The 124,295-nt window shown below is 43.6% G+C and overlaps 9 protein-coding genes and 1 long non-coding RNA gene across 18 annotated transcripts; 2 read left to right on the forward strand and 8 right to left on the reverse strand.

Moving 5' to 3' along the window:
• Positions 1 to 3,165: 3,165 nt before the first annotated feature.
• LOC143491157 (uncharacterized) lies at positions 3,166 to 6,150 on the reverse strand. Its single transcript, XR_013125102.1, has 4 exons — positions 5,992 to 6,150; positions 5,653 to 5,790; positions 5,051 to 5,184; positions 3,166 to 4,328 (listed from the first exon to the last, which is right to left on the reverse strand). It is a non-coding gene; the product is annotated as an uncharacterized LOC143491157 (long non-coding RNA).
• Positions 6,151 to 6,755: 605 nt separating this feature from the next.
• On the reverse strand, positions 6,756 to 28,704 carry ckap2l (cytoskeleton associated protein 2-like). Of its 2 annotated transcripts, XR_013125101.1 has the most exons (10): positions 28,528 to 28,704; positions 25,160 to 25,226; positions 25,046 to 25,079; positions 23,850 to 24,910; positions 23,471 to 23,666; positions 13,408 to 13,563; positions 10,221 to 10,278; positions 9,936 to 10,086; positions 9,204 to 9,643; positions 6,756 to 7,935 (listed from the first exon to the last, which is right to left on the reverse strand). XR_013125101.1 is itself a non-coding variant. In XM_076989940.1 (9 exons), the coding sequence occupies exons 1-9, from the start codon at positions 28,571 to 28,573 to the stop codon at positions 9,343 to 9,345; spliced, it is 2,070 nt and encodes a 689-aa protein (XP_076846055.1). In that variant the 5' UTR covers positions 28,574 to 28,704; the 3' UTR covers positions 8,010 to 9,342. The 2 variants fall into 2 exon arrangements, 1 of the variants encoding a protein (XP_076846055.1); XM_076989940.1 differs by lacking the exon at positions 6,756 to 7,935 and having other exon boundaries at positions 8,010 to 9,643.
• Positions 28,705 to 31,551: 2,847 nt separating this feature from the next.
• LOC143491151 (metal transporter CNNM4) lies at positions 31,552 to 57,855 on the reverse strand. Of its 2 annotated transcripts, XM_076989937.1 has the most exons (8): positions 56,463 to 57,855; positions 50,913 to 51,056; positions 50,523 to 50,657; positions 49,848 to 50,017; positions 35,673 to 35,769; positions 35,142 to 35,204; positions 33,673 to 33,848; positions 31,552 to 33,493 (listed from the first exon to the last, which is right to left on the reverse strand). In XM_076989937.1, the coding sequence occupies exons 1-8, from the start codon at positions 57,838 to 57,840 to the stop codon at positions 33,227 to 33,229; spliced, it is 2,430 nt and encodes an 809-aa protein (XP_076846052.1). In that variant the 5' UTR covers positions 57,841 to 57,855; the 3' UTR covers positions 31,552 to 33,226. The 2 variants fall into 2 exon arrangements, with proteins under 2 accessions (XP_076846052.1, XP_076846053.1); XM_076989938.1 differs by lacking the exon at positions 35,142 to 35,204.
• A 653-nt stretch (positions 57,856 to 58,508) lies between these two features.
• sec14l8 (SEC14-like lipid binding 8) lies at positions 58,509 to 73,157 on the reverse strand. Its single transcript, XM_076989941.1, has 12 exons — positions 73,002 to 73,157; positions 72,315 to 72,390; positions 70,707 to 70,750; positions 69,258 to 69,320; positions 68,350 to 68,538; positions 67,444 to 67,539; positions 67,194 to 67,254; positions 66,907 to 66,990; positions 66,141 to 66,247; positions 60,399 to 60,538; positions 60,130 to 60,299; positions 58,509 to 59,925 (listed from the first exon to the last, which is right to left on the reverse strand). Exons 1-12 carry the CDS (start codon positions 73,053 to 73,055, stop codon positions 59,780 to 59,782), a joined length of 1,230 nt encoding a protein of 409 aa, XP_076846056.1. The 5' UTR covers positions 73,056 to 73,157; the 3' UTR covers positions 58,509 to 59,779.
• Positions 73,158 to 73,958: 801 nt separating this feature from the next.
• On the reverse strand, positions 73,959 to 83,467 carry tctn2 (tectonic family member 2). 3 transcript variants are annotated; one of them, XM_076989827.1, is made up of 18 exons: positions 83,278 to 83,467; positions 81,852 to 81,971; positions 81,664 to 81,737; positions 80,976 to 81,168; positions 80,791 to 80,891; positions 80,332 to 80,531; positions 80,067 to 80,187; positions 79,670 to 79,805; positions 79,327 to 79,407; positions 78,857 to 78,994; positions 78,587 to 78,661; positions 78,387 to 78,476; positions 78,031 to 78,148; positions 77,719 to 77,822; positions 76,588 to 76,732; positions 76,196 to 76,339; positions 75,210 to 75,298; positions 73,959 to 74,467 (listed from the first exon to the last, which is right to left on the reverse strand). In XM_076989827.1, exons 1-18 carry the CDS (start codon positions 83,369 to 83,371, stop codon positions 74,352 to 74,354), a joined length of 2,139 nt encoding a protein of 712 aa, XP_076845942.1. In that variant the 5' UTR covers positions 83,372 to 83,467; the 3' UTR covers positions 73,959 to 74,351. The 3 variants fall into 3 exon arrangements, with proteins under 3 accessions (XP_076845942.1, XP_076845941.1, XP_076845943.1); XM_076989826.1 differs by having other exon boundaries at positions 78,857 to 78,997; XM_076989828.1 differs by lacking the exons at positions 73,959 to 74,467; positions 75,210 to 75,298 and having other exon boundaries at positions 76,205 to 76,339; positions 76,554 to 76,732; positions 78,857 to 78,997.
• Positions 83,468 to 83,606: 139 nt separating this feature from the next.
• On the reverse strand, positions 83,607 to 86,451 carry ccl19a.1 (chemokine (C-C motif) ligand 19a, tandem duplicate 1). Its single transcript, XM_076989829.1, has 4 exons — positions 86,268 to 86,451; positions 85,024 to 85,147; positions 84,248 to 84,356; positions 83,607 to 84,083 (listed from the first exon to the last, which is right to left on the reverse strand). Exons 1-4 carry the CDS (start codon positions 86,338 to 86,340, stop codon positions 84,045 to 84,047), a joined length of 345 nt encoding a protein of 114 aa, XP_076845944.1. The 5' UTR covers positions 86,341 to 86,451; the 3' UTR covers positions 83,607 to 84,044.
• Positions 86,452 to 87,261: 810 nt separating this feature from the next.
• On the reverse strand, positions 87,262 to 88,895 carry LOC143491111 (C-C motif chemokine 19-like). Its single transcript, XM_076989830.1, has 4 exons — positions 88,642 to 88,895; positions 88,008 to 88,128; positions 87,779 to 87,888; positions 87,262 to 87,648 (listed from the first exon to the last, which is right to left on the reverse strand). Exons 1-4 carry the CDS (start codon positions 88,700 to 88,702, stop codon positions 87,635 to 87,637), a joined length of 306 nt encoding a protein of 101 aa, XP_076845945.1. The 5' UTR covers positions 88,703 to 88,895; the 3' UTR covers positions 87,262 to 87,634.
• Positions 88,896 to 98,912: 10,017 nt separating this feature from the next.
• Positions 98,913 to 102,851, forward strand: ube2l3b (ubiquitin-conjugating enzyme E2L 3b). 3 transcript variants are annotated; one of them, XM_076989819.1, is made up of 4 exons: positions 98,913 to 99,062; positions 100,257 to 100,352; positions 100,797 to 100,983; positions 101,316 to 102,851. In XM_076989819.1, the coding sequence occupies exons 1-4, from the start codon at positions 99,036 to 99,038 to the stop codon at positions 101,468 to 101,470; spliced, it is 465 nt and encodes a 154-aa protein (XP_076845934.1). In that variant the 5' UTR covers positions 98,913 to 99,035; the 3' UTR covers positions 101,471 to 102,851. The 3 variants fall into 3 exon arrangements, with proteins under 3 accessions (XP_076845934.1, XP_076845935.1, XP_076845936.1); XM_076989820.1 differs by lacking the exon at positions 98,913 to 99,062 and adding an exon at positions 99,075 to 99,179; XM_076989821.1 differs by lacking the exon at positions 98,913 to 99,062 and adding an exon at positions 99,433 to 99,453.
• Positions 102,852 to 103,787: 936 nt separating this feature from the next.
• ydjc (YdjC chitooligosaccharide deacetylase homolog) lies at positions 103,788 to 107,963 on the reverse strand. 3 transcript variants are annotated; one of them, XM_076989818.1, is made up of 6 exons: positions 107,815 to 107,963; positions 107,064 to 107,242; positions 106,718 to 106,874; positions 105,758 to 105,857; positions 105,383 to 105,560; positions 103,788 to 104,646 (listed from the first exon to the last, which is right to left on the reverse strand). In XM_076989818.1, exons 2-6 carry the CDS (start codon positions 107,225 to 107,227, stop codon positions 104,310 to 104,312), a joined length of 936 nt encoding a protein of 311 aa, XP_076845933.1. In that variant the 5' UTR covers positions 107,228 to 107,242; positions 107,815 to 107,963; the 3' UTR covers positions 103,788 to 104,309. The 3 variants fall into 3 exon arrangements, with proteins under 3 accessions (XP_076845933.1, XP_076845932.1, XP_076845931.1); XM_076989817.1 differs by having other exon boundaries at positions 107,064 to 107,245; XM_076989816.1 differs by having other exon boundaries at positions 107,064 to 107,323; positions 107,815 to 107,940.
• A 2,004-nt stretch (positions 107,964 to 109,967) lies between these two features.
• On the forward strand, positions 109,968 to 112,025 carry sdf2l1 (stromal cell-derived factor 2-like 1). Its single transcript, XM_076989904.1, has 3 exons — positions 109,968 to 110,227; positions 110,877 to 111,073; positions 111,532 to 112,025. The coding sequence occupies exons 1-3, from the start codon at positions 110,026 to 110,028 to the stop codon at positions 111,808 to 111,810; spliced, it is 678 nt and encodes a 225-aa protein (XP_076846019.1). The 5' UTR covers positions 109,968 to 110,025; the 3' UTR covers positions 111,811 to 112,025.
• Positions 112,026 to 124,295: the final 12,270 nt, after the last annotated feature.

Here is a 124,295-nt window from a genome sequence, read left to right on the forward strand (position 1 = left end):
TTCATTTCATTTCATTTCTAAAGTTCCCCGTGGCAACGTCAGCATTGTAAATTCTGGCTCCAAATGAGAGAGATTGTAAGAACTGAGAGAAATACAAGTGGTGCAAGAATAGTTGGTGTTGACCGGCGAGAGAAAAGGAGAGACAAGAAAAGAATGTGAAACAGGAATGGAGAGAAGGCAAGAGAGGAAACGAAGTGATGCAGGATAAAAGGACAGCGGTAGGGGGCGCCAGAGGGTGATCTGCACTGCAGTGACATGATTATTCTTCACGCTCTGGAGCTTTTTAGTGTCACCAGAACCTGAACCTGAAACCATTATTACTTAAAAAAACAGTCTGTGAAATTCATTCAGGTATGCAAAAATACAAGTTAAAATTCAGGTTCAGGTCGAAATTCAGGTTCGATACCACTCTCTCGCAGAGGTTTAAATTACGCTGATGGCGTGGAGGAACATTCACTGTTCTGTCCTGCACACTTGCAGCAGGATTTGTTGGTTTGCTAGGCCCTTTTCACACTTCCGCATTTTTTCTTCCGGAAGCTCTCGTTGCAGGGTAAAGTTACTTCCGTTACACATTAAACAATGGCAGAGTCCAATAACAAGAGCTTTTGCAGTGCACCAGGGTGCTTGATCTCGAAGCAAAAACAGTTGTATCTCAGTTTCTACGGTTTTCCGGCTGACGACGAGCAGAAAAGAAAATGGGTTTGTGCAATTAGGAGGGATGAAGGGGAAAACTTTGTGATACGGAGCATCTTTGTGTGTAGCCAGCATTTCACTGCTGCAGACTACATAGCAGGAAGCTCGCGGCTAAAAGTTGGTGCTGTTCCCTGTTACTGTCCCCGGTACTGTTACTGTTCCCAGTACTGTTACTGTTCCCAGTACTGTTACTGTCCCCGGTACTGTTACTGTCCCCGGTACTGTTACTGTTCCCAGCCGGTTTCAGTGGAACAGTTGCTGTCCGCGTTTGAAAGATCAAGCTCTCGGCTGGGAGTACACGTACGTCCGCTAGCATCTAGCTGTGACCCGCTAGCATCTATCCCCGGTTCGCTAGCTTCTAGCCCCGGTTCGCTAGCTTTTAGCCCCGGTTCGCTAGCTTCTAGCCCCGGTTCGCTAGCTTCTAGCCGTGATCCGATAGCTTCTAGCCCCGGTTCGCTAACTTCTAGCCCCGGTTCGCTAGCTTCTAGCCGTGATCCGATAGCTTCTAGACCCGGTTCGCTAGCTTCTAGACCCGGTTCGCTAGCTTCTAGCCGTGATCCGATAGCTTCTAGCCGTGATCCGATAGCTTCTAAATAGTCGCACGAGTGAAAAATCGGCTGAAAATGGGCCAAAAATCGCAGTGTACGCCCAGCTTAACCTAGCTAGATATTGTTAACTAAAGCTGTCAGTATCATATGTAATATTATAATATATATCATAATAATATAGACTGTTTTACCACTCCGTAGGATGACTAATGGAACTAGCTATACCTTAAATAATAGTTACCTAGCCAGTGCTAGCTGGTGTTAGCTTACCCTGGTATAAGTGAATAAATTATTCTACAAACAATTTGTAGCCTCTATTTAACTTGGAACCGTTCGTTGTTGAATGTTCTCCAACGATACTGGAAACGTATTTAAAATTCAGTCTCGGCAGCGACGACAGGGATGAAGTAAACACACGCTCCATGCTGAGGTGAATTGACAACAACTATCTTCTGCGAGTACCGGAACTTGTTTTACCCGGCGGTGACGTATTTCCGCTTTGTTGTGAAAAGGGCCTCTTGGTCCCGGTTGGTCAACATTTTAATTCTCTTTTGCGCCACAAGGGGCACCCTTGCTACATTTGTTGTTCTGTTTTCGTTTAAATCGCGCCATCTAACGGCCAGTGGCTATAAGCAGCAAGGAGATTAGGAAACGGCCATTCGAGCACAAAAAATAAATCTTCATATCACCTGTGAGCCTTGGCAAATCATAATCTGTAAGTGTAAGAACCACACAATTTTGTCTGTTTGATTGTAGTTTCTTTTACGATTCAGTTCTGTTTATGTTAGTTTTGGCTAAAGGGCACGTAAATGTTCATTTGTGTAATGACTTGTGACAGTATGTTTATGGAAGTGTATTTATTTTATGACAAACATTTATGTACATTGTCAATTCTCTTTTTGTTACAGTTTTACTGTAAAAAGGGTCTCAGTAAAGAACAAAACAACGTTACATCGTCTCATCATTGCTGAGTCCTTTAATGTTTAGCTCGCTATCTAGGTTGATTACAGAACAGTTAACTGAGGGCAGAGGAGTCACTGATAACCATACATCTATAATAATAAACCCTTTAAATGTACAGTGCTGTCGTTAACGGTCTACCACTGTAGATTCACGTACCCTCCTATAATCTTAATTCGACATTATCGCTAAACAGTATTCTGAACTAGTAATATAGAGCTGTCTAGCATTTCACTCAACATAATTTTTAAACAAAAGTTATGAACCATCTTCATTTCAACAAATGGCGATTCGGAGCTCGTCGGGATGATTTTAAGCGAGTGGCCGATACGCAGAGTCACCCAAGAGTCTTTAGATGTCTGTCAGCAGAGGCAGGCGGCGTTTCTGGACAACGGAGACCACAGTCACGCAGCACTGGCCACAATAAGTGCCACGATTATGTGGCAGCTGCCACAAGGTGCCATTTCTGGGTGGCACAGTGGTCACTTTTCGTGCTGCTTACATGCTACTTACACGCCAAACAAGGACCGCACCCTTACAGGAAATTTAGCAGAAAGACGCGCCTCCCAATGACCTCTGATATGTTTTGTGATTGACCAGATGCAGTTCGATTAGCTCTGAGTTTGTTTGCTCATCCTAAGTATCCCGGATGCATTCTCGACCTGAACCTGAATTTAGACCCGAACCTGAATTTTAACTTTAAGGTTCAGGTTCTGGTGACACTAAAAAGCTCCTTAGGGGCTTTATTTATCCTTAGTGTTGCCACGAGATGCTAAAGACATCCTCAGGTGTTTAAAGTATGGAGAAATAAGTCAACAGAAGATACCGCACCTGTTTCCATAAATTTACCAAAATACTGATCACAAAAAAAGAGTATGTGAATATATATGAGAACATTTATAAAGCACATAGCATCACTCTTGCAACAATGAAATTCTTAAAAAATGCATACATCAGTGCTATATTAAAAAAGAAAAGCTTTATTTCACTATACACATGAATACAGAAAGGTACAAACCAACCTCTTTGCCTCGTTTATGTTTAAAGTATGTATGAAATATAAATTCCTAGACAGAATGCTTTAAAGTTATTACTGGCATGTGAAAAAAATTACTGGTATGTGAAGAAGCAGCAGAGAAGGACTGTGTCCATCTGATGATGAACCCGTCAAGACCTGGAGACGGATCAGGAGTAACTCAACCTTTACCTACCACAGTTATGAAACACACTGTGGGCCAAACCTGGTCAAGAGTCTTAGGTAGGAAATCCTGTACATTATTTCAAAATAGTATATGAGTTAGAAAGGTGTTTTGTCCAATCTTTAAAAAATAAGCTTCTTCTTGCTGCGAATTTCAAAAGTGGGCGAGTGACAGGTGGATTCTCCATGAAGCTGGGTACCATGAAACACCAGGTGTTTCACAACCTCAATACATGGGACACAACACAGGAGAACAGACACCAGCAGCAACACACATGCCACTGGACCTGACTCATCATACATCAACTAAGAAACCAGAAGCACTGATTTTCTGCTCTTAGTCATTTACTCAATAAATAAAGAAATGGTTCCCACCTGGTCATTTAGCTCCAGCAGGTGCAGGATTTTACACGTGGTGTGGGGATCACACTAAGACTGCAGCCATCTCAATATTTATTATGCTGCATTTACAGAATTAGAAATTTTTTTAAACTATAAAATGAATGGGTATGTAATGCCATTGTGGCATCGGTTTCATAATTGAAGTTATGTGACAAGTTACATTATTGTTAACTACATACATTGGTATAAAATAATGTAATAAGCAAGAGGTTTAATACAATTAACAGCTTGCTTAATGAGTGACAGCCTTACTGTTTGGATGTTAATCATATGTGTAGTACCTACACGAATGAGAAATTAATCTAGTTCACAATATTGGGAATCTCAGACTCGAAAATTTGTGATGGAATCATTTTAAAATTATGTGGTTTGGGGCTGAGGATGACACGGTTGTCAGATACACTCAAGTATCTGCTGGGTTCTGCCACCGAGACCAGAGTTCCCCAGGTTTCCGTCTTCTCCTTCCACTTGAAAAGGTACATCTCATCAAACGTAATCTGGGATGGCTCAGAGCTGAACATCCGGACCTGTGGAGATGGAGGAAAGATGGACCCAGTGCACCAACCGAAATATTTACTTCATAAGGTGGAACTAGCAATCTTAGTGACATGACAATCCTAACAAAACGTGGTTAATAAAGGTCAAGTTAATTGAAAACAAACATATATATACAAAACAATATATATAATTTCCTTCTGTTGAATGTATTGTTATTGCATTGTCTATAACAGTGACAAAAGTCACAAAAGTGCGGGCCGACTAAACATCAGTAAATAGACTGAAGATAGACTGAAGTAGATTGTTTGGAGTTACGACTACCCTGTTGTATATTGTAATCGTGTGTGTGTAGAATGGCATGGGTGGGCGGGGCTTAACTCCATCAGCCAATGACTGTGTAAATCCCGCCCACCCGTAAAAACAGGTCCAAAAGTCAAAAGCGAGAAACTTCTGGAGGAGAGCGAGACCGAGAGAAGCGCGAACGAGAAAAGGCGCAACGAAAACGAAAACGGATTCTTCAAGAATATTAAACTCAAAATAGACTATTGAAAACATAAATATTGTGTTTACAAACCAGCTTTTTTTTAAACTCTCAATATTAACGACAGTTTTCTCAATTACAAAACGTAATTTCTTGGTTATGGATTCTGTTTTTTGATTCTCAAAACATTAGGTCCTATTTTGACGCCATAATATGGCATACAGGCACGTGAAAACCGGGACAGGTGGCAAGATTACATATCAATATTACCTGAAACTGAATTTCGACCTTATTTGATGTGTCCGTTGCCCTCTGTACGACAGGAAAATACTTCTTATTTTTCATTTCAAAGCACAGCGCAAAGGAGACGGTGGTATCGGCTAGCATCCTCGGGTAGAGAGTGACTGCGTGGGAAATAATAATAATAATACATTGAAATCTTACTGAAATGAACACTCGACAATCCCCTTAAACGACAGGAACGTTTTAATGCGGAATTTAACCGATATAACGTTAAATATTCTCACTGAACTTTAATAGCTCCTAAAAGGTCGACCGACTTCAACAGAATGCGTTTATAGCTTTATGTGTGCTTCTTTCGCGAAGTAGGGCTCATCGCATATCTATGAGAAAGATGCGTTAAGTCTGTTGAATTAAAGGAAAAAGAAACATTCAGTGCTCTTCTTCCTTTTCTCTTTAATTGTATAATAATTTAGTAAAGTAGGTCGACCTCTTAAGGAGTCGAGTTCAAAGTCTATAGTTAGTAAATATCAAATGTCAAACATGGATCTTAATGTATCAGGTAATTTAAGTTAACGGATATTAAATACGCGTGCAACGACAAACTAAAAATAGATGAACGTTTTTCTTACCGTTTTGCTTTGTGCCACGCAGTAGTTTGAAAACTATGTCGTGTTTCTCCGGTCTGCCTCTAGTTCTCTCTACTATGGCGCACTTGCCACCACTTATTTCCAACCGAGCCTTACTTTCGGCGGACATGTTTCAGTGGACTGACCACACACACACACACACACACACACACACACACACACACACACACACACACGATGTAAATGGCAGGCAGGACTACAATTTGGTCAACATATTAGTACAATGGAAAAATCTATTTCAAGACGTTATCTCTTGTCCAGAATTGAGACTAGGAGGCTTGTTGAAAAACACTACATGAATATCCATCACGGCGGACTGACCCGATATCGCCTCCACAGCTGGAAGAAAGAGCCTGCAGATGCTGAGAGGTGAACAGCCACTGAAATGAAAGGAGGAATCAAACAAAGCGGGTTAAATACCTCTGGACAGCCTAATGTGGGTCTGCTTTACTTCTCATGAGTTTATCACACCCTCCCACAAAGTGCGTTTACACACACACACACACACTGTTTTGTACAGAGGTCCTTCATCAGATATGCAAGCAATGTGACTTTGAAGCACTTTTCTTGCACAGCTGAAGGACCTCTGTACAAAATGTCTGGTTCCTCTGGAGACGGTGTAATTTACTACACATCAACATCTCTACATATCCTACCTAGGTACAATGTTACTTACCTGGAATCATTTTCATATTTACACACACAATTTTGCACCCTCAGCAAACAGTTGTATTTCAGAGCTTTAGTTCCTCACTCTACAAAGTCTCTCTGTGTGTGTGAATATCTTCAAGACTGATGGAGAAACATCACAGGTGGTGGAAATTTTAATATTTTCCTTGATGCTATGCTTTATTAGTATATAGTATAGACCAGGCGTACTCAACTAAATTTGTCCGCGGTCCAATTTTGGCAGATACCTGTGACCCGAGGTCCGGTGCGGGCGGGGGTGGCGAACGTAAGTTGTTGAGCGTGGGGTGGCGAACGTAACATTCGTGACGGAGCGTTTTTTCAATAGCCCTGAAATAAATGCTACGGTTTTGTTTTGGTCCGTATCCAGTTAATCAGGAATGAGAGAGGGTCAATCAATCAATCAATCAAAGTTTATTTGTATAGCGCTTTTCACAACACATGTTGTCACAAAGCGCCTTACAGGATTTAAAAGGTTAACAATACTATGGGTCCAGAACCCTAATGAGCAAGCCAAAGGCGACAGTGGCGAGGAAAAACTCCCTATGATGATGGGGAATAGGAAGAAACCTCGGGAGAACCAAGACTCAAAAGGGAACCCATCCTCCATTGGGCGGCCCGTTAACACACAAATTACACAAAATACAGACAAATACACAAGTCACACACAAATCACACAATCAGACTAAGTAAAGGTAAAAATGAAAGTTCTGGGTTATGATATTGTCACTGTAAATGTCTGTTGATGAACGCCAGGCTTTCATTCCGTGTCGGAGCAGCGATGCTGGTATTGTAGGCTCCGACTGCAATGTTACTCTCCAGGTGAACCTCGGAGAAAAGATACGAGATGTAGTAAATATGTAACAGATTAATCAAAGGCCAAACTAAACAGATGAGTCTTTAATCGAGTTTTAAACATTGAGACTGTGTCTGAGTCCCGAATAGAGGCAGGAAGATTATTCCACAATTGTGGAGCTTTAAAAGAAAAGGCTCTTCCACCTGCTGTGATCTTTTTGATCCTAGGAACAGTTAATAACCCTGCGTCCTGCGAGCGAAGTGAACGCGCTGGGTTATATTGTTCAATAAGTTCACTAAGATAGTCTGGAGCTAAGCCATGCAGCGTTTTATATGTTAATAAAAGTATTTTATAGTCAATACGGAATCTAATTGGCAGCCAGTGTAATGACGATAGTACGGGACTAATGTGATCAAACTTTTTAGTTTTTGTTAAAACTCGTGCTGCTGCGTTCTGAACCAGCTGGAGTTTGTTTATCGATTTACCAGAACATCCAGCTAGGAGACTGTTGCAATAATCTAAACGAGAGGATATGAATGCATGGATTAGTTTTTCTGCATCACTAATATTTAATATGTTTCTAATTTTGGCAATGTTGCGCAAGTGAAAGAACGCTACCCTAGTTATATTATTAATATGTGTATTGAACGAGAGATCTGGGTCTATTGTGACGCCCAAGTTCTTTACCTCTGCGCTGGGGGTTATAGTAAAAGAATGTAGAGGGTCCGGACAGGAGAGCGTTCGGGTCCGGATCCGGACCGCGGTCCGCCAGTTGAGTACCCCTGGTATAGACGCAATCGTCACATGATAGATGTATAAGCTAGAACTTTTTACACACACACACACAGGGCCGGAGTGGGACACATTTTCAGCCCGGGAGTTTCATGTCCAAATCCGGCCCAAAATTATTTTTCCCTCCCAATCGGCCCAAACTAGAGACTGACATGAGCCGGCCCATCGGGAATCCTCCCGAATCTCCCGATTAGCCACTCCGGCTCTGCACACACACGTGATCGGCCCACTCTGGGTGCCTGGTGTTCCTGCGTGACCTCGCTCCACATCCACATCAGCTCTGAGACCATCACGAGATCACCAAGCATGGATGGGGCATGAGGGGAGGGGCCAATATACATTTGTCCAATCATGTGTGAATTACATTATGTTCATCCAATCATATGCTTTAATCACCTCATGTTCACCTCGTAAACTCCTTGGGTGCTTATGAACTAAAGTATAAAAGATGAGAGTCTACATCTGCCCATCTACAGACTAGGGTTAGGTTTAGGTTGGGTTTAGGGTTAGGTTTAAGTTAGGCATAACGGGATCCAAACCACCCAAAATTGAAACTAGGATTATTTATGTAAACTTTTTTTTTAAGGAAAAAAGTGAACCAATTTAACATGGGGACTTGTCATGTTTAATTAAATAGATTCTAGCATGATAAATAACCTTAAACATAAGTTTATTGGGTGGCCTAAGACTGTACAATCACAAGATTGCCACCCATCACCTGCTGGTCTGGCACAACTGTGCTGAAAATAACTGGCACATCTGAACATACACTTGACCAGTAAAGCATCAGTAGCCAAGCACCTACACCAATGTGTCTCTCAGTGATCACTCAGTACATTACATTTATTAAACATTGAAGAAGAGCTACAAACCACCCGGGGCACACTTACTCTCCACAGACCACCTTCTCTGCACACATATCCAAGATTGTCTGTAGTAGCAACATATACACAAAGACATTTTCTTTATTCAAAAACTGTTTTCCATCGCAGTCGTCAGGCCTGAATGCGTAGGCCACATTTCGGATCAATTCTCCCAGTTTGCCAATATTAGGTGTTCAGTGCTATTACTGGCTTGTGTTGAGCAGGAGGTGGAACAGGGCAAAAATGCAGAATGCCCTGCGGTGTTCACCAAGCATGTAAGCGAAAGGCCCCATAAATGATGGGAGAGAATTTCCTTTTGACCAAATAGATGCTTCCACAGAAAGTTAAAAAAGTTAAGAAAGATTCCCTCGACAGTTATTTGTCAAATAACTAACCTGAATAAGCTCTGACATGCCCATGCTCTCCATGCTGCGTGACGTAAATAAGAATCACTTCCAGGAAAGCTCGTGAAATGTTGCTGTTTGATTGAGACAGAATGTTTCCTGATAAATGAAGTGAGGTTTAGTTTAGTTCTCAGCCCGCTGCTTCATCGTAAATCAAGCGTATGTGCACTTGTTCCTTCAGGGCCTCGTTTTCTCGGTAGACATACAACATGGAATCTCTGGTTTCCGTCACGTGTGTGCGGTCGTCTTCATCTGCCCCCTGTGGCAGAAGGTGTCGGAGAGAGGTCACACAGGGGTCATGCTCCTGAAGTGCTGCTGGGAAGCGGGGTGCCGTTTTCTCGATGCGTAGTGACCGGCGTACCGGCGTGAAGAAACGGATTTCATGGCCATTGACCCGACCTGGTTTGATCTTCTGCTGATCCCTTTTCCCACTGAATGACAAGCAGTGAATCAGACATGGACATGCACTCAACCCACGATGAATCAGACATGGACATGCACTCAACCCACAATGAATCAGACATGGACATGCACTCAATCCACAATGAATCACAAAAACTATGATGGATTAAGTAACTTTTCAAGTCATGAAATGCATCACTATTTTATGGAAAACACACGCCACCTTGATTTGAAGGTTTTTGAAAGAAGCATTTTTTAAATCTATGGCAACTACAGCATGGCTTGATTAAGTAACGAATTCTCTAAAATGGAGTACTATACCTTGGAGTAGCTGTGATTTTGTATTTTATTATGGATGACTCTCCCTTCTCCCCGTGAATCTGCACAGAGACAGGTTTCGGAGTGCACATGCTGTAACGAGTCTCCTCTTCATCACCTGCTTCACCTTCTTCAATCCGACTGGAAGACGAACCTGAAATAAAACACAGCGGAGACTGCAGTGTTGTAGCATTTTAAACGTTAAACATGGGTAAGAAAGTCCAGCTTTATCAGGACATCATTATCGGGACATCATTATCGGGACATCATTATCGGGACCTGCTGTACCTTCTGCTTCCTTCCTTTTCAGGATCTCAAAAACCACAGAACGCAGTTCATCCACAGACTGTTAAAAGAAAATTATTCATGATTACATTAAGACAATAAGACAAAGTCTTTAAGATAGTCATATGGAATGTCATCCAAGTACAAATGTAGAGTTTAAAAAACCTATGAAGCAACGGTGTGCTCATTTACATTAGTAAACACTAGTGTGCTCATTTACATTAGTAAACAATAGTGTGCACTTTGACATTAAACTAATATTCCACCTCTAATTGTACTACTTTTACATATTCAGGGTGATGTTAATGAGTTTATACTGTTTAGTAGTTTACTTAAGGGTCCAGCAAGAAGTTGTGGGGTAGGAGCCCTGAGTCAGTGTATTAGGTCAGGTCATCCTCATAAATGCTGCCTGGACTCACACGTCTCTTATCAGGAAGCACATGAATTCCTTCCTGTTCTCCAGCCCATTGTGCAGGATTGCCACTTAGTTTTACAGTGTGTGCTGACTGTTGTGTTGAACCGGCTCCTCTGGGTTAGTTTGACCCATGTCCGTCTCCCTTTTGACATCCATCTGTTTTTTTGTTTTTGTGGGGTGGGGGGTGTTTGCAACTTGTTTGGCTTTAACATGTCAGGATCATATGATATATGAGAAAGCAATAACACATGAATGAAAACATAAAAGTACTCAACACCTGTATTAATGTTTATGTTTTGACGCTGGGCGTAATCAGCAATGATCCGTTTCCGCTGTTTCCGGTCATGCCTGCACATCTCAGCCTGCTTCTACTTTTCCCGTGGTTGCGTTTGGTTACAAGGTGTCTTGTCACCTTTCTCTCTTTGACTTCTCCTTTTCTTATTCGAGGTTCCCTCTCCTGTGTCGCTCCCTGACCTACCTCAAGTTTTCCCAAGCCTGTTTATCTTCCTGTCTGTTTTGTTTTTATTTTTGGGAGGTTGCTGGTGCAAGTCACTTCCCCTGGCACCTTTGGTTTCGTTTTCGCATTGCATTTATCCGCGCTGTGTTTTAGTTACTGTTGTTATTTAGTTTCTTTCCCGTCTCCTTACGGTTGAGTATTTAACTTCATGCGTTCAATTTTCCGCGTTGGTTTTTGTTTCTAGTTTTACTGTGCTCACACAGCTTACATTTATTTTCTGCGTTGTTTCCGTGTTTAACACTCGCGCTTGCGTTTAGTTCGGACAAATGCATTAGTGCCATTAACCGGACCACCCGTCTCTCTATCACTATATGCGGCGTATACATCCCTGTACTCCCGCGTTACACGGTCTTCCCCGGCATTCGGTAAAAACCAAAATGAACCCATATTTTTGCCTTAAACAAAGATGGGACAGGTTGAATATCTCTTTCCTCCATCTGTTTTGAAACTTTTCCGCGCATGTGTGTGTCCCAGAACCTGCTGCGTAAAGTCTCGCGTAATTTTGTAATAACGTAACGCGAGACTTCACCACGACTTGGAATCGATTTTGGGACATTTAAAATCGATTCTGAATCGTAGTAAATGAGAATCGATTTTTGTTTTGTGAATCGATTTTTTGGCACACCTCTAGAGCTCACCATGTTATGTTCTGCATAACCTCCCCTGCACTAGAACAGAGATCCTGCACAGAGTGATGGGCCCTTAGCGAAGCAGCAAACCCTGTTTGTTACAGGACAAATGTAAGTACTGCATGTCATGTCTCTTATTGACAGATCAGTTTAGTCTCCTTTGTCTCTGATGACCAGGGAAAGGTGACAACACCAATGCCTTTAAAGTTTTATGTCTGTAGTACCCACTGGGTTATACTGAGTAAATGCACTCTGGTCATGAATTTTACAACTTTCCCATGACTTTATGCATTTCTTGATCTGAACACCAATATCCACCACATTCTCTGGGACTTTCTGTAGCTTTGTTGGGTTTTTCATCTAAACTGGGGTGCTGGCTAGATGTGGCCCGTCTGACATGTTGACACCGTCCTGCTCTCAACCAGGTTCACAGACATCCGTCTGTTCCTGGATATCAGTAGCCATACCAGATTATCATATCAATAAACATGTATAAGTCACTCTGGATAAAGGTTTCCGTCAAATGTTGACTATGTAAACTTGACTAATATTATCATATTATTTGAACAGGTACAGAGATGATGCAATCTGTTAAAACATCAGTATCAACAGTATCATTACTGGAATTCATTTTGTCCAGATGTTTTCAATATCTGAGACAGCACTGTGTTGTTACAGTACTTATGAAATTCCCTGGAATGCAGAGTAAGGCAAATTATCCCTTAAACTGATCATTTGTGCAATCATTGAAGTTCTCAAGGTTTATCGTCATGCTTGTATGATGCGTTTTCTTGGTTGATCAATTCCCCTTCAGATGCAGCGGAGGTCTGCAACAGAGCCCTACATGTAATAGGACCTAATTGTGGTCTGGAGGAATCTGCCCAGCGGAGGTCTGCAACAGAGCCCTACATGTATCTGATACTTCTTGAAGTTCGGGAAATTGTGGTCTGGAGGAATCTGCCCAGATTTTAATGAGCCACAGGACTTCATCAGCTTGTACTGTGCTGTTCAGATTAAACTTTTGAATGATTAAATTTGCAACAGATTGGGCTAGTTGGAGGTAATGTTCATATTTTAGATGTTCAGATATGAAGAATGGTGTTACAGTACAGGCCAAAGGTTTGGACACACCTTCTCATTCAATGTGTTTTCTTTATTTTCATGACTATTTACATTGTAGATTCTCACTGAAGGCATCAAAACTATGAATGAACACATGGAGTTATGTACTTAACAAAAAAGGTGAAATAAATGAAAACATGTTATATATTCTAGTTTCTTCAAAATAGCCACCTTTTGCCCTTATTACTGCTTTGCACACTCTTGGAGTTCTCTCAGTGAGCTTCAAGAGGTAGTCACGTGAAATGGTTTCCAGGTGTGCCTTATCAGAGTTAATTATTAGATCATTGAGTGAATGCCAAGAGCGTGCAAAGCAGTAATCAGGGCAAAGGGTGGCTATTGTGAAGAAACTAGAATACATGAAGAAGAAACTATAAAACATGTTTTTAGTTATTTCACCTTTTTTTGTTAAGTACATAACTTGTGTTATTAGTATTGTCTCAGTAAGGGTAAACTCTGCTATAGTGTGTGTGTGTGTCAGAACATAAAAGAGAATGACAAACCACACACCTCCCTGACGCTGCGCACAGCCTCCTCAAATGTTGGCAGGACATCAAAGTCTCCGTCTCTCTCCATCAGTCTGACTTGGCAAATCCAGTATTTGGCAAATTTCTGTGCCATTGGCACCCGAGACAAAACATCTCTCACTTGGTCTACAGAGCAACCCTGTTGGAAAAAAATGGAAAACACATACAGAAGAAGGGTAAACTTCTTATAAACTTCAGTTGCACTTTCTTCAGCCTGGCCAAGTACGCTCAATAATATTACTGGACCAGAGACAGTCCATAAGTGCTGATGTAGAGAACAACTGCACTGACACTTTGAACTACACATACACTATATTGCCAAAAGTATTTGCTCACCCATCCAAATGATCTGTATCAGGTGTTCCAATCACTTCTGTGGCCACAGGTGTATAAAATTAAGCACCTAAGAATGCAGACTGTTTTTACAAACATTTGTGAAAGAATGGATCACTCTCAGGTGCTCAGTGAATTCCAGCGTGGAACTGTGACAGGATGCTACACGTGTAACAAATCCAGGTGTGAAATTTCCTCACTCCTAAATATTCCACAACTGTCAGTGTTTGGGAACGACAGCAACTCAACCACGAAGTGGTCGGACACAAACTGACAGAGTGGGGTCAGCGGATGCTAAAGTGTATAGTGTGAAGAGATCACCAACTTTCAGCAGAGTCAATCACTACAGACATCCAAACTTCATGTGGCCTTCAGATTAGCTCAAGAACAGTGCGCAGAGAGCTTTAAGGAATGAGTTTCTATGGTTGAGCAGCTGCATCAAAGCCATACATCACCAAGTGCAATGCAAAGCATTAGATGCATTGGTGTAAAACACACCGCTACTGGACTCTAGAGCGGACTCTAGAGGGGTTGTTTTTCAGGAGCTGGGCTTGGCTTCAGCATACCAAGACATTTTGGACAATTACACGCTCCCAACTTTGTGGGACCAGTTTGGAGCTGGCCTCTTCCTCTTCTAACATAACTGTGCACTGGTGCAAGGTTCATAAAGACATGGATGGCAGAGTCTGGTGTGGATGAACTTGACTGGCCTGCACAGAGTCCTGAGCTCAACCCGATTGAACACCTTTGGGATGAATTAGAGCGGAGACTGAGAGCCAGGCCTTCACACCCAACATCAGTATCTGACCTCACAAATGTGCTTCTGGAAGAATGGTCAAAAATCCACATAAACACACTCCTAAACCTTGTGGACAGCCTTCCCAGAAGAGTCGAACCTGTTCTAGCTGCAAAGGGTGGACCAATGTCATATTGAACCCTATGGATTAGGAATGGGATGTTACTTAAGCTCATATGTGAGTCAAGGAAGGTGAGCAAATACTTTTGGCAATATAGTGTATATTACTCCACTTTACATGTGTGATGTATTAACCAGTAATCATGATCTCTCTCAGATTATAACAAATGTAGCGTTAACACATCAGTTAACACATCACATTATTTTATTCGCTGCACGATAAATGGAAACATGCAGAAAAAACATCCATGATACAAAGTTGCTACCGCCCAGGATTGTAAACCTGCAATAAATTGCAACCTCACATTAACGTAGACCTACACAAGGTTGCTACATCACAGTAATGTTGTAAACTAGTCACACAAAGTTGTAAACTAGTGTGCAGGGAAATGTTTAGTAATAGTCCAGTGCCAGTCCAGCTGTGGAACGATTTATGTTGGCAGAGTCAAATACGTTAAACAAACAATTGTTAAATTGTTATCTGTTGTTTGTGATCGCACATGCATTTGCCAAGCAATGGTCACTGTTTTTATCTGAAAGCATGTTATTTCATGTTCTAAGGAGCCTCAGCTTTGATTCAAAATGCAGCTGCTAGAGTATTCACTAGGAGCAAAAGACGACAATACATAACTCCCATCCATAAGACATTACACTGGCTACCAGTACTACAGTATTACAGAGTTGACAACGGTATTGTTATTATTATTGGTCTGTAAACTTCTTAATAGTGTAGGACCTGCATGTCTATCTCAACATTAGGAACCAGCTATAATTAGAAGGGAACAATACTAGATGCTTTTAAATCAAAACTAAAAAGTCTTGATTTGGCCAGGACTGATGGGTGTGGAGAGGTTCAATCAGACTAATAACTGAAATCCCGTTGATAATTCTGCTGTTGTACACCAAGTCTCTCAGTATGTATATACTACAGACCACCAATATGAGGGAGAGGACCAACATCAGTACACAAAGCCCTGGCATTGTTCCTTATGCTTTTTAGAAATTCTAATTCCTGTGTGACGGTTCTGTGTGACGCTGCTTCCTGCCGACGCTGTTGCGGAGCGAATTTTGAAATTGTTTTCTAAAGTATAATAATCTATTTACGTGCTAATCTTTACCTTTTGCCTTCCTAGATAAATTTTACAGGTTTTATTCCGGCCGCTGACCAACTTTCTGCCTTCACAAATCAGCTAGCGTAAGTTTATATATCAAAGTCATCATCAAAGTTTATTTGTATAGCGCTTTTAACAGCTCAAGTTGTCGCAAAGCAGCTTTACAGGGTTAGTCACGGTAAGTGTTTTGATTTATTCATGGCTTGTGTTGGCTTGTTTCCTTGTTCGGAGTGTGGCATGTTTAGTCTAGACCCTTTCGCCACTGATGGTAATAGTGATGGTATTTGTGAGAGGTGCCAGTTAGTTACTTCTCTTGTGGCGAAAGTGGAAAGTTTAGAGCGCCGCGTCCACTCATTATTGAGGGATAGAGAGACAGGGACAGGGTCTGTAGTAGGTGTGGACGCGCCAGGGAGAACTAGCGCCTCCGCGACTCCGGCGATAGAGCCCTCACAGCGGGGCGAATGGGTGACGTCTCGGCGGCGTAGTCGGAGAGCGAGAGCTGCGCTAGCCCACCAGAGCACCACTCACCGGTTCACGTGTCCAACAGGTTTGCCCCGCTCAGTGTTACACCCGCTGAGGAGACTCTGGTCATAGGAGACTCTATAGTCCGACACGTGAAAGTCGCTATTCCTTTAGGGGCTCCAGCGGTTACAGTCAGCCGTTTACCGGGAGCCAGAGCGCCGGACATTAGTGGCAACCTTAGATTGTTGGCCCATAGGAGGTTTTCTAGGATAGTGATTCATGTAGGGCCAACGATATACATCTGCGGCAGTCAGAAGTGACTAAGGCTAATGTTAAAGAGGTGGTTAAATTAGCCCAGACGATGTCCGATGCCGTAATATGCTCTGGCCCCATCCCAATGCGGCGCGGTGATGAGCAATACAGCAGGCTCACGTCGCTAAACCGCTGGATGTCCAAGTGGTGTTCAGAAAATCAAGTGGGCTTTATTAATAATTGGGAAGAGTTCGAGGGCAAGCCTGGTCTTTTAGGCAGGGACGGTGTCCACCCCACCCGGGATGGCGCTGCCCTGTTATCTTGCAGCATAGCCCGTAGTCTGTTAGTTAGTCGGCAGAGTAGCACTAGGAGCTGCTGACTGTCCAGGGTCGCGACCAGGCCGCAGACTAACGGGTTAAACCTGTCTGCGAGCTGCTTAGAGGCGTCACCAAGATCCCATAGGATTGAGACTGTGTCTGTGCCCCGGGTTAAATTAAATCATAAGAAAATAGTCCGCCCTAAGTTTTTAACTAATATTCAGACTTCACATCAAATTATTACAACCTATATGACCGATCTGAAAATTGGAATAATCAATATTCGATCGCTCAACTCAAAAGCAGTTTTTGTAAATGAACTTATAACAGACCAGAAAATTGATATTCTATGTCTAACTGAAACGTGGGTTCAATCTGGTGATTATTTAACTCTAAACGAAGCCACTCCTGTGGGATATAGTTATATACATAGACCTAGACTGTCAGGCAGAGGAGGTGGAATATGTATAATCTATCGTGATTAGAAATTCATCAGAAATACTTAGATATCTCAAACTCATTTGAGATGCAGTCTATTAATGTAATTAGTCCATCTGAAAATAAAAGTACATTTTCCCTAACCAATGTATACAGACCACCAGGGCCTTACTCAGATTTCTTAAATGATTTCACCGATTTTGCAGCAAATTTAGCAGTATGTAGTGACAAAATAATAATGGTAGGAGACTTTAACATACACTTTGATAATGCGGAGGATCCACTGACAAGGGCTTTTACTTCTATATTGAACTCTGTCGGCATTAAACAAAACGTAGTAGGACCTACACATTATCGAAATCATACCCTAGATCTAATATTAACGCTGGGTATCGACGTAGTTAATATAAACATACTCCCGCAAACCGTAGCAATCTCCGATCACTATTTAGTCAAATTCGATTTTCACCTTAACATAAATACCCGCCCGTCTCCTTGGCAGTGTATAAAGCGCTCGATAAATTCATCAACAGCAACACAGTTTATTGAAACCCTCCCTGACTTAACTGCTTTAGCCCACTCGCCATCTGATCCAGGAGAGTTAGATAGTCTAACCGACTACTTAGAGAATACCTGCAGATCAGCTCTAGATATATGGAAGTTATTCTGTGTCAATATTCAAATGAAAATGTAATACGTATTTGCATTTACATGTTCCACTCATACAAGCAACTTTGAGCTCAAAATTCAAATTCAAATGCAATAATTCCATTTACATTTGCAATGTGATAGACGTCTATTCATATTTCATTTACACATACATTTTGATGCTTTATTTGTGTCTTTATTGAAATGAAAATTTTTTTCCCGATTTTAATTATCAAGTTCATGTGATCATGCAAAGGTTGTATCAAAATTATAATTAAAATGCTATTCGCTTAATATGCTTTGCATTTCGTGATAACACGTTTGAAACGTAATTTTCAACCTCACCACCACGCTAAAAAGATGTCAATATTCAAACGTTAATGGAGAAATAGCGCCTCTCCTGTTTGCACTAACATTACGATACCAACAGCGCTAAAACTGTGTCAAAATGCATTTTGAAAGTGCAATCCGAGCAGATTGCATTTTCATTTCCATGGTCTTCCACTATAGTCAAATTATAGTCAAATTAGATTCCACGGTTTCACTTTATTCAGCCAATCAGGTTCCACAGCTTTCCACAGCGGGCAGCCAATCAGCACGGGACTACAGCGCAGCAGTACAGGCGAGTTTTTTTAGACATGGTCACAGAAGCGCTCATTAGATTAATTCAAAGGGTAGCAGACGAGTCCTTATGGTGAATTTACACTACATTAGTGTGAAATGTTAATCGATCAAGTGGCAGACATATCAGCCTTATCTGGCGCTGATGTGACTGTTATTGCCAAATTGAGCGCTGTGGCAGAGCAACTGTGTGCCTCAAACTACGGCGGTAGAACGGCCGACCTCCGTGAAGGGTCTCGTGTGATCAGAAACAGAAAACCATTTCTGCTCGTTAATGCTGGTTTATTTAAATAAACATTTGTGCTGTCGTATTTTTAAAGTTATAAAGCGGTAATGCCTCGATGAGTGATGTTATCTAGAATCCCCCAGCGTCCCTGTTTAGTGTGGTTAATGCCACAGACGCGGCATAATTACCTGAACCCGCAGGTAATCCTCTACCAAGCTTTGATCTTTAACGTACTTGTAATCATGACGCGAGCAGAAATTTTAGAAGCGAGCAAAAAACTGAAACGCGCACTGAAAACAGGGAAGTGAGCGCACTTAACAGCGCTCGGTTTTCTTGATTTTGCGTGCTCAGTGTGTCTGACTTGCTTGATTGAATCTTATCTTTGCGCTCTCATATTAAAGACCGCAATCTCACTCCATACTACACATTGTGGCTTCAGAGATGGTCCTTATGTTTTCATGCCTTGGTAAGTCCTTAGTATAAGCTTCCGTTGTCTACGTTTCATGCCTTTCCCTAGTCTCAGACTATACCTTTGGGGTTCATATATTGTGTTTGTTTAATCGAGTGTTCAGTGTACGTTTTTATTCTTTGGTCTGTCTTTCGTACGAGTTCTTTTCCTCTACGTTATAGTTTGCCTAGGTCTCAAACTACACCTTATGCCCGGTTCACACTACACGATTTTAGGCTGGTTTTTCAGTCGCCGACTGTTTTTTGTAGATCGCCGACAGAAACTGTGGTCGGAGGCAAATCGGCGATCACTCGTCGCTCGCTCAGTGTAGTGTGAACTGCTGAAAGACGCTCGCCGAGTGGTCGCCGACTCATCGCAGACGACCGGCAGATATCTAGCGTGTTTAATATCTAGCATGTTTAATATCTAGCCCAGTCGGCGACTGAGAGTCGGCAGCAGCGTCTAACTACAGCCAATGTGAACGCGGAGAGAGAACAGCGGCACCGCTGAAGATATCTCTGAGCAGGGGCGAGGCTAGGGTATTTTTAGTGGTGCTAGAGCACCACCGTGAAGTTGCTCAGCACCCCCTGGCTCAACACATTTTTTAAATATTATATTATGCAAAAACCTTGCTCTGCACCTGCGCAATACTTTGGTATTGTGCCTCTGTGAGCACTGGGGACTGGGCACCCCTAAAGACCAGATCCTAAAATCGCCCCCGTCTCTGAGAATGTAAAAAACTTTCAAGAATGCTTTCAAAACAGTAACCCAGCAAACACACAAAATCCTCACCTTTCTTACAACTTTACTACAACACTGTGTTTAAGTTATTGTGACAGCACTGGAGAAATAGTGCGATTGATTATAACTATGTTCACTGCAACGGAGAGATGAAATAATTCTGGCAACTTGGGACTATGGGACTAAAATAATAATAATAACGAAAATGTGGAGTACATGTACATTGTTTTATTCTTTATGTGGTGTTGCTGGTTTTCACGAGTTTCGTTTTGTGTTCTCGTGTTTTTGGACGGCAGCCAGATGAGTCGGCGATTCCCCAGTCGTGTAATTTGTGAGCCCGCGTCACCGATCAGTCATGTAGTGTGAAAGCCACAACAACTGAAAGACTCGCGATTACAGCACAACCAGTGTAGTGCGAACGGCACAAAAACCTGACGACTGAAAAGTCGTGCAGTGTGAACCAGGCATTAGGGATCATAAATCAAGACCAAAAACTCGCCTGTACTGCAGAGCCAGAAACTATATGGCTCTGTGCTGAGCGTGCTTTAGTCCCGTCCTGATTGGCTCCCTGAGGTGGAAAGGGGAACCCGATTGGCTGAATAAAGTGGAGGGAGGTGGAATCTGATTGGAAGGCTGATGGGATCTAATTTGACTATAATTTGACTATAGTGGAAGACCATGGAAATGAAAATGCAATCTGCTCGGATTGCATTTTCAAGATGCATTTTGACACAGTTTTAGCGCTGTTGGTATCGTAATGTTGTTGCAAACAGGGGTGGCGCTATTTCTCCATTAACGTTTGAATATTGACATCTTTTTAGCGTGGTGGTGAGGTTGAAAATTACGTTTCAAACGTGTTATCACGAAAGGCAAAGCATATTAAGCGAATAGCATTTTAATTATAATTTTGATACAACCTTTGCATGATCACATGAACTTGATAATTCAAATCGGGAAATACATTTTCATTTCAATAAAGACACATATAAAGCATCAAAATGTATGTGTAAATGAAATGTGAATGGATGTCCATCACATTGCAAATGAAAATGGAGTTATTGCATTTGAATTTTGAGCTCAAAGTTGCTTGTATGAGTAGAACATGTAAATGCAAATGCGCATTACATTTTCATTTTAATATTGAGACAGAAAAACTTCCATACTAGATATAGTAGCTCCACTAAAATATAAAAAAGCTAGATCCAAAAAGCTCGCCCCGTGGTACACTGACCAAACTAGAAACTTAAAACAAATAGTACGTAAATTAGAGCGGAAATGGCGATCTACTAAATTGGAAGTATTCCACTGTGCCTGGAAGGATAGCATTATTGACTACAAACGGGCACTCACTAAAGCACGCTCAGCATACTTAGCCTCACTGATAGAGAAAAATAAAAACAATCCTAGATTTCTTTTTAATACTATTTCTAAACTTACAAAAAATCAAGCAGGCACAGAACCTCAGATTCCAGAAACCTCACTAGTAATGTATTTATAGATTTCTTTGATAATAAAATAGAGAATATTAGACAAAATATAAAACCCTTTATTAGCAATACAACTGGTATGTCATCTGGTTTGGTTGATATTGATTTAAATTACATACCGGGAGAAAAACTTGATGCTTTTCATCCACTCCCAAAATCAGAATTAGAGAAAATAATTTCTTCCTTAAATTGTACTACCTGCACACTAGACTCAGTTCCCTCAAAGTTATTAAAAGAGGTATTACCAGCTGTAACTGAACCTCTTCTAACTATAGTTAACTCATCCATTACAATAGGTCACATGCCCAAATCATGCAAGTTAGCAATTATCAAACCTTTGATCAAAAAGAAACCAAATCTTGATCCGACTGTGCTATCTAATTATAGACCCATTTCAAACACATCATTTATATCTAAGATCATAGAAAAAGCTGTTGCCCAGCAATTATGCCTATATCTGCATAGGAATAACATATTTGAAAAGTTCCAATCTGGTTTTAGGCCCCATCACAGTACTGAAACAGCATTAGTTAAAGTAACAAATGATCTCCTCCTTGCATCAGATCAAGGCTATGTATCACTGTTAGTGCTTCTTGATCTTAGTGCAGCTTTCGACACAATTGATCATAGGATCTTGCTAGAAAGGTTAGAACGCTGGGTTGGAGTCTCAGGCACAGCTTTCATGGTTTCAGTCTTACTTAACAAATCGCTATCAGTTTGTAGAGCTCAATAATATTTCATCCAAACATACAATGGTTAAATATGGGGTCCCGCAAGGCTCCATCTTAGGACCACTATTATTCACATTATATATGAATAATAATATAGAATTATAAAATTCTATTATTAGCATGTAAAGCACTACACGGGCTTGCTCCTGAATACCTCCAGGAACTTTTAGTTCCACAAATTAACAAGGTAACAGCAGGGGGAAGAGCCTTTTCTTATAAGGCCCCCCAGCTTTGGAATAATCTTCCTAAATGTGTCCGGGACTCTGACACAGTCACAATCTTTAAATCTAGGTTGAAAACCCACTTATTTAGTCTAGCGTTTGATAATTAATATCCCCCTTAGATAAAGGTACAGATCCAGGGGTTCATAGACGAAGGGTTTTATGGTAGACTGGGGTGCTGGTGCTGTCATCCTGTCACTGCTCGTGGTCACTCAAGTTTGTTGACAGTGCAGTGGACGGATGCCATTGTCTCAGAATGCCCCCAAGCCTATGTTACCTTCTGGTTCTGCCTTTTTTAGCTAGGCTGTAATAATTTAACTTAGTGTCGGAGTTGCTGCCACACTCCAGAAATGTTTATAATTTTACCTGTCCTGTACATGTCCTCATACAGAGCTAATTTTCCCTGTTTCATTTCTCCACATGGCTGCCCGCCTGCTTGAGGAATAATGAGATGAGGAGAGACAAGCGATCCATCCTGGGCCGGCCACCTCCTGCCTAACCGGATGCCTACACCATGATGGACATTATTACATCTTTTATATTCTGTCTAAATGGACATTATTGCATCTTTTACATTCTGTCTACATTCTGTCTATATTGTTGTTGTTGTCATGGTGACCGGTGTCGGCCAGAGGAGGATGGGCTCCCCCCCTGAGTCTTGGTTCCTCTCAAGGTTTCTTCCTCATGCAAAAACTAGGGAGTTTTTCCTTGCCACTGTCGCCTTTGGCTTGCTCACTGGTGGCTAGGACTCGGCACTTGTAAAGCTGCTTTGTGACAACAACTGTTGTAAAAAGCACTATATAAATAAAATTTGATTTGATTTGATAATTACATCTTATGTACAGGACGCACACCTGCATTTGGTTTTCGCTGGGTCTGAGGTGTGTCATGGAGAAAGTAAAGTCAACCAGTAATTCCCTAAGAGTTAACACGAGGGTTAACATGAGGGTTAGGGTTAACATGAGGGTTAGGGTTAACATGAGGGTTAGAGTTAGTGTTAACAAGAGTTAACGCAGGTGCTCTACAGGGTGGCAACATTGGACTTCTGTGGCCGCACACCAAGATGTTTTAAAGTGTGACATTGAAGAGTTACCTGCTGTATAAGTTGGATGCAGTCATTCAGTGACTGGTCCACAGCACAGACAAAACCATGGACCTCGTCCTCGTGCTCCATAGATGTCCAGTAATTGTGAGGAGACGCAGAAGTCTTTTTCTTGACTGGCTGAACAGGCATCGGAGGGCGTTTGTACGTAATTCCTCTTGATTTTCGCCACTCCTCGAGTTTACGCCTGTTCAAGTCATTAAGATTTACATTGTTAATTATGAGGTTAAGATGCATTAATATGTAATATTACACGCACAATAATTTCTTAGTAAAGTATATATTTAAATTTTAGAACTACACACACATGCACAAAAACTCATACAGAACTTGCTCTGTGTACAACTTTGCATTATAGTGACAAACTCACTGTCTCTCCTCCTGAGCAGCAGTCAGTTTCTTTCTGCAATCAAGGGGAACAGTCCTAACCCCCTGGGTCCCAGGATTAAACCCTGTTTTTGGGGTTTTGGGCTGCCCTGTGCCCCTGGCCTGGCTGGAGCTCTTGGAGTTGCGTGGAACAGTCTTTGGCACTGGCGCGTGCAGCGTGGCATTACTGGGGTGTTGAGCTGTACCGGGTTGCTGAGGGACTGCACTTCTATCACGGGCCACATTCACACCTGCTGGTCTGGTGGCCTTTATGGTTTTAGAGGACGCTAAAGGAAGAGCTGGCCTCATCATGGCTGAGCTACGATGGATTGGGTGAGTAGGACCTGATTTACTTCCTGCTTTATTTAAATGTGTACCTAGGAAGAGAGACTCATTCTGAGAAGGCTGCATTTTGGCTGGTTTTGCCTGTGATTTACACTTTAAAGATTCCTTGAACTGAACAGAACCACCGTACCGTTTATCCTGGCCATGAGTAACGTCTGGGCCTATTACACTAGTCTTGCTCATACCATTCTGTGTAAGTCTAATTTGTTTGCTAGTCATGGTTTTGCTAATGGTGCCAACCTTCTTTTGGACAGAGTTTGTTGGTTGTTTAGTTGAACATTTGACCACAGACACGGATGCTGTTTTATGCAATCCAGATTCCTTTCCTTTTCTTGAGAAATCTGTCTTGGCTGGATGTCCATGTGTTCTGTGAGAAGAGGTCCCAAATGGCGTGCGTGCGTCCGTCTTAGCAGCCTTGGACTGTTGAAGCCCAACACCCGTGTTCGTCTGTGCTTTAGTCTCTATCTGTTTGAGGGGGGCATTTCTAACAAAGGTTGTTCCATTGGAGTGCATCCTAGAATAGTGACAGCCAGTCTGAGACAGACCTGGCCTGCATGTTAAGTGCTGATGTGCGCTAACAGCAGAAGGGGCCGTGGACATGGTTCTCAACTCCAATTTTGTTGTGGTGCCGTTTTTGTTCTTTATAAACATGTTTTCAGTTTTCATATCTTTTTTTGCACCCATGGCACTGGTGACCTGGTTCTCTTTTCCTTCACCTGACTAAAAAAATAGAAACAAATGAAAAGGTCAGCAAAAGGTCAGCTGATAAACTCATGATAAAAGTTCATTATACACAAATTAAAACAAGTCTATGAATGAATAAGTCTATAAACAGAGAACCTGGGCTGGTCTTACCTTCTTCAGAACTGTACTGTCCTTCAGGTAAGGTCTTTAGAATAATTAAATGAAGAATTAGTGATTTAGCACATTCATGTCAAAATGTCACAGGTTTTAAAATTAGGGACCTACTTGGGGTTTGGTGGTTTCAATCTGCCTTTCTGTGCCAAATACTCTGCAAGTTTCTGCTTACGCAGTTCTGTGAATTAAGAGATAATTTGATGCATTAAAGTATTTTTGTCAGAAAGTTGGTATAGATAGCACAATGAGTATCTGAGACACTGCCAAAGAGAGCTTGAGCCATTTTCAACAAAAATAACTTCAACTGGGGGTGATGGATAATGGCTAAAATGTGTTTGTTGAAGAAAGCACTGCATGAAACGTTGCATCCATTCATAAGCCTATTCACTTGACATATCTTTTAGAGGAGAGAGTATGTGCTCAGATTTTGATTTGGGATTTACATAGATTTTTCAGTTCTGTTGGTGTGCCCTGATTAACACAAACATGCCAAATTTGTCATTTGTGACCTTCAATCCAATCGAAATTTGTCCTCTGCATTTGCCCATCTGTGCAGTTCTCACACACACACACACACACACACACACACACACACACACACACACAGTCTGTGGTGCACACGTGCCCAGAGTGGTGGGCAGCCCTAACCCAGCGCACTACTCCCTGTGCTAGGGCTGCCCACCACTCTGGGCACCTCAGTCATGGCCTCAGGCCTGGGAATCGAACCCATGACCCTCCGGTCACAAGACCATGACTGCCCCATGGTTAAGTTTGAGAGTCAGGAATGTAAATTCTGTCTTTGTTTTCCCTCACTTTGATGAGCAAAATATTTTGCTTTTTAAGTTTGTATGGTCTGTAATTACAGTTTCACAAGCTTTAGACATTAGCTGATGTGGAAAATGTCATGAAAAGTTTGTAGGTTATTTCAGTGAGGGCCCCAAAGAACTAAAACTTCGACATCGCTATCTGGAGGTGTTTTCACATCCGCTTTGTCTTTTTCAGGGACGTGATAGGATTAGCAAAGAGAACTAGCTAGTCTCTGGTCCTGCCTTCTGCATCCAGCAGATAAGACAAATTTTCCATCTACAATAACACCAAAGCCCACCAAATCCTCCCTGTTTTATACCACCACCAATGAATGACTGCAACATTTCACCAACTGCCAGTGTTGCCAGGTGTACGATAATTACCGTATGTTTACGATAATGCTGCCCTCTGTACGATCAGTAAACCCCCAAAAGGTCAAATATACAATAATTTAACCATTCTGGTTAAAGACGGTTCACCCAAATCACGATGACAAGCCACTTGAATTTTTTAATGGACAACATGAGGAATATTTCACCATCATCCCGCTTTATGAAAACTACTTCAGAGAACCAGCGAGCACTGTTGACATCTCACCAGGTGGAGATCAAACCCATCAAACAGCCCAGTGTGAACCCCACACAGCGGGGGAGCTGGTAGTGTTGGACATGGTCTCTGATCCTGGAGGACAACAGTGCTGCACAAATAAAGACCATCTGACCAACCAGACGGATAAAGGACACTGATTACCATCTTCAAGGTCATGATGGATCATGTGAACTCAGACAGACGGCAGACTGCTCAACACTAGTGACCACATCAACACACACGTTATTTCGTCATCAACACACACGTTATTTCGTCATCAACACGTTATTGTGGTTATGACAGGGGCGCGATAATCTCCCACAAAATACAAACATTTAACACAAAATACGATAACTTTATAATTTATGTCTCCGGTACGATAATCCGACATCACATGGCCACACCACCAGCTAGTGTTGGTCAGGCGGTGGGGGTCATTAATACTGTAATTAGGGTTGCAACGGTATGAGATTTTCACGGTATGATAACCGTCTCAGAAAATACCGCGGTATCACGGTATCACAGTTAGTTTGTATATTATTAAAAGATACACTGATCCTTAAAGAAATTACAACAAGTTTTTTTTTGTTCAATTAACTATTTATTGTAGAAACCTGCAACTATTGTATACAAAATGTCTCCTTTAAAAAAATAAGCTGTAAACATGTTTATATAAATACTGCAAAATTAGAGAAACCTAAATCATGGATTTCATTACAATTATTTAAGTTTAAATTATTTAATATCTGACAAACTCAGCCTGGGTCAGTGTCTGATCAACAACTGTTGTAAACGTCCGTTTTACTGCCAAGTTGGAATATAACCAGATACTGCAGAAAGAGAGGATTTATTTCTGACATCATCACAATAGAGATTTCTATTTTAAGGCTTTCACACCGAGTCTGGTTTTAACATATGAAAAACAGGCACGTTAGAATTTGAAAATGAACGCATGTCAATTAATGGCGTCTTTCACATCCAATGAAAGCAAGGACCTTAAAAAGCTAGAATTATACTTTCACTAGTGACCGTAGCGCGCGACTCCGCACAGTTCTTTTGTATTACGTTAACAAATACGAGCCTCTTGTAATTCCAGGACTAAACGTGAAGAGAAACGTGGAGAGAACGTGAAGACGTTAAGATTGGGCGTTTTGAAAATAAACAACCATTAAATAATGTGATGAAAAAGCGAATTATTTCGAGTATATGTATAAATATGTAACTTTATTAAGTTTAAGGTGCTGGGAAATATTGAAACGGACCTTTAAAATGACGTACAGGTGCTTTAATTCCACCTTATAAAGGTGTATGAACCCTGCAAATATGACTTTGTTCATTGCGCTGAGGCGCGGCGCACGCAAAGTTACAAAATTCGAGAGGTGCACGACCTCGCTAATCGACAGCGCGTGAGACCCTCGCGCACGGGCGGAGCCACCGCGATTACGTTATTTTTGCCGCTGACATTAGTTTAGCTTTTTTTTTTGTTAAAAAATTTGTTAAGTCTGATACACGTTCTGCCATTCTCACCGCTGTGCTGAGTAGCTGAACCGGAGCGGAGTTGCGCATGCGCGGGTCAGTTTCTCCGCTGGCTTGCTTTTTACCGGTAATAAGCAAACGCACACGGTATGATAACCGTGCATTTTAATACCGTGGTATACCGTGAAACCGGTTACCGCTGCAACCCTAACTGTAATACTCCAATACTCTCCGCCCGTCTGTTTTAACGAGCTGATTTTATTCTCATATATTGCGATGTTTATATCGGACGTTAAATGTGAAACTGCACCAGCACACCTACACACATCTCCGCACACCTACACACACACATCTCCACACACCTACACACACACCTACACACACATCTACACACACCACACACATCTACACATCTTCACACACATCTCCACACACACATCTACACACCACACACATCTACACACCTACACACACATCTACACACACACCTACACACACACCTACACACACACCTACACACACATCTACATCTACACACAATATAAACAACAACCGTTTCACAGCGCTAGTTCACCGCAGATACCGACATCTCCGCCTTTATCCGTTACCTGTTCGGGTTAGTTTAGACACATCTCGCTCTTTTAACGTTTCCATCTTTCTTCTCTCCGTTTATTTATTTCTCTTCTCACTTTATTCCTAAATTATGAGATAAACACGCAGAACTTCATTAGCAACGACCAACCGCCACCGCGCGTTCACGACGCTTGAATACTGCGCGTGCGACGCCCCTGTACTCTGATTGGTCCGTTCAAACGTTCGCTTAGTGACGTCACATCCCATCGTTTTAAATCGTAACGTGACAGCCGTGACCTCTGGCCGTGACGCTGAATTATAGCTATTTGAGTAATTTATTTGGATTTATTTCTTATTTTTACGTTACCTGACAGATACTGAACCAGATTTAGCTAGTTAAACACAAGGGCTGTCTGAAAACAATAATGCTTTTACATCTTTTATAATTTACATTATGAAAAGAACAGGAAAATATCTGTTGTCTGCATTGTAATAAATTAGGCATACTGTGGACAGGGGGTTGATGAAACGTTACCTGGTGACTTTCTACGGCCAACTGTGGCCCAATGTCCAGGTTTCATTGGCCCGAGGCAAATTCTGAAAATACAATTAAATACAGGGCTCTCAAGTTTTGGATTCATGTCAGAGTGTGAGAGTTGTTGACGGGGTGTGGCGAACGTGAGTTGTTGAGCGGGGGGGTCGAACGGGTTGTGGAGGGCGACATAAATATGGATCGGAGGTAAATAAACTAGATTTTTTTTTCTCGCCGTGTGAAATCGGAAGTGTGGCGTGTGAGCGTGTGAAGACGGTCAAATGCGTGTGTCACACGCTCAATGCGTGAGACTTGAGAGCCCTGATTAAATATGTCCCGTTTCAACACTAGAAAGAGCCAGTCATGGAAACGGTGCTTCTCCACTAAACAAAATTAAGCAAAGAAAATTTGTTTTATCGCGAGTCACCAGAAATGGTAGCACCGCAAAAACTCAAAATATCAAGTGAATGTGGAAGATTTCAAACACGGTGGGAAAATTCATATTTCTTCAAAGAAATTAATGGAAAGTATCTGTTTGATCTGCAATGAAGCTGTCCCAGTTATGAGAGCAAACATCAGAGCTACACATCACCACCAGAGCCCAACAAACACAGGCAGTCAGGAAACGCCACAACACCAAGCGGTGGTTTAATAAAGCAGTGAGTGTCTAATCCTTCTTCTTCTTCTTTCGGCAATTCCCATTTAGGGGTCGCCACAGCGGATCAAACTCCTCCATCTGGCCCTGTCCTGAGTGTCCTCCACTGACACACCAGCCACTCTCATATCCTCTACCACTGCATCCATAAACCTCCTCTTAGGTCTACCTCTCCTCCTCTTGCCTGGAAGTTCCATCCCCAAGACCCTCCTACCAATATGCAGGGCCCTACCATGAGGCAGTCATGGTCCTGTGGTAGGGAACTGGTCTTGTGACCGGAGCGTCGTGGGTACGATTCCCAGGCCTGAGGCCAAGACTGAGGTGCCCTTGAGCAAGGCACCTAACCCCAAAAGCTCCCCGGGCGCCAGGCTAGGGCTGCCCACCACTCTGGGCAAGTGTGCACCACAGCCCCCTAGTAATCACTAGTGTGTGTGTGTGTGTGTGTGTGTGTGTGTGTTCTAATTGCACAGATGGGTAAAATGCGGAGGACCAATTTCAGATGCGGTGTAAAATTCACAATTGACAAATCCAAATAATCTCAATCTCGCTTCTCTAACTTTATCTCCAAAACATGCTACATGTGCTGATCCTCTAATAAACTCATTTCTGATCCTATCCTTCCTCGTCACTCCAAATGAGAATCTCAACATCTTCATCTCAGACACCTCCATCTCCCTCACCTGTCTCTTTGTCAGTGCCACTGTCTCCAGTCCATACAACATAGCAGGTCTCACTACTGTCCTATAGATCTTTCCTTTCATTCTAGCAGACATGCTTCTATCACAGATCACCCCAGACACTTTATGCCATCCACCCCACCCTGCCTGCACTCTCTTCTTTACCTCTCTTTCACTTCCTCCATTACTCTGTACCCTCGACCCTAAGTAGGTAAACTCATCAACCTTCACCAAATCAACTCCTTGTAACTGGACCTGTCCACCGTCTGCCCTCTCATCCACACATGTACTCTGTTTTACTCCTGCTCACTTTCATTCCCCTGCTCTCCAAAGCATTTCTCCATCTTTCCAAGCTCACCTCCACCTGCTCCCTACTCTCACTACAGATCACAATGTCATCAGATGAGAGCCTCATCCAACTCACAGAAATAAGGTGCCCGGAAAAAGTGCAGGACTTCAATAACGTGAGCTTAGCAGCATTTTATATTTCACCATAAGATTTCACCCCCACACATGTGCACCACACAGGTGCCCTCAAGCAAAGTTTGGAAACCCCTGTTCTACAGCAAAAATATGTGCATCAAAATACCCTAATCTTAGGCTACAACTCTCCAATTATTCTTCGTGACATTATACTGCCACCTACTGGCCGGGGTGTTTCAAAGATTGTGTGTTTAGTGGTAAATATGATTATTTTAAACGTGGATGTATAAATTGGTTCATTCGAGAACTCCAAAGCAATCAAGAGTTCTCGTCTCATGAGCACCTCTCTGTATTATTATTATATTATATATATTATTATTAATTATTAATATAATAATATTATTATTACTCATGAGCACCTCTCTGTATTATTTTTTTACATTTTTGTCTATAAAACATTACCCTGTAATGGGATAAATGTCTTATTACTCCTTTACATTCAAGAAACATTTTGATAATGTATTCTAATATTGATTTAATAAATAATTTAATAGCAAAATTCCCCCCAAAGGAGACGACCTATCAAAATCACCTACAACACAGGAGGTAGTGGCAGTGGAGACTAAAAGAAGATTCACTTGACCTTTAAATCAGTAAGAGAATTATAAACCCAAAACCATGCAGGCACACGTACACACAGGCATACACACACTCCTTACAACATTGAAAGTAAACTTGCTTAACATTTCTAACAGATATTTCAGATTACATAGAAGAGGATTTCCATTATTTATTTGGCTAAACTTGCAATATGGCTGATTTTAAAAAGTGTTGGTGTGGGTAGGTGCTTGGGTGTGTTCACTGAAACAGTGTTCAGCTGCATACTGTTGGTTTTCCAGATTTGGTATAAAGCAAAATAAATTCCTCACAGTGAACCCAGCAGATAAGACCAAAGAAAAAACATTTAAACATTTAAAATCCTTCTAGGATCCTCAACGCGGTTTACAGGACCTCAAACCTACTTTACATAAGTAAAGATTTTTGGTTTTGATGAAATTACAGATTGTCTTTAAGCTGGAGTAGATACTTACACATACAGTCATCAGTACCACTGCTCAATCGAAAATAAATTCTCTGACCAAAGCATTAACCATGAAACACAAATTATAAAACAATTTAAAATGTACATTTTTGGGAGAAAAAAAACAACAAAACAAAAATATACACCTTGAATCTTATGCAAAATAAATACACTATGTGTGTGTATATATATACTTATATACACTTATATTTTCTTCTGGTTTGTTCGCTTCAAGTCCAGTAGATTCTTAAAGCTCGTTCACACACAAGCAAACATTTTCTTCCAGAGCAGACAAGACTTCCACTTCCATGGGCCCGACTCACTGGAAACGTTTTTACAGTTTTTAGACACGGATTCAAATGAACATAACTGCACAGTAACAGGTGATCCACCACCTTCAGTTAGTTGACCTGTTAAAGGACACGGGATCAACATGCAACATCTTTCTCTAGGTCTCTATAGATGACAATTAGCATTAACTGTACAACAACATGCTTGTGTTCTTTTCTTTTTGGGAGGTGGGGGAGGGGTCATCATGAGGGTTATAGAGAAAGGTCAAATGTCAATTTAAAGTGTTTGTTGTACATGGTGTTTAGTGAGTCCCTGAGATGCCTCTTGGTGTTAAAGGTCTAGATGCAACTAATCTGTTGAGTAGTTGAACCATGTTTCTTAATTTTATTATCGGTGCTCTTTTACCCTCAATCACCCTCGTCCCCCCCCTCCAAAAAAACCAAAACACCAGATTTACACACACACACAAACATACACACACTACATAAGTGTAGATTTTGAGAACTAAAATGACTTCTATAACTTGGCCGATCTCAGTGTGAGTCAGAGGATTCACACTGAGAAACTGTGTGAATAATAATAAAATGTCTTTGTTTGGTTTGGTAAGAATTTCATCCCTCCCAGAGACACCAACACCCTGTGCATCTTAAGGTCTCCTAGGGTTTTGTTTGGTGAGGACACTGTCTACGTCCAAACAAACACTGGCTAGTCCAGGGGTGACAGAGGACAGAATCCACAAGACTCCTCAGTAAATTCCTCACACAACCCCACACCCACACACACACACTTCTTTTGTTCATATAGTTGTTGACAACTGTTTTAACAGATTTAGGGTTTATGGTGGTAAGTTTATATGACTGTAGAATTTCAGTGTTCCTTGTGCTGTGGTGTGTGTGTGTGTGTGTGTGTGTGTGTGTGTGTGTGTGTGTGTGTGTGTGTGTGTGTGTATGCCTTAAAGTCAGACATCCCTTCCTGGATCCATCTGTCAGGTTGCAGCCAGTGTGTGTGTGTGTGTGTGTGTGTGTGTGTGTGTGTGTGTGTTGTCAGCTAATGGAGTTAATGGTGTGAGTGGGTATCAGAAGCCACTCTCGCCATGTGTGCTGTGGTTGGAGTGACGGGTGATATTGCAGTTTTGCTCGTTGAGGAGGGAGGTGTGTTCATCTGGCGGAGTGTCCGTGAGGGCCAGTGTGAGCGTGTTGTCCGAGGGAGACAGAGGGACCGTGGGGGTGGCGTTCTCTGCAAACGTCTTCTGGTCCGTATTCGTGTGGCCACTGTCTGGAGACTGCGGTGAGCTGTCCAACCGAGATGCAATGAGCCCGTTCTGATACTGTGATCGAGTGATCTGAGAGAGATACAGAGAGAGAGAGAGAGAAACAGTGGGGAGAGAGTAAAATAGAACCATAGGTCACTCCCATTATGCTTGTTGTAACAGCACCTCGGGTCCTACAAATGCATCACAAACTGAACCGTACAAAATGAAACTCGTGATTTTTTTCTAACTGCAAGATGCTGTGGTCTCACCTTAACGATCTGGAGGTCAGTCAATGCGCGGACGTTGAAGTCAGGGACGTACTGTGGCACCGGGGCGCTGTTGAGGTGTGTGTTACTACCGCTGATCGACTGAGACTCAATGCGATCTGTGTGGCTCAGAGATGCTGAACGGTTCAAACCACTGAGGTGAGATGGCGAGCGGAACTCTAATACACACACACACACGCGCGCACACACACACACACACAATTGTGTCAGGCAAGGATACACAAAAGCAATATGAGGAAATTCACGTTTAGAGTCAAGTTATTCATTCACACACACACACACCGCAGGCTGAACAAACATTATATACACAAGTGTGAGTGCATACTCTTCAAACACGCACGCACGCACACACACACACACACACACACACACACACACACACACACACACACACACACACACACACACACATACACACACACACACACACACACACACACACACACACACACACACACACACACACACACACACATACATACATACCAGGCAATATCAATACTTTAAAAGAGATTGCAAGAGACACAGAGACCAGAAAAGAGACACACATGTCCATTTTCTAATCTTAGGAAAGAGGGTCAAAGATGACAAGTTAAAATGACAACACAGAAATGACTAAAAAAGTTTCTGAAAAAACAATCAAAAAGTCAATGCACATTATACCAACGTTTGAACTGTGTGTTTAGCGAAAGATGAAGAGCTGCTAATCTCATAATGTCTTTGGTTCACATGCAGAGCTGTACTGACACAGAACAACCAAGTGAACACTCCCAAACACAGCTGCACATTTAGACACCAGGAGCACTGGGTAATGTGTAGATCATGGAGAATGTGGCTAGATGCTGTTTAAGTAGAGGCAGATACACTTTTCTAAATGATGCCCTACAGCTGGGACTAATGCTCTTACATTCAGTCCACTGTTGTACTCTGTTGAATGACTGTACTGTAACGTGTATGTAAGCTGCATCATCTTTAATGGACAACATGCTCTGATCTAACGCAAGTGTACATTGGTCATTCATGAACATGAAAACAAGCTGCCACCAGTCAGGTAACTTCTGGTGGCTCTTCTGGTAGCAAGAAGATACCAACACTGACTAACTGGTATTATGACCCCACATTCCTGAAATCATACAGCTCCGGGGAGGTAGGTTCAGATATGAGAATCTTACAGTTTCCTGTTACCTCTCCTCTAATAAGGAGAGGACACTCCCAAATAAATCACTTCTCGGATAAACACACGCTAAAATTAGCTAAAATTCATGCACGGTTGATCACACCGTCAGTGTGGGTTACTGACACTGCTGACTGTATATCACCATCGTCAACCTTTGCTTCTAACATTAGACACCAGCCCAACACCGCTGCCTTTAACACACACGCCGTTTCTCCCAACAGTTAATGTGTCCATCCTGGCTGAGGTTAGAGCAGCCCGACATGCCAACGGTTACCTGAGAAACGGGAGAGGAGTGAACGCCTCTTTAGAGAGGCGTGTCGGGGGTGAGAGGCTCTCACTGAGAGGTGGGGTGGGGGGTCGGGGGGGGGACAGGGAGAGAGTGAACGTGAGAAACAGAGGAACTGAAAGAAAACATTTGTGTGTAAAAGAGGAATGATGTGAGGAAGGAGAGAGAAAGAGAGGGAACAGTAGAAAATACCACAGAACACAAGAACAACGGACCCACATCTGAAGAAAGAACAGGCTGTAGTACTTAACTATCACCACTAGGTTGCAGTAATGCAACATGCAAGAATTACAAACATTCCAGCGCTCTCCTTGTTCAATGGGTGGCCCTTTGAATAGATTACACATGGATTACCACATAAAATTACTGTTGTAGGTTGGTCTTTGCGATACCATCATGGGCTTTATCGCCTACGTAAAAAATAAATAAATAAAATTAAAAAAACCCCTCCAATGATCCACCTGCTGAAAACTGACCACAGTTTTTAATTACTGATGTAGACGTGTGTGTGTGTCTTACCTAGCGTGGGAGCTGTAAGAGCCATCACACCATAGAAGGAAAAGGGCCCAGTCTCAAACTTCATGTTCTCATTACCAGTCTCCACCTCCACACGACCCTGTGGACCACACACACACACACACACACACACACACACACACACACACACACACACACACACACACACAGCTGTGAACCATTTACCCACACTGTCACAAACTACCAAACTAAATCTCATGACATTTTACATTACTAGGTTATGACAAACACGTCCTATAAACATCTTTACAAATGGTCATTGCATCCACAGTGGGAATATTAAACACAGTGAATCGCAACAGGATCAAGTCAAATCAAGTAGTTCAATTGTCAATTCTGCATATGTACAGGACATACACAGAATCGAAATTATATACTGTATCAAAAACTAAATCATAATAGGACAGTGACAAGGCTTCTGTGTTGACAGAGTGGAGAACATGGGACTGACTAAACACTGGGGTCTAAGACTGGGGTCTAAGACTGGGGTCTAAGACAGGGGTGCGTGAGTGTAATGTGTGTTCATGCACACCTGATTCCGTCCGTGATGTGTGCACGTGTTGGATTCAGTGAGAAGGGAGTGATTGACAGAAATGTGACAACAGCATCAACATAGCAGAGTTAATCTTTACCGAGACTGAATATCCTTACCTTATCTTTAACACTGACAACACACACACGCACAGACTCTACGCATGATGTGAGATACAACTGTATATATACACCTTTGCTGAACAGGTTAACAAATAACCTGGTATAACTATTTTCACATTCAAAACACACACACACACAGAGTCAAACTTGCTGCACACACTGTAAAAAAGGTCAAAGATCGTACTTGATGAGCATAAAAAAGTAACATACAAATAGTTAAACACACACTATGTGACCTACTTCTCATTCACTACACACACACACCCACACACACAAACTGTTTACCACTGCTGATTAAGTACAAAACCACATCAACAGAAGGCTGAAATATATGACATACTGTAGGGACTTGGACATTTTTTTCAAAATTATTTAATCACATTTAAAATAGTTTTATTAGATGCAGCACAATATAACTAAAAAAACGATCCCTCAATTGTCAAATTTGATCAAGCCAGTCCAAAGATATTCACATTTAAATCGGCCCTATTTTTTATGCAATTAACCTAAATCTTGCGATCAAGAAATGTGCGCTAGTTTTAACATGTGGCCATAGTTGCCAGGTTCGCGGTTTTCACGCCAAATTGGGCTTGTTTGAAAATCCAGCCGCGGGTAAAAATTCGAGAAGCCTCTCGCTGCAGCCTGTGTAGTGAATGAGAAGACATCCAACCCCGCCCACATCCAACTCCACCCTCTTCTCAAGTCCGAAGCCACGCCCATGTTACGTTCGAAACTCGGACTGTTTTTGCTCCCAGTAAACAGAACTGCCAGAACTATTTACGTGTGTTTTATAAGTGTTTTAAGTGCAGAAGTGCATTTTCAAGTACTTTAGCCTAAATTCCAGCACTTTTCAAATCTGAAACACAATACAACATTAAAATTGGTCAGGTAAATGTTCCTTCCCCTGTGTTTGAGGGGTGTTTCTTTATACTACCACATATCGTTTCAGGAGGACACTGCAAAGAATGTGACGCGCGCGAGGTGTGTGGAGTCGCGCGCTACGGTCACTCACGAAAGTATAACTAGCTTTATAGGGGAGACACGGAAAGGCATCGCTAAAAAGGAGAGCTCTTATGTGATTTAGGAATGTGGATCTTGTGTTTAAAAATGTCTTTTATAGAATTATTTGTTCAATTAATTGGTTCAACGCAGACAGATTTCTTCATAACTTATAATTAGTAGGCTTGAAAGTTACCGGATCGAGGCAGACAGTTCCCGGAACGCACCCTTCAAAATGAAAGAGTTCCCGGATCCTGTTCCGGCAGGATCCGGCTCAAATTAAGCCCTGATTACACCCCTTCTCCATTACCAACATTGCCAACATACCCCTTCTCTATCACCAACATTATCAGTAAACAGTAAACATTACCATTTTAATAATCAACAAACACCCCGATCAGAGTGACCGGGGGGCTCTGGAACTGCCAGTCTGCAGTCCAGAAAGCAGACTTCATCACAGCCATTGCAGCTCATCAGTCCCTTGACTTCTTGGCCCTAACAGAGACATGGATCACCCCAGAGAACTCTGCTACTCCTGCTGCCCTGTCATCTGCATTTTCCTTCTCGCACTCTCCAAGACAGACTGGAAGGGGAGGTGGCACTGGATTGCTTCTGTCCAGTTGCTGGCGCTTTACTCCTTGCACTTTCCCACAAATTACCATCTCAACATTTGAGTATCATGCTGTCACTGTACGCTTCCCAACCACACTTCACATCATTGTTGTTTATCGTCCACCCTGCACCCTAGGTAACTTCACTGAGGAATTGGACACACTTCTGAGCGTCCTCCCTAATGATGAAACTCTTCTTCTGCTTGGTGACTTCAACCTCCCAACAGATAAACTACAATCATCTGGCGTTCTTCCTTTGCTGTCATCATTCAACCTCAACCTCACCCAGTCTTCTCCAACACACAGAGCAGGCAATGTCTTAGACCTGGTCTTCACTAGACCACCTGCAGTGATGGACATTGCAGTAATTCCTCTCCACTGTTCAGATCATCACCTTGTATCTTTTTCCTTATCTCTTCCTCCCCACCGTCACACCCTTACTGCTACAGGCACTACCACCATCCGTCGTAACCTTCATTCCATCTCTCCATCAGTACTTGCCTCTACTATCACCACAGCCCTCCCGTCCCATGACTCTTTTTCTTGTCACTCCACAGACACCGCCACTGACACTTTATTGTCCTCCCTCTCTTCATCTATTGACCTCTTATGTCCCCTCTCTTCCAAACCCACAAGATCCTCCCCACCTGCTCCTTGGCTCTCGGACACCCTACGTAACAACCGACGAGAACTGAGGATGGTTGAGAGGCGATGGAGGAAATCGAAGCTTACTGCTGATCTTCGCTTGTATCAGTCTCTCCTGTCCCTATTCTCCATGGAACTAACTGCTGCCAAGACATCATTCTACAGAGAGAAGCTGGAGGCATCTACATCAGATCCACGCAAGATGTTCAAAATCTTCTCTTCTCTCCTCAAACCCTCCCCCCCTCCAACTCCCACTTCTCTTACTGCAGATGATTTTGTCACCTTCTTTGAAGAGAAGGTCAATACGATTCGCAGCACCTTTTCCCTAGTCCCTGTGCCCACTGTGTCCCCTCCTACTCCTCCCTTTTCTCTAACCTCCTTCTCTCCTCTCTCAGCTGAGATGGTGCTTCAGCTGCTGACATCCAGCAGTCCCACCACATGCCCTCTGGACCCCATTCCATCCACACTCCTCCAGACAATCTCCCATGAACTCCTCCCTTTCATCTCGACCATCATCAACAACTCCTTATCTTCAGGAATTGTGCCATCATCATTCAAGGCGGCTAGGGTGGTGCCAATCCTAAAGAAACCCAACCTTGACGCCACCAACATCAGCAACTACAGACCGATATCTCTCCTCTCATTCCTTTCTAAGATCCTTGAACGGGCTGTACACAACCAGCTATCCTCTTTTCTCTCACAGAACCAGCTTCAGGACCCCAACCAATCTGGCTTCAAGCCGGCACATTCTACGGAAACTGCACTCATTGCAGTAACTGAGAAACTCCATGCGGCTAGAGCAAATGGACTATCATCAGTTCTGATTCTGCTTGACCTTTCGGCGGCCTTTGACACAGTCAATCATGAGATCCTCCTGTCCATCCTCTCAGGCCTTGGTATCACTGGCAATGCATGGACGTGGTTTGCATCCTACCTGGAGGGTCGTTCCTACCAAGTAACATGGGGAGGATCAACATCCACGCCATGCAAACTCTCCACCGGTGTTCCACAAGGCTCAGTGCTGGGTCCACTTCTTTTTTCCCTTTATACCCGCTCTCTGGGTGAGTCAATCTCTGCACATGGCTTCTCTTATCACTGTTATGCGGATGACACCCAGCTCTTCTTTTCCTTCCCACCCTCTGACACACAGGTTTCAGCTCAAATCTCTGCATGTCTGAAAGACATTGCCTCTTGGATGGCAGCTCACCACCTAAAGCTTAACCCAAGCAAGACAGAGATGCTGTACATCCCTGCAAGAGCCAGTCCTCATCGTGATCTTTCTATCTCATTCGAGAACACCGTGATCACTCCATCCATGGAAGCGCGTAGCCTTGGTGTAGTTGTCGACAATCAACTCTCCTTCACGGCCCACGTTGCTAACACAACACGATCATGCAGATTCGCCCTTCACAACATTCGGAGGATTCGGCCATTTCTCTCTAGGGAGGCCACTCAGGTCCTTGTCCAGTCCCTTGTTATCTCAAGACTGGACTACTGCAACTCCCTACTGGCTGGTCTTCCTATGCATGCCATCAAACCCCTGCAACTGATCCAGAACGCTGCAGCTCGGTTGGTCTTCAACCTTCCCAAGTTCAGCCATGTCACTCCCTTGCTGTCCTCCCTCCACTGGCTTCCGGTAGCTGCCCGCATCAAATATAAAACCCTGGTGCTGGCCTACAAAGCAAAGAATGGTCCAGCTCCTCCTTACTTGATGGCCATGGTAAAACCCAGATGCATACCTAGAGCCCTCCGCGCCTCAAGTATGTCTCGTCTTGACCCTCCATCATCCAGGACACATGGGAGACAAGCATCCAGACTTTTCTCTGTCCTGGCTCCAAGGTGGTGGAATGAACTTCCCTTGTGTGTCCGAACATCGGAGTCACTTGCTGTCTTCAGACGCAGACTGAAGACCCACCTCTTTCAAGTGCACTTTGCATAATTATGCTTTGTCTATTGTACTTTATCGTCTCTTAATTCAGGTATTGTGCATAATTGGGTTATAGGAATTGTTTACTGTCTTTTTCCTCAGGGGATGTGTATATTCAGGTATAATTGTTGGGTATCATTTGACTTTCGTCTAGTGGTTTTTCCAGCTTAGAGTACCTTGTGTTCAGGACTATCTATTCTACCTTGGAGATTCCAAGCAACTACATAGCACTTTTGTAAGTCGCTCTGGATAAGAGCGTCTGCTAAATGCCATAAATGTAAATGTAAATTGTGTACTTATAGTAGCAGAGTTGCCAACCCCCACGCATTGAGCATGAGACACACACATTTGACCGTCTTCACACGCTCTCACGCCACACATCCGATTTCTCACGCCAAAAAAAAATCTAGTTTATTTACCTCTGATCTACATCTATGATTCAATGAGTTACTAGTTCGCTCTGGCACCAACCACCGGCGATCGATCTTTCGCGATATAATACTTTATTTGTGTCCATTTTATATCCCCCCGTCAACATTTTACGTTCGCCACCCAATAAATAAAAATAATGAATAACATACGTGGAACGATACACAAAGTAAACGAGGTATGTGTAAATTAAGCGCAACGACGTGTCTCTTGAACACTTGTGAGTTATTATGCATATTTTCAAGTACCACACAGTTATTCTCGAATGAAGAAGTAGTGGGTTGGCGCACGACAGCGCATTAGAGGGTGGAGTTGGATGTGGGCGGGGTTGGATGTCCAACTCCGCCTTCCTGCAGGCTGCAGCGAGACATACTTGAAAAATTCTGGGGTTGCGGGGTGCGTTTTTTTGGGCTACTTTTGATTCGGGCCACCGCGGGAGTTACAAGTCAACACAAAGAATCGATCGCAATATAATACTTAATTTGTCTCAATTTTACTCGCCACCCCCTCCCCCGTCAACAACTGGGCTTTGGGCTAGTTTAGGCTGCTGAAGGGCGGGTTTTACACTGACTTTGTGCGGGATATTTTTGTAGGACCTGGCAACCCTGGTTAGTTTTAGCATGTGGCTAGTCCGTGCCCGCCGTTATCATGGTTCATCGGACCAACACGTTGTCTTGGGAGCCTTAAAAAACTACCTTAAACTGTACAGACTGGGATAAAACTTCAGGAAACAATAAACAAGAATATAATGTAACGGTCCACGTATCTATTAATATATTTTGAACAGTCCCACAATGTTTTCGAACGGTCCAAACGCGAAGTTAAAATTCAAGCAGGCTCAAAAAGAAACAGGAGCGCAAAATGCGAATTCTTCTAACGGGATGAGAGAAAGCGAACATTCAGTTATGTCATATTATGAAAACTCTGGGAAGAATCCTCCTACAAACCGATGAAAACAGCGATTTTTTTAACCGCGCGCTTGCGATGACTGATTTCGCTTAGACAGCGCGACCGGAGAAAAATGGCCGCGGCTCAATCATTATCATGCGGAAATATCCAAGTCCCTACATACTGACATACTGTACAAGAATTCAGTGTGTGTGCATGTGTATGTGTGTACGTTTGTGTGTTTCTTGTTTTTTTTAGCATTTCACAAACTTTTATACAAGTAGCATATCTGTGCTATTAGTGCTATAAAAGCATTGATGGGCAGATACGCCCCACCTGTAGAGCTGGTATATCTCTCCTCCACTCCCCCTCTCCCTCTTTCTCTCCTCCACTCCTCCACTCCCTCTCTCCCTGAATGCCATTAAAGGTCAGTGGGAGATGTTAAGACTTGTGAGAAGCACTGCTGTGAGGTTCTGTTGCTAAGCTTCTTCCTCCCCCTCCTCCTCTTCCTCCTTTCATCCCACACCTTTGCTACTCGCTCCTGTTCTCCGGCTAACTCATTAGGTCACCCTTGCCCATCGTCGGGGGGGTGGGGGGGGGGGGGGGCGTAGAGGGAGGTGGGTCTCTTCAGAAAAGCAGTTCAGGTCAGAGGTAACTGCGCCGCTGTGGGATTCATCGTTCTCCTTCGGTGCAGAGTGTAGGTGTTTGGGCGGAGGTGTTTGGGGCGGAGGTGTTTGGGGCGGAGGTGTTTGGGGCGGAGGAAGCACGGTGCCCAAAATAATCGCCACCCGGATCGATTTCCTCCCCCGCTGTTTTTTCTGTTAGACCACAAAAATCATGGCTGGCTGTGAGGGGGGGGGGGGGGGGGGGGGGGGGGGGGGGGTGTCTCGGGGGCAAAGCTCCCAAACGTGGGCTGCCCCACGAGCGCCTGTGACAGCTGGACAGCTGGAGATCTCCAGCATTAAACTTTCATGAAGGTCACTCTGTTCTCAGCAAGAAATCAGCAGGTGGGTTTGCTAATTGTCTTTCAAGCCCCCCCACTTTGGGAGAAGCTCATACACCACAGTACATAACACCAATTCTGCTAACTGTATGAAGCCACTACACACGCCCCTGAACTCCGTTTAGCCAAGTGCGTAACGCCAAAAGCACATTATTGTACCCCTGAAGAGACACGTGGGGTTCAAGTGGTAAGTGTGTGATCAGGGAGTCATCTTACAGATTAACCATGACTTCATCCTGAAGAGTAAATGATCGACATGGAGGCAAAACTCAAGGTGGACATTAGGTGGACATTAACTGTGACATCTGGCCCGTAAACAGTGAATCTCTCATTGGGATTGTTCAGTCTTCAGGGCGACTACACCTTTTCTGGCCCCTTTGTTCGGTCATATAACTTCACTTCAGCTAAGCTCGGGGGGAATCCACACTTTGTGACCATGTCATTTTTCTGATGTGGTGCGTCTCAGAGTTGTTTACATGTAAACAGACCAGTCCCTCCTCCATAGTCAATATGGAACACTCCGTCTGTGGGCTCCATAATTTGCCCCAAGCTAAGACGAGGCCACCCAGACCATGCCTAATGCCTAATTATAGGCTAGTATTGACATAGCAAACACGTTAGCATGTTTCTTTGTTTGTTTGTGTCTATACAAGAGGGACGCTGTAGCAGAGACAGACAGACAGACAGAGAGACATGGTGATGTGAGGGGTTTACAACAGGCTTCAAGCTCACACACACACACACACACACACACACACACACAGGTACACACAAGGCTCAAACACACACACGAGGCTCATACACACACAGGTACACACAAGGCTCATACACACACAGGTACACACAAGGCTCATACACAAGGCTCAAACACACAAACGTACACACAAAGCTCAAACACACACACAAGGCTCATACACACACACAGGTACACACAAGGGCTCATACACACAGAGGTACACACAAGGCTCATACACACACAGGTACACACAACCGCATACACACACAGTACACACAAGGCTCAAACACACAAACGTACACACAAGGCTCAAACACACACACGAGGCTCATACACACACAGGTACACACAAGGCTCAAACACACACACAGGTACACACAAGGCTCAAACACACACACAGGTACACACAAGGCTCAAACACACACACAGGTACACACAAGGCTCAAACACCACCACACGAGGCTCATACACACACAGGTACACACAAGGCTCATACACACACAGGTACACACAAGGCTCATACACACACAGGTACACACAAGGCTCAAACACACAAACGTACAAACAAAGGCTCAAACACACACACAAGGCTCATACACACACACAGGTACACACAAGGCTCATACACACAGAGGTACACACAAGGCTCATACACACACAGGTACACACAAGGCTCAAACACACAAACGTACACACAAGGCTCAAACACACAAACGACACACAAGGCTCAAACACACACACGAGGCTCATACACACACAGGTACACACAAGGCTCATACACACACAGGTACACACAAGGCTCAAACACACAAACGTACAAACAAAGCTCAAACACACACACAAGGCTCATACACACACACACAGGTACACACAAGGCTCATACACACAGAGGTACACACAAGGCTCATACACACACAGGTACAAACAAGGCTCAAACACACACAGGTACACACAAGGCTCATACACACACAGGTACACACAAGGCTCATACACACACAGGTACACACAAGGCTCAAACACACACAGGTACACACAAGGCTCAAACACACACACGAGGCTCATACACACACAGGTACACACAAGGCTCATACACACACAGGTACACACAAGGCTCATACACACACAGGTACACACAAGGCTCAAACACACAAACGTACAAACAAAGCTCAAACACACACACAAGGCTCATACACACACACAGGTACACACAAGGCTCATACACACAGAGGTACACACAAGGCTCATACACACACAGGTACACACAAGGCTCAAACATCAAACACACAAACGTACACACAAGGCTCAAACACACAAACGTACACACAAGGCTCAAACACACACACGAGGCTCATACACACACAGGTACACACAAGGCTCATACACACACAGGTACACACAAGGCTCATACACACACAGGTACACACAAGGCTCATACACACACAGGTACACACAAGGCTCATACACACAAAGGTACACACAAGGCTCAAACACACAAACGTACACACAAAGCTCAAACACACACACAAGGCTCATACACACACACAGGTACACACAAGGCTCATACACACAGAGGTACACACAAGGCTCATACACACACAGGTACAAACAAGGCTCAAACACACAAACGTACACACAAGGCTCAAACACACAAACGTACACACAAGGCTCAAACACACACAGGTACACACAAGGCTCATACACACACAGGTACACACAAGGCTCATACACACACAGGTACACACAAGGCTCAAACACACACAGGTACACACAAGGCTCAAACACACACAGGTACACACAAGGCTCATACACACACAGGTACACACAAGGCTCAAACACACACACGAGGCTCATACACACACAGGTACACACAAGGCTCATACACACACAGGTACACACAAGGCTCAAACACACAAACGTACACACAAGGCTCAAACACACAAACGTACACACAAGGCTCAAACACACACACGAGGCTCATACACACACAGGTACACACAAGGCTCATACGCATACAGGTACACACAAGGCTCATACACACACAGATACACACAAGGCTCATACACACACAGGTACACACGAGGCTCAAACACACACAGGTACACACGAGGCTCAAACACACAAACGTACACACAAGGCTCAAACACACACACGAGGCTCATACGCATACAGGTACACACGAGGCTCAAACACACACAGGTACACACGAGGCTCAAACACACACAGGTACACACGAGGCTCAAACACACACAGGTACACACGAGGCTCATACACACACAGGTACACACGAGGCTCATACACACACAGGTACACACGAGGCTCACACACACACACAGGTACACACGAGGCTCACACACACACACAGGTACACACGAGGCTCACACACACACACACAGGTACACACGAGGCTCACACACACACACAGGTACACACGAGGCTCACACACACACACACAGGTACACACGAGCCTCACACACACACACAGGTACACACGAGCCTCACACACACACAGGTACACACGAGCCTCACACACACACACAGGTACACACGAGCCTCACACACACACACAGGTACACACGAGCCTCACACACACACACAGGTACACACGAGCCTCACACACACACACAGGTACACACGAGCCTCACACACACACACACACAGGTACACACGAGGCTCACACACACACACACACACACACACACACAAACACACACATTATCAGCCATTCTGAGCATGTGGCCTTTGCAGGACAAAATAGAAACAAATCATTACAAGTGTTTGATGTAGGTGGGAGCTAACCACACGACCACCTTTAACTGATGTAGGTGGGAGCTAACCACACAACCACCTTTAACTGATGTAGGTCGGAGCTAACCACACAACCACCTTTAACTGATGTAGGTGGGAACTAACCACACAACCACCTTTAACTGATGTAGGTGGGAGCCAACCACACAACCACCTTTAACTGATGTAGGTGGGAGCTAACCACACAACCACCTTTAACTGATGTAGGTGGGAACTAACCACACAACCACCTTTAACTGATGTAGGTGGGAGCTAACCACACAACCACCTTTAACTGATGTAGGTGGGAGCTAACCACACGACCACCTTTAACTGATGTAGGTGGGAGCTAACCACACGACCACCTTTAACTGATGTAGGTGGGAGCTAACCACACGACCACCTTTAACTGATGTAGGTGGGAGCTAACCACACGACCACCTTTAACTGATGTAGGTGGGAGCTAACCACACAACCACCTTTAACTGATGTAGGTGGGAGCTAACCACACAACCACCTTTAACTGATGTAGGTGGGAACTAACCACACAACCACCTTTAACTGATGTAGGTGGGAACTAACCACACAACCACCTTTAACTGATGTAGGTGGGAGCTAACCACACAACCACCTTTAACTGATGTAGGTGGGAACTAACCACACAACCACCTTTAACTGATGTAGGTGGGAGCTAACCACACAACCACCTTTAACTGATGTAGGTGGGAACTAACCACACAACCACCTTTAACTGATGTAGGTGGGAACTAACCACACAACCACCTTTAACTGATGTAGGTGGGAGCTAACCACACGACCACCTTTAACTGATGTAGGTGGGAGCTAACCACACAACCACCTTTAACTGATGTAGGTGGGAACTAACCACACAACCACCTTTAACTGATGTAGGTGGGAACTAACCACACAACCACCTTTAACTGATATAGGTGGGAGCTAACCACACAACCACCTTTAACTGATGTAGGTGGGAACTAACCATACAACCACCTTTAACTGATGTAGGTGGGAACTAACCACACAACCACCTTTAACTGATGTAGGTGGGAACTAACCACACAACCACCTTTAACTGATATAGGTGGGAGCTAACCACACAACCACCTTTAACTGATGTAGGTGGGAACTAACCACACAACCACCTTTAACTGATATAGGTGGGAGCTAACCACACAACCACCTTTAACTGATGTAGGTGGGAACTAACCATACAACCACCTTTAACTGATGTAGGTGGGAGCTAACCACACAACCACCTTTAACTGATGTAGGTGGGAGCTAACCATACAACCACTTTTAACTGATGTAGGTGGGAGCTAACCACAAAACCACCTTTAACTGATGTAGGTGGGAACTAACCACACAACCACCTTTAACTGATGTAGGTGGGAACTAACCACACAACCACCTTTAACTGATGTAGGTGGGAACTAACCATACAACCACCTTTAACTGATGGCACAGTCAACCACTCATGTCTCTGCATGATAGCGGTTCATCAGGAAGGCACAACACCGCTCGAGTCAGCTGCTTTACATCTGGCGGGAGCTCGAGAAGATCTAGAAGCCTCCTGTGAACCCGGGCTCAGGATGAGAGGACAAACATCCCTACAGATCCCCCCTCTCTGGACCAGTACCCGCAGGGGCACTAATGACTCTGCCTGCAGCGTAGAACGGAGCTTTCATTTGGACTTCACTGTGAGTGAAGCTTAGCAAAGCCCCCCCCCCCCCCCCCCCCCCCCACACACACACACACACACACACACACAAACAAACAAGTAAACAAACAGGTGATGCCAGGAGTCTTGGACCTTGTAACAGAGCCAAACGTAATTACAGACAGCAGGTCCAACAAACTACAGTAGGGAAACTCAATATACACTCTGTTTCATCTATAGGAAAGTCTGGAGCTTAAAAGAACGTCTAGAATCCAGGCCGTCCCTCTGATGTCTGAACTCAACTGTCTAGTGAACCATTTTTAACTGGCCCAGGCCAGACCACCTAACAGACCACTCAACAGACCATCCGACAGTCTCTGAATGTCCTTTAAGCTCTGCCTTTACATTATTTTGACCTGACACTATAGTGAGTCGCAGGTCTACCTACCATTTGACTTTCCCCATTTTATTCTATAAGTCTATATTTGGAACACTGGCACGCATGATTTCTGGGCTGCCACACCGCCGGTATCCCTAGATATTATTTTGGTGAGTGTTCTGAACACACCATTAACACTGATATGTGGGGCAGCAGTGGGTGTTGATTTGCACAGGTTAGCCAGACACACAAGTGTCACATCAGTCTTAGGGATTCAGATCAGTATACCTGTTGGGCTGAGACCTGGAAATAACCATCTAGCTGCAGTTGTGAGGAACTGATCTAAAGGATCTAGACGATCTTGAGGATCTGGAAGGGTAAAGCAAACTGCACATGACAACAGATGGTGGTATTAGCTAACTGTCTGGCGAGTGGATTACTCTGATGGCTCAAATGGACCCAGGTGCTCATAAAACAGTCCAACCAACTGCTGCCAGACCCGAACCTGATATGAACATGGAGATCTCTTCAGAACTGCTATGAACGGGGCCCCAAGCAGACGGCCAGAGTGTGTGTTTGACAGAGGTCTCAAGTAACGAAGTACAAATACTTCGTTACCTTACTCAAGTAGAAATTTTGGTTATTTATACTTTACTGGAGTAATTATTTTTCAGCTGACTTTTTACTTTCTACTCCTTACATTTTAAAAATAGCCTCGTTACTGCTATTTAATTTAGACTTGTTTTCATTCCGGCGTGTCATCGTTAAAAAAAACCATATCCTGACTAATCGCGCCATCCGGATCGAGTGAATTTGATTGTGATTGGATGAGAAGTATAAACATATAATATTCTGACACCCTATTGGTTTGTACGTGATCCATCGCACCTGCACACGTCACATCACACTCCAGCAAGGACGTAGCAGACGTATGTAGCTTAGTATAAAAATGTCCGTGGCAGACTCAAGAGAGTTTGTGTGAAGTGTCCCAACTAAGCACCAGCGAGGAGGTTGGTAGCCAGGATAACCAACCAACCCTTGTACTAAAGTACATTCATTTTCAATGGGCATATGTGCTCATTTTTCAACATTAACATTTTAATATAACATTATATTCATTATGGCTTTTAGAAGAATGGGGTTTTTGGGGAGGTGGGCTAGTGCACTATAGACCCCTGTGGTGCAACGTAAGCTTTTGTCCTTAATGCTTTATTTTTCTTTACATTACTTTTACTTTTATACTTTAAGTAGTTTTGAAAGCAGTACTTTTACAATTTTACTTAAGTAAATAGCTTGAGTTGATACTTCAACTTCTACAGAAGTATTTTTAAACCCTAGTATCTATACTTCTACCTGAGTAATGAATGTGAATACTTCTGACACCTTTGGTGTTTGGGCCAGAGTGTGTGTGTGTGAGTGGTCACCTGCAGTATGAGGACGAAGAAGTCGACAGCTTTGCCGCGCTGGTAGATGTAGTGCGAGACTGAACGCTTGTCACTCTCATTGAACTTGATCTCCTGGATCACATCAGGGTATTTGAGGATCCTCAGTAGGATTTTATCTGAAACCTGTGATGGACTGAATAAATTCACCTCTGCCAAGAGTCAGAAAGAGAGAGAGAAGGAGTAAAGAGAGAGAGAGAGAGAAAAAAAAGGAGTAAAGAGAGAGAGAGAAGGAGTAATGCATGGGGAAAATAAATGTTGACAAAGAGTGTGAGACGATGAGCTCACCCCCCCACAGCATCAGCCCACTTTAGCCCCCCTGACACCTGAGAACAGTGGGGCTTGATGCCACCAGCAACCTACGACCCATCCAACACTCAGCGGGATGATGGTACTGCATGAGAAGATCTCAGAAGATCAGGGGCCACAAACACCTCACAGATACCACAGCACAACTGACTTTAAGAGACCATCTCTAAGGTCTAATTTCTCAGTTGCTGAGATCTTTGCTTGTTGCTAATAATGGGTCTAAAACGCAATTCCCTACGCAGACTGGAATGTGACCCCTCAAAACCCAAAACCCACCATCTGAACCCAACACCTGTGGTGTCATTTCACAAGGGCAACTGTTCAATTGAAACATGATTGGCTGTGCACCTGTGGCGAGGAAGCGGTGGGCAGCCAATAGCAGCTGAGGAGAGATCTTGACTTTTGATTCGCTCTCATGCTTGAATGCGGAGAAATCACGCTTGTTCTTATTGTGTGCCACTCGCTTCCTGTTACGGTTGTCAGCTGGAATGACAAACACAGAAGGAGAACCAGTGAATAATAAACATTAATAAACAACAGTGACAAACAAACTGTAAACTAACAATTCCCCTTTGTTTCATGAATGACTCCAATATTTTATAAGCAATGCTGTTCATCATGACTAAGTAAAACAAGACGTGTGTCACTCCGTGTCACACACAAGTCATTGTGCAAGTTAAACTGCCTGAGCGTTTGGGTGTTTGCAAGTCTGAGAATTCACTCCCAACAGTTACTCACTGTAAAGGTCAGACTCATCTAGGATCTCTGATTTGATGATCTCCTCGATGACGTCCTCCAAGGTGACCAATCCCAACACCTCATAGAATGGATCCCCCTCCCCTTCATTGTTCACCTTTTGCACAATAGCCAGGTGAGACTTACCTGTGTGAAAACAATTATATATGTCAAACTGCCCAGTGTGTAGCAAAACCACCATGTGGTTCAGGCTCCAGCTTGTTATCAAACTGACAGCAGTACTTACCTGAAATATTAACCATAGCGCAGCTAACTAAGCTAACGTGTTTCACAGTCGTCATCAACCTCATTTGATTATAATCATCATATGTGAGCTCTGAAGCACAGACTGAAACAATGTGCACATGTTCACAATGGCATTTTTAAACATATAGGTCAGAACAAGACTGACCATCTTTTTTCTAAAATTAGACTGGGAGAGGTAGAAATAGAACCAGTGTACTGGCCTCTTCATACTGGTACAACTGAGAATAATGCTGGTGCTACTTCAACGAGGAGAACTCATATAACCAATCAGACTCATTTAGCCAATCAGAAGGACTCGTAAGTAGCCAGAAGGACTCATATAACCAATCAGAAGGGCTCTTATAGCCCAGGAGGAACAAGGAGAAGCGTATTAACAGGACAGACAGAGCGAACACAGAATGTGGGATTATTAAGAGCAGAGTGTTCAGTTCATTTACTGAATGACTAAACGTTCCTTGAACAAGTCCTTGTGTTTCTCAACATTGTACAGTATTACAAAGAGGTATTAGTATTAGTGCTATTAGTATTCCAGTACTACTACACGCCAATGTGTATAGTTACTTCTACTTCTAGTTACTTCTATAATCACTCCATGTCGTAATGACATGGCTGAAATAATGAAGATATGGCTGTGATCTCATTCTTTTATTGTAGACATCATAAAACTTAAATGTTTGATTCATCAGTGCATATGACTTTTCCACATCATCAGTCTTAAAACACGCTCGGGCCCAGAGATGGTGACATACACACATTTACAAAAGGCTTCCTCTTTGCATGGAGTGCTAACTTATACTTATGCAAACGCCAGCAAACTGCGTTCACAAAGTGGTTTTCACAAGAATCAAAACAGCCCATGCAGTGATTTCCTATACAGAACTGGTTCTGTTTCTGCAGTGTCATTTAAGGACCTGGTGGTCACCACCGCCCAGTACTGGCTGGAGATTTCTCAGAATTCTCTGAAACGTTTTAATGAATATGCCATGGGTGATGAAGTCCCCAAATTCTTTGCCATTTTAACTTGAGGACAATTATTCTTAATCTTCACAGAGTGTTGACCTTCTTCTGAAAAACTGCATCTCTGGTTTGTTCTTTTATACCCAATATCATTACTGACCTGTTGTTAATTAACCTTGTAATGGTGACCCATTATTCAAATGGTTATGAATTTGTTATGAACTGTGAGTTGTTGCACTCGTCCTAACATGAAGCGTGACGTTGGCATCAAATTCAAAGTGTGCATACATATTCAACAAAGAATATTCGTTTCAACATCTGATATGTAGTGTGGTATTAAATACAGGGTGAACATCATTACCACATCATTTAAATTTGCTTGGTTTTATTTATTTCCATTTTACACAGCATTCCAGCTTCTCTAGAAACAACACTCTCTCCGTCTTTGTGTGTGTGTGTGTGTGTGTGTGTGTGTGTGTGAGTGAGTGAGTGAGTGAGTGAGAGACTGACAGAGAGAGATACAGAGTCACAAACAAACTGAATAAACAGAGTAATTCAATCTACACACGAGTCCCACAGCCCACAGCATGTGACTGTAGGACACATTCAGAGTTGGAGGTTTGAGGACACTGTCCCAGACCGGCTGGACGCTTCAGGACCACCAGAGTGTCGAGCGCTGCTGACACACACACGGTCTCCCTACAGACTCCTGAAACACCAGTGTCTTGTGAGCGTAAATTAATCTGAGAAGTTATCCGAGATATGGACTGATGTGAAGACATTCATAGTCTCTCTCCCTCTTGCTCACACACACACGCACACACACGGCAATTCTCGCTGACTCATCGGTCCCTAGGGTTAAAAACAATGTTGGTCTTTCTTCCTCGTCCCCTTCTCCACTAGCACACTTCACTTGTTCCCTCTAGTCCTGCACCCTAGCCCTAGCCCTAACCACACACAACTGCCCCACAGGGGCCACGTTAACGTCCTCCAACACTGCCCACCACTATGGAGGTGGAACAGGAGGGCGGAGACTGAAGGTGGAGTAGAAATATCTATTTGTAACAGGAACCGATCCAGCATAACATGTAAACAAGCAGATACAATATGCAAACACAATATGCAACACTTAGTTTTACTGTAAACAGATGTAGACAGATGGGTTAAAGTTTTGCCAAGAGGTCAACTCCCCGAACCTGCTGATCCGGTTACCGAGCTGCCCTGACAACTTTAGCAATTTAGTGCCAGTAAATAAAATAAAAGACAGGGTGTAAGAGAGTGGTTACAAGCAGGTTACCATCAAATAATGGACCATAAAATATGAAATTAAGGAGTTGGACAGGTTTCTTTTTTATAAAGATCAGACTCCAATTCAAACTGGATGCAGTAACTTTATTTAAATCAAAATTCCAGCAGCTTTACCAAAGTTCAGCCTGGTCCTCTTCATTTAAAAATGTGACATATTCAAAAGTAAAATAATTCAATCTGACAACCCCCTGTTCCTGTTTGAGCTCTTCCCACCAGTGTTTTAATGTCCATTTCTTGTTATGTCGAGTAAACAAGGGCGAGATGATGCAAGACCAGAACATTGTGCAAGGAGGCGTTTGTAAGGAACAGGAAATGTCCTCCAGTATTGTGACAGGCCATATATGGACGCACACGTTACCCACAGTGTCTCGGTTAGACACGACCCACAAGAACATACACGGCTTTACCACACTCAGGCCACCTTCGCTGTGTGACATACTGGAGACACTCACAGCAGGGACGCAAACGCAGTGCTAAACAACAGTTCAGATGTGGTTCATAGACTAAATAAAATTGCACGTTCGTCTAATCAAATGTTCACAGTTCCTCCCTGAAACAAGAGCAGAGTGTCTGGTCAGCACTGTGTGCTTGGCTCTTTTGCTAATCTATAGATGCCTAAATATTGAACGACAACGCGATAAGTGCAGACAGATGAGGGCGATGCGTGAACTTTCCCCGTGTTTCCCTAACCAGTCTGTTGTTCCACCTCTTCCTACATCCATCTGTCCATCCCTCCATCCCTCTTTTTCTCTGAACATGCACACTCAGCATAGGAAGAGAGGGGCAGTCATGGCCTGGTGGTTAGGGAACTGGTCTTGTGACCGGAGGGTCGTGGGTTTGATTCCCAGACCTGAGGCCATGACTGAGGTGCCCCTGAGCAAGGCCCTTAACCCTCAATTGCTCACTTGTATAAAAAAAAGAGATAAAAATGTAAGTCGCTCTGGATAAGGGCGTCTGCCAAATGCCATAAATGTAAATGTAAGAGAGAAGAGGAAGAACACGTTTAAAGGACACTATTGTTGGAGTGATGCTAAACACACACACACACACACACACACACACACACACACACACACACACACCCCTTTCCAGGGCGTGGCCATGGCAGGTAAGGCAGAGTTGAAAGGGCAAAGGTGAAAGAGCAACAGAAAAAGGAAACAACACAACGGAGGCGTCTCAGATCAGGAGGCCCAAACCTGCAGCTTTATTTCAGCGGGCTGCGTTCAAGTTATAACTGACCTGGGATCAGATTTCTCTTGTGCACAGAGATCATAATCAATATGCTGCTAAAGGCAAGAAACCAACCCAGAAACAGTTCAGTGACACGTTCTGAGCCTGTGGCCAGACGGGGGAGGGTGAGCGGTCTCTTGTTTCTGGAGGACGTTGAGGTCTTCGCTCAGTTACAGTCAGATGTGACGCGTTCACAAAACAAACAGGTTCCAAATGTGTAGAAATCAGACACACACAACCTAATGCTACAAACGCTAAAATGCAGAGATGCACGGATGGGAGGACTGTGGTCTCAGGTGTTTTGAGGCTAATGGTCACGTCTCCACTGACTTAAACACTTGCAAACACACAAATCGATTTTGCTGCTCACGGCACGTTATTTGGCTGATGACCGACAAAGAGAGAGAAAAGAGCTGAACTTACGTAACACAGACACGTGCACGCACGCAGACAGACAGACAGACAGACGTGCCCAGCCAGCAGTCTGAGCAGGACCGACACACGGTGCCCTAACACTGATGCTGCAGACAGGCCATACAGGGTGAAAGGTCACGCCGTCAGCAACAGACTGAAGAAGTTCAGCTAGAACAGACTGAGGCTAAAGGCCGTTAGGAAAACACAGACCAAGGACCCGGCCCGGTTCAGGGCCTCATTGGGCCTGCGGGCAACCTGCCACGGTGTAGCACGAGCAGTCCCGCAACTCCAGTGACATCCTGCCCAGCCAACAGCAAGTGTCCTGCTATGTCCTGCCAAGGTGAGCAACAGCAGGTCCGGGTGAATCGGTTCTGCTCCCAAATCAAGACTGTAACGGGACCGTGGGGAGAATCATGGAGTCAGATGTCTGCTGGCAGCACAGGACGTCTGGCCTCCGCCCCCGCGTTACGCTCACGCACTTAATAACACAAGTCATAGCAACGGTGAAGGTGCACACCTTCTGGAACAGATACAGAGCTGCCTGCTCTACCCCGACACAGCTGGCCCCGACACAGCTGGCCCGACACAGCTGCTCCCGACACAGATGGGCCCCGACACAGATGGGCCCCGACACAGATGGGCCCCGACACAGATGGGCCCCGACACAGCTGCCCCCCGACACAGCTGGCCCCCGACACAGCTGGGCCGACACAGCTGGGCCGACCAGGTGGCGAGAGCAGTCGTGCTGGTCTATTACGTCACTAACGCCCATGGCACGAGCTACATGAGCTAAAACACTCAAAAACACAGATGATGACCACGATAGTTGAAGAGGTGATACTGTTATAACCTGGAGAGAGACGAGACAGAGCCAGCAGGTCAGAGCTTTATTATGTGCACGTGTGCACGTGTGTGTGTGTGTGTGTGTGTGTGTGTGCGTGTGTGTGCTTCAGCAATCAGCATGAAGTGAAATAAGTATTAAATTAACAGATGGAGCATTGAAGAGCTATTTGTATCCAACTCAAAAGCCAGAGGTTTCTCAGAGGTTTCTCCTTCATAGGAGGTTTGCCTCTTGGACCAGTGAAGATCTCTGGCTGCTCTGAGGGACCCGTACGAACTGAAGTCCTGCAGGATGTTTATGTGATTTGGGCAAAGGGAGGAGGAATGGTACCGAACATCACACACACTCACACGCAAGCACGCTCGCACTTACTCACTCACACACACACACACACACACACACACACACTCACACACACTCACACACACTCACACACTGATGATCAGACCTCACACCTTCACTCAGCATCACTACCCGTGACGTGTACGAGCCTGAATATCTGACCCACCTGACCAGCCTCTGCAAAGCCAACTGACCTTTCTTAAACTCCTCCAACATGGAGTCCAGTTTGGTGTCGTGGAACACGAAGTGCACAGGGTGGTTGTAGAACTTGGTGATGGTCTTCAGCGTGGTGCAGTCGTCCGGGTCCACGAAGGCCAGGTCCTTGACGAAGAGGATGTCCACGATGTTGGTGCGTTCGTCCTCGTACACGGGGATACGCGTGTACCCACTCTCCATGATCTCAGACATGGTGTTGAAGTCCAAGACGGCGTCACTGTGGATCATGAAACAGTTGCCCAGCGCGGTCATCACGTCCTCCACCGTCTTGGTCCTGAGCTCCAGCGCCCCCTGAATCATGTTCATCTCCTCCTTCACCAGGTCGTTGTACGGCTCGGTCACCTTCAGCATCTCCACCAGCTTCTCTCGGTTGTAAACCGTACCGATCTCCTGGCCCAAGACGCAGTCCAGGAGTCTGCTGACGGGATATGACAGGGGGAAGGTGACCAACATGAAGAACTTGGTCAGGAGGATCGTGTTGGCGCCCACAGCCAAACCGTGTCGAGAACACAGAGCCTGGGGCACGATCTCGCCGAATATCACGATACCGATAGTGGACGCCACCACGGCGCCGAACCCCGAGCCGATCAGGTCGTCCAGCAGGATGGTGAGGGTGGTGTTGACCAGCACGTTGCCCAGCAGCAGCGAGCACAGCAGATAGTTCCCCTCCCGCCGGATGGGCTCGATCTTGCGCGCGTGTTTCTTCTCCCGGTCGGTGCCGCAGCTCTGGACGATGCGCAGCTCCATGGGGTCCAGGGCCATGAGGCCCAGGTTCAGCCCGCTGAACATGCCGGACAGCAGGAGGAGACAGCAGATCAGGCTCACCTGGAGCCACAGCGGCAGCAGCGACTTCTTCTCCTCCACGACGCGCAGGCGGCCGTCCTCGCCCAGCAGGTACCAGCCGCCGTCCCGCTCATCCCGCACGCACAGCCCGAAGTCCCGCCGCGTCTCGCTCTTGCGCAGCGCCTTCACCTTCAGCCTCAGCAGCCCGGAGGTGCCGCGCGCGCCCACGGCCATGCGCGCGCCCACCGAGACGTCCCCGGTGAAGTCCACGCACGTGCCGTTGCGCGTGGCGCCGTGCGCCTCCTCCCCGAGCTCCGCGAACCGCACGCGCGCCCCGGTGTCGTTGGCGAGGCGCAGCCCGTAGAGCCGCAGCGACACGTCGCTCCGCTCGGTCACCTGGATGACGCCGTCCGCCGCCGTGCCCGCGGGCTTGTCGCTGCCCTCCAGCCGCATGCCGAGGACGCGCCGCTCGCCCCCGTCCCCGCCGCCGCCCTCGTCGTGGCCGCACACGCCGGACCACAGGAGGAAGGACGCCGCCAGCACGCGCCCGCGTCCGCACCACCCCGGCGCCATGTTTGTTTCTCTCCCTCCGCGAGACGGGAGGTGACGTCACCCGCTGGGTACCGCGCGGCCCGCCCGCCGCCGACGTCACACCAATGACGCGCGTCACCCCGTCGACGCGAGCGAGCCCCCCGCGCTCTTAAGGAGGACCGAGCGCCGCGCGTTTTTAAGGTGGACTGGATTCGTTCAGGGATTCGGGGACGTTGACGTGAGTGGAAGGTGCAGGAGCCCAAACGATTAACCAAGCGTGATAATGCAACAGCATCGCTAGTTTGTATTCTTCTGTTTATATTTTAGCACATTTAAATGCCTTACTAGATTATTGGCTCGTATTAATTTCTTCAAATACCGAATACTTGAAGATGTATTCATAGCTGTTAATTCATAGCGTTTATTCACACCGCATGCTCGGTGTATAATCCGAATATTGATATCTAGGCCGAATGTCTATATTGATATCTAGTCCGCACCCTCTAGTGGCGATATAATTCTAATAAAGAAAGTCTAACTGTATTTATGGTACATGTTCACTAGATGGCGACATTAGATAAGCAATTAATTTTCAAAACCTGACCTACACACCGCACGAGAAACAGCTAAGCGGTTTAATAAAAACGTCTTTTGTTTTCCTGAAACATTAATGTCAATGAGACATTTTAAATAACTACATAGACCCACACTGCTTCATATCAGTTTAATTATATTAGTTGAAAATAAGGCAATTTATGCACTACAAGAACACATCAAATATGCACACAGGACAGATTCCACTGCAGGCCAGACAGTGGCGTACCAACTCTGCCTTAAAGGACCAGCACACACAAAATAACTCAAGACGTGTAGTAAGAACATTCCTGATGAAAATAAGATACCTTTTAAAATTTACATCGACCTGAAGAACAGTAATATTGCAATAGCGTGTTAAGAGTGGCCATTTAGTGCAGCTCTCACATCAAAGTTGCCATGGATACACAAAATTAAGTATTTGGCTTAGCTCCTCAAAGATTCAGAGGTCATGACTCAGTGCTGGCCAGACAAAAAGGAAATTACATGCATTACATTTCATTACAAACATTACAATGTGCCTTTAATACAACACTGCTGTTGTAACTGGACACGTATGAAAAAGCTTTTTTAAATAGCTCTTTCAACCACATTGTGGTATTGTTACATACAAGCTACAGAACGCAGGGACACTGGCTATTGGCTTCAGAATACCAGAATAATCTTAATCACTCTTGCAGCTCTGGAAAAAACTGAAGAAAGCAGTGTAGCAACTCTGTTATGTGCAGCGCCAACATATTTGCATACTGGCACTTTTTGATACAGTAGTGCATATCAATTCTTTGAATAAAAGTTTTGTATTTTTAAATAAATTACACTGACGATCTCTTAAAGTCTGATGCAGACTCAGACATTCAGTCACAGTTAAATGTGCTTCAAGTAGTCATATTGTACTACAGGAAACGGTCAAGTGCTAACAGACATGACTATGTCTCTACTCATATTACCCTTAATGAGTAATACTGCATTTTTGTGTTTCTTTGCATTCATTGATATTGGTCAAGTGAACTGTGTCTTCTGGCTTGGATACTAGAACAAGCAGCTACTGCTGGCACATCTCATCAACACAGCTGTTGCTCCCAGTCAGAAGAAACCATATAAAAACTCAGTTTGACAATATCTGCAAGACCTCTGGACTGCAACCATGGAAAACTGAAAATACTTATTCAAACAGGGTTATGATGAAGGGAATGATTAAATTAACATATTCTTCTCTTCCTGAGAGCATCAGGTTTACATCTTCATCTGTCTGTCGAACTAATAATCCAGCTATCTGGAAAATACAGTGTACAAAGGTAAGATACTTCAAGTGCTTTATTGCACTCCAGGAACAGGCTCTGAACAGCCAGCTCCATCCTATTGGCTGACGGGGGTCCTGAATCGCATCCTATTGGCTGACGGGGGTGTTCTGGTCTGAGGCTTTGCTGGTTTCAGGTTGCGACTGACCGTCACTGCTGGGCAGGAACACTTCCACGGAGAAGCTGACTCTCTTGGACTGGAAGATGCTGTACGTGTTGTCAAATCGCAGCACATCTAGCAGGGAATTAAAAAAGGTTTCTCAAATATTTTTGTTATGTAACTTGAGATGTTTTTATCCTCATCAAGTTTCCCCTCCGCATATGTCACTAGACTCACACACTCCTGCTCGTGTGCAGGTGAGGGAACTCACACACTCCTGCTCGTGTGCAGGTGAGGGAACTCACACACTCCTGCTCGTGTGCAGGTGAGGGAACTCACACACTCCTGCTCGTGTGCAGGTGAGGGACCCGTCCTCGGGCACCAGGTGGGCGTTGTAGCGTTCGCTGGGCACCACCTCCTCCATCTCTCCTGCCTTCATCCACTCTCCGGGGTTCTTCTTCAGGAAGACCCCAAACCCCACATCCCCTCCCTCACTGCTGAACTGCCACCTAGCAGGTGAAAGCAGAGGGAGACTCAGACAACAGAAGGAAAAGAGGCTGCGAAGTGGAAAAACGTCTCTGCTGTTGGTAGTGTCCCATCACGCTCACCCGAGCACGCAGCCTGGCACCAAGATCTCGTACTCCAGCTGGTGGGACGAGCCTCGTCCTACAGACACACACTTGTCGTACTGGACCTTAATGAAGTCCCGTGCGTAGTAGGTCTTGGGCACCTGTCCCCCGTGGTTAATCTGTGCAGAGATGAAGAGGTGAACGTGTGCACGAGGACGTCCGGTCTCAGTGTGGACTAGACTGCCTCTAGAAGGAAAAGAGAAGCTATAGAGAGAAAAGAACTCACACAGATGCCATGGCGGTTAAGGGCTAGCTGGTCTGGTAGTTTGGGAGCACATTGCATTTTAGATAAAATACTCAGGTGAACAATACATCTGAATTTATTATTTCTTTCATTACAAACAGAAGCACACATTCATTATTAGGAATCAACTACACTGTACACAGAAATTGATCATTTAACATTTCTGTGATCAACACCTTAACAAAAAGAGAGAGACAGAGACAGACAGCATAACATGGGCTGAACACTGTAGGACACACACACACACACACACACACACACACTGGACTCCAGAGACACTCCCTCTCCCGGACACAGCGCCCCCCAGAGGCAGCACCACACCTCCCACCACCCATAAAGATGAGATGTGCACGCATTTCATTCCAAAATGTTTAACAGAGTAACATTTCAGACCTTTAATTTTCATGACTATTGTAAGGTCAGAAATGTAATTACATGTCATGGACGTGCTGAGCGTTGTTGTTGGGAAACAGCTCACTCCAGCCAATCTGCAGTTGTTCTTGGACTATGATTATGAATTCCAGCATTATAACATTTTATTTCCATATGCTAGTTTTATCTGCCATATATTGTGGTGCACAAACAAAAAATAAATCAAAACAGATAGATCATTGTTTAACATGTACTCTGCTAACATCATATATAATTCATCAAACATTGGTTAACTTGCATAACTCTGTAATTAAAATATTTTTACATAAATGAAGAGTAAAGAGAAATAAGCTGGTGCACTGACATCATTAGCACGTAACCCAAGCCCTCTGACCCTCGACCTTAACACAGCAGGTAACTGCTGCCTGCAGACCGATACAGATGACCATGAGTGGCCAGACAGCCCCATGAGTCCGTCACGCACCCGGAACAGAGGCCCTCCGACAACTCTTACAGAGGTCAACACACAACATCTACAAAACACTCACGCACCTCCATTCTTTCACATGTTCAATTGTAAGTCTAAACGCTTCCTTTAAAAGTTAAAGCCGTTGCCCCTGACCACAACAAACATGGCTGCATTGATCTTTAGACTTGCTGTAGCAATGACAGACAGATATAACTCTCTGTTCAAGGTAGAGACCAGCTAGAGAAACACTCCGTACCTTACACCAGGGGCCTCAAAGTGCCGGTCCGGCCACATCCAGCCCGCGACACAGTTTCATACGGCCCCTCACGAGTTAACAAAATAAGCATAAATCTGGCCTGCAATTCAATTACATTTGTTAATTTTTATATTTTATTTTAACTTGTTGTATTTGTGTGTGTGTGTGTGTGTGTGTGTGTTGTTGGGTTTTTTGGCATTGCGTGGTGCTAGTCCACTCGTAGGCTGCATGTCTCTACAGATGTGCTCACCATTCCCAGCGACAACATTCTGTTAGCCAAAATGTCTCTTTTGAAACTCTCAAAAAATAAAAGAAATGTTGACCTGAAGCACAGACGGTTTCAAGAGAAGTGGACAATCGTGAGTTTATTCAGAAACTTCAGTCTGACTGTGAATACTGTATCAGAGTGGATCAGTGATCAGTCTGCTGATATTTGTGATCAGCTGTGCACCAAAGTGCGAGGATTCAGTGCATATTCACTAGCGCTTGATGACCAAACCCAGAACTAAATGCATTTGAATTACTGTATGTGTACATAGTTTTCATATATTAAATAGTTGATTCTCCCTTTTCCCCACTGCCCCTCATCAAAAACACAGCCTGGTTAGTGGCCCCAGGTCATCTAAGACCCCTGCATTAGACAAATGAAGAGAGTCTCGTGGAGCACCGTGGTGTGTCCCTGACATTCATACTACACTGTTGACGTAACACACCATTAACACTACACTGTTTACACTACACCGTTTACACTACACCGTTTACACTGAGGCAGAGGAGAAAATAAACCTTAATCTAAAACCAATAAGGAAGAAATATGGTGCTGCATAACTCGTCCAAAAATAATTTTCATGCCCCGTAATTCCAAAAAGCGGTGGGTCCGGTTGGGCTTCAGGCTCCCCCGGTGCTGATGGGCCCGTATCTTTACCTTCGCAGCTATACACAAACAACAGGTCACATGAGATTAGGTCAGATCTATTCCATAAATAGGGCTAGTGCTACTTTTCTAATGCTACAGCATAGCACAGCTAACAAGCTGCAGTATTTTGCTATGTCGTTAAGCTTCAGAAGCCATACAGCCTGGAGGGTCACTGAAAACTGCTCTGATCTGATTTCACAAAGCGTGTAAATATCACAAGAGGAGCGATCACCATCCACAACTTTCATCAAGAGCATGTTTGTGTAATCACCTGCTAATCCAGTGGCACAAAACACGGATAACAGGAGCTTAACCTCACAGGGTCTAGATGAGCCAATCACACGTCACCTTTTTGTGACAGCATAATATATGCAAATGTACTAAACACCTATTATTATTATTATTATTATTATTATTATTATCATCATCATCAGTACAAGGTTTTGCCCTTTTTGGTGGGACACCACTGTCACCTTTTCTGTAGCCCAGAACACACAGAACACACAGCTGTGAATGTTGCACTCATTTCTGGCACAGACGCTTTGTGGCTGCAGAACATCACAGTAAACGTGATGTGGAGGTGAGACTAAACCCTAAACCCTAAACCCTGAACCCTAAACCCTGACCTCTATAACTATGATGCTTTAAACGTCACTGCCTTCATCTCTGACCCTAAACCCTAAACCCTGACCTCTATAACTACGATGCTTTAAACGTCACTGCCTTCATCTCTGACCCTAAACCCTAAACCCTGACCTCTATAACTACGATGCTTTAAACGTCACTGCCTTCATCTCTGACCCTAAACCCTAAACCCTGACCTCTATAACTACGATGCTTTAAACGTCACTGCCTTCATCTCTGACCCTAAACCCTAAACCCTAAAACCCTGACCTCTATAACTACGATGCTTTAAACGTCACTGCCTTCATCTCTAACCCTAAACCCTAAACCCTAAAAACCCTGACCTCTATAACTACGATGCTTTAAACGTCACTGCCTTCATCTCTGACCCTAAACCCTGACCCTGACCTCTATAACTACGATGCTTTAAACGTCACTGCCTTCATCTCTGACCCTAAACCCTAAACCAGGGGTGCTCATTACGTCGATCGCGAAGGAAGTGTCGGTCGATCGCGAAGGAATGTGTGTAGATCGCGTCACATAAAATAGTAGTAGATGAATCGCACATCTGCACTGACGGTTGTATTTTGATATACATTCACGGTAGCCAATCTGCAATCAACAAATTACGTTCGCCACCCAGCCCCCCCCGCTCAACAAATTACGTTCGCCGCCAACCCCCCCCCCCGCTCGACAAATTACGGTCGCCGCCACCCCGGTAGATCTTTCTGACTTGGTCATCTTATAAGTAGCTCGCAAGCTGAAAACTGTGGGCACCCCTGCCCTAAACCCTGACCCTGACCCTGACCTCTATAACTACGATGCTTTAAACGTCACTGCCTTCATCTCTGACCCTAAACCCTGACCCTGACCTCTATAACTACGATGTTTAAACGTCACTGCCTTCATCTCTAACCCTAAACCCTGACCTCTATAACTACGATGCTTTAAACGTCACTGCCTTCATCTCTAACCCTAAACCCTGACCTCTATAACTACGATGCTTTAAACGTCACTGCCTTCATCTCTGACCCTAAACCCTGACCCTGACCTCTATAACTACGATGCTTTAAACGTCACTGCCTTCATCTCTAACCCTAAACCCTGACCCTGACCTCTATAACTACGATGCTTTAAACGTCACTGCCTTCATCTCTGACCCTAAACCCTGACCCTGACCTCTATAACTACGATGCTTTAAACGTCACTGCCTTCATCTCTGACCCTAAACCCTGACCCTGACCTCTATAACTACGATGCTTTAAACGTCACTGCCTTCATCTCTGACCCTAAACCTTGACCCTGACCTCTATAACTACGATGCTTTAAACGTCACTGCCTTCATCTCTAACCCTAAACCCTGACCTCTATAACTACGATGCTTTAAACGTCACTGCCTTCATCTCTGACCCTAAACTCTAAACCCTGACCTCTATAACTACGATGCTTTAAACGTCACTGCCTTCATCTCTGACCCTAAACCCTGACCCTGACCTCTATAACTACGATGCTTTAAACGTCACTGCCTTCATCTCTGACCCTAAACCCTAAACCCTGACCCTGACCCTGACCTCTATAACTACGATGCTTTAAACGTCACTGCCTTCATCTCTGACCCTAAACCCTGACCCTGACCCCTATAACTACGATGCTTTAAACGTCACTGCCTTCATCTCTGACCCTAAACCTTGACCCTGACCTCTATAACTATGATGCTTTAAACGTCACTGCCTTCATCTCTGACCCTAAACCCTGACCTCTATAACTACGATGCTTTAAACGTCACTGCCTTCATCTCTGACCCTAAACCCTGACCCTGACCTCTATAACTACGATGCTTTAAACGTCACTGCCTTCATCTCTGACCCTAAACCCTGACCCTGACCCCTATAACTATGATGCTTTAAACGTCACTGCCTTCATCTCTGACCCTAAACCTTGACCCTGACCTCTATAACTATGATGCTTTAAACGTCACTGCCTTCATCTCTAACCCTAAACCCTGACCCTGACCTCTATAACTACGATGCTTTAAATCTGTCTATGTTTGTCTATCAGCACAATTCTAGATCTCATTGTCTTTATCTGTGTCTTTATCTAGATAAGAACCTTGTGCAATAAAACGAATCACAAAATTCTTGATGATATAATCAAAAGCAGAACTAATGTTGGATACTGCAGCGCATGCAAACCAGCTCGTGTGTGTGTGTGTGTGTGTGTGTGTGTGTGTGTGTGTGTGTGTGTGTCTGCAGTACAGACTTCCAGGTCTTGAAGCAGAACTTTCACAATGAACAGTGACCTCTGAATAAGTAAGCAGGAAGTATTACATTAGCCAGGGGACGAACAGTATGCACTGAGGTGGCACAAAGCTTAGTTTGACCTAAACCAGCCAGGCTGAAGGCGGAGCAGCCCTTAACCCCACCCACATGTAAGCCTGCTCCAATAACACGCAGCAGCCTCATTCCAATCAGAAGCAGCTCGTCATATAAGCGCTTCACTCTGCAGTGTGACCAATAAGCCACAAGCACTTTAAAACGGTGTTCAAGCTCAGTTTTTCTTAGCTTGATTTCCTGTAGATCTTGGTGAGGAAGAGTCTAAGGGCACATTGTGCAAATTGAACAAGGCAAAAAAAAGAATATATAAAAGAAGCACCTATTTCAAATCGAGCTGATTTCCAGTAAAAAACATCTAACTCTATCATTGTTTTAATCTAGGTCACAGGGAACTGGGACAGGTCTGGCATGCCCCTGTGACAGCATGACTACATCTCTACGTGTTAGCTTACAGCCATGCTTGGATCACCTGGATGTGACCCAATGTGACCTCTGACCTTCACTTACCCTAGCCTTGCAGCAGGGGTCACCGTCCGGGTCGGTCAGCTTCCCCCCGTAGGCAGCTGGAAGATCTTCCGGGTCGATGTATCTCTGGAGAACTTCCTGCCAATTCGCTGAAAGGGTAGAAAAAAAATCAAGACTGAGTTAGTATCGCTCAGATCAGGTGACCTGGTGGCACCGTGTCACTCGGCATCTCCACAAACAGCTGAACCTTCCAGCCAATGAGGTCCAGGTCGTGTCACAGGTACAGTGGGCGATGCGGAGAGCACATGGCAGGGCTGTCAGCGTGGGAGGCATGCCTCTCCCTCTCTCCAGTACAACATTAGCCAACTGTAGGCATCTGTTACAGCTCACATACACACCAGTGGGAGGTTTGTGCTCACCTCCCAGTGAAGCCAGCTGCCCTACGACATCATGTTGAAAACATGTGGTGATTTGGCTTAATGTGTGTTGGACCGAGTTAGTCCTCACTCACACCTCTGGTCCTTGGGAGAGGTCATGTAACCGTAAAGGTTAACTGGTAGGTTGGAATTGATAAGAGGGAATCAACTGAGAAACCTTCCCAACAAAAAGGCACTCAAGCCGAGAAACTCCGTTCATAGGAGCCCCGTGAAGCAAAACCTGCGTCTTCAAATGTTCTGAACATGAACAGCCCAAGTCAATATCTTTCTGTGAAATTTTGCTTACATGCATAATTGTGCTTATTAAAGGTGAACATGAGGTGAAGATGATGGCACCCCAGGTAGGGCAGTGTGTGTTTTTAACATCTTACACCCCAGAACCATTATCTTGCGCCGGGTGTCCTCACTCAGAAAGTGCTTCACGAGGTTGTAGGCCACAGGAAACAGTTTGGGTGCTGTACGGAAAATAAAAATTTGGCCGAGTTATCTGGGGTTTCATCAAGACACCACCAACTACTGCCTGCAAACGCTCACACACTAACAGCTGCAGCCCAGTCTCTGGAGATTATCATTTGTTTTTAGTAATTAATGCATTTAAGTTTTATACAATAACTATATGTTCTGTTCAAATTTTTAAGTTCTTAAAAGTCCAACTCACCTTTTATCACAAGTAATCTTTTGAGTCCTTCAGGATAATTGTCTTCAAACATGGTCAGGACCTAGAAGAGAAGCACTCAGCTAATTCTGTTCCTCAACATCGTTATTTTTTAGTTTTAATAAGTCATATTGAACACGGGGTCCTGTTGTGTAAATATTTACATATTTCTCTTGGCAACAGAAGGTCTTCCAATGCAAAGCAGAGGAAGAGGCTACGCAGTGTAAATACGGCGGTTGAGAACTGGCCTCACCTCTCCATACGTTTCAATCGCCGGCTTCCACAGGTGCTTCAGGCCCAAACCTTCGCAGTCGTAGATCATGGTGATGGACTCCACATTTTTACCCAGCTGATACAATAGGGAGAGATAGTAAGTAAGTAAATTTTATTTATAAAGCACTTTCTATGCCACCAAGGTTTCCCAAAGTGCTGTACATGTTCTCATAAATAGAGTATAAAATACAAAAACTACAACAATCAAAAAAATAAAAATAAAATACACAAAATAAAACAAAATAACAACATAAAAAAAATACATCAATTGACCAAAACATTACCAGTGTCTTACTGAACAAATGCAAGTTTATATAAATGTGTTTTTAAACCTGATTTAAAAGCAGAGATAGAGGTAGCATGGCAGATATCAGGTGGGTATCAGTCTCGGAGCGTACACTGATATGATATGAGATAACCTGCTCACCGTCACACTGATGTTTGTTTACCACATGCTAATAATAATTTATTAATACAAAGTCCTTCAAAAGGTTAACATGACCTCCTAACTGCACTAGCTAAGGTTGCAAGACTGGTTGCCCATGCTACGTTGCTCAGTCACACCCCTGATCATCCCAGCCATACCCCCAGGACCTCCTGACCACACCCCTCAGCATCCCAGCCACACCCCCAGGACCTCCTGACCACACCCCTGATCATCCCAGCCACACCCCCAGGACCTCCTGACCACACCCCTGAGCATCCCAGCCACACCCCCAGGACCTCCTGACCACACCCCTGAGTATTCCAGCCACATCCCCAGAACCTCCTGACCACACCCCTGAGTATTCCAGCCACATCCCCAGGACCTCCTGACCACACCCCTGATCATCCCAGCCACACCCCCAGGACCTCCTGACCACACCCCTGTCAGATGCCCACGCACCCGTTGGCTCTGCAGGTCACACTCCTTCTGTAGCATCTCGCAGTCACGAACTTTGAACTTGATGAAGTCCTGCTTGGAGGCCGACAGCAGGAGGCCCTTGGGATCCACGGGGCCGATGACGTCGTACCACACGGGGCTTCCTTCGCGGTCGTAGCCACACATGCCGCCCGGGAGATACATCTCCAGCACCTGACCACAGCAAGGGAGGGCGGAGAGAAGAAAAACTCAACACGTCAACTACACCTGCAGACAAACAGAATCGCTCCAATTTCACTTAAAAACAGTGACAAACAGACACAGACAAACCAGACATTCCATCACAATAAGCATTTTTTATCATCAAAAGGTGCTGGTCCATTCTACACCACTCTCCATCTCCATCTCCATCTCCATCTCCTCTTCATAGTCCTCTATGTGCAACTTTTTTTTGCACATATTCTTTCTCTGCCAACACAGATTTTTACACCAGTCTTCTATTATTTCAGGATTTGAGCTCACTTTGTTACTGGTGCTTATCTTCCGATAATCCATAAATCAGACATTAACACTGCACACTAACTGCTGGCTGTCACCACCACAGCTTGGACTCTATTATCAAACTGAATCAATTCTCAGTTTTCAGTTATTTCAGGTGTTCACTGGTTTGGATCGAGGCCCACAGGCAGACTGGATATACCAGCTACCAACATATCGCTACGATACAACCCATAAGTCCGTAACAACCAACCTGCTTACAAAACAGAGGGGTTGGCCAGGAGCCGTTAAGGCCGTGGAAACACACGCACCTGAGTAAATCCTTCATGACTGCTGTAAGGGGAGTTTACCTGATCTCAACTCTCAGGAGTGGCAGTGGACCAATACCCGTCTGATTCTCAAGAATTAAACAATAACCTGTGTGTGTGTTTTACCTCAGGAGGCTTCCAGTCCGTTGTGATAGTGTCAGCTTTCATGTGTTTCCGGAACTCCAAATGCTAAAAGGAAAAGCAGACAATTCAGAAGATCTACATTGATTCAGAAGATCTACGTTGATTCAGAAGATCTACGTTGATTCAGAAGATCTACGTTTCAGGGACCAGTACTCAGTAGTGCAGTATTCCTGCAGCTATGCTATGGTGGTTTATAGAATGTATAATATCATCATGACTAAGTAGCATTTCCAATAAAGTTTCAAGTTTTGTTTTAGCAGTTCAGTTTCAAGCAGTATTCAATTTCAAGTAGGTATATATATCAAACTTTCTGGGCTTGAACTGGGGAAGAGTGAAAAAAGGGACTAAAAAGGTATTAACGCTATGAGCCTTTACTCTATCCAGGCATTAACCAAGCATAACAAGCTGGAACAAGCAACTGCCTTTACCGCCTCTAATAGCTTTGAATTGTTCTTCGAAGATTTAGTCATCTTAAACTGGGTTGTCATTTCTGTTGACAGTACTCATCATCACATAAAGAAAGTCCCTCATGAATCACCAGGTTCCCAAAGTCTTTTTCATAAGAGCAAAGAGCTAAATAGGTTACACAGTTGGTTATTACACCCAACAGCCATTCTGTTGTAAGGATGCCCAATCAGGAGCAGGGGTATGTGCACTACTGAGTTGTGATTGGCTAAAGCTCTGATTCATCAGACTGAGGATGCTGGATGAATCTCCACCCATGTTGTAGTTCCCACCCTCCTTCAAGAGGAATTCATCCCACTCAGACACCTGAGAGGCCAGTGTGATTTTTTTTGTATCCTGTTCTTACCAAATAATTCATTTTCTATTAAAGAAGCTAATTTTTGAAGTCCTCAATAACCTTCACAACCCATCACAAAAACATCTCTTGTATGAATTTTTTATATTAATCTTTAAAGGTTATTAATATTTCAACAACCATCCAACAACAATCATTAGTCTTCTGTTCAGTAATATTTCATAACTATAGATCTGACACACATAATAATGGAAGGTATGTTTTCACAACCAACAGTTAAGGCTAAGTATTAAAATCCATTGCGAAGGCTAACCTCATATTCCAGACAAGTTGGAAGGCCCAATAAATATTCTCAAGAATAATTCCTAAAGGAGATGCTATGGTAGGCAGGGTTAGGATTGGGATTAGGAATAGGATGGGGGCGTCCAAGTATCAAAGCTTAAAAATGAACCATAATGAATTACACATTCATGTTTACAGTGAAGGATTTGTGTGTGCTTGTCTGAGTCTGAAACACAGGAGTCTGTGAGGGACCGTGAGGGACCCTGAGAGAACATGAGAGAACGTGAGGGACCGTGAGGGAACGTGAGGGAACATGAGAGAACGTGAGGGAACGTGAGGGAACGTGAGGGAACGTGAGGGAACGCGAGACATCCTGAATGGGACGGTACCTTTCGCAGCATTGCTTCAGCTTTCTGTACGTTGAAATTTCTGGCTAGAGAAGAAGAATAAAAAGAATGAGGTGAACGTGAAAATATGCAGTATGTAAACAATGAAGAAAAAAAAAAAACACATGTGCTTTATACTTCACCACTACCGTATACAGCTGATGTCTGGAGTTACTACCACAACATCAGCATTGGTAGCAGAGAGGTTGTGTGTGAAGTTGTCCAGTACTGCTGTTTATATACACCTGAAAGTCTGAGGAGTCACTTAGTCATGACCCAAGTCCTGAACTGATAAGGGAGTTGTACCGTACAATAACTGTTGATCTTAAGACAGCAAAAACATGAATATCAGCAAACTCTGCTGGAGTCACTGATACTGCACGAATCATTCATGCCAGGGCGGCCTGGCTCGTTTCTCACTCTGGTCACCGCCATTCTGGTGAGTTTTGAAGTGCTGTCTGACTAAAGCCAGGCCAGACCACATACGTGAAACTGGCATGTGTGACTCTGGAATCACACACCACAGCAGCACTCCGGCTATGCCTAGCCTTGGCACATGCTAAAGCCAAGGTTCAAAAGCATCCTCATCACCCACGTGACCTGCTCTCATCGTCCGCACCGGCCTTACGCACGTGTGTCCGGCCATACGTGACCCACAGTCACACAGACACCATGTCATACAGTGGGGAAGTAGGTCATTCTCATAAAGGAGATTATGTGTTCACAGCTGACAGCAGCACTCGCAGGTTTAGAACAAATCGGACAGCTGCACTTTCCAATCTGCATCTCACTGGCTCTCGCGTCTCCAGTGGAGGAGTACGCAGTTGATCTGTGATAACCCAGTGATGCCATATCTTAGCAAACCTGGGCAAAACTAGCACATCTGTATCAGGGCTGTCTGGGTAACTATCTAATCAATATTATACAATAACTGTAAATGCATACACCCTTTCTGAACTTTGATCTATTGCATACATTTACAACAGAAGAGCTTTGGAATATTCAGGGTCACGCATTTCAGATGTAGGCTGAGATAATGTGAACTCTGCTGTCTTGAATCCGCAGAACATAATCAGAGCCTTTCAGAGCCACTGGCCTGAACACACAGGTTCTTTGTGAAATGTTCGTGCCTCTCTGGGCTTCAGCGACCTAAACCTAATCCCCCCCCCCCCCCCCCCCCCCCCCCCCCAAACTAAACTAAACAAGATAACTTCTACTACAACACGACTTTAGCTATTGCGTGAGCAAAGCAATACAGAAAGTCAGCTTTGCCCGAAATATTCCTAGTAATGAACTAGCTATGGCTCTGAAAGCCATACTGGACATTTGGAAGCTGAACGTGACTCCACAGATATGTGACGGACTGTTTCACAGTTCTAATCGGATTACAGATGAGATTGTTCAGGCAAGATATGCGTGCGCATGGCAGAGTATCACTGTAGGAGTGGATGTGAAATGGTCATACGATCTACCCTCGCAGTTTAAAACAGTGACTAGGTTACGAGCAGTGGTTTTCAATATTGGTGTTGTAGCACGCTAATAAATCATTGGTCAAGAGGCTATTTTACCACCTACATATTTGCAGGTCGAATGAACACACATTGTTCTCACCTCTCAGCCAGCGCAGCATGAACTGGTCACTGTGGGACGGACAGTGTTGCACAACATCCTGGACCCTCTCACGAAACTGAACATGGACACGAAAACAGTGAGTGAGGCTACAGCTGAACAAAGATAACGGTCCACCACGAAAATAACTATTCAAGACATCATGGCGGAATAAACCGAAAACTGCAGTTAGCTATAAAATCCTCCATGACATTGTCTATTCTTAATAACAACTAGAATCAGCTGGCCAGGTAGACACGGTCACCTGGATACAGGTGTACACACCGCTGATGGTGCAGACACGGTCACCTGGATACAGGTGTACACACCGCTGATGGTGCAGACACGGTCACCTGGATACAGGTGTACACACCGCTGATGGTGCAGACACGGTCACCTGGATACAGGTGTACACACCGCTGATGGTGCAGACACAGTCACCTGGATACAGGTGTACACAACGCTGATGGCGTAGCGTAGCCAAGACATGAAGTTCAGGACCCACGGTCCTAACTCAGTGTTGGGTGGAGGTGAAGGTGTGATCAGGAATGATTTAGTGTGGCTACAGACGCGCGTTCTGGAGGTGATGGAGGAAGTTAACAGGAACAAGCTCCGATATAGAGGTTCAAAAATACCGCATTACCCGGAAAACGAGTCAGAAAGTCATAAACATCACAGCGAGATACTCACCTGCGACAACGCCTCGTGTTGTTTGGGGCTGAGGTCTCCGACTCTGCCGCTCATGTCGCCGCGTCTCCGGGTAACGGGCTAAGCAGCTTTGTACTTGACGCGTCGCGAGCGGCGCGAGAGTCCGCGCGTTGAAAATGACGTAATCGCGGTGGCTCCGCCCGTGCGCGAGGGTGCGCGCGCTGCGAGCTCGCGCACCTCTCGAATTTTGTAACTTCGCGCGCTCCGCTCTGCAGCGCTGTTTTGCGCTAAGTCATGTTTGCCGGGTTCATACACCTTTATAAGGTGGAATTAAAGCACTTGTACGTCACTTTCAAGGTCCATTTCAATATTTCCCAGCACGTTAAACTTAATTAAGTTAAATATTTATACATATACTCGAAATTATTCTAAATAATTCGCTTTTTATCACATTATTTAATGGTGGTTTATTTTCAAAACGCCCAATCTTAACGTCTTCACGAGAACTCATGTTTCGTCCTGGAATTACAAGAGGCTCGTATTTGTTAACGTAATACAAGAGATCTGTTCAGTTAGAACAATTGTTGTGAAACGAAGTAGTTACACTTTCAAGCATTTTCAAGTACTTTAGCCTAAATTCCAGCACTTTTCAAACCTGAAACACAAAGCAACATTAAAATTGGTCAGGTCCCCTGACCAACAATTTAATGAATAATTGGTTTCCTTCCCCTGTTTTTGAGGGGTGTTTATATTACCACATATCGTTTCGGACAACACTGCACAGAATGTGACGCGCCTCCAGGTTCACGCGCGCTACGGTCACTCGCGAAAGTATAATATAATATGTAATATATAATGTATAATATAATTAAGTATAATCCAGCCTTAGGGGCTCGCGTAGCCGCACAGACGCGTTTCCTCCTCCGCCCCAGCGGGGGGTGGGGCCACTTTAATACTTCTTTAAATACTTAAGAACGGGAACACTACACATGATTTAAGTAAACATTTATTTCAGTCACAATAAATAATATTAATATACAACTCCATGTCTCAGTTATAATCCAATGGAAAATAGTTTTGCATTAGTTTGGAAAGAGCCAGCAAGCAACATGGCAATCCAGACACATCTGCAGAGAAAATGCAGCTCACTGCACTGTGAAATACTGTAGCATGTTGACACCAGTGGTTCAGAGAGGACATACAAAACTGTTCATACTCTCACCTACACTCACTCACTTAGTCATCATTCACAAATACACAACACTCTCACCTAAACATCCCCTTAGACACACAATTACAGCATTTTCTCACCAAACCCTGGTGTGTGTGTCAACACCCGTGTGTGTGTCTGCATGTCTGTATCTGTGTGACCTGCACACACACACATGGCTGTCAGCTGCTCCTCCATGCCTGTCTGATTCGTCTCCATGGTGTTCCGAGCACAGAGGCGGCAATGAAGAAGAATACGAGGATGAGTCCTTTAGCCAGAGCGTGAGGGTGCGGCTCGCCTGCACACACACACACACACATATATACACACACACACACACACACACACATATATACACACACACACACACACACACACACACACACATATATATATATACACACACACACACACACACACACACACACACACACACACACACACACACACACACACTTAACCATGCCACTCTCGCATAACTAATCAGTCCAATGAAACTTCAAACCGATGTAAATACAAGGTATACATTCTAGTACACTTCTTCAATACATCATAAATTCTGTATTTTATTTAATAGAAGTTCAATATTTGAGGCTTCAAGAAGAGCCTCAAAACCTTCCTGTTTACAGCTGCATTTAGTTAAGCAACTCTGGTGGGTAATTATTTTATTACAATTATTCATCACATTATTTTACTTCATTAAATTGTGTTTGTTCTTAATTAATTAATTATTTTGATAGCTTGCCATTTTATTACATTATTATATTGTTTTTTTCAATATTTTAATAATTATTTGTCATTTTATTATTTTATTGTGTTTTGTTTTCTTATATTTATTCTGTGAAGCTCTTTGAGTAGCATGTATGTTGCTATACAAATAAAGAATATTATTATAATTATGACGCACAATAGCAGCTCCCCACCCTGTATACACTCAAAGATCTCAAAGATCTCGTTCTCGTTCTTTCTCCTTTTTTGATTACACAGCTGAGAGACCTGCACTCGTGACCTGGCCACGTGACCTTGATGCGCGACCTCACCTGTGTAGTAGGCCGTCAGAGGGAACACCAGCTCAGGCCAGCACACGTCGTTCCTGTCACAGTCAAACTCAGTGAAGTTAATGCGGAACCTGCAACCGTGGAAGAAAAACAGCATCAAAGTACAAATTAGCAGAAAACGAACATGTTGTGCACATCAAGATTAACACTGGGAAATTATTTGCTATTGTGTTCGTATTGAGAAATTATAGCAAGGCTACCTAAGACGGTTCAGCCACCTCATAATGAGAAGTGGCATAAAAGGGAAAAGGTTAAATGTAGTTGCCCTGTGGCAGAATGATTGTGACGTAGGACAGCAGAAGTGCGGCGTACTGGACAACCTGACGACGGTTTACACCACGCGGTCACGGTTTACACCACGCGGTCACGGTTTACACCACGCGGTCACGGTTTACACCACGCGGTCACGGTTTACACTCGCTCCCAGCTGTCTAAGAACATGGGGCAGTCATGGTCTTGTGGTAGGGAACTGGTTTTGTGACCGGAGGGTCGTGGGTTCGATTCCCAGACCTGAGGCCATGACTGAGGTGCCCTTGAGCAAGGCACCTAACCTCAACTGTTCCCCGGGCTAGGGCTAGGGCTGCCCAACGCTCTGGGCACATGTGATCCACAGCCCCCTAGTAATCACTAGTGTGTGTGTGTTCTAATTGCACCGATGGGTAAATGCGGAGGACAAATTTCGATTGGGGTGTAAATTCACAATTGACAAATATGGCACATTTCATTTCACATTCATTCACTGGGGTCATTCGGTTTGAAAACTACACATGATACAAGTTTAATTTTTTTAAACTGTGCTTAAAACATTGTGGCAGTGTATCTGACATTACAAACTAAAGCTTCAACAAAAAATGACCCACACAGGGTCATTTACATAAACTGTAACGGGTTGATCTCAGTTATATGTAACTGATACTCGTTTATTCGAGGGAATTCCATTGGTAACCCACAACCCATTAATGACCCACCTGGTCTTAGGGGCTTCTGGGCTTCTGGGCGCCTCAGTAAAGGTCACAGAAGAGGTCACAGAGAAAGACTGCGTGAGGTCAGGGGTCACACAGGGGTTGCTGTTAGCTGAATCACACTGCATACTCCAAGTCGTCTCTTTAAAACTGAACATGTCCAAGGAAAATGTGTTACAAAACCTTCATTCATAAACCTTCTTATAACAGGAACATAAACAAATTCTTGAGTATTGTTACCATAATCACCATCAACAGCAAATAAGTAAATAATAACAGGCTCTGCTCTCTGAGATTCTTTATGTGTACGGATTCAAACTTGTATTTCACACATGAATGAGAGGTAATCAGGTCCAACCGTTACCATGGCATCGAGAACAGTGCTACTTCAGCGCTACCTTAACTCCACCTGCTCGATCACGTTCTGAACACCCTGCACCGTTCCCATGACAACACTCCTGACGTGAATGTGCAGGTGAGTTGGAACTCCAGAACAGACGCCACTGGCGACCCCTGCTGGACGACTGGAGTTCTGCACTAAAACTATGAGGAAGAGAGACAGGAATTCATGATCACACGGTCACACACACACACACACACACACACAATATTGCCAAAAGTGTTCGCTCACCTTTCTTGACTCACACATGAGATTAAGTGACATCCCATTCCTAATCCATAGGGTTCAATATGACATTGGTCCACCCTTTGCAGCTAGAACAACTTCAACTCTTCTGGGAAGGCTGTGCACAAAGTTTAGGAGTGTGTTTATGGGGATATTTGACCATTCTTCCAGAAGCGCATTTGTGAGGTCACATACTGATGTTGGACGAGAAGGCCTGACTCTCAGTCTCCGCTCTAATTCATCCCAAAGGTGTTCTATCAGGTTGAGGTCAGGACTCTGTGCAGGCCAGTCAAGTTCATCCACACCAGACTCTGCCATCCATGTCTTTATGGACCTTGCTTTGTGCACTGGTGCACAGTCATGTTGGAAGAGGAAGAGGCCAGCTCCAAACTGGTCCCACAAATTTGGGAGCGTGTAATTGTCCAAAATGTCTTGGTATGCTGAAGCATTCAGAGTTTTTTTCACTGGAACTAAGGGGCCAAGCCCAGCTCCTGATAAACAACCCCACACCATAATCCCCCCCTCCACCAAATTTTACACTTGGCACAGTGCAGTCAGACACTGACTGAATTCACTGAGCTCCTGAGAGCGACCCATTCTTTCACAAATGTTTGTAAAAACAGTCTGCATTCTTAGGTGCTTAATTTTATACACCTGTGGCCATGGAAGTGATTGGAACACCTGATACAAATCATTTGGATGGGTGAGCGAATACTTTTGGCAATATAGTGTATATTTTATATATAAATATATATATGCAACTAGATCCAGCAGTTCAGACTATGAATGAGTGAATTTAAGCTGCTCCTAAACCATCGTCAGACCGAGGGCGGAAGAATTTAATTTCACTTGAAAAAGAACATCTGAGAAGTTCTGCTACAAGAATGTTGGACAGATTACTCACCGGTAACACGAGTCCAGTTGGCCAGCGTGGAGATGTCTGGCTTTCCTGTCCTGGACACCAGAGTAGCAGGTACCAGTGCAGCCAGCGTGGCCCGGACCGTCTCTCTGTGACCAAACACCATTGAGCCACAACATGCGGATTGCTCAGAACCTCCTCACACTCCCAGCACCATAACTGACCAGTCACATCTCACCTTACAATAGACATAGCACATTCTAGCCCGTCAAATTCTCCCACCAGCATCCACAGGTGTTCTGGTGGCTCATCATGTGCAGGTGGTGTGTGGGTGACGATGGCTCCAGCTGCCCTTACCTGAGCTGCCTGCACTCTGTGAGGTTGCGCAGGCTGACTGGCAGCAGACAGCCTGACGTGGAGTTCCACCCGTAGAGAACTGGTGTCAGGCCAGCAGACGAACACCACCCGTCTCCCACTGTGGGACAACAGAGGGGATTGTGGGATGTGCAACACGTGACTGAAGCTACAACCACTCGCTTCAACCATGCAACTGAATTTCTGTGGTCACTACCCAGGTTCTGATCTGTAGGGAACTGGGAGCAGAAACAGCTTCTCTGCAGGTGTGGAGCGGATGGACAGAGACGCTGGATCCTCTGGACACACAGCTGTAATGTGCTGCCACTTCTGTGGCGGTTTGATGGATCCACACTCACCTGCTCGCCAGAGGCTGATCGGAGCTCTTTTTATGTCTCCAGTTGCAGAGTCCAATAATCCACCAATCACAGGTCTTCCCACCTGATAGCCTTAAAAGAACCAGGCAGATCAACAGAAGGGGAATCAGGTAGGCGTCCACATTCATGCAGCACCCTGCCAAAGGCTTAGCGTGACATCACAGGCTGAGATGCGGCCAGACCTGGGTTGCCAGAGTTGGGCTGGACGGATGCGTTTCCGTTCACAAACACTGCAGAGTATCGGGTGGTCAGAGACACTGAGAGACAGAAGGGAGAAGAGAGAGTCAGTGATGTGGTGATGTGGTGATGTGGTGATGTGGTGATATGGTGATATACAAGATAAAAAGAAAAAGAAAGGGAATGAGAAAGAATGCCATTTTTAAATTAAGCATTCAAATATTTTTTAATAAACCAGATAAAGGCGTCAGGACCTGCGCTGCAGGACAGCTCACCTTCAGGGTTGAGCGTGACGTTCCCGGTGAAGCGGGTCACGGTGATGGCAGACAGGCCTCTGTCCCTCCAGTACAGGGTGTAGCTCAAGGCCAGGACCACGCCCACACACAGGCGCCCCTCCGCGGCCTGCGCCCACTCTGCTAATCCAGCAGACACACAACGCAGTCAACACGCAGTCAACACGCAGGAAACACGCAGGAAACACTCAGAAAATGTGCAGGAAACACGCAGGAAACGCGCAGGAAACACTCAGGAAACACACAGGAAACACGCAGGAAATATGCAGGAAATATGCAGGAAACACTCAGAACACATGCAGGAAACGCGCAGGAAACGCGCAGGAAATGCACAGGAAACGCACAAGAAACGCACAGAAAACGCACAGAAAACACGCAGGAAACACGCAGGAAATGCGCAGGAAAACACTCAGGTTATGCAGAAGGAAACGTCTGTGTTTAAATCCGCTGACCAGGTTCAAGCTTTGCAGGATTCGACAGGAACGAGCTGAGGTCTGTGATCACTTCATCTACAACACTGACTATGACTTGTCCTAGAACACAAACACAAACACACACACACACACACACACACACATGACAAATAACATTGTCAGTTACCAATACTAATAAAGCAATTAAAAACAAATATTTGGTCACTAATAAGAGACCTTTTCTGTTGCTCTTTCTGTCCTTTAATGCTTCAGAAACAAATTGGAAATGTACATGTTTAAACTATGCTGCCCATTACCCATCGTGTGTGTGTGTGTGTGTGTGTGTGTGTGTGTGTGTATGTGTGTTGCTATGGGATCTCACCTCCCCGTCCGTCTCTGACGGTCACCCCCAGCTCAGCTGCCGGTACTGGACACTGCCGCAGGACCCTCACACATACGGCCTCGAAGTCCTGCAGGAAGGCCAGCGGGGCCTCCACACACTGGCCCAACACTGACGTCTACGCAGAGATGAGCAGGACATTAGGACAGGAGCAGGATAACGTGATGGTCAAACATCAAACAAGGACAACAGGGTAAAAGCATGAGAGGAGTCTGAGCATCAGGCTGTTACACATCTAATGGCCAACATTATAAACATAATTAGTGATGTGCTGATTCCTACGTCATTACATCTTTCCCTGAGATACAAGGAAAAAGAGGCACAGTTACAGTTACGAGAACCACGCTAGGTCCCCAGTTTTAAACTGCTGCAGTACAACCTGTGGGACGGTGAGGAACTGGCCATCTGCCATGAAGATGGGCTCCCCCTGGCGGTAGCTTGTGGGAGGTACACGAGATATTATCTGTGTAGTCTGGAAAGAAGGAGCAGGCTCTGGGGACCTGGAGGAACATTTGGAGACAGAGAGGTATTCAGCACAGATATTCAAACACAGCAAACAATTATAAACCTTTTAATATTTAAAATGAATGAACGCTTTAATGTTACAAATAAAAAAGATGCTGAAAACAGATGGAGGGACTTACACTGTCTTCCCCTGATAAAAGAGTCCTAGGAAAGGATTGTTTTCAGAAGGGGAGGTCACACAGAGGAAAGGGAACCAATCAGGAGCATTTTCAGCAGATTGGGCGGAGCAGCCATAGTCTGGAGCGGAAGTGACACGCCCCCCAAATGGGCCAGGAAGACACTGACCAGCAAAAAGCCACAGAAGCTCTGAAGTACAGTCCTGCAGAAATGGAAATACACATGATTGTGTGTGTGTGTGTGTGTGTGTGTGTGTGTATGTGCACATAGCCACATTTTATCAGAATCAGAATCAAAATACTTTATTGATCCCCGAGGGAAAATTGTAGTACAATTATACATACATATAAAATAATAATCCATTTTAGAAATATATTTTCAATAAATTAAAAAGCATCAAATATTGTAGCCATTTGTGTAGATAGTGGAAAGTGAAAATGTTTCTATGACATATAACATACCTGATCACAGCAGCAACGTATGTCACAGTCTCCTGGCAACAGGTCACATGGACAGTGTCCCAGGGGCTGGAACACCTGGTTAGGGATCACTGTCTTATTTCCTACAAGACGGACAGGATCAAAATGCAGTCTGTGCTGTTACTGACATTAGAAGAGACTGCTCACAGCAAGTGGAGGGTGCTGACCTGACACATGGCCAGCAGGGGGCAGCAGAGCATAGATTTCAGCCTGCACAGTGAGAAGAGCTAGTAGATTGTTGCCACGACATGCAGACACCCGCACAGTCTGCCTGACGCACAGCGGCCGAACACAGCAATCCGTCTCATTAGCACACAGCTGCAGGCTCCGGTTGAGACTGATACGCACCAGGAGGCCAGTCTGAAACACGACCAAACACATGTTGCTTAATACAGTCAGTGGCCCCTAATGACTTAAAGAGTCTAGTCTTTATGACAGTTACTGGGCCCTAAAGGCAGAATTGACTCTCTAATGCAGTTACTGGGGCCCTGAAGGCAGAGGCCACTCCTTAATGAATTCAATGAATGAATGAATTCCTTTCCATAACGGAAAGGCTGTTCTATGCCCTAAAGGCAAAGGCAGGAAATCAATCACAAATTGCAGAGGCACTGTCATGCCACCAGATTATAATGGTGGGCAGGACTTACGTCTCCACCGGTTAGCCAACCGTACTTGTACATAATTGTCTGAGAAAGTTCTTCAGACAGAATGACTGATGTCATCTCGGCATGAAAGAACTTTAACGCTCTCACGCTACATGCTAAGACTTGGAGTGATGCAATGCATCAGCATCTGTGTGAGCGTACAAAAGGTGAAGATGGAGAAGGCCTGACCAGGGGCAGAAGCACCACTAACCCTTCCCAGATGTTCTTGAGACAGAGTCCACTGAACAGAGGTGGGTGGAGAACATGAGGGTGGAGGCAGACCTCCTGTTAGACGAGGAAGAGATTAAACAAACAGTTTAGACTGTGTGACTGCAGCCTTTTAAACACTGACAATAAAGACACAGGAAGCACGTGTGATGTTGAATCTGCAGGTCATACCCGTGGTGTTGGTGTTGGAGGGAGAGACATCACTGATGGTCAGTGAGACATCTGACACGTTCCCCACCAAAAAGGCAGATGCACTCGGGCCAGAGGCAACAAGGAATGATGGTTGAAAAACTAAAATTCACCAGAGGTCTCATGTTAAGTGGTCTCATGTTAAGAGGTCTCATGTTAAGTGGTCTCATGTTAAGTGGTCTCATGTTTAGAGGTCTCATGTTAAGTGGCCTCATGTTAAGTGGTCTCATGTTTAGAGGTCTCATGTTAAGTGGTCTTACGTTAAGTGGTCTCACGTTAAGAGGCCTCATGTTTAGAGGTGTGCTATGTTGAGTCTGAAGCAGCAGCAGGTGTCTGCCTGGTTAAGCGGGCCACAAACAGCAACACTAACACAGCTGGTGAAGGTCCCTTATAATCATGTTTATGCTAAAATATCCCACCCAGACAAAGGCTTACAACACATTTTGTTGCATCAAAATTTCCATCAAAGGTAAATACCCCTCTCAAAAAGAGATCTGTTGCCACTCTGGAAAATTAACTCATCATCTATGCTATATGGTTTGTGTGTGCCACTATGAACTTGATAGGACCACCTTGATATCAGCTATTAAGTCTTAGCATTCCAGCTGTGTGAAGTTATAGGAACATGTTGAGATTTGCTGCTGACTGGCTGTCAGATATCTTCCCCGAAGCAGCTGAGCTCTGCAGAGCGAGCTGAATTCTGGAAAAGTGGATATTAGAAATGCTGTGGGTTTTTTTCTCTGTGGGCTATCCATCTAATATCCCAAGCAATGAAATCTACCAATTTTAATAGTAAAGAAATTAATAGAGTTCCACATGATCTGCTGTGTTGCGTCTGTTAGCATCTAAATCACTTCATTCTCTCTGCACAACGTAATTGTAATTCTGGTGATTCTACTTTATTGATTCAAGACTCAAAGTTAACGCACCCACGTCAAGAAGACTTTGTGGGCCAAGTTAAAGTTGGTGTGAAACAAGATGTTTACTTAAGTGATCTTATAAACTACTGAACGTTTAATCACAGTAAAGTAGAGAGACCATATCTTTATTTGGGTATACACTCACTTAACACAGGCCCACAATAACATGATATTTACAGTTGGTTTATTAAAAACGCTTTTCAGTAAAAGTCAACAACAAAAACCCCATTAACAAATGATGGTCCAATTAAAGTAAATTAAAAACCAGGACGTTTCCTCACTGTAAATAAACCCGCTACAGGAAACGCGGACGTTTGGTCGCCACGGTAACGCAAATTCAGCTCGCGCTGGTCAACAACGCTGGAGCCACCCGACGTTCCTAGGCAACGAACCAGGCTAGCTCTGTGTTAGCTGACCAGCTAGCAACAATCCTCACAAACAAATGTCTGCTATTCTAAATGGTCCTTCAACCAACAAGAACAGCTTACCGACACCGCATGTAGCATCCTCGTTCAGAAACAACACAGCAAACAGCGCCTGAGACACAAGACGCGAACAGATAGCTGACGCTCTTTTTAGCATTGTTAGCTAAATCGAGCGGTTGGTTCTCCGTCTTCTTCGAGAACATCAAAACAGCCGACAACGCTGCTGTTGCCACCTGGTGGTTAAAATTAACATCTAATATTTTAAGTGTTGTAAAAACACATTGGTTTTATATAACAAGACTCCAACTCTGAGAGTAGGTGTCAGAAATGAGACCACTTGGACAACGACCCATAATTAAGTTAAATCCAAGTAGAACTTGTATAAAACAGAATCGGGAGAAATTGTGATCTTTAATAATTTTCTGATTTGCATCATTATAATAATAACAACAATCTTTATTTGTATAGCACCTTTCATACATACATGCAACTCAAATAAGTCACACAAAACAATTGTAACAGCAGATCATAAAAAAAAACTTTTTTAAATCAGGAAATCTGAATATATATAAAAGTTATCTTATTTGAAAAGTTGGTTTGCATGTAAATTTGAAAAGTCTTGAAATAGTAAATACACTTGAGCAGAACACAAACCCTTAACCACAAAATACTAAAGAAATGAGTTTCAAATTTTAGCTGGATAGCTGCCATAATCTCCAGAGTATTAACCTGTAGCATTAACCTCTAGTATTATAGTATTAACCTGTAGCATTAACCTCCAGTATTAACCTGTAGCATTAACCTCCAGGTACATGTGCACGTGTGTCCTGTCAAACAGACTTGGACTTCTTGCCTTGACAATGTTTCCCCTGTAAAAAGAAAGAGGACAGAATGAGTGAGTGATGACACATGTGGTTTGTGGTCTGTGGTTTAAAGTTGAAGGGTACAGTGGTTTCTGTGTGAAAAAAAATGTGGCAAATGAATATCTGAACTGTAGACAACAGAGCTCTGATGCAAAGCAGTTTATGTTCACCTTGTTCTTAAGGCATTTCTTCTGTCTGGCATCCAAGAAATTCTTCAGTTCTTTGGCCCAGTCATCTTCAGGTGGTGCACACAGATTCCTGCCCTTCTTGGTTAGGAACCTGACAGGAGCAGGACAGTCACACATCACTGTCACGGCTGTCACACACGGAGCAGGACAGTCACACATCACTGTCACGGCTGTCACACACGGAGCAGGACAGTCACACATCACTGTCACGGCTGTCACACACGGAGCAGGACAGTCACACATCACTGTTACGGCTGTCACACACGGAGCAGGACAGTCACACATCACTGTCACGGCTGTCACACACGGAGCAGGACAATCACACATCACTGTTACGGCTGTCACACACGGAGCAGGACAATCACACATCACTGTCACGGCTGTCACACATGGAGCAGGACAATCACACATCACTGTCACGGCTGTCACACACGGAGCAGGACAATCACACATCACTGTCACAGCTGTCACACACGGAGCAGGACAGTCACACATCACTGTCACGGCAGTCACACACGGAGCAGTTCAGATTAAAGACGCCTGCAGGGTGAAATCACGGCACGTGCACAACACTGCGGTCTGGAAGCATCTGGTGCCGCGGATAGAAAATATGCTCTGAGCTCACGGCTAGATTATTCACTTTCACTACAGTACATTTTTGATTATGTCAGTTAGCTTTATAAATTGTGCCATAGATTAGATGTAATTGTTTTGACCGTTCAGCAAAGATGGTGATACGTCTGCCACAAAATACTTACACAATGGCGTTGATTGAGCATCCTTCACCTTTCACCTGCTCGTGGTAGTTGGAGATGATCCCTCTTGGTATTGGGCTATGGCTGACCTTCAAACAGCAGTCCAGTGCGTGGTCTCCAAGGCATACTGACAAGGAGGGAGAGAAAGAGTGTCAATTTAACTTTCAACATAGATTTATAAAACACTTTGAATCACACTCTAAAAATGTTGTGGATTTGTACAAGTCAGTTAAAGAAGCCGAGAACCCAAACACTGTGGTTCTGAGTTCATCCATGATCCAGAACACTTTCATTCACACAGAAGATCCCGTCTGTGTCTGACCTAACAGCATTCTGGACTATTCAAACATTGTTGGAAAACCTCTGTAGAGTTTAGGAAGTTCAGATCAAAGATGTCCTTTGCGGATCAAGATAATGTGCACACAAAAGCTCTTATAGAGATACAAACACAATTTAACACTTCAGCCCAGTCTGGACAACTGGGGGCATCAGTATACCTGCCAGCTACTCAATGGTTTACATGCTTAAAATGCGAAAGGTGCCCTACAGAGGGAATGCCTCCTATTTTAAATGCTGACCGCCCCCCAATACCCCCCACCCCCGCAGTTCTTGAAATTTGTTATTCCTTTTAAATCCAGCCAAAGCAGGATTCCCTTTCCAGCACAAGTTTGTGGTGTGAATGCAGATGAGCCGAATGGAAATGAACAAAAGATCACGAAAAAAAGACCAACAGCAAATTCTTCATGATCCCTTAACAAAATCATGTAGCTGATTCCTGGATTGCTTTTATGGAGCAGCGCTGCTCAGGAAGAGGACAGCATGTCACTCACTGTATCTGCTCACACTGGTCTCACTGCACCTGCTCACACTGGTCTCACTGTATCTGCTCACACTGGTCTCACTGCATCTGCTCACACTGGTCTCACTGCATCTTCTAAAACTTGTGACCCTCTCTGCCCACCATCTCTCACATTCTACACAATGTTATTTTGCTTTTAACCAGCTTGAACCTGTCTCTCCCTCCCCTCTGAACCTGTCTCTCTCTCCTCTGAACCTGTCTCTCCATCCTCTGAACCTGTCTCCCTCTCCTCTCTGAATGTTATAGTATCTCAGATGGAGCCCAAAGCCCCACACTGATATTTTGTCCTGTCATGTCTCCTAAAGACAGTTTGTGTAGGAGTGTCCAGTGTTCTCTCTGGACAGTTAATGGTCTGCACGTTTCTCCCTGCAAACAGGAATAAACTCACCTTCCAGGGCTGAGCTGAGGAGCACGGCCAGCCCGAGAGCAAGTGTGATGTTGGGGGAGCAGAGTGAGGCCATGGCAGCAGGGAGAGAGACAGGACCAGGCTCAGGGTTCTTCAGGGTTCTTCAGGGTTCTTCAGCTGGGAGTGAAGCTGCTCCTCTCAGAGTGAGACTGCTCCCTCCGTCTGTCCCTTCCTCTTTATAACAGCTGTAGGTTCATCTGGTCCCGCCTCCCTCTGATGCATTCGCTTTCACAACAATATTGGGGGAAACCCCAGAGCAGCCGGACAAGTGTGTTTAGAGCTGTTGACCTCAGTAGTGGGTGGAGAAAAAATACAATATACATGTACACACACACACACACACACGTACACACACGCGCACAGACACACAAACACACACACACACACACACACACACACACACACACACACACACACACACCCACACACATCAGTGTTAACTGTGATGGATGCTCTAGATTAATAACCACACAAATATTACTGGAACCAATTTATTTATGACCCAAATCGAAACCAAGGATTGTTTTTTTTGTTTATTTTTCTTGAGTTTCTGGATTGTTTACTTAACCACTTTCCATCTTCATGCAAGTTTCACATATGAGTCCTGTGTGTCTAATGTGTGCACTTTGATATAATGGTCATGTTGCACAAATGCTGCACATTTTATTAGGTCTCAAAAGAATTGAACATAAGAGAACTTTTGTTTTCTCCTAAATGACCAACACAGTGCTGCAGTAAAGACTCAGACACGGCTTTCTGTTCCAGTCTTGATCTCACTGTTGATCTGACACCAGTCTGGCACCTTAACTGTCCAGCGCTGTAACTCCCACAATGAAGGTTACATGTGTCGTTTCCCGCCAACTAGGTCTAAAATGGGAGAGGTCTGTAGGTGTTAAGAAACTTGAGTTTGAAAGGGATCGTGGCATAACATTTGCAGAAAACATGAGGTAAGAATCATGCTCAGTGTTCACTGTGATAGGATTTGACTTGCTTTGTTTATTTGATTTCATGCATCTTTTACATCACACAATTACATACATAATTCATACAAAGAAATTATATAAAAAAAACATTGCAATTCATCAGCAGCACCAAGATAATAGAAAAAGGTTCACGTAAACTTCTGTGTACAATAAAGGAAAATCATCACTGGAATGCAGCAACAGAAAATCATAATCATTTGAAATGACGTCGATTTCCACACATGGTTGATGGCTCAGAGAAAAATGGGGCCGTAACGGCGGGTCTGTGGAGGTTCAGTGGGGTAGACTGTCCCCTGTCAGTGGGGTAGACTGTCCCCTGTCAGTGGGGTAGACTGTCCCCTGTCAGTGGGGTAGACTCTCCCCTCTCTACTGCTTTGAAGCTGCAGTAAAGACAGAGAGACATGGTCAAATTCATCTTCATGATGCTCACAGAATGCAACTCATTGAATAAATAGTTATATTCATTCATACAGACATTTTGTCTATATTTTTGCATTTCTGCATATTTACCGTGACGAATGGCCAATTTGTCCAGGTGTGCGATGAGTTTCTTCACCCAGGGAAAATTTTTGTCGTCTTCGGGAGGAGAACAGATCTTCCTGTTTTTCTTTGTGATGAACCTAAACAGGAGAGACAGGTAGACAGGAGGAAGGTGAGTCGTGGTATGCTAACGACACGGTGGCAAACAGGCGTGGCTGGAGACATCCCAGCAGGCACGGGGGCGGCCGTGGACACTTACACGGTTGCCCAGACACGGCATGCACTGTCCTCATTTTGCCGTACGTATGACTTGACGATGTGTCGAGGAACCAGACTTCCCGCCGTGGTCAGACAGCAGTCACTGGCTTGATCGGTGAAACCTACAAACAACAGGGAGATACATTATAGCTCATATATTTGAGGTACTGATGTAAAATGATGAATCAGTGCGAATATACACAATGCAATTCCTCTGCTGACAAAATGAGATGAATAACATCTTGTGGTTGATACACTTCCTGAAGTGTCTTGGAGTTTGGGATTATGTGTGTGACTTACGGGAAATCCATTTTTTCGGAGTCAAACAGAAAGCCCAGAGAACCCAGCCAAGGTCAGGACGCAGAATGTCACTGACTTACACAGCCGACACATTTGCACCGTGCCAAGATGATACTTGTGCACAATAGTGCTTCAGTGTGCAGTCCAGCAGGACGCAGGGTCGTGTGGAGCAATCAGCCTCCACAATCCCGTCACAATGACGTACGGTTATCTGCTAAGTGTGTATTTAAGAGCAGGTATATGTGTGCGTGCATGTGTGTGTGTGTGTGTGTGTGTGTGTGTGTGTGTGTGTGTGTGTGTGTGTGTGTGTGTGTGTGTGTATAAGCTCGTCTTACCGTCTGTGCTGCACCAGAAAACTGCTGCAAAAAGAAGAAACATGAGTCCAGCAGTCTGCATGTCTGTGTTTGCTGCGCGGCTCTCTGATGATCAGACGTAAGTGTGAAGGTGCAGGACGATGTCGGTGCAGGTACAAGTCGCTCTGCCCCATTTATACACCTGCGCTGTCTGTTCCAGCACTGCCAGCTTTCACTTTCGTTATCACAGAAAGGCATCGTCTCTGGAAGCATCTTCACATTCCTCGTCCCTGGCAGCGTCTTCCACGCGTTTCCCGTCACCACAGCCCCCCCCCCCCCCCCCCCACACCCCTTTCCCGCTCTGTGAAAGCTGTCCAACACACGCTGAGGGCTGCCATCAACATGCATGGACCTGACGCTTCATAAGCAGCCCAGGAAAAGGTTTTTATTTAAAGGTTTATGTCAGGATAGGTGATGCGTGACTTGCATTATCATGGCTGGACACAAACGTTGTGCACAACCACCAAGACAAATATACAATACGAGCAGCTTTACAAGGTGCATTTGAATATAGCCATGTGTCCTGTGGTTATTCTTTACTGCTAATTAATATGTAACTCTCCATATATACTATTATTTTTTATACAATCTATCTTACTGTAATTGCTATTAAAATATAAGCACAGTACTTTTTTATATTATCAATATTGTGTTAGACCTCAGAATGTTAAGTTACTTTGGTTATATAACATCTTTGTGTTAATGGTGTGTGGTGGGTTCTCTCTTCTTACGTAATATGTTTGATGGTAGCGAGGTGCATTAGCCTGTTGAACCACTGACTTCCACAGCATGAGAACGAGGCCCACTCTGTTCTCAGGAAACAACTGTCCATTCCTCAGAATCTCCGGCTTGTTCCTCTTCCCTTCTGAACTGCTTAGCACTTAAAACGTTCTTTCAGAACACAGCGGCTATTCCTTCCTTTTCTTTCGTAAATTAGAACTTCCGACTTCTTGTTATCTGATCCTCTGCTGTGTGATTATAGAACTAGGTTAAGCGCTTCTGTTTCTGAAGAATATGGATGAGAGAATGAGGCTCTGTGCACAGACCCGAGCCGGCTGAGAAACAAGCGTCATTACCCTGATGGCCCACAGGGATCAGGAGGGTGTAAATAAATGTAAATGTCATATTTGTCAATTCTGACTTTCACCTCAGTTGAAATTTATCCTCTGCATTTTACCCATCTGTGCAGTTACACACACACACACACACACACACACACACACACACACACACACTGTGGTGCAACGCAGTTGGGGTTAGGTGCCTTGCTCAAGGGCACCTCAGTCATGGCCTGATGCCAGAGAATCGAACCCACGACCCTCCGGTCACAAGACCAGTTCCTACCACAGGACCATGACTGCACCTGTGTGCTTCCAGGAACATCGTTCTGCTGGGTACACAGCACTCTTCCTCACCAAGAGCAAAGTCTTCCTCACCAAGAGCAAAGTCTCAAGCTGCAGAAAGGTCTGTAGAAACTGAGTAGACACTGTAGCAGTAGTGGTAGAGACAAACTGATTTAGTGCATTGTATGTGTGTGTGTGTGTGTGTGTGTGTGTGTGTGTGTGTGTGTGTGTGTGTGTGTGCAGTAAAGACAAGTCTGCAATTACTGTAAACTTGATTGAACAAAGAAAATATATTTTAAATTGTTGCGTTTGCCCTGACAGGAAGAGCTTGATCTTATTTACTCATTCACACTAATAACACTAAGAATATGCACAGAACAAAAGAGCACGGTGGAATGAGAACAGGTTCTGAAAGTTCTTCTCTCAGTGGACAGAAGAGGAACTAGAAAAACCCCCCTTGCATTCCGTTCTTCGGAACACCTTCGTAGCTCAGTGGCTACACATAACGGAAATAAAAACATGGAACAGAGTCTGGAAATACGAACCGCGGCATTGTGTGTGTAGAATATCACTCAAAGGAACAATCCTGAGGTTTGGCTAACAATGCTGTGTCCTGCCCTAATGACACAGCACCTCGTTCAGAGGTGAACCCTAACCGGTCTTATCAGTCCCATACTCTACCTGGAACTGTAGATGCTTTGATCTTGGGCCAAAGGGGTGATTGGCTACGCAAACTCATAGAAACAGCAGCAATCTGAGAGCTGTAATTCAATATAGTTAATCTGCAATCCTGTCATTGCACTGACACCACAGCACAGGAACCTGTAATTGACACATTACACAGCATCTGTGATGTGGGTGATATGGGATAAGAGAACAGTCTTGGTGAAAAACAGCCCCTGGGGAGACGGTAAAACACAGCTGGCTGAAAATAAAATAACTGGATGCTAAATGTTGACCCAATTTATTCTGTTCAATCATCTCGTTTTTAATTTGATCGCTTCACTGGAAATGATTCTGTGTCGTTTCAAGCTGCCGTTAATGTATTTATTGAATGTATATTGGGCTGTGGCCATATCTAGTCAGAAGTGATGAATGCATGAGTGAATGTTCAACAGTCAATTACACTGTATTCCAGAAGCGAGGAGCGTTGTTTATCTCCTAGAGGCTTTAGGCAACCCTGCTCATCTCGGTCTGCCTGATTGCTTCTTCTGCCGCTAACCGAAAACACCCTCAGGGACAATCTGCGGAGGCAGGACTTCGTAGACTCATTGTTATGATTACTGTAAGCCCTGGCATGGGGACTTTCACTATGGAGTTGACTTTCTTGTTCTGAGTATCAGGACAGCTGCGGTAAAGCGGTAAATCAGATCTACGGCCTCTGGCCACATTTCCGATAGAATCGCAGACATGGATGTTCCTGGAAGAGAAATGTGAATCCAGCAACACTGTGTGTTGGATCCTGTAGTGATCCCATAAACCAAAAGCGTTCAAAGAGATGTGTGAGCCAAGTGTCATTCAACCATATGCAGTGTAGTTTACATTTGCACAGATTATCTAAGCATGCACAGCCCTAAAGCACATCTGACTCCACAAGACATTAATCAGCAAAGACTAAAAGATTAGAGTTGTTTCAGTACAATCAGGGAAGGAAGATGAATGAATGAAGAACTTCTCACTAGGAAACACATACAGATGTGCACATGCACAGCTGGAGAGACCTCAGCCATCCCAACATAACCACAAACTCCCACAGCTGTGGAATCAACCATCTCGTCAATCTGCACCAGGATATGTGCCTTTTATAACGTTATGCAAGTCAGCAGGTGTAATGGTGTAATGTGCAGTGTACCACGGTGGTAGAGTCGTGTTAAAACTTGCTTCATGAGAGAAAAATTCAAACCCTCATGTAAAGCATGAAGTCATTCAACATTAACATGCAGGTATAATCTTCAAGAATCAGACTGATACATTAGATGGGCATAGTTTAAGATACCCATAGTCTAAATACCTAGAAGATGGACTGAACCATTTTTGGGTATTTCAAACTTTTAGTACTTTAATCACTTTGAATTTATTTTAAAACCAATGATTATTGATACTTTGAACTGTTATGTTATTTATTTAACATTTTCTGCTTTATGTAAAGCACTTTGGATTGCTTACACCATGAAATTAATTTGAATGTTGAACCAATGGTAAGGACAGCCTTCTGCCTTCTGCAGCGATCTGTAGTGATCTGTAGGGATCTGTACTGATCTGTAGAAGTGTTCCTTCATTGTGCAAGGCAGAACAGGCATGTTTGACGTCCGCTGTGGCTTTTATGCCTGAGCAGTGTCCTCCACAGCAATCTCCACCATGCCCAGTTTGAACCCCACTGGGCTCACACAGAATATTCGATGGCCTTCACACTTTAACGAGCACATACCACACCAAATTTGCTTCATCTCCAGCCATCTCGGCCTCTCCAGTGGTGTTTTTTCGTGTCGTTTTTGAGTGTCAGACAGAAGCTCTTCCTCAATACATCTCAGCATGGAACTGAAACCTCTTTAACTCCTCACTGTCCACCACTACATACAGAATCCTTCAGTTTTGTAGTTGTTATTATGTATTATATACGTATCTAAATTGTGCATTCTCCTTATGTAAGGTCCTCACCTCAACTCCTCACCTGATTCCTGCTAAGGCAGTTTTGTGTAAGCTCGGATTTCAAATGGTGGCTTGATAACTACACTAAGTTTCTCCTTGTTACTGTAAGTAGGCACTGCTATAGTGTCTTAGGGCAAGTCTTTAATCCCAGTGTAGATGAGGAGACCCTCAGTGTGCTACTACAGAATTGAAGTTTCACAGTGCTAACATTTCTTTCATTCCTGTACTTGGGAACCCCCCCCCCCCAGTATAAATCACAGATGAGGCCAGTGAAATGTTTCTCTCCCACACAAAAACCTCTCACTGGGCCCCAGGCCACACAGAGATGTGATTAATGTCTTTGGGACTGTGTTAGAGGAAGTGTTTCACCCCAGAGCCAGAGCCGAACTCTCAGGAGACTCGTGGGTTCATAACTGGGGCTTCTGGACAAGGCTGCTGGTTCACTACTTGCAAGATTCACTTGTGGACTTCAGACAGAAGCCCTGACATCATCACATATAAATTATGTCATTATGTAAATTAGGGCTTAAGACTCAGCTCTTCACTGAGTCAATGAACACTTAAATTATACGCTACAAAAACATTAAAAAACCCAAAGCGTAGCTGTGCTACATTGTCTTTGTTCTACTTTAGCTACAATTTTAGAGAAAGTTACTGCTAGCATGGGGACATGTTTTTGACAGACTACAAACTGCTTCTGCCATTTTCTATGGACAAGGACATCTACCAAATGCTAAAAACGTAAACGTCTATCACATTGATAATAACGATGAGGTTGCCGAACCAGAGCCAATGCTGACATCTGACCACTGATTTCATCTATATTATCTACAGATTGAACCATAATGATGTCCCATGATTTTAAGTGAGCCTAAGCAAACAGCCTTTGACTGGAATTATAATCACTGATGCTTTTTTTTTTATCTTTGAACAATATTCATATATGATTAACTTACGGAAAAAAATCTTACATCATTTCATTCCATGTGCCTACGCACAGATGGGACGTTCCAAAGCCAACACATGAGCACACACACACACACACACACACACACACACACACACACACACACACACACACACACACACCTTCAGAAAGCAGTATGTATGAAATAATATTTGTTATTTCGAAACATTCATAAACTTTTATTGATTTTTTCAAATGTTTTTTCAAGCTTTTTAGAATATATTCTGTAATGCAGGATTGCATATAAAATACTTTTGCTGCTTTTGACATTATTTTACTTAACTAAATTGTATAAAAACAAGATTTCAATTCTGGACGTTAAGTGCAAATAACCAGTGCTCGACATCAGGGACGCAGATGGCACTGGGGACGGGGGGGACATGTCCCCTCCAGATTTATATTGACCCCATCCGAAATCTAGCATCTACAACAGTGGCATGCACACATAGACATCAGGTGCTAAAGCACCACCAACTCTGCCCTTTATCAACGAAAGTGCCCTTTTGAAACTTTGTTTTTTATTATTACATTTACATTTATGGCATTTGGCAGACACCCTTATCCAGAGTGACTTACATTTTTTATCTCATTTTTTATACAAGTGAGCAGTTGAGGGTTAAGGGCCTTGCTCAGGGGCACCTCAGTCATGGCCTCAGGTCTGGGAATCAAACCCACGACCCTCCGGTCACAAGACCAGTTCCCTAACCACTAGGCCATGACTGCCATGATTATTATTATCATTTTACTGAGGTCGGTTTGAAATGATCTTTAGAAAACCTGAACCATTAAAAACAATGCCCTGAAATGAGCCACCACCTCGCACACACCCGACCTCTCTCTTCCTTTAACACCAGATGCGCTGCAGCAGCAGTTCAGTTCAGCGAGTGGAAGGAAGCGTCTTCAGCACAGCACACACGGTCACAGATAGACTTCTTCTCCCGTCCCCACCAGCCAAGTCACATACACATCAAGTCAAATCGTACCGTTTGCCCTCTAAGCCCAACGTGAAATCATTTTGTTGTGCAGTAAAATGTCTCATACAGCACCAAACTACTAAGCATTTTTAGCCGATGGTCACCTGATAAACTAGTCGCCAAATCAATGATAGATAACGTGAGGACGACCACATACAAATAATTAAGGTAGAGTTTACAAATCTATGTGTTAAGCTGAACGTTTTCTGTTGTATAGGTTTTGTTAGGCAACATAAATTAACACATTCATTTGTGAAAGAAGAAACGGGAAGTTCCCCATTACCTGTGAAAAATGCCCATCTGCATTCATGTAATGACAACACTCAGTAGCCTATAACTCCTTCTCCTACTTTACGGTCTTTTTACTGTCTTAATTGTAGGCCTATATTGATTTCTAATTGCAAAATATATGCAACAATGCCTGCAGTCAGTGGAGGGTAAACAGAAGTTAACTGAATGACATGACTGTGTATAGTTAATATTGGATATGAATTTTAAATTTTATCAGTTCGCTGCGTGACTTTTCTCCATTGAAAACTCACGTTTAGAGAATGTTACAAATAAAATGTCAAATTCAACATGTTCATTTAACATGTGCTTGTAATTTTTTTTATAATGAAGTGTTCCACGTGCGCTAAAAAGTGCCCTTCACCACCCCCCCATCCCCCAACCCCGAGCACTTGCCCCCCAAAATGTCTGTGCACGCCACTGATCTACAAGCATAAACGTATATATTGTACAGCTTGGTCCCCCTCACTTCAGAATTTCCATCTGCGCCGATGCTCGACATAGTAATTATTTCTGGTAACAAATTCAAAGCACAGCGATTAAAGTCTAAGAACTAGTGATTTATCAGTTACATCAGTGACTTTAACTCTCCACTGAATTACTGGAGATTACAAAATTTTAATCCATATATTAAAATAAGAACTGATTAACTATGGGCAGTATTTTCTTTACTTGTTAAAATAAATGTAATTAATCAAAATATTAACTTATAAAGGTTGAAAAACACTAGTACAACCACTGAGCACTTCCCATCAGACACATTTGTGAAGTAAACAACACCCACAAGCTGAGAGGTGCAGGCGAGTCCATTCATGCTGTTTCAGTCACAAGGTTTAAGGGAAAATTGAAAGTTAGTGAGTGTGTGTGTGTGTGTGTGTGTGTGTGTGTGTGTGTGTGTGTGTGTTACAGCGGGGGGGGGGGGGGGGGGGGGGGGAATAAGTTACCATAACAATAAATACAGGGAAATTCAAACATGCATGCAAAAATAATCTACAAATCTTTGGCTTCAGCTCCCTCACGATCCTCACAGTGTGTTTCTTCACTATCGGCGCTAGACAATACTGTTACCATCTAGATAACTCCCTGTTGATCTTTCCAAGGTAGCCTAGCACGTTTCATTAAATTTGTCGAGAGAACACACATGATGGTGGGAAACCACAGTCAGATGTGATGGACCGCAGATAAAGAATTACGTTATATCTATCCACCATGCGCTCGTGCCAGCGTTTTGTATGGGGATCAGAGATGCAAACTAACATATACAGTCGTGCAAGAAAATTAACCCTGAAATTTGCTTCAAGGTGAACTAGTGGAACGGGCTACAAAACAAGTATTATGTGAAAAGTCACAGTTTTGTTGCTTTAAAATAGATTAAATATATCAATTAAAACGTTTAGAACTTATTTTATTAAACGTGTCACTCTAATTTGCATCAAGTACTGGAGAAAATCTTCAGTCCCAGTTCCACAACTGCTAATTTAGTTAATCTCATTTAAAACACCTTTAAAAGGATTAAGGATTCATGCTAAAATCTTCTCTGGTAGCCCCCACAGGGTTCTGGACGGCAACTACAGATTAGTTTCTAACACTACAGCGACATCTGTTGGTCACACAATAAAACAACCCAGACTACGGTGGCCACTTCAACACTGGACATCTCGGGCATCCCAAAAAATAAGACATGCGAGGTGGGTGATATGGCACAACACACTAAATGAAAAGTAAAACCTAGCTAGCTAGCCAACATAGCTTGGCAATTTCATCCAGAAATCTATAATACCAGATTATATTTTACGCACCAAACTTGCAGTATTTAATTCTGGTATGATGTACAGAAGTAAAATAGCTGTTCCCAGTCTTCTAAGCCGAACGCTTACCTTTAAAACATTTTTCTTTCTGGTATTTTCACATTTAGTTTGCAAATATATATTTAGCTCGGAATTTGTGCGGTAGGTGGAAAACAGGCAGACCTGTTAAACCTGTGACGTCTGAAGTATTTGCTTTTGGCCATAGGCGGAGCCAAAGCAGGGTTAGCGGTACATCCCCCTGAAATCTGATTGGACCCCGCAGGTGCCACCCCAGATGACTGACGTGTCACCGCACCACTCGTCTTGTTGAACAGAGCCTGTTGCATTTTGTAATCGGTGATACCTGTAGACTGCTAGGACCCTCCTGTGCAGTAAAGAAATTAATGCAGTATCATAATTTTTCCAGATTCCAGACGCCCATAGACCACCAAGAGCATCACCCACTCTGAGACCGCAGAGACCATTTCTTCATCATGGTTTCTCCTTTTTTTTATTTTAGGTATTTGTACACCTCAGGTAAGATCTAGGGACTTACCACACCGTCTACCGCTGGAGAAACGGACATGCAGTTTTCAAAATTCCACAGTTTATGCACTATAACTAATAAATGTAATGAATATACATTTAACATTTACATTGGTGTCCTCCAGGGATGTCAGCGGTCAGCATCAGCTCTTCTGCCGAGGTGGTTGTCCCCTCCTGTTTCTGAGCCTCTGCCTTTTTCCTCTTATCTACAAAACCATAACTAATTGTAAGGCATGTCAATCTGGTTACAAATAAGACCATGAGGTAATTCTGTACAAGTCACACCACTATGTTTACACTATGTTTACACTATGTTTTATATCTTTTGCTTTATTTGCTGCCATGAGGGTCTCACCCCACTTGGGTTACACCTCTATTATGTAAATGACAAAATAAAAACATGAAAACTATTACAACTGATATTAAAAGTGTTTTCCATATCCATTTTCTAAATGTTAAATTATGCTTCATAGTTTTATTTAAATATAATTTAACTCACGCATTAACTTGCCATTCCCTTTTTTTACGGCGGCTGAAGTATTACTTTGTACGTTTAAATATGTATTCATGAAGTCAGTTATATTTCCTGCTCTATGGGTGTGAAATTATAGTGAATCTACTCGGATCAATATCCTAAACCAAGGAAACTGTTTTCTTAGTTCATAATGAGACACAATACGTTACAGAGTTGCATGGTCGCATCGTAAATTTTTGCTTAAAAAGCTGCCTCATTATAACAAACGTGTTTACCCCGTTTGTAATGAAACTACCCGCGACTAGTTGGATGTATCAGCGGGGGTGGTGAAGATGAGTACAGGGTGACGGTGAACGACTTTGTTGTGTGGTGTGAGCTGAACCATCTACAGCTCAACATGACGAAGACAAAGGAGCTGGTGGTGGACCTGAGGAGGGACAAAACACAGGTGACCCCTGTTTCCATCAGAGGGGTCAGTGTGGACACTGTGGAGGACTATAAATATCTGGACGTACACATCGACAACAAACTGGACTGGACTAAGAACACCGACACCCTCTACAAGAAGGGCCAAAGTCGTCTCTATTTCCTGAGACGGCTGAGGTCCTTCAATATCTGCAGGACCATGCTGAGGATCTTTTATGAGTCTGTAGTGGCCAGTACCATCCTATACATGGTGGCATGCTGGGGCACCAGGCTGAGGGTGGCAGATGCCAACAGACTCAATAAACTGATCTGAAGAGCCAGTGATGTTGTGGGTGTGGAGCTGGACTCTCTGACGGCAGTGTGTGAGAGGAGGACACTGTCCAAGCTGCGCACCATCATGAACAATGGCTTCCACCCTCTTCATCTCACAGTGATGAGACACAGGAGAACATTCAGCGCAAGACTCATTCTGCCTAAATGCACTACAGAACGCCACAGGAGGTCCTTCCTACCAGTGGCTATCAGACTTTACAACTCCTCCATTATAACATGACACATGTACAGACATATTCTATTCTATAATATAATTTATATATTGTATTATACTTTACTTTATTATTCATTATTGTATCATAAGCCCTTATAGTTTTAGATAATTTTAAGTTAATTTTTTCTTGCTGTAATTTACATCTTGGGAGGGCTTATACCTATTCAGGTTGCTACGGTAATAAGTGCAATTTCCCACCTGGGATCAATAAAGTATTTCTGATTCTGATTCTGACTGCAGACACGCACGTCCCGCGCGCAGGACCCGCAGTTCACGCGCACAATAAGAACTGATTCCAGCTCACGCGCACTCGCCGAACAGCGCGAGCCGCTTGGCAGCCGCGGTGAACTCTGGGAGCAGTTGAATGATTCAAGATGGCGGCGAGCAGGCGACTGCACAAGGTAAGAGTTCCTCACCTCCATCTTCTCCACCTTCTCCTCCATCTTCCCGCCACTGGAGGCGGTTCGACGCGCTCGCGCCACATCAAACGCGAGTCGAGCTCCGTCGGCCGCCGGATGGTGAATTAGTTTGTGATTTCGTGCCGTTCAGAGTGATGTTTGGCTCGGCCGCCGAGTGTGGGTTAGCCTCGTAAGCTAACGGACCGGCGGGGCCCGGCGGAGCCGCCCGAACCTGCCCCGGTACCGCCCCGGTACCGCCGTGAGGGGAGGGCCACGGCACGGGGCGGGTGTGTGAGGGCCGGAACTGCCCCGTCTGCCCCCTCAGCGCGCCGGTGGTTCATTACCGGAACTATCCGGATGTGGCGAGTCCGAACCGAAAGCGAGTAAAGTGCCGGTGAAGTACCGGACACCACCGGGACCACGAACACACACACACACACACACACTCGAGGGGTGAAGAGGGTTTGGGGACGGAGCCGGTGTGTTAGTGAGGAGGATCAACGCCCTGAAGAACCAAACGGTTCCGGTTTCACTTCACAATCACCGCGCAGATCCGTCCGTCCTTCAACACACACACACACACACACTCTCTCTCACACACACACACCATACACACACTCACACACACCACCGTCAACACGCTCACTCTTCATTAAACACGTCCATAGTTTTAGTGATCACACGAAACGGCGTTTAGTTCAGATTCGACACGTTGGACCGCAGTAGGTCGATTCTGTTCAACGAGCTGCTTCAGTTCGGCGGTGACACTACGAGTATCTCAAAATGGTCTTGAAGGAAAACACTTCCTGATCTGATAAGAGGCTCGAAGTGTTCAGCGTTGGTCTCTGTGGATCTTTTTATTCACAACGTGCCCTTATTAGAAGATCTAGACATCTTGTTCAGTACTATTGTCTTTACATATTGAATGAAGTGTATAGTGTGAATATTGTGCAAATATCGTATCTACATTTGGATTGATGGTTAAAACTATTTGGAATATTTCTGGAAATAAATTGAGTCTTTTTTAAAAGGGATTTTTCAGTTGTGAACTATCATTTAAAATGTGACTGGAAAACCCATCTGCCCTACTGTTACTGCATATTAAGCGCTTTGGCCAGGTTTAAAGAGCTAACATGAAAGTCTAGAAAACAGCAGAACCCAGGGGAAAACACCTTTCTAACCCGTTTGCCTTTTTAGGAGCTTGAAGAAATCCGCAAGTCTGGAATGAAAAACTTCCGTAACATTCAAGTGGATGAATCTAATATATTGACATGGCAAGGACTCATCGTCCCAGTAAGTGACACTTCCACATGCTGAACTATATTACATCATGCTTTTCATTTTGTACATTGCGGGCAAATATGGCCGGATGCTTGGCTTGTGTGTAAAGACATCTTGTGGTCATAAGTCTGATGTACAGTCTGAGATGGTAAAGTGCCGAGATGCTGTTATTATTTGAGTGTTCACTTTCTCTTGTCCTGCCGTGTGTGTTATGTGCTATATATATATATATATATATATATATATATATATATATATGCTATAAGAATATGGCTCTTTATGCCATCTTGTTCTTGTCAACCATATAGATGCTTATTAATGCACCTTAATAGAAAGAACACGTCAGAAATGTATTAATTTTTGTTATTTTACTGTTTTACGTGTGTATATTGTACTGCTGTAACACCTGAATTGTTTGCAAGGGATTAATAAATTGTCATTAATGCTGTTCCCTAGGACAACCCTCCTTATGATAAAGGAGCGTTCAGGATTGAGATCATCTTCCCTGCTGAATACCCCTTTAAACCCCCCAAGATCACATTCAAGACAAAAATCTACCACCCCAACATTGACGAGAAGGGACAGGTGTGTCTGCCCGTCATTAGTGCAGAGAACTGGAAACCAGCCACCAAAACTGACCAAGGTGAGTGCTGTGTGGGCAGGTGAGCTTCAGGCACCTGGAGGTAGACCCGTGTTCTAAAGACACACCGGCCACATCGTGGGCTGTTTCACAGCGTTCAGATCTTAGCAGCAGTGTTATTTGGTTTGTAAAGCGCTGTATTAAAGTAGCGAAGTTCTGTGTTAATTTTTATTTGTTAGCGTGAAATATGATTACAAGCTGAAAAACTGTCACACCGCTTACATAATATGTACTTTAGATCAACAGACACTTCAGCAAAAATGAAGCTGAAACCAGCCACAGACATTGTTGTAACGCTACTGTCTGAAGTTGGTTTTGGTCTGCTTGTTTTTCAGTCATTCAGTCCCTCATTGCCTTGGTGAACGACCCACAGCCAGAACACCCCCTGAGGGCCGACCTAGCCGAGGAATATTCAAAGGACCGTAAAAAATTCTTTAAGAACGCAGAAGAGTTTACAAAGAAACATGGTGAAAAACGGCCAGTGGACTAATGACACCTGACAAGTGTGTAGCCCCTCTCCTCCCAACCATAACTCCTCCTCCTCCTCCTCCCCCCTAAACCCCCCTCCACCTGCCCCTGCTCTCCTACACACGTGTCATTCTAGTTGAGCTGGAGAATTGCACCACCACTGCAACCTCCTGTGTTAAAAGCAGGACTCTGTCTGGATATCTCACCAGTCTCTCTGCCTGGTGTTAGCTTGAGGCCCTTACTAACTTTCTACTGTTTTATGGGTTTTGTTGTTGTTGTTTGGGTTTTTGTTTGTTTTGTTTTTCTTTGTTTAAAATGTCAGAAGAATTGAATAGGGAAAATTTAAGATTGGAAAGCTGGTAAAGGATTTAGAAATTGAATTGGGTGTGTGTACTGAGTGCTGTCTGACTCTTATTAGTGAAATCATCAACATTCTTTGTTCAGCACTTCTTTGTTCAGATTTAGGAAGAAAAGGACAAAAATTTTTGCTTTTCCCTATTTTCATTTATTCTCTGTAATTTCAGAAAGAGAGAGTGAGAAATGTTTGATGATTGCAGGATGAGGTGATGGTTTCACATCTTCATACTGGGGCTTGAGAAATTGAGTAATTAAGTTGGAGGCTTGAGTGACTAATTGGCCGTATTTTCCATATTTTTACTTTCACAGCGCTTTTGATGCACTGTATTCTGTAGGAGGGGTTTGGCTTGGCCCCGCCCCTATCCCCCACAAACCTTGGATTGGCAGATTCACTGTGTAGCCAACAGCAAAGGCCTAGACACCAACATTGTTACTAAATATTTTGTTTCACAAAGAGGGGGGGGGGGGGGGGTAAACACAATCTTGGTGTGAGTGAATGTGCTTTTATGGTGATGATTACTAATTTTAAAAACACCCTTTATTTTAACACGTTTCACAGGAAGATGTTGTATTGTGTCCATTATTTGAAGTTAGGGTATAAAAACAAAAAGGTGCCTCGTTGTACAGGTCTAGACGTCAGAGGCTCAGACATCAATGTGTCTCATCTCCTCCTATGACAGAATAAAGAGCAGCTGGCCACCGAGATCTTTCTAGAAAATACTTCTGCAATTACTTTCATGTGTTCAATCAGAATTCTATCAGACCCTCACGCTCCATTCCTTCAGTTTTAGCCGAGACACATTGCTTGATGCACAGTAGATCTTAAGGGGAGGTGTGGACTGGCACTTTGAATTAATAGAGGCCTGTAAGGAGAAATCTTGGCTGATTTATGTATTTGGGAATGTAGTTCCTCTGGCCCATGTGAGCGGAGTCCTTCAGTCCCACAGATCTTTGAAAATTCTCACTTTCATAAAATTACAAACATTTTTACACCCGTTGCACATATTGTGTTTAAAAAAAAAAAGGCAAGACCTGATGTACAGTTATGGGAATGACGTTATATACTCTAGTAGCGGCTGACTCTGGTCACTCTGAGTGTGCTGACTCTCTTGATTGGTCAACAATTTCCTAATAAAGCCAGCTAACCAACAATTCTATTTGTCTGGGATTCTCCAGTCAAAATGCTTTGAACCAATTAACTGAAACATCAAATGCCATTAATTCAATCTAAAAAACAGCTTATAAGGCATTATTTTTCTTCTCACAAATGCATATTTTCGATATATATTTTAGTTATTTATGTATAGATGTGACCTAACAATGGTTGATTGTTCAAACTGATTGAAACATTGTGTTCTCTGGCACACCACAAGGTGGCAGCACTAAACACAAACTGCTGGAACTTGCATGGTTTATAAACTACCCAAATTCCTTTTGGAAAAAGGTCCTATATATCATTGCTTGAGGGAACTTGTCTAGGATCAGCTTTGACCTACAGAGCTCTAAGTAGTACTAACACAGTAATCCTAGACACTGACACTAACTCAGAAACTGAATCATAAGAGCCACTTCCACATAGCTATTTGCCATTTGTATATTTAACCCCAAGTGTCTTTTGAAGAAGGCCAGGGGCTCGTTCAGTATTTTATAGTTGTTTTGCCTTGAAGGGTTCATGGCTTTCATTTCCACAGTACAAGGTAGTGATCAGCTGCTACGTTATTGGCTATGTATCAATGATGTGAACAGTTCTGAGAAACCCATGGCACTAAATTGTCTGTTCTATTTAAAGGCTTCCATGGTCATGTGGTCCAGACTCCAAGGGCACATAAATACATACCATATATACATACTAATACACACACACACAGAAATATATTATTTTAGAGGTGTTTTATACAGGTTTGCAATAGACATATCCTTCTACCAAAAACCTGTCTGTTCATTGTCTTTAGACAAATTAAAGACTTGTAATATCTGTGAAATAAAAGCATTGTGACTTTAATTCAAATGATATTACATCAAAATATCAAATACATTTTATATATACATAAGAAAAATATACATAAATGTGTTTTTAAAATATGATGTAATGTCAAAATGGTCAGTCTGGTTGGAATCTTCATGTGCAACGCAATCATAAATCAGACATCTAAAACAGTTCTGTTTGATTAAAAAGGCATTAAAGGATTTTCCAGACATCTCTAATATTTAAGAAAACATAATTCTCTGGAGTGCAAGACCACCGTCTGAGAATGGTCGGAGTCCCAGCTGCCTGCTCAGACCTGCTAATGACCGGCATTAATATTTGGTTTGCAGACACCAAAAGGTAGATCAACTGTGCACTTCAACGGGGGGCACATCTCTCTCTTGACAATATTTCTTTCATTTATACATTGAGAACTGTGAGAAAATGTTATTAGCCAAGTCAGTGTTACATTCTATTTGTGGCAAACCCCCTTGAGAGACAGAGGAACTAAGGTCTTCATTAAGTGGCCTCTGAGCATTTAAAGATCACTGAAGGCACAAACCAGGATCCCCTGTTGCTTATAGTAGCTGTGCAGCACTGGGTCCCTCAGCATGTTAAGCTCATGCAGGCGGTCGGAGGACTGGGAGAAGTCATCAGGGCCTTCACCACACCCGCCCTGCAGAGGATGGCTCGGGTACCCGGGATGCACCATCAGCTCCACCGTGACTGGCCGGCACAGGCCGGAGGTTTGTAGGTCTCCGGCTTGTGAAGCTATGGACGTCCGAGCCTGCAGGGCGAAGCTCAGAGCCCTTTTGAGGCTGAGGAGGGACATGCTGCCCCCCATGGTGCTGAGGCCCAAGTAAACATCTGGCCACCTGCACAACCACCAGTGAGAACAGGACCATGAGGCCATCGCAGGCACTAGTACAATGTCAAGGTCATGGAATTCTGTTGAAATGATGGAAAGTTCATGCACGACACATTTTGTAGGCTCAAAGGTTTCATAATTCCATACTAATCCATACTTAGTTATCCATAATTATCTAATAATAGTCACTTAATTTGGTTGGATTTGGGTCTGATCATTTAGGAGCACATACCTAAAATTATTTAACTATTCACATTGCACCCTCTTTAAATGTACATGCTTTTGTAATCTCTTCTCAAAACACAGCAGACTCTTGCTAACTAAATTCCTTGAGTAAAAATGCAAAAGATTAAAAAATAACAAAAAACAACTGCACTCTACATTCCATATGGGAATTATGAATGATTTCTTTTTATTTTGTAGAGGGCAGTAGCAAACTATGGTGCCAACAAGTCAAAGTCTAATGTATTTATATGGCGCTTTTTACATGTTGTCACAAAGCAGCTTCACAATCGTATGGGTTCAGATCCCTAATGAGCAAGCCAAAGGCGACAGTGGCGAGGAAAAACTCCCTATGATGGTGGGGAATAGGAAGAAACCTCGGGAGGACCAAGACTCAAAAGGGAACCCATCCTCCAAGTCATTAATCCTTAATTTTACTTCATTTTAAACCCGATTTCTATGTTTAATCCTTAATCAAACAGCCACGGCGACACTTCATACATTCATACAGCCGTACACACCTGACCCCGTGGCGATGGAAGACCTCCACAGACTGAAGGGCGTCCTGCTCCACCTGCAGGTAGAAGTCTCGGAGATGGGGGGGCAACACGGGGCAAGAACGAAGTCCGGGCTCCACTGGGACTCGAGTGTAAGAGATCCCGAAATCGGAGAGGACGTGTGCAAACACGTCTCGCACCTCTGAAAACACCCGGGCACAAAAGGCAAGACTAAAGTGCGTCATCTATTAACCAGCATGTATATGATTATATGATTAGTGTGGGTTACACAGTGAGGTCACAATATTCATACAACAAATAACACAAACACTCACACTATTGTATGAAAAAGACAACATGATGGCAGGTGTTCAGGTGCACCTTGGCCGCGGTTGTTACCTGGCAACACATGCACATGTTGGTGACCATCCATGTGACTGGGCAGGTGACCAGTGAGCTCACAAAAACGCTTAATCTGGGCCCTAAGCTCCGCCTCCACCTGTCAATCACAGACAAATACGCTAGCATGACATATGAACAAATTATTGTTGTGGTCACCATGATGAAGTAATGAAACATTTAAATGTTTTGCCAGCATTTGTAAAGATTTGGAAAATACATTTTACAATTTTACATTTTCAAAAATACAGCCATAGACACTGACTTTTATAAATACTTTTCAATGTGTTCAACTTTGTCCAGGAATACTTCTATTCATGAATAGAAAATAGAAGGAAAATAGAAAATAGCAAAGTCAAGAGCATCACGAGATCAATATTTACATAACGCATGTCGTATTCTCACAGCACTACAATAGACGTCACACTGCAGTGCAATATACTGTAGTTGTAACATATAACCCTACCTACACCATCTTAAAAACAGGGCAGGCCATTTTACACAGACGGTACTAAGATAGTATTGCTTGTAACTTTACCGTGTCCGTCTTTTCATTGCTTATTCAAATGTCTGAGGGCAATTTCAGTGCTGTAGAATGTCTTCACTGTGTAATGGACCTAATGCATTTGTGGGGCTGTACAGAACCCACACTGGAATTATTTACGTATTACTTACATCAAATTCATTTTAGTGTGGATGTTCAGCAGAAATCTGAAATGACCTTTTGTTCCGCTTTAGACATCCTAGTCCTCCATGACGCTCCAGATTTTAGTTCTAACCCATCTCTTACACCAGCTCTGAGCAGCAGGGTTTAAAGCCAAAATCTGCTTCCAAAGTCAGCTGGTGAGCCCTGGGGCTGGGTTAAGGAGCTCTGTTCTACTGGATCACTTCCAGGATTGTAGAGCACAGCTTTACAAACATGTCCGTCTTTATTTACGAGTGTGTGTCTCTGATATGTACCTCTGCCATGTTCATTTGACCACTCTGTAGAACTTGCCGGAAACCCATCTTGCCATGAAAGAAGCCATCTTTATTGAGGAGACTGGATCTGTTCAGCTGCCGACACACCGGGGCGCCCTCGGAGAGGTTCGCATGGAGCCCGATGGGGATGCCATGTCTGAGGTTTAAAGCGCACAAGAACACAAGAACTACATAAAGATTTATAATATACAGATCCGCGTGGCCGCGTCATCCAACTAGAAATAAAGCAACATTATTTTTTTTTATTCATTACGATATGCTTCAGGTTATATACTGATTACAACGCATCCGGTTAGTAGACCGGATACCGGCGCGGTGCCGGTACCTCTGGGCCAGTTCGGCCGCGTCCTGCGCCGACGCGCCGTTCACCAGCAGCGACACGTTGGAGATTCCGCCCGCCTGGAAACAGTCCACGATCCCCCGGTTCCGTCTCTCGCAGTACCCAAAATCATCTCCGGTGACCACCAACTTGACTTTGGGCTGAGGCATCTCGACTGCGTGCTGCTGCTGGTGCAAACATCAGCGCTTTCTCATTCAGCTGCTCCGTGTGCTCGGTGTAGATGGTGTAGCTGGTGTAGATGGTGCCTAGTGTTGAGATGCGCGACCGAGGACTTAAGCGATATGCCTGATGACTTAAGCGATATGTCTGATGACTTAAGCGATATGTCTGATGACTTAAGCGACATGTCTGATGACTCTCATGTTAAATGTCCCCTTGGTCATATTTGGCTATATTAATGCTTCACATCCGTGTTCTACGTGGTCAAATGAATCGAGGTGAATAAGGAAGAGGCGATGCTGTTTGGAGACACCACGACTCCAGGACACTCATAATTACCAGCGTGTCCAGGAACTACAGCCCGATCAAACACATCAACACATTCACCGAAACATCCACAATGATCTATCGGTGCACCCTTTCCCCAATATGCTTGCAAACTATTCTAATTTATATCTTGCTAGGCTACAAAAACACTATTAACCCTGTGATCTCTCAGCAGTTCTACCGGACCAAGTGTGTTAAACACTTCATTTATTTATACGCACATGGCTGAATAGATTAAATAGTCACTCACCCATTTTATTTCCAGTATTGTGCCATTAGTGTCCTCGTTGAGTCCGGGATCTGTCGTCCCTGTTCGGAACGAACACCCTCCATAAACCAACCAGTATACTTCCCTTTCCGGGGTTTGGGCGCCATCTACTGGACACCAGTCATTTACATCTTATGAATATTAAGATTTGTAACTTAGAAAAATGTTGACTTAAGTGTATCTTCACGCTTCAGTTCGAGTAGACATATAGTCCCGAGGATTGTACGGAAAACAATGAGAGGTCATTGACAAATGGCACATGACGTTCAGATGTCTATTGCTCAAACTGGGAGTAAGTCAATCTGACTTTACCAAATGAACAAATACGCTTGTAAATTTCCCCACATGAGTATTACTGAGTATTTTTCCCCAGTGGTCCTCCTTCAGAGTGCCAAAATCATACATCAGAAGGCACATTACGTTATTTTCTTGGTTTTAAATTGGATTTTATAGCATGCAAATGTTATCCTGAGATCTATATTCATGTCACAATGTCTCAACGCCTATGACACCGTCTGAAGAACATTCCAAATAATATTGGACCGCTAAACAGAACCGATTGAGAGACAAGACATCCGGTTATTGACAGGCCTAATAGTTCACCTATTTGTAGCAGTAGTTGGACTGCTGCCACCCGTGAGCTTTACAGCACCCATATAACGAGAACATTAATACCCCAAGAGCCATAGCTCTGTTTAACGTATACCGACATCGGATGGATCCTTATATTAATGGACGGGATGATGAAAATAAAGTTAGTAATTATCGTGAAAAAAGACATTTGTTAGCACTTGCGTAACCCCATGAAGGCTAAATAATCCTGTATGTTCTTTAAACTCTATATGGAGATACATTTATAGATGTAGACGTCGTGGAGTCAGTGAAGAAAAGATCTTAACACACCCAGCTGAACTAAACTTGCAGGTGGACCAGAAAGACCTGCTCTGTCCTGATTAACACCACGTGCCTAACTGGTACACACATACCACCTCACACGATGACGCAGTTGAGGAGGCCAAATAGTTAAATCAGTCAATCAATTAATCAATAAATGCTTATTGTAACATAACAATAACATAACAGCATTAGCATCCATGGTCACTGAGCACATTGCAAAGCGCTTTGAGAAAGATTGTATCTTAGACACGTGTTAGACAAACAGGTCATAACAAAGAAGTTCAACTAAATTTATGAGCATAAAGAGACGTCATAATTTTGACTATAAAACTGCTTCTTCTTCTTCTTTCGGCAATTCCTGTTTAGGGGTTGCCACAGCGGATCAAACTCCTCCATCTGGCCCTGTCCTGAGTGTCCTCCACTGACACACCAGTCACTCTCATATCCTCTACCACTGCATCCATAAATCTCCTCTTAGGTCTACCTCTCCTCCTCTTGCCTGGAAGTTCCATCCTCAAGACCCTCCTACCAATATACCTCTCCTCCCTCCTCTGTACATGTCCAAATCTCAATCTCGCTTCTCTAACTTTATCTCCAAAACATGCTACATGTGCTGATCCTCTAATAAACTCATTTCTGATCCTATCCTTCCTCATCACTCCAAATGAGAATCTCAACATCTTCATCTCAGACACCTCCATCTCCCTCACCTGTCTCTTTGTCAGTGCCACTGTCTCCAGTCCATACAACATAGCAGGTCTCACTACTGTCCTATAGATCTTTCCTTTCATTCTAGCCGACACCCTTCTATCACAGATCACCCCAGACACTTTATGCCATCCACACCACCCTGCCTACACTCTCTTCTTTACCTCTCTTTCACTTCCTCTATTACTCTGTAATGTTTTATTTTGACTATAACACATGTTTTAATATAAATCTAAATGCTCCAAAATTAATAGGACTTTATTGTATTACCAAATGTTTTTTTCTCATTTTATATATTTTAAAATATTTAACTGACAACACACTTGACACAATACAGGGGATGCCAGCTCCCCTAACTAAGTCAAATTTAAACAGCCAGTGAAAGTAAAATAAATATTTAAATGTTACAGTAACTACAGTGTAACTTCCTTCATTGTGACGTCCGTGTAATACATTGTTACCTCATTACAGCCTCCACCAATCACGGCCTTCCGTGTGTGTGTGCGCGCACTACTTCCGTGTTGTCGGAGTTGTCATGCTGCGATTGGTCCGCGGGGTCTCCGGCGTTCACACGGCCCGGTGGCGGTGATGCAGGTGCAGCCCGGCGGCGTGATGGAGGTGTGCAGGGCGGCTCGCGTCTTCTTTGATCTCTTCTTGTTGTTTCTCTTTCACGCGCGATGCCAGGCGCGCGACCCGGACTCCAGCTACGTTACCTGCGGGTCGCTGGTTAAGCTGCTGAACACCAGACACAGTGTTAGGCTGCACTCGCACGACGTCAAATACGGATCAGGTAATCCGGACACACCGCGTGCATTCAGCGGCCACACGTTACAACATGGACGAGTCTCAGTAACGCACGTGTACGTGTTAGTGGGTACAGTGATGTCTACACGCCTCTGTGTAACGCCGGTTAGCTCATTAGCCTCTAAGCTAAAGACCACCAACAATGGCCAAACAGTATTACATTTCCTCTCCGTGGGCTCGGCAGTAGAAACCTGCAGTCTGCAGACTGGGGGCAGTAACAGAGACCGCTGACAAACACCATGTAAGCTACTAGTTACAGCACTGGTCTTTAATTCAGCACCAGGCTGTAAGGTCCCCAGCAGACGCACGGAGACTTGATTTCCTCCTCAGCGGAAGGAGAAATGTTCTACTAGTCAGACATCTTTCCACAAACAATTTAATTCTACAGAAAGGCCAACCTTGACGATAGGAAGCTTAAATACATTCTACGTCGCCTATCAAAACAACTTGGTTGACATTTGGTAAAAGTAAATATAGATCTTATAATTCAGGTACATAATATCTTGCATACTATCTTGCATCAGATAACTTGTGTGTTTGCAGTAGTATCCAGACATGTGGGACCTGATTTTCACATTCGTGTTAACATAAATTGGTGTTTTTTTTTTGTGGTATATGGTCACTCGATCCTACAGGTAGTGGTCAGCAGTCGGTTACAGGTGTGGATAGCGCAGATGATGCAAACAGTTACTGGCGTATCCGTGGGAAACCCCACGAGACGTGCCAGAGAGGCGTGCCCATTAAGTGTGGGCAGGGAATCCGCTTCACACACATGAAGACTGGACGTAATCTCCACTCTCATCACTTCACCTCTCCCCTGTCCAACAACCAGGTAATCTCTCACATTCACTCATTTACTCACACAAACAAAAACCCCAGAAGTTGACGAAGGGGGCAGATTCCTTTGATGGGCCCCCTCTCATTCATTCAGTGTTTATCTTTCTCTCGAGGGTCATGACTGACATCTAATCCCCTCCTCTCCCATAAACCAGATCAGTGGTAGGTGGCTCAGTGGCTATGCTAGGTGTAGGTGTCTGCTACAGGACTGCAGGGCTGCTTATAGCCCTCTTCACTATTAAGTAAGGGACTAACCCAAGATGTTTCACGTTTGGTCAGTGAAACAGCAAATTAATGTATTCAAAATGGAAAACTGGTTAAAATGAATAAACTGCCCACAGCTGCTCATGCCACCCCAGACGTCTGTCACTCTGAAGTGTTTGAGGAACATACTCGGAGACTCTGAATGTTTAAGTTGTTGTGGTCTTATTGTTGCTGTGTTGTTGTGTGCAGGAGGTGAGCGCGTTCGGAGAGAACGGAGAGGGCGACGACTTGGACGTCTGGCAAGTCCAGTGTAGCGACACCTACTGGGAGCGAGACGAGGCGGTCCGCATCAAACATGCCGGCACCGGCGTTTACCTCAGCGTGACCGGAGAGCAGTACGGCCATCCAATCAGAGGCCAGCGTGAGGTGCATGGGATGCCCTCTGCAAATCAGAACAACTACTGGAAAGTGATGGAGGGAGTTTTCATCCAACCCAGCAATGAAGCGTTCCAGCACGACGAACTCTGAAGTCCCAGAGAGCTGTGTTTCCTGCCAGTCAAGACGGATCTGCCACATTCACAGTTTTAGTTTAGTCATTGTTTAGTCAACTGTTACGTGATTGGCTGGTTTTTTCTTTCCATTTTGCCCTGAAATTATTTGTAGTCAGTTTATTTTCTGCCTGCCATATATTTTTTTTGTAATTAAAAGCCACAAACGGAATAAAAAACTAAATGTAGACTTCATATGTCTGTGTTCTTGCTTCTTGTACTGAACGACATTGAATTGTTTTCTTCCTTGTTGAGTATGATGAATGGGAACATTGGAGAACAACATGAGAGTTTAAAGTTTAGAAATTATGATTTATTTAGATGTTATGGCAAAATCATTACTGACTTTCAGAGGGCTAGAGGGAAGAATTATACTGTAACACAACATGATGTTTTCAGAATGTCAAAATTAAGCATTGGACATTACAGCAAGTTTCTCTGTTAAATAAAGTTTTGTTACTTTGGTCCATCTAATTCATTTCAAACCTGTAGCTTATTACTTTGCTACTGATGATAAATTAATTTGATGTGATAATTTTATATGAATGGAATTACTAGTTCAGCGACATGCAGAATAAATGTGTGCAGTAAGATAGGCCTTGCTTTCGAAGAAAAATAAGTACATTCAGCATTTAATGTAAACGTGGAACTCAACCCTAGCACGAATCTGTGATGGTGCAATTCTTGAAAACAATACATAACATCACGTATTTCATCATACAATAACATTTTTAATGGAATAGAAAATTTTCAGTACATTATTTAGTCACGTATTTCATCATATAATTACATTTTATAAATGTGTCATTAACCGTATCATTAATGAATCCTTGAGCGCTGTAATGAAGAGTGAAATACGAATGATCATACATTTGGATGCTAAATTAGTCAAAACGTTTTCGTAGAAACAAATTGCTCTTTATGAAAAGTTTACTTCTCCAATTTTGAATGACTGACCTCCACCATATAAATGGTTAATATAACGGTAATTGAAAGTGAATTCATTCTAACTTTGAAAGACCTTCAGGGCCGTGATCAATGAGGCGCAGTGATGGTGCTTCATCCTCGCCTTTCTCACCAGAAGGTGGCGCAATAACGTTAGACTCAATCATTGGCCATTAGGCAATAACTGCAGATCCTCCATGTTGTGATTCAATATGGCCCGTGTCACTTATATAATGAAGTTTGATTAGTTAATTGCCGACTGAAAATGTCGTCCTATACATCTGCCACAAAACAAAAACAAAACATGAGATTCATTTTTGATTTGCTTTGATTGTGCAGACTACCCAAATAAACCCAAATTCATCATGGCGCCCAAAGTTCAAATACAGAATAACGCTTTGTGTATTTTACACATATAAATGTTATTCTGAAACTAATTAGTTAAGGCTTCAAATGTTGACAACCGTGTTATGTTTTGTATCCTAGCACAAAAAAAATCCTGATATGAATTCACTGGTCTTTATTCTATTTTGTTGTGAAAGAAAGCGTTCGTGTGTGCTGAGACGCGGGGTGTATAGTGGTGAACATACGGCAGCGCAACCATTTTAAACATCCACGTCCATTTGTAACTTCACAGGGAATAACACTGACTACATTAACAGTATTACGTATGGGGTAGTCTAAACTATAAACATCACTATTTAATTGGTGGTTTCACATGTCATTTCTACATAATCCAAACAATCTTATTTTATATACTCTCATTCGTCTGAGATAGTTACGTTTATCTCTAATAACCTCTAATTTCTGCCTGGTGTTGACAACCCAACGTTAAATGATTTAAACATTTTCGGTATTTTGTCTTTCAGCCTCTTGTGGAGATTAAAACATTGACCATGATATGGCACACATGACCACATCAATTACTTTCCAAAACTTTCTAAGCACTTAAATACTAAATTAACAGCGAAGACAAATAATGATCCCACAGTTAGTGGGTACTGAATGAAAATTAGCTTCCAGTTATGCATAGATTGCAGATATTTGTACTATGTATAAAACTACATCATGTATGTCCCCCTGACCTATTAAGGAACTTAAAATGACCTGGAATATATCAAATCAAATCAAATATATTTGTATAGCGCTTTTCACAACACATGTTGTCACAAAGCGCTTTACAGGATTTACAAGGTTAACAATACTATGGGTCCAAATCCCTAATATATGATATATGAATATATGATGCTGTGTGTAAGAACTAGATCAGAGAGGTCAACTGGAAGAGACTTAACTCTTGACCCTGTATACTGAATTAACTGCTATTATTTATTTCACCCATAATTTGTTTTTTATGAAAACAAGTGTATGACTGAATTACATTTTGTTATTCCTCTTCACTCAATGCCTCGTTTCAACAATGCCATGTTCAGTTTGTGAAGAAACTGATCGTGTTTAGATTTCACTGGAACATTTTGTCCTGAAGCTTAAGTGAAGATCTTCAATCTTAGAGCAACATCTCAAGACTGCTTTCAGTACGATATCCACAAGTCAAATAGACACACACACACAATAAAAACCAGAATACATGGTGAAAAAATCTTACCAATTTTTATTGAGACCTGAATGCATATATGAACACTGAAAACAGAAACACACATTCCTACACACTACGACATGTGGTTGTATTGGTGAGTGGCAGCTAACCCTGGTGGACAGGACTAGCAGTAACACACTCACTTTGTAGAGGTGCAAACGGATGAGTAGACGGATGGGTAGACGGGCGGGTAGACGGGTGGGTAGACGGGCGGGTAGACGGGTGGGTAGACGGGTAGGTAGACGGGTAGGTAGACGGGTGGGTAGACGGGCGGGTAGACGGGCGGGTAGACGGGTGGGTAGACGGGCAGGTAGACGGGCGGGTAGACGGGCAGGTAGATGGGCAGGTAGACGGGCGGGTAGACAGGCAGGTAGACGGGTGTTCTGTCTAGTGGACTGATGCCCTTTCATTATTGCACTGCTAGCTACATCACCCACAGTAGTGCAACAGAGAAAGAGTATCAGGCAACAGACAACTACTGACTAGTGGATATTCCACACACACACACACACACACACACACACACACACACTCCTCTTTCCATTTTTCCATTTGAAAGTCATTCAAAAAGATATTACTCAATTAACCCTTTTCCTTTACTTCATGCTAACGATTAGCACATCTTTTCTAGCCTGTATAAGGTTTAAGTACCATTAATCTCATCATGTGAACATACTTCTTGTGAAGCAAGTTGTCAGCAGTCATAAACCTAATCTCAAAGTAAAAATGCCCACAAGGACCAGAAGCTTAGGTGACCAAGGTTTAGATGACCAAATGGTTTAATGCAAGCAGCTTCTGAGCAGCACATATCTGAGCTGTCATTTATACAACATAGTTGTGCACCTACTGACTACAATTGTGCATTAATATTTCATGTTTTCTTGTAAGATGGGTGTCATCTCAGCACAGCCTAACAAGTGTCATTAAATGCATTATACCAAGTCATTGAATTAAGCTGATAAAACTATTTTGAAATGGCATGAAAACAAGTTGGTTTGTGAGCACAGTAAATTTCAGACTAGATTTTTCAGAATCTTCCAAATATTGTTCAAGGTGTTTCAGAACAAAAACCAAGCAAACCTCTAGCAAGAATGTAGCACAAGTGACAATCACATTAACTGATAAAGGATGAAAACAAAGCAAGCTAAGATGTGGCTGAACAATTAAACATAACCAGGCTCTATAAACAAATCCCAGCTGACAATCCACAAAGATTTACTTCTGTCAAATAACTTTTTCTAAATTGTTAAAGTTCTCTAAATAAATTACTATTCATTTATAATCTTAGTAATGTCAAAAATACTATAGGGAAACAAACAATAAAAACTGTCCCTTATCACCAGAAACTTTAAATATTGTGGTATAATATTGTCAGTTTGTAAATTTCATGTTCAATTCACATTTCAAACACAATCTTTGAAGTTAAAACTAGCAGTTGTCAGAATTTACTTGATAAAATCTCTCCATGTTTGTCTACTTCTATAACTTGTTATAAAACCAAGCAGGACACAACAACGTTTGAACATAATACCAAGCTGTTTATTTCCACCTTTGAGAGGACGAGCTTGATCAGGGTGTCGCACATTTCTTGAGCCCTTAACAACTTTAACCACTTTACTAAGTGCACCATGATGTTTTCATGCAATTCAGCTTCTCAACAAAACACTGAGACATCATATGTTGCATATGACATAAAGAAGGATCCAGAGCTTTACTTTACATATTACATTTTTGCTCTAATACTAAAAAGCAACATTAAAGGATCAAAAATCAAGAAGTGAACATCTGATATTGCCGATATCCCTTGAAGTCAAGACCCTATAAGCAATATTGCACTACTCCAGTTACAGTCGAAAAAGCAGAGGCAATATTGATAGGGTCTCACCTGCAAGGTGAACTGTACCTTGTGAAGGTATGGCATGTAAAGGCATGTATAATTTAAAATAAAAAGCAAGAGACACAATATGACTGTTTTTGGACCACCGATTGGTTTTTAATCGTTACCTGTCTTAAACCACGCCCTCTTTAACGTCACTCACACATCCACTGCCTCCAAGCTGCTATATATTTCACCACCAGTCTGACGAAACACGTTTATTCAAAGCCTTTTCTGTATGAGAAATAATACATTAAAATGTGGATTCATCGCTGGTTCATAGTATAGGCTACTCTTATATACTGTGAAAGAATATACAATTATTTCGACTTTTCCTGACCAAGATTACATTTTCGAATCAACGCGTTTTACGTTTGGTCAAAGTGCAACAGCAAACGTGTCTCTCCAGTTTAAATGCGGATCACAACCCGCATCTCATCGCCATCTCTGCTGCAGGCCCACTGTGTTCTCAGGAGGAGACGCAGAATTGGGATTCAATACAATCATTTAACGGAAATGTGCTACCAGCAAAACTTAAAGATAACGTTTCCCATATAATATAATTTACGAAAAAAAATGACATCACGAAAATCCTTTGGACTAAATAAATAAATAAAGGGTATGTTGGTTACACAGTGATCACAGAGGGCGTATTATTCAACGTAATCATGACTCCAGCCCGGAGTGTAAGACACGTCCTATCAATTTACTGTTAATTAAGGCATGAGCCTAAAGCGTTTGTCCTGTGTGCAGCGTTTGAGGCTACCTTAAATTAAGCGATGTCTTTGTAATTACGAAACATATAAATTGCTAATATGTCTTAATATAGGACACATGGATCCTGTCAGTGGCGATCCTGTAGTTTCAATAATCGTCAGATATATGAACGTGGGCCAAAACGTCGAGACTCTGGTTGACTCTCTGAGCGTCAGCCTCCTGTATAATTCCACACATACCAGCCTGTCCCTGCGAGCAAATGGCATGTCCCAACAGAGATGTGTTTTCTTTGGGGATTTCACATTGAAGTAACATGCATGATCGTACCTGTCTGTCACGTGCTAACGAATAGGCTTAAAAACGACGCTTTCTGGACAGTGGAACCGTATTAAATAACTGGAGCTACGGGGAGCTGAACTCTATATTAATGCATCTGTTCAACTCATCATGAGAGCGAATTCGCACACATGCTCGTGATGTATCTATAGTGATAAATTACAATTATCTGACCATAGGTCAGTGTCGCGATCTCCCAAGATATGGTGGGTGTAGCACCATCTAACACCCACGATAATAAACCAGAAAATAATTAGTCCACTGGTTAGGGCCCGATTGGTACAGAAATTGCATGCGCCGATTTTCTCTGGTGTGTGGAGATATTAATTCGTAAGTGATACAGAACAGTAAAAAAATTACCTTGTTCACTTACCACTGGCCTGTTACTAAAGCTGCGCTTTGATCCCGAGCGAGAAGGTGTAGGCCCCCGCGCGCACCAGCAGGCCCATGTGAGTGTGCTGCACATGCGCGCTCCAAAATACAGGCAACACACTGCTGTCATTTCTAACATGGATATACGTGCTCTCGCGCTGCTGTGCGGACATGTAACACCCCAAGACCACCATGTGCGTGCGCGCGCACACGCGCGCGCGCGTATATGTGGAGGGGGGGTGGGGGGGTCTGCTGTTGCCAGGATACATAGAAGGGAGACCATAGCCAGCAAAATATATAGGCTGCGCTCGCACCTATACGCGTTACAGGCGCCTTGGCGCATGCGATTCCTAATTCCCTTTAAACGCGTAGGTGGGCAGCCGCACTCTTAGCATGCTCACATTAAGATGTGATGGAGCATAAGTTCAACTTTCTTAACCTTACAGACACTGACTAAGAATAAAAATGTCACTGTGGGATGCCCCCCCTTCCTCCCCTCGCACGAGACCTGCCCCCTGCATTCCTTACAAATAGTCCCATCCCCCACCGACCTGCTCAAATAGGATATTCATCCCGCTGCTCTTCAACTGCCTGCTTACCGTATAAACATACAAAATATAGTTTTGCTTATTTTAAGCTCTGCGTATCCAGAGGTGTAGCTGAAGGAAGATATGACAGAATAAATCAATTCTCTCTAAAAATGGGGAGTGGTGTGTCCTACCTGCACAACTACACCAGCTAATTGGGTACAAGATGTTTCGTAAACGGAGGATTCACAAGACGAAATTAGTGTTTTGTGTTAAAGCCTTAGCTATTAGGTTCCCACCAATCTCTGATTTTGAAAAGTATCAATTGACACAGCTGCAGTGAAGAGAGACCAAGTCTTCTCGCAACGACGAGCTTTACAGCTTCACGTTACCATAAGCGGAGTTTTAATAAAAAGGCGCCACAGTCAAACGTCAGTAGCTACTTCACTCACACATCCTCGACCGAAAATAAGGCTCGATAAGTGCAACATTTAATTCTATAATGTGGGATTTGGGGGGAAATCTAAATAATGGAGTTTAAGTTTTTAAGTTATACCTAAAAGTAAGAATGATGTGGCGTGTCTAATTAGAAAGAATAATATTTCACGTACTGCTATGTGGAAGCCTTCGTAGAATATGATTTATAAAACATCTCGTGCACCGAAATGTTCAAGATGAAGAACAAACAGCAAATCACAAGGCATTTACATTTATGAGGAACTTAAGTTGTTAAAAGAACCAAGCCACGTACAAGTGGTATAAATGTGGTGTAACATTATAAGTCTTCTGACACTGATACGTATGGTATGTTAGAGCTCAGCTATACGTTAGGTTCGAGAATTTCCTCAAACGTGTGTAAAGTTCAGAAACTCACTTCAAAGCATTGTTCAAATGTTACTTAATCTAACACGTGGTTTTCAGTGCAAACGAAGACTACCTCTGAAGTTCTGTCGAACAAAATGTTCTTTCTGAGGAGGCGTGGTCTGGAGGCCTCAGCCATGGGGGAGATGGTTGTACTATAGATGTCCTATAGCACACACACATGGCGTACGATACGAGACACAGGGACCCTAAGTATGGACTTGGCTGTACTTACTACACTAGAAGTACGCTTTAGAGGTCCGGAGTCCGTGTAAAATAGACCATCAGTAAGGCCCTCTCCTGGTACGAAAAAACATCCCCTGACGGTGGAGGTGAGCAAATAGCACATAACTCCAACACTAAATATATTGTCTCTCCATGAAATATCATTTGAGTTTGCGAAAGCCGAATGCAATGACAATACTATTGCACTGCTTGAGTAGATGGTTCAGTAGTGCAACACCGTCAAAGCAAAAGACTTTAGCCCATTCTAATGAGTAGCGAAAGCACCCGGGCCACAGCTAATGTCCGCCACCTACACATTAGTCCCTTAAATCCCTTACTATCATTTTCAGGCTAGTTAAATAAGGCGTTAAGAAGTAATGTATCTGTAATTTAGTGGAAAGATGGGACCTCATTCACGTTAAATCCATTTCGTGGATTTTATTGCATCATAGTTTATATACAGGCTCGCCATATACACTAATACACACACGACCTACGCGTTACAACTAAATGGTAGAGTTCCTTAGTTTCTATGCCACCAAAAATGAAATACTGCATAAACGGATGGAAAGACTGTCGCTATATACAACTTGAATACATGAGTGTCAATAAGGATTCAAAACACGCTCATAAAAGATAAACAATCTACTTTTTTGAAAAGACTGTTTTGAGTTGACCTCAATTTAAACGCCTAATTGTAAGCTACAAATATGACAATGATCACATCAAAATTATGATGACCAGTAAAAAAAACACACATTTTTAGAATCACAATAATTTTGAAGAAAAAGTTTGACATTCTGGATTGTAAGGGGAGGGTGGACACGTTTGTCGTCCAATGCCCTTTTAATATTGCACTGCTCAGCTGATTGTACAGTAGCACAACAGGAAAAGGGCCCTGGCCAACAAGACGAGGACAGCAGAGAGGGAGAGTCGCGGTTTAGCGCCGTGGACTCATTTATCATTTCACCGCCAACATCAGGTATTCGCCTTAAATCAAATAAGCAAGGCAAACTCAGGATTTCATCGTGAAACTTGTATTAGTAATTATGGGACGTTGTAATTACGCTAACAGACCAACAAGAATAGTAAAAATGCACATATTACTAAATACCAGTGCACTGATAATTAGCCTACAGTTTAATCAAGAACATTTTTATAATAAAACATCGTTAAGAAAACTAAGATCATTAAGCCTATATGAGGATTGTTATGATGTCATGTATTCACGAAAAATAAACTGAACTGCTTTAAAAACCTAAAATCCAAAAATAACTAGTTGTTGAAGGTACATAAGCTAAATCAGATTAACTATATGAATTAACTTTTAGATACCACACAAGTCACGTCATTTACACAGGATATGACCAATATATTTTGTGAAATTAGTGTGAAATTAGACACTGCAAAAGCAGCGATATAAAAGCCATGAACTCGGTGTCTCCAAAAATGAAACAAGGGGAAATACTTAGAACAAAGATTACGATACAACACCAGAATGTTTGATTTAATATGTACTATTCTTACCCCTTTTGCCAAAGTGGCTATTTGAAACCCCCCTAGTTGGGGACGGGGCGAGGGGGCGGGGGCTAACCCCAAGGTTGTTATTTTCAGTGTCTAGTAGTATAAATTCTGACCACTTGTAAAGCTAGTGAAAGACATGAATATGGCCAAAGCCCGTAAGCCTAGCAGACTCTTATTTGATTCGATTAACCACAAACATTAGAGTTAAATATCTAATGCAAAATATTTAACGCTTTACACACGCTCTCTCACACGCGGGGCATGCGCGCGCGCAAACACACACACACACACACACACACACACACACACACACACACACAAATAAATGTCAGAGAATGTTTTACAGAATTTCAGATGTTACTTTTTCTGGCTTTTCTTTTCTTTCACATTTTCAGCAAGCAGTTCTGTAACTTACACATTTACTCACTGGTTCGTGGGCAACAGATTTTGCCTTCAGACAGCGAAAAACCTCCAAACTTTAATCTCTCAGGGAAAAATATTACGGATCAATGTAATTCATGGTACAACTGTAATGTTCGAACAGGCCAGACCCCCCGATCACACTACTCGAGTCTAAGACGTGAAAATAGCTATTTCTCCTCCACCCAAGCAAGTGCCCCGTCTAACTCCAATAGGCCTTGTTTAGTGTGTTTAGGGCCGAAACCCCGTTAGGCCAATTAAACCATTTACATAAATTAACTTTGTATGTATAAGGACTACGTACAATACGCAGATTATATGTAGGTTCACATTCATACAGATTACTGGTTTATGTACCTATAGACTGGTTTAATTATTTACCTTGATACTTTAGACTAATTAGACCAGCAGTTCAGGTATCTCAAGAAGTATGATTTCAGATACTCAAGGACGAGACGAGACCAATCTGAGTGATTGACTAAGTCTTCTTCTCCTGGAAAGACAAGCATGCACCCCGCCGCGCGCGAGCGCCCTGCAGCCGCTGGCCTCTCTACATCTGAACCTACAGCCATGTTCAGCGCCCCAACTAGCGCCCTGCGTGGAGCTCAACCCACCCACGGCGACAAGATAGTCGCTGTGCCTTCAGCTCCCGCCATTTCCGAGAAATCACCCGGATGCTACTCACAAACAGAAAGAGGACCCCCAAATTTCATGAATGGTACCTGGCCAAGGGAGGGACAATCCTTGAAAGCAGAAGAAACGACAAAAAGAGAAAAGTTGGACCAAACGATTTCAAGGCAAAAAGCCATAAATATTTCCAACCCGCTCCATTGCATTTATCCAGTTTAACACTATGCCATCTTGTCATCCTCGCTCATTCTTTCTTCATATTGTGTAGGTAACGAAAATTGTAATTTATCCATGGCCAGCCTGACGGCCTCTCTGCTCCAGACTCCATCTTTGACTAGTTGACATTCAGCTCTTGCTGAAGCAAATTCCTTATTTGCATGCATGTTTCTGATTGGTCCGTTTCTGCGCTAGTCTTTGCCGCTTGAAGAGTCATTGGTCGTCGTCTGAGGCATTTAACTGTCTTATCGTCAACGTGATTGGTCACATCGCGCGAAGCGTCATCGTATAGTTTTAGTTTAACAATGAACACTCAAATTCTGATCTCCATTCACAAATTTCTCATTATCCACCGTTTGCGCGCAACGTGATTAATTGGAGATTGGTTTTCTGATGCACTCACATACAGAAGAAATTATAAAGAAAACTGAAAAGTACTCAACTGTTATTTTGAATCTTGCGTATATAGAAAATATAAGTACAAGTACTAAGATCAAAGAAAATAGCCATTTTGGACGGGTACTCACAGAGCTGATAATGAAAAATATGTCTTTACAAAAGGGGTTTTCAATATTAATTACGTTATCTTTAACTTCAAATACTAAATAATTATACTTATAAAATATACTAAATCGCTTGTCCACCCGTACCATGTGAATGGAGGTACAACAGTGTTGCATAATTAACACTGCGAAAATTCATATAGACAACTAAAATCGTAAAGTTGAAAGTTCCAGACTTTTTTGAGTTATTTTCCTTGCCTGTTGGGCTATTATACACACATTCAGACGACATTTGCTGATTGAGCCCATAGCACTTACTACAATGAAGGGTGTAAAATAATACCAAACTCCGGGTATATTATTAGTGGATGGTGTAAAAAGAGACCACTGATAAAAGAAGGTGACTGCAGGTCTGGGAACAGAAGTGTAAAGTGCACAGAGAAGACAGATAGGAGAAAACGTTCTGTAGGTCGCTGTGATAGATGTTTTGGTTAAGGGGAAGATGGTGGTGGTTGTAGGGGGACCGGAGGCGGACCGGAGCAGACCGGAGGCGGACGCTCACTGGAGGCGCTCAGGCTGACGCCGGGAGGCGGGCAGCGGCCTGTAAAATCCAGCATTCCTGACCAATGGAGCTGAAATAATGTCATTGTCCAGCGGGAAAGAACACGCCTCTCGCTACCTCACCCTCCCGCCTGTACTGCGGGGACATGATTGTGTGGCTAATCGCTATAGAGCCTTTGATCTAAAGCAGAGCGTCCATTCAGTATGCTGCGGACTCACTGAGGGACACAGAATCTGAAAAATTCTGTGACTGTCTGTCTCTCTTTCTCTCTCCATTGAGGGTGACACACTTACGCACACATTTTTGCCAAATAAATAGCTATTGATATACACGCAATGTACAATAGCCTATGTAGAGTGTGTGTGTGTGGGGGGGGAATAAATCACAAGCAAATGTCTGTAGCAATAAGAAGGTTGCTGTAAAAACATATATTTAAAGTATGACTTAACACACTTATGGGGTAATACACTACTTCCTTTCTGTATGCTACGTTAAATAAAACTCGTGAGTCCCCAAAATCAGATGTTCGCTCTTTCCTCTCTTTTTCACAATAGCCTACATAAACTGCATGTTTTCACTTACTGCGTAAGAAGACTATAACCCTTCGTTCCTTGTGTCCGTGTAAACTGGTTAATGTTTAAGTTATTGTGCAATAATTTTCGTTTGCAAATTCACCTGCTCTCGTTGCTGCTGAGCAGAATGCAAAATGTTGCATACAGAGATTTCGCTACCATTGGAAACACAGACACACACACACACACACACACACACACACACACACACACACACACACACACACACACACACACTCACACACATACACACACACTCACACACACACACACTCGCACACCTACACACACTCACTCACACACACACACACACACACACACACACACACACATACACACACTCACACCACACACTCACACACACACACACACTCACACACCTACACACACACACACACACACACACACACACACACACACACACACACACACACTCACACACACACACTCACACACACACACACATACACACACACAAACACACACATACACACACAAACACATACATACACACACACACAAACACACACTCACACACACACAAACACACACACACACACACGCATAAACACATACACACAC

The sequence above is a fragment of the Brachyhypopomus gauderio genome, unplaced genomic scaffold, assembly GCF_052324685.1.
Source record: "Brachyhypopomus gauderio isolate BG-103 unplaced genomic scaffold, BGAUD_0.2 sc71, whole genome shotgun sequence".
Classification (NCBI taxonomy): Eukaryota; Metazoa; Chordata; class Actinopteri; order Gymnotiformes; family Hypopomidae; genus Brachyhypopomus; species Brachyhypopomus gauderio.

Excerpts from the sequence above, each read along its gene's own strand:
- ckap2l (XM_076989940.1), bottom strand. The coding sequence starts at position 28,573 with ATGGAAACGTTAAAAGAGCGAGATGTGTCTAAACTAACCCGAACAG. Across the intron at positions 23,667-23,849 it reads GCTGCTCAGGAGGAGAGACA|GCGTAAACTCGAGGAGTGGC; the intron begins GTGAGTTTGTCA and ends TGACTTGAACAG. Across the intron at positions 13,564-23,470 it reads GCATCCAACTTATACAGCAG|GGTTGCTCTGTAGACCAAGT; the intron begins GTAACTCTTCAA and ends TTTTTCCAACAG.
- LOC143491151 (XM_076989937.1), bottom strand. The coding sequence starts at position 57,840 with ATGGCGCCGGGGTGGTGCGGACGCGGGCGCGTGCTGGCGGCGTCCTTC. Across the intron at positions 51,057-56,462 it reads GTTGGAGGAGTTTAAGAAAG|GTAAGTCTCACCTGGCTATT; the intron begins GTCAGTTGGCTT and ends GTTTTCACACAG. Across the intron at positions 50,018-50,522 it reads CCACCGCTTCCTCGCCACAG|AGGTGAATTTATTCAGTCCA; the intron begins GTGCACAGCCAA and ends GACTCTTGGCAG.
- sec14l8 (XM_076989941.1), bottom strand. The coding sequence starts at position 73,055 with ATGAGCGGCAGAGTCGGAGACCTCAGCCCCAAACAACACGAGGCGTTG. Across the intron at positions 72,391-73,001 it reads AACACGAGGCGTTGTCGCAG|TTTCGTGAGAGGGTCCAGGA; the intron begins GTGAGTATCTCG and ends GTCCATGTTCAG. Across the intron at positions 67,540-68,349 it reads GTGACCTGCAGAGCCAACGG|CTGGGTAAAAATGTGGAGTC; the intron begins GTGCGTGGGCAT and ends CTATTGTATCAG.
- tctn2 (XM_076989826.1), bottom strand. The coding sequence starts at position 83,371 with ATGCTAAAAAGAGCGTCAGCTATCTGTTCGCGTCTTGTGTCTCAGGCG. Across the intron at positions 79,806-80,066 it reads AGTTCCTCACCGTCCCACAG|ACGTCAGTGTTGGGCCAGTG; the intron begins GTTGTACTGCAG and ends ATCTCTGCGTAG. Across the intron at positions 76,733-77,718 it reads CAACTGGACTCGTGTTACCG|TTTTAGTGCAGAACTCCAGT; the intron begins GTGAGTAATCTG and ends TCTTCCTCATAG.
- ccl19a.1 (XM_076989829.1), bottom strand. The coding sequence starts at position 86,340 with ATGGCCTCACTCTGCTCCCCCAACATCACACTTGCTCTCGGGCTGGCC. Across the intron at positions 85,148-86,267 it reads CCTCAGCTCAGCCCTGGAAG|TATGCCTTGGAGACCACGCA; the intron begins GTGAGTTTATTC and ends CCTCCTTGTCAG. Across the intron at positions 84,084-84,247 it reads AGAAATGCCTTAAGAACAAG|GGGAAACATTGTCAAGGCAA; the intron begins GTGAACATAAAC and ends TTCTTTTTACAG.
- LOC143491111 (XM_076989830.1), bottom strand. The coding sequence starts at position 88,702 with ATGCAGACTGCTGGACTCATGTTTCTTCTTTTTGCAGCAGTTTTCTGG. Across the intron at positions 88,129-88,641 it reads TTTCTGGTGCAGCACAGACG|GTTTCACCGATCAAGCCAGT; the intron begins GTAAGACGAGCT and ends TGTTGTTTGTAG. Across the intron at positions 87,889-88,007 it reads TGCCGTGTCTGGGCAACCGT|GTTCATCACAAAGAAAAACA; the intron begins GTAAGTGTCCAC and ends TCTCCTGTTTAG.
- ube2l3b (XM_076989819.1), top strand. The coding sequence starts at position 99,036 with ATGGCGGCGAGCAGGCGACTGCACAAG. Across the intron at positions 99,063-100,256 it reads CGAGCAGGCGACTGCACAAG|GAGCTTGAAGAAATCCGCAA; the intron begins GTAAGAGTTCCT and ends TTGCCTTTTTAG. Across the intron at positions 100,984-101,315 it reads AGCCACCAAAACTGACCAAG|TCATTCAGTCCCTCATTGCC; the intron begins GTGAGTGCTGTG and ends CTTGTTTTTCAG.
- ydjc (XM_076989818.1), bottom strand. The coding sequence starts at position 107,227 with ATGCCTCAGCCCAAAGTCAAGTTGGTGGTCACCGGAGATGATTTTGGG. Across the intron at positions 105,858-106,717 it reads GTCAAATGAACATGGCAGAG|GTGGAGGCGGAGCTTAGGGC; the intron begins GTACATATCAGA and ends TGTGATTGACAG. Across the intron at positions 104,647-105,382 it reads TTCCATCGCCACGGGGTCAG|GTGGCCAGATGTTTACTTGG; the intron begins GTGTGTACGGCT and ends GTGGTTGTGCAG.
- sdf2l1 (XM_076989904.1), top strand. The coding sequence starts at position 110,026 with ATGCAGGTGCAGCCCGGCGGCGTGATGGAGGTGTGCAGGGCGGCTCGC. Across the intron at positions 110,228-110,876 it reads CGACGTCAAATACGGATCAG|GTAGTGGTCAGCAGTCGGTT; the intron begins GTAATCCGGACA and ends TCGATCCTACAG. Across the intron at positions 111,074-111,531 it reads CTCCCCTGTCCAACAACCAG|GAGGTGAGCGCGTTCGGAGA; the intron begins GTAATCTCTCAC and ends TGTTGTGTGCAG.